Genomic DNA, 138005 nt, shown 5'->3' on the forward strand with positions numbered 1-138005 from the left:
GGAGGAGGTGATACACATGCATTAGAACACAAGAGCAAAACTGTTTATACATCAAGCATATTGTGGTCAAGAAGATAGTATGTATCTGAGCAGCCAAAATAATTAATTTATGTTGAAATGAGCAAAATGGATCATACTCAAAAATGGTGTTCTTCTCCTAATTGTTGATCAATGAGCTTGATCCAACGACTAGGAGGACCCTTTGATTTAAGTAGTAGTTGTTGTTGGTGTAGGTGGTGTTTCAATATATGTAATACGTACATATCCAAACCCTTTCCAACCCGAAGGAACACTGACCTAACCACATGCACACCCCTTTGTAGCAGCACACTCCATCTGAACCCACCACAATAGTTTCTATATATGTGATGCATTCTTGCATGCAAAACTGCTCCTTTTGGACCCACTTTGGCCATCCTCGTAACCCTAGCGAAATCTACCCTCGTAGGACCATGATTCTACTATGAATTTCGTGTTCCATCCTGCAGCCATGACTGATAGCAACTCTGGTACCCCCAATTCCTTTAATTTCTCACACTGCAAAAACAACAATCAAAGGACAAGAATATCAATTCATCATATTGAAATTCAACCGGAAGATATATCCATCCATTTGGTATGTGTTTAATTACTACAGAATCTTTAAGTTTATAATTTATCAATTACTTTGTTGCATGCATAACCAAATTTACATACATCATATACAACCAAAGTTGTAACTGTGCCAAACAAATTACGTATATGTAAATCAAGAGGGAAAGAACAAGAAAAGAAAATGAAGCAGCTAAAGAAAGAAAGTTATACATTATTATGTGATTGATGCTTCTCTTGAATTAAAGGGTCCTTACTGATTTAACAGTGTCGATGTAGGCTTTCAATGCTGATTCTGGACACCAAACAAACTTCATGGTGTGTGACTGTGTGTGAGTGAATCTCTTTCTTTTTGTTTCTTTCTTTCTAGCTGTGCACAGTTATATATCTTCACTTTCTGAGTTTTTTTGGATATTGTGTGAGGGTGATTAATAGAGGTAGTGAGGGATACACTTTGACGTACGGGGTAGAGTTAGGAATATATATATATATATATATATATATAGTAGGCAACTTGATTTCTTAGTTTTATTCTTCTCAATATGCAACTTAAAAAAAAAAAAAAATTAGTAGCGCCTATTAGTTGTGGCCCATAAGGAAATATTTATCGAGGAACAAGAAAGGAGCTTCCGTATAAACTTGATCATGCAAAGAAAGGGTATGTTATTTCTCTACTCCTTATCTATGCCTATAAGTTCCAACTTGAATTGATTTGAGAGTGAGAATTCTTGTAAGTGACATTTCCATCGTCATGTTGTTCCAAAACTGACATAAAAGAATTATATTTTTTTTATCAAGATTGTAAGAGACACTTGATTGTCACATCTAAGTTTGAAATAAAAACAATTTTAATTTTAAAAAATATTACATTCAATATTAAATAATGTTCATATATTTCTCTGGTGAATAATGTATTACTGATCACATTAATTGTTTTCCTTTATTATTTTTTTAAAGTTGTAGTGGTGTAATGATTTAGGAAATTATTAAATAATTTTAGTTATAAAAAAAATTAAATTCATTTGTCCGAATTATCATTCATTAGAACGATATATTGAGGTAAATAATGTAATGACGGCCTTTTTAAAGTACGCTTATTCAAACCAGCTACTCTCTCTATTAATCTTCCTTTAATATACATGTTATAAATTTTAAAACATGTACTACTTACGATTTATAATAGTTCATAGTTGGATATAATAGTAAATTGGTCTATAACTGAACTAAAGAATTTGTTTCAACATACAATTTTGACTTAAATAATTTTTTATTGTCATAAAATACATCATCTTGATTTTACTACTTAAATTAATATTGTTTCTATTTTAGTACCTCATACTTTTTATATTTTAATACTCACTTTTATTGAAAGATTCATAAATGATTTATAATTAATGATGTGATACTTTATTCTTATTAAATGATATGCAATTGATGATATGATACTTTATTAATTTGTTACGACATCATTTAACGAAATTTTACTTATCATATATACTAAAATATATCTAACATAGAAATGTAAAATACAAAAAATAAAAGGGAATTATAATTTAAGTAATAAAATCAAAATGAAATATTTTTCCGGTAGTAAAATGCTAGTTAAGCCTATAATTTGTTATGCCGTCAAATGTGCATAATGTGGACCGCAAATCTAATTGTTCACATGATTGAAATCCGAATAAAACCACTTTTGAGATTATAATAATAGAATACTATTGGTTTATAGGTATGTTTGAGTTTACATTCATTGTAAGGTGGCGCATGTACTCATGCTAATTGAACATACGAACCTAAAAGATAGATTTTTTATCTATTGGAAAAAGTCATTTAGACCACTCAAACATATATTGCATAAGAAGATGAAGAGTAAGCTTTAATATCTCTTTATTGTGCAACCCTCTGTTTTTCATTCCATAAGAAAATCAAGACAGTTGAAAATTATAGATTGGATTTAATCCTTTACTATTAGATTGACTATACCAACGATATTTGAAGTTAAATAGTAACAAATTACAAGTGTAAATAGTGTAATGAACTTTCAAGCACAGACGCACAATTTAATCTAAAACTAAGTAAGAAAAATGTTGATTTGAGACTGAAAAACTAATTTTTTAGAATACAATTCAGTTAAAAAAATAGTTTAGTTCGATTCATAGAGCAATTTGATTCGAACTTGTATAATTTTTTTTCAATTCAGTTTGCTTCGAACAAATTATTTTTTTAGTTCTGCTTAATTCTCACACAATTCAATTCACTTTTTTTGTCTGTCCCTATTCTAGCAGCAACGTACATGAACATTTCAAGTGAACTTTATCTTACATAAACACCCCTATAGCAGGTCAACAACCATTGTGCTTAGGCTATATATCATACAATACAAGGTAAATTTAACGGGAAAGTTTTTTTTTCCACCAGAACACTAGCGTAAAATATTTATTAATTTTATTAATGATTAAATTTTAATCATCAGGATCATTTTTTCAAACATATTTTTTTATTTATAAAATTTGAGCTTGAAATCTTACTTAAAGTTTAAGGAAATCGAATTTAACTCATTATCATTCATATTAATGACTAATGGAAAAATTAAATATAAGATATCATCTCCGAGATTTATTTTTTAAGTGTCATGGATAGATTTTCTTAAATGTAAAAAAACAATTGAATATAATTAAAGATACATTATAGATTTTTGTAAGAAGCAAAATGAAATACTATTAATATAGAGATGGACTGGAGTACAAGATGGAGTGAAGTACAAAGACGATATATTATAACTCATTCATTGCATAGATTTATTTAAATATAAAAAAATATAGTTTGGATACATTGTATTTATCTTTCTATTTTTTGTCTTTTTCACTCTATTTTTCTTGCACTAAACAAATGATAACTGGGGTTAGGTGCGACTGCGTTCATTTACAAGCATCAGGTGATGGGGTAAGAGAGGAGGGTTGACAATAAGTTCGATCTTTCTTTTCTCATACCACCATATAATTAATTATGTTGAGAATACCATAGTTAGAGAGAGAACCACCAGGAAATTTGAGTAGAAGTAAAGAAAAATGATAGAAAATTAGAAGAAACTATTTACACCAAGCAACAAAAAAATAAAGACATTTTCATGGTAAATGTCATCACTGTGAGAGAAAATCGAGAGAATGCAACAAATTAGCAATATGTTGTCTAAACAAACTAAGAAATGAATCCCTAGAGCTAAACTATACAACTTTATGATCTACCATTTACTCTATCCAGATTTATTACTATGATAACTATTAGACATTCACTATACAAGGTAGTTTGTTACTAAGGTCATAAAAATATGATCAAATGTGTAGTTGTATGTGCAGACAACAAGTTTTTACCTACGTAGAGGAATTCACATATACAAAGGGTATACGGGTCCATTTGGATGCAGCCCAAAAGATCTTTTACCATCTTATCTACTAGAAAAGATCTTTTTTATTTTTTAAGAGTGTGTGATTATTAAATTTTTTTAGCTTTTATAAAAGTAAAAGCTTTCAGCAAATCTTTTTTTGAAGCTCAAATTTCCAGCTTGTGAAATTTTCTTTTCGAGAATCTGTTCCCTAAACAATGCTTGGACAATTATGTCCTAAAAAAATTTCAAAATGACAAAGCATGCCCTCCTCATTTTCTAAAGCCTCACAATTTATCTCTTTTGTTCCTCACAATGTGCTGTGCCTTCCTCAAAATTTCTCTCTCGTGATTCCGATCATCCTTCGTCATCTCTTCTTCCTTTGTTAGCATCACATGTTAACCAATTCTTCATTAATTTATTTTTCTTCTCATTAAATTTTGAATTGTTATGGATTAGAGTTATGCTTTTGTTTGTTTCATTAAGCTTGTGAAATGTCTCTCAATCAAGTTCCTGTGAAAAGAAAGAAAGCAGAATGCTGTGATAAAAATACTGAGATTATGTTGAAAGTGTGCATAGAAGAGGTGAATGCTGAAAATAAACCTCACAACCACTTCACTAAACTTGGTTGGGCAAATACTACAGAAAAGTTCAATAAGGCAACAAATTTGAGATATAAATATAAACAATTTAGAAATAGGTGGGATTCTTTGAAAAAGGAATCACAATTATGGGCTAAGCTTATTAGGAAGGACACATGTCTTGGTTGGGATGGGGAGAAGAAAACCATTGCTGCTAGTGATGAATGGTGGGAAGCCAAAATTCAGGTATGTATTATTCAACGAAAATAAAGTTTTTGTGGAGGTTAGTCTTTTGTTCTTTTGTTTTTTATGTGTGATTTTGTTTCAATGAAAGAGTGATTAATAGTTTATCTTGGAATTCTGTTAAAAGAAAATATATAATCATGAAATTGAACAATGTGTTTTAATTACAAAGATTCTTGATCTATGAAAAAAAGATTAATTCTTGATTTTAGAACAGAACAATTACGCACATTTAGTTTATGTAACACACATTTTTTCACACAATTTAATATCAGAAAGGTTTTATCATATGCTTACCATAATAAAAATGAGATTTACTATAATAATTTGAATTACACTATTTCCTATAATATGATCATTAATATCATAAACATAAATATGAAAAAAAGGTAAAACAAATGACAATGTACTTAAAAGTAATATTTTAATAAGTTCAAACTTTCACTCCTTAGAGTTCCAATATTAATAATATTTAAAATCAAATCAAACAATTATAAAAATCTTGATCGGTTTGATTTTGACCTGATCTATAAATTTAAACCTATAATCTAACCCGTAAGATTTTGATCGATTTGTTTGATTCTGACCCACATAAATAAATGACTCAATAAAAAATCAAACCAAACACATAAATGACTTAATCAATATTGTTTGAATCGAATTTGATTAATTTGAATTCCCGAGTGACCCCTAACCATAAACACCTCTACTTAACATCTCTACCGAGGCGGATGAATGAATAAATATGTTTCTGAGATCGTTTTTGTATAATTTAATGCTCAACTCAAATAATTATATTATTAATAAAATCTTTTTATTATTGAAAAAATATAATATTATTGCATTTGGTAGTTGATGGCAATTTCTCTCCTTTAAGTAATGTTTTCAAAGCATCACATTCTTAGGATAATATTTTTTATAGAAGTCAAGAAACTTTAAGAATAAACTTACAAATTGTTTGAGCAAGAACACTGAACATCTTTGATCGTTATATTTAGAAGAATAAATACATTTTGTATTTACAAGAATAATAATAAAAAATAAATATTACAGTCATAATTATCCATGACCTCATTTACTTGTCATTCTTTTCCTTTTGAGGAATTATTGGTGTTAATTATGTATATCTTCCGTCTTTGTCTTGCTCAATGCAGTGGGGGTGCAGAAAGCTCTACTGGGAGATTTAATTTACCGATCATTGGCATACATCACATGGAAGCTCATGCTCTGGTTGCCACTTAAAGTTATAATCCTTTACTGATATGTTAATCTTCTACGAATAGATGGATGAGGACTACAGAAGAGAGACACGGTAAACTGTAAACCGACATTTCCGCAGACCTAAGACGGGAACGGGATTCCGCTTGACTGAATTGAATTGCAAGTGCATCGAAATCGAAGTCATCGTCCAAATGCAACTCATCTTTGAGACTTTGCCTAAATTTATTGATTACTAATTTCTACTAATATCTACTAATATTGCTTAAAGAATTAATATTATGATAATAGTTTTTTATTCAAAATCACGTTAAAAGTATATTCAAGTATTAAATATTATGTTAGATGTAGTATTAAATAGTACTCCTATTTTAATAATATCTTTTCATTTGGTAAAAAAAAATATTTATTATTCTTAATTAATTTTTTTAAAATATGATTAACATTTAAAAAAAAAATAATTTGCACACGAAGGATTACTTGTCAAGTAATTTCTATGCAAGAGACGGTTGTCACCTCCCAAAATAAGGTTTGAATTGTCAAATAAAGAAAATGTTTGATACACATCCCATATGTTATTTTATATTTAGAGAGAAAAAAAAAGAATAATAAAATTTATGATGTGATTAAAAGATATATAAAAAAATGAGAGATGTCAGTGAATTGTTTAAAATAAAAAATAATTCATATATCATTAGAATAGTTATATAACTCATAAATTTTAAATACCTAATTAATATATTTATTTTCTTTTTATTTTTTTCCCTATCAAATCATATCATTATTTCTATATATTTTTTCCCTATCAAATCATATCATTATTTCTATATTTTTTTCTCTTTCTCTATCATGCTGTAACATAACACGAGTCTTTGTATATTTATTCATATCATTATTCATCAAACAATCAATGTACCAAAAGTATAAAAGGGCTTGCACTGGGACTAGGAAACCAACAACCATTTTTTTACTTCAAAGTTCAGACATCAATTTTTTTTAACTTTATTTAGCTGTAGTTTCCTTTCTATAACTTTTTATTAGTATTTTCGTTATTATTAATCTTTTCCTAAAATTTATATTAAAGTAGAAAAAATCTTAGTTGCAATTAAAATTATGATTGATACAACTAGAATTGTAATTATCAAACAAAAATAAGAGACAAAGAAGGGTTTATTAATTTTAAAAAATATTGAAGGTAAGTTAAAATGTGAAATTATAAAGAAATAACGTTTGGTTTATGATTTATCCTAATAAATAATAGAAATACTCGAAATACAAAGGAGTAATGTTTTTCCAAAATAAAAAGGACTCGTAAATGAAGTTATCTATCCTCTAGAACCGTATATAAGTAAACTGCATTAGTTCCAAATGACTCTATTTGCCGACATCATATATTTTTCAATTATCATGAAAATTTGGAATACTACTCAGTTTCAATTAGTACTACGTGACTTAAGTCCCGTAATTTTATAAGCTTTTAAAACAAAGTGATCACGATCAAAATATTTTTTTTTTGAATTTTCAATATTCTCATTTTGTTTTCAAAAGCTTAAATAAACAGACTAAAAAAATTGAAGTGTTTTTTTTTAAATAAAAGTAATTTTTCTTTAAAAAAAACTGGAACAAGCATTCTCGGAAATGAATCACTTCCAAATTTTTAGATACTTTAACAATGTTATTTTCTTTAATTCTAACTATTTGACTGTTTCCAGAAAATGCTAAAAAAAAGGAAAATTAGGGGGTATACTTGGCAAAAGAAGATTGAATAGTTGATCCATTTACGAGGCCATATTTGCTTAAACAAATAATTATGTAACTAATGATGCATTAAATTATCTACTATGTCGTTGGTCCCTATAACATGGGACCCGGGCGCCATGGATGATTCATATAATTTATCATAATGTACACATAAATTCCTCACAGCCATTCACAAAAATAAAAAATCTGGAAAACAATGAAGCATATTTAACAACAGATTCTCAGATAACCATCTTCGGTTCCAATGAGAAACAATCGAGAGAATGGAAGTATACTAATACTTGATAACGCTGACAAGCTTCTCTGACCATTATCAGAAACATATAGTTTCTGAGGGCTAATGTGATGCTGCCCATCCTGTGCCATTGAGTCACATAATCAGGATTAAAATTTTAAAAAATTGAGAACAAATCAACATCTATATCATTATCAGGCTTTCCTTTACTGATGAGCTCCCCCCAAAAAGTAAACATCAAGCTGAACAACTTAAGCAATTCAATATGGAAACTAAAGGGCTTAAGGGCACAAATATCAAGCATATGCATTGTATTCTCTTAAATCTGTGAAGAAGAGATTATGGGCAGTCAGGAAGGCTCTGGGTTTTAAATAAATATTTTTAGCACATTCATATACTATAGAGGAGCAGAATCTATGAACAAGAAGGGGGTCACATCAAGCAACAAGATATAACTAAAGCAAGAATGAACCATTATCTTGACATCTAAATTGGGTGCTGGACAAGCAAAAGTAACTGATCTTTTCTAATTCCTATCCTCGTCATGCAAGTTGTGAGCCCCCCAAAAGAGAATCTTACTGTTTCATTGGGAGATTTAGACAAGGAGAGAAGCCCAATTCTATTCCGGGAAATTGAAATAACATCTTGGCCCCAAATGGAGAAACTGGATATGCCATCTGAATGACCTCTGAAAATAATGGGCTGCGATGATAAATTCCTGCAAGGGTAATAGAGATGAGCTTCAGGATATAATCCTTCCGGATATGAGAAAGAAAGCTCATCACTTTCTTTTAGGTTCTTTTAGAAAAATATCTTCAATTAAACACATGCAATATATCAACCAAACTAAAAAAGATCATCACTTTCATTTAGGTTCTTTTAGGAAAATATCTTCCAATTAAATACATGCAATATATCAACCAGACTCAAATGTATGAAACGCAAAACAACAGAAACATGGAGAGCAAGGAAAGTCCAATACAGACATACAATGAAGAGAGAAACAGAAAAAGAGTGGAGGTCAAATAGGTTTTTTCGCTCGTCTTGATCATTGATAAATTCTTTAATTTCCCAAGTTAAATTATATGCACCTAGTCACCTACATCTTATAAAAACATCTCATCAAGTAGTTTGTAAACTACCAGCAGATTTATATGCAATAAGGTTGATCATTCTTCAAACCTCAATCAGCCATTTGCTTTACCTTCTAACAACTTTCAAGTGTCAAAAGGCACAAGACTTTGATCTCTTAATAAAAGAAAGCTTAAGAGAGACAGTTCTAAATGGTCCAAAACTCTAATGAATTGAAGTTCATGAAGGTGATAGCTCTTACATTCTTAAGTCCCAGACTCGTAAAGTTCTGTCCAAAGAGCTGGAAACAAGCAGATGTTCCTCAGGTGCTGCCAACTGTAAACAAAGACATTGATGAAGCTGTGTGTAAAATCAGATTGGGTAGCCCTCTAATATTTTGAACATAACCCACATACCTTTGTCACATATCCATCATGAGCTCGCCAAGAGGAAATGACATTTCCACTCTTTGCATCAAATAATTTACAGTGCCCAGAACTTAGTCCAGCTGCAATAAAAGATGGAAAAGTGGAAATTCCACCTGCTTGCATCTTGTCAGAGCCAGTGGAACAAATAGCAGAAATAAGTGAAGGAAAACTAGATTCAGTAGATTCGCCTCTCCAGATATGAAGCTTTTGACCTCGAGCAACATCAAAGAACCTGTACAGTACAACAAAGATTCAAATGTTGGCAGGCATCGAGATATTTTTTATATATCTGATTGAAATGGCATTCAAAACAGAGAATTAATTTCACCTCAGAGAACCATTTCCAGTTCCAACTACAAGAGTTTCAGCGGAGTTTAATAGATGCATACAAGTATAAAGGCTTGAGTCAAAAGCACTAGACAATATTCCACTGGATAGTGTATTCAAATTAAGCACATTTGCCTGGTCACTGTTAATTTTTGATGAAGAGGATGGATGGCTTGTAGGATGGCCAGATTCTGTCTGGGACTCAGCAAATACTAATATTTGTTTCCCTGTTTGACTATTCCAAATGTGAATTGTTCCATCACAAGAAGCCACTCTTCCACTAGATGATAAGATGCAAATATCATTCACAACCTGAAATTGGAGATAAGTAATGATTGGTGTTTTCACAGCAGAAGTTGTTACCATAGAGAAATACATATCTATATGCCATTCACAAGTAGTTGTTATGATTGGCTAAAGTGCTAAACTAATTAACTGTATTTTGTTGCACTATGATAGGTCTGTTAGGTTAGGGTCAGTTAGTGGGTTACTCAGTAAACGAGTCAAGTGGCTGATAATGTATATAAGTAGGAAGAGGGGTTTGTGAGGGGATATATTCTGTGGGAAACTAATGGGAAGTGTGGAGAGGTACTGAGGTACTCTAGAATTAACCACAATAAGCGTATCAATTGTTTAGAAACAGTAACTGGGCAGGGACAATAGAAGTTCTTCAGTTTCTTGGGCATTCTTTACTTTTCTCTCTCTCTTTTACCAGTTGGTTCTATCACACTAGTTACTAATACATTCAATCACATCATAGCCCATTTTGTTTTAAATCGTCAACAATCATGCTTCACTTTGTACTTTGCAATTTGCTTATTGATACCATAGTTTATACATGATAGTACTGAATAGTTTTCTGCTATGGAAATATATAAATACTGTAGGGATCTATATCAAGCAGTAGTTTCAGCAAAGAATGAAGAAACAAACCTCCTCATGGCCATGATAGCCGGACAAACAGTTAGTTCGGCTCAATTCCCATTTCTGAACAGTTCCTTTATATCCTTGGCCAATTCCTGCAGTAAAAACAGTACATTCATCTTGGTTAACAGCCAGAGACCTCACTGCTCCATGATGTGCACGTATAGAGTATATAACAGTTGCTCTGATCTTCCATGGAAGATCATCTTTCTGAACCCCCACCCTCCCAAGAAATTCAGGCCCATCCCAGATGGTGGCTGGACTAGGGAACCAAAACCAGGGTTCATGGTTCATTTGGTATGACATTTCTTCATGCACTGCTACTGGACTTTGATGAACTTTAAATGGTTGTCTCTGAGGGATCAAATTTTTGGCACTTCTTCCTTGGGATTGTGGAATTGACCATCCAACCCCATTAAGCAACAGCTTTGCAGGATTGTATTCAGACGTAAATCCATGGGCTATTACAGGTCTTCTAGCAAGAACAATTTCTGAGCCGTTTTTTGATGATTCTCCAGCATATTCCCACTGAACCACCACATGTTTAGAAATAAGCAAAGAAAGATTACATGAGGCTAAGGGACAGACATTATCACACCAACAAAACCATGTAACTTTTCCATTCATATGGGGGAAAAGAAGTAAAGAAAATATAGCATACCTTCCAATTATGATGGCGTAGAAGATATTGTTCAAGAATCAACCATGTAGCACAACACTGACGAAGTTTCTCTATCCCAAGAAGAGATGCAAAGGAAGGATAGAGAACCAACCTACATATGCCCCAGAAGATTTTATATATACTAAACAAATAAATAAGGCCAATAGAACAGATATATTATTAAATAAAACAAACTTGAAAGTGAGTATAGGAGGACAGGACACAACCTATTTACAGTAGGGAATCAATGCACTTTGATGACAACTTGATTTATTGATCCAATTGCACTTTCCCATGACTATAAAACTTAACATTTAAACCTGATTCAGTGACAGTTTGCAATGCCCGACCTCATGTCCAAATTAACTCTCATGGTTTCAGTAGAATGTGCAGAGTATGTGACTTGTTGGATTGAAAGAAGATTTGACAATAAGCTTATTTATCCTAGAAATGATGGTTTAAGGGAATTAATTGATCTTTCAAGTCATTTTCCCATCAGTAAGTGAAATGCTTCGCACCTGTGCCTCATATTATGATAATTAACCCTGTATTCTGAAGATAGGTGGGACACTACAAAATGCAATATTATACAGGGTAGAAATGTGCATAACCTTTGCAAATCAAGAAGGACACTGCAATCAGGTTGAAAAACCTGGTTAGCAAAGTAAATTGAAACACATAGTGGGTGTGTATGTACACACAAGGATATTTAGGAATACACTCAAGGAATTTGTTATTATATGTTTGGTTTAGTTAAGCTTATTCAATGATGCATTTTATTTTTATTTGGTGTTAGAAATATGGATTTGTCTTATCATTAGAATAGGAAGAAAGATATGAAGCCAAAGGTGAAGAATGGAGTTTGTGTCTTTAGACACTATGCTCTGAATTTTATCAAAGCAATAGAGCTTATTTTACAAGCTTTTACAGCTGTACAAAATAATATAAATTAATAACATGTGAAGGTGAAGATTTTGAACTAAAAGTCTAATAAAACAATAATAGTAACAAAAACATCCCTATATGTGCTAACTGTTAGGATTGCCTAACCAAAGACAGTCTCTGTTTATGTGATCCAGCATTAAGGCGGGCTAGGGGTGACCACAATTAAGGTGGCTTTCCAACATATGGGATTATATTGCCTAACATTATAAAGAGATTTAGTACAGTGTATTTTTAAATTTGACATAAACCACAAATATGACTCAAAAACATTCATTCTGTTAAGTCTTGCATGATTCCTTCTCCATCACTTTCCTTATTTAGCATTCCCTCTTCTCCTCTAACTAAAGTTCTTCTAGTTTTCCACTAAATAGCAGGAGAGCAATTTTTCCCAGCATTAAACCTACTTTAGAAAGCAGAATTGATACTCACACTAGATCCATACGACTTTCAATATGCAAGTCCCCTCCAATTTTTATTTTGCCAACCTTCAAGTTTCTGCCAACAGTAGTTGAACCTTTAGAAATTTCCTGGGAGAAAGCAAGCTCATCAAATAGTTCTTTAAGTTTTGGAAGAATATGCAATGCTGTCAAATCTGCTCCAATCCGCTGACAAATTCCAAAAAGAGTAGAAGCAGCCACCTGACAAAGAGAAGGCAACTCGGATTATTTAATAATTTAAGTGATTAGCTAAAGAATGAGATGCATTATGGCAATGAAAAGGAGCAGACATCACCACACTATCAGGATGGAAGCCAAATAAACGGCAAGAGAAATCAATCTAAAGTGTTTCAAATATAACTTTGGGGAATTGCACAAAAACAGTTTGGAAGGAGTGCCAAATTTTGTTTTATGTGCAATGCTCAGTTTAATGGCAATGAGCCAAGGCACAAAATCATTGGCATTGTAACTGTTCATTTTTGCCATTCCAATAAAAACAAGTCATAAAAAAATCCTGATGTTTTCACATAATACGTTATAATTACTTGGTGACTTATGACTGAAAAGTTAGAAGTCCCTGGTAAGGGTTAAAGCTAAGATGCCAATTAGAGCCAACAGAACCAAGGAATGAGTGATGGATCCAAAACAAACCAATGGATAATTTGAAGAACCTGAAGCACTGCAATTTCCATATGTTTCTGCATAAGAACCCCAATGTGTATGCAACTTAGGTCCTGTGTATTTTTCCAACAAATTCAACAATTAACTGTTACACAATATTTATTGGCAATTAAAGCATTTTGAAGCCAAACAACAATAAGAACCATACTTCAAGAAGCTCTTTTACAATGACCTCTTCTGTCAAGAAAGCTACAAGGCCATCTAAAGTCAACATGCAATCAATAAGTGCTAAAGCACTCCAACTCTGGACAGGATCAGGCTTATTCATGCATGACACATCAATGAAGGAACGGACAACATTTTTCAGTAAAGGTACCATCTGTTTGACGATAAACAATTCCCCAAAAATGCCACCTGAAAAGTAAAAAACGGAAGGTCATTATAAATTACAGGTCTCAGTGATGGAAAGATGAAAAAATATGAAAGTCAATAAACTAAGAATACCAATTCTGACCAGCACATCAATGCCATCCGAACATAGTCCTTTCCCAAAGCAGTGAACAAGAGGCAAGATAGTCTGATTCACGAACAGAAGATAAGTAAAACAATAATTATTACACATAAGTAGGAATGGGGGCATGTGGATAAAGGAAAACATAGTAAGGAAGGTTGCTGCAAAACCAAAAAACCTGATGGATGGTAATAGGTACACCTAGCTCCTCACTAGAACTGATTAGAAGCACTGAAGCAGAGGCAGCTGAACTTTTATCTGGAGAAATGTATAAGTTTGACAAGACCAATGGATGAATAGTTTCCAGGTATGCTTGTTTACCAACTCGATTCCATATTTCCCGTACAAATGAATCTTGTAGAAGGGAAACCTTTAAACGTAAATAACTTGTGGTCTGAAAAAAGATGTCTAAATAAGAAGTCAATTTGTAGTTAAAGAAAAAAGGAAAGAAAAGAAAAGAAAATATTTCTAAATTCTACAGACTAAACAAAATTCACAAAATCAATTTTGCAACTAGCCTGTAAAATTTTCTGTATGGTTGGCAAGATTAATGTTTTCACTGCTTGCACTGTTAAGCATTTCATGAATTCCTTCAGTAGCATATATGCCCATTCAGCTTCAGTATCACTCACAGCAGTCACTATAAGCGGTAAGCAATAGGTAGTGCACATTTCAGTTGCAAAGGTACCCATTTCCCTGAGAGCTCCGTGCTTTGCAAGATTTGCAGCATAACGAAGACGAGTTTCATCTTTAGCTACAAGCTGAAGTGGAGCAAGAAACAAGTAGGAGGATTTGACAGTATTTGGAAAATAAGGAGATTCCAGAAGAATTTTGGCAGATGGCCTCCTACATAGCAAAAATCAATACTTAAATAACATGATAGATAAACAACCACCAAAATCGTACATAATTAGGCCAAACACATGCATTTAATTGTATGTGTGTGCAAACACACTGATACCTCATCCAATCCTTTTGGATGCATGCTTCAACAAGTAATCTAATATCAGGAGGTAGATCCTGCAGATACCCTGGTAGAGTTCCATCTTCCAAGTATATTGCCAATGAGATTGGATCAAAGAGCGGCCTGCAAAGATGAAGTTCAGCCAAGAGACAACCAACAGAAAATATGTCCCTAGCAATATCTTCAGAGCAAAGTCTTGAAGAAGATAATTTCTGCTTCCAGAGTAGCAAGTCTGGATATCCTGAGGAGCCTTTATCTTCCTCTTTCATATGTTGAAGAAAAGATATTAGATTCATTTTATATGGCACCTGGTAATTTCTGTCAATCAAAGATAGTTTGCTTATACTTTCACTAAATGTCTCAGTTGTTGGATCTCCCGAAGATGAGATATTCTTCCCTCTCGTTTGATTCAAGGGATAGTGGTAAAAGGCATTCAAATGCCTAGCATGTTCAGAAAATGTAGATGCTTGCTCTAGTTCTTGTAGATAAGCAGTTTCAGATAGAAGAGATGTCTCTCGGTGCGTTGCATTTGCTTGACTCCAAACTTTGGCATATTTATTGGAACCATGACGTTTTGTACTGGTAGTGGCATGACGGATAGGATGTGGTTGTGTAAAGAGCTGACGACGTCCTGTTGATCTTGGCATCATGGGTTCTGATATAGGAAGCATAACATTCTTAGCAGCAATAGCAGCCTGGCCAGATATTTTGTAACCAAAGGTTATATCTATCCAATGATGGAGTTGAAATGACACCCTATTACTTTCTAATGCATCACGATGCAATTTAATGAAATCCTCATGACTCTCCGCCCAAGAGGGTACAGCCAAATCAGCCATTCCATCATGTATTGACTTAAAAATTTGGGCATCACAGTAAAACTCTGGAATGCATTCATCAGGGGTCCATTGATAGAGCCTCTGCATTGTGGAAGGATATTCATTAGGTTCATACACTGAACGAACAGCCACTCGGAGAACACTCAAAGGGAGTCTTCTTGCTTTATAACTACAGACAGCCAATTCAGACAGACATTCATCTGAAACATGATGAGGGATTTCAGATGTTGAATAGGTGAAATCCAATTGTTCATCACCTTTTGCTAAGCGCCATTTGCTCTTGCTCAAGTCTCGCCACCCTGTGTCACAATTATCATCAGGTTTTGAGCTAAAATCAATTACCCAAGGCATTACTGGATGAAATGTATGGTCCCCCCACCTTCTTCCTGCTAATCTGTTTAAGATGAGTAAATATTCAAAATTACTTAATTCTCCTCTCCACCATTTATGAAAGCAAGATTGCCAATCTATTGTTGGAGAAAGCCTTAGATCAGCATAAAGGCCATAAGAACGACAACCAACATTACAACAACCAATTCTTGCAGGTTCGGAATTAACTCTTTCACTCTCTTGCAAAGTTAAATTAGATTCCAATACGGGTTCATTCCATAATCTCAGCCAAGACCATAATGAGTCAGTCAACATGATATTGGATGGGCATATATTACCATGAGAAACCCCTAAACCATGTATGTACGATAAGGCTGAGAGTAGCTGATACATAAGAAATATTCTATTCCAATTAGACTTTAATGCATCGGGGTTAAAATGAAGAATACTTTCCAAGTTGTATGGATTCTTTGGAAGCACTACATTAACGTGATCAGATGTTTTAAAAATTGCAAGGACAGGAGCTATGTTGGGATGCCTCAAAGAGCCTGGAAAAGGATCCTCTTCAAATGATGGCAACCCAATTAAACTAAGGAAATTTACACTGTCCCGTCCAGACGCTTTCCCTTCAATGAAGAGATCAAGCGACTCTAAGACGTGATCCTCGATTAACCCAGACAAGAAATCAGTAGAGACCTCTTGAAATGTGGAATAGGAAGATATTCCCACACGAGCAACAGGCGCGAGTGAAGTGATTGTCCTCAAGCAAGAAAACCTTTCAGAATGACTACAACTCGTGCTTCCAGAAAAAGCTTTGCCACTGTCAGAATCATCTGATGATGTAATTCTAACATTAACAGCATTATTATCTTCACTGCTTCCAATACCAGGATCACTACTCCTAGTAGTGATTTCACCACTATCCAAAATATATTCATTTCTGCAAACAAAACAAGAGTTTATTACTTCCAATTTCCAAATCAGCCAACAACAAACCCAACCAATAACTAAAACATCAATACTTTTTTTCCCCCTTCTATTTTTAATTAAAAGAATGCACAAACAGACCACATAAAAAATTGAAGAAAAGAGTAATTTGCAAAAAATGAAAATAAAAATAAAAATGCAGAACATGAATCTTACACATAATTGATGAAACAATTCTTATCACGACTCGGCATGTACTGCAATATAAATTGAGCGCCCGAAGCTTCGCCATCAGCTGTACCAGAAATCTAATTTTCAAAAAACAAAAAAAATTAAAATAAATAGATTAAGTAAAAATAAAGAATTTGATCCGAAAATTCAAAGAGAGAGAGACATTAACGATAGCCGAGGATCCGAAAGGAAAAGCAGAAGTGGAGATGGCATAATTGAAGAACACTTGCTCCGAGAAATCGGACTTTATTCGAAGTTGGAGGCACTCGAAGCACTCAATCTCTTCTTCCTCCTCCATCGATTCGCTCTACTGAGTCAACTCACCGATTTCTCATGCTCTCTCTATCTCTCTCTGATTCTTCTCCGACCAGCAACACTCTTCTCCAGCGTTAAATATAAAGGCTAATTCTGTCATTTCATGCCACAACAGTAAGTTTAACGCACCGCAGCCTTTTTAATTTAGCAAATAAACTCCAAATTTGTCCTTAAAAAATCTTAACAGTAAATATTAGTTTTTGAGAAATGTTAAAAAAAAAAGTTCTCGAGAAAGACTAATGCGATTAACGTATGCCCTTATAGGCTTACAGTATATATATGGTGGATTAAAAAAAAGGAAGGGGAAAAATCTGTCTAGCAATGTTGCATTCGTTGATTGAGAAGATGAATTTATAATTTTGAATATGTGCTGCCTCTACATTCTTTCTTTTATTAAAACTAACCAAAAACCAAAAAGTTAACACCTACCATTCTGCCGAGAGCTGATGGCTGGATTAAGAAACCATCGCTGGTTTTTATCAATGAGGATTCCACACTTTTTATTTCTTTGAATTTCACGGCCATAGGAAATTAAATCAATGATAAAATAGCATTCAGATTAAATAGAATGAAATTTAAAAAATTATAATAGAAAGTTTTCTAAAAAAAAATTCTTTGATAAAACTAAATTATATCTTATTTTTAAGATATATACCATGCACGTTTTATGAAATGAGTTTAATGATTATATATTATAAAATAGTTTTATATTGTAAATCAATTATAAAATCATTAATTATATATTTTTTAAAGTAATCATTATACATTATATATAAAAAATTAATTATTATAAATATTGTTAGTTTGTGATGGATAGGATAAAATAATTTTATATTTAAAATAAAAGACACTTTCTGTGCATTGACCCTCAACAGAAATATGGGCATGTTTGAAATTAGTTTGAAACACAGATCAACATTCTCTCTACATGCAAAGACAAAAAAAACATAGAAAGTGGAAATTATTCAAGTTGTTTCAAGTGAACATAATTTTTCATATTTATAGTGAATTTCCAAACCCACTGTATATCGTGGTCATCAAATCAAAACCTATATTTTGAAAATTAAACAAATTTAACCTCTTCATTTTTTTTCTTAAAACCTTACAAAGCTGTTTTCTATTTGAAATCCCAATGAAATCAAAAACATAAAACATTTCTTATAAAGTTGGTGGAAAATTAATTGAAATTTAATATTGTAGTTGATAAAATGTTAACAAAAAGTGTTTAAAATAATTTAATCACTTTATTTATAAATTTTTAAAGAAAAAAATTAAAAGTTTATATTTAAAAAAAAAACAGATGGAAGAACTGAATTATAAAAATTGAAAGATTGAATTTGCTTTTAAAAAATACTAAAAAACCAAGATTACACATTCGTTGTAATAGAAGGACTAAAAGCATATTACAAATTACAATATATAACATCAAATTATTAATTTGTGGAGATGTTTCACCTCTTGTCAGTAGAAGCGAACAATATATATATATATATATATATATATAGAGAGAGAGAGAGAGAGAGAGAGAGAGAGAGAGCAAAATCATAAAAGAACAGGTTAAAAATAAGCAGTATGGGCTTAGAATTACAAAAAACGTCTTATTTTACTTTCAGGTTTTCAACCATTTTAAGAACTCAGACTACCATTTTACAAACTTAGCATTGATTCCCACACGGTTTGATTTCTGTGAATCCATTGAAATTCAAGTTGTAAGGAATTTAAATATCTTGTTGGGTATCAACATACAAGTGGAGTCTCTCTTGAAAAGAAAAAAAGTGTTCACCAAGGGATTGTAATCGTACTGTTGAATAGAGAACGCATATGTAATAAACCTAATCCTGTTGCTAATGAAGGAAACCATAACGTTAATCATGAAGGGGACTCAAACACGATTGTAGGCCACTGACTTGCTGAAGAGGCGCCTGATGTATATGACTTGCAGTGCACTAACAGCAGCCAAGAGAAGGTACTCTCCCACAGTGTAGAATACAACACGCTTCCTTGTGCTCTCATTCGCTACAAACAGAGTTGAGTTATAAGAACACAGAAGAGGATAACATATATTCCCAAGTACTTATTTACTCATGGAAACAGTACAAGTGACAAGATGTAGTATATACAAGCATCAGATATAAATGATGTGTATAATCAACAGATATCATGTCACCGAACAGTTTATCAACCCCAAAATTAGAGTGTTCTAAGCCAACAATACGCTGTACGAACAAACTGGTTGAAGAAAAAAGAAAACCACTCACTATGGCGATGTCTCGCATCACGAGCTTTCAAGTACTTTTGTTCAGCTGTAACAGATTCTAGTGCCTCTCTGAGCTCAGCAATCTTAACATTAATTGGGTCCAAATGCTCTGCAAACCATCAAAGTTAAAGGGGAGCCTTGAAAACCAAAAAATAGAAATGAAAAAGGAACACTTGGACCATTCTTCATAAATGTCATGAACTAGGATAGTAGAATCTACTATGAAAAGCTTCTTACACAGAACTTACCATCTTTGGCAAGATCATGCTCAGAGGGGATGTGACCAACATGAATGTAGAAAGAAACAGTCTCAGGTGTTGAGTAAGGGTTATGAAAACAAAATTTATACATTCCATGTGTTGGGGCTTTAAAACTGAACTTGTCACCAGAGGTTCCCTTGATATTGTGGACAGTATTCCCCGCAGCAGATGTCACCTACAGATAACTGAAAAATTAGGATATCTGGAAAGCTAGAGTTTCAAACTATTTACAATTTTGGGCAGGTCATCTGACAAACTACCGCTAAGCCACAATTAAATCATACAATCAGCAACCAAAGATGGCTGCCAATGTGCTTCCCACGATAGAGGCTAGCACAAAATGGCCCTTCATGCAGAGGTTACCAACCAACAAGAGTCTTCAACAACTTATATTGATATAGTCAAACCTCCAAAGGACTCAAGGTCCCAAGATGCACTCCACAGTAAACAAAAATGTACAATACTTGAACATTAAATAAATGCCATCCATTGGTAAAATGCATCATATCCTTTAAGCCCCCCATGTCACCACTTTCTGCCATTCAATTGCAACCCAACTTCACCGCAAATACTTCAAAAAGGGAATGGAGAATGTTTTCCAGATTCCAAGTTAATGATCATGTCTCAATTAATCTCAGTCATAAATTTCTATTGAAATGTGTGATTTTTATTTAAAAATTTGAAAATTGATTTTCTAAAGCAAAAAGCAATTAGGGGCTTATATCTCCCAAACAAAACTAAGATGAATTTCCATCGGCGATTTTGGTGCAATACTGCTGTTCTCCAGTCAGAATTGTTTCCCCACGGTAATCTATGTTAATCATTAACTGAAACCTTTATCATGCGACTTAACACAGTGAAACTCCAATTCTGATTGGAGAATAATACCTAAACACGGGTGAATCTGCATCTAAGTTTACCCTATATCCCCAGCAAACACGCAGAATAAACTAGGATTCGTAATTATGTACATACATGGATCATCATAATAATAATTGATCTTCGTAATAAACATAAAAAATCCCTCTAGAAAATAAAAAAAAATGTCAACTATTATAAACCCTCGACAAAAAAATCGAAAACCCCAAAGTAAATTGATAATTGAGTCAATTAGCAAGTGATTAGGGCAAATGATTAGATGAGAAAAGTGATAGAGATTGCACTGACCGTGAAATCAATGCCGGGGTGATCGGAGTTCCAGAAAATATCATGGTCGACGACAACAAAGTTCCCCGAAACGGTGTCGCCCTCGTAAAGCACGTACTCGTAGACGCACTCGACGTCGTTCACCGTCACAGACAGCGATTCAATGCGAGCGAAGAAGCTCACCATCAGACACATCAAAACCGTCCAAATCTTTGCGCTTCTCATTTTGCTTGCAACCCCTCTCTTAGGGTTTTATTATTTTGAAGCTGAAAATTTTGAAATTGAGAGGAATTGTTGTTGTGGGCAAGTGAGAAGCGCTTCCAGATCTTAAAGACTGTGTGTGACAGTCACAGACACTTTGACTAAGCTTGATTCTTTCTTCTCTCTCTCTCGCTTCTTCTGCGAGTGCAGCGCTGCAAAACGGCACCTTTTGATGGAGCCGTCGTTTTTAGTAGAGCTGACGTGTCAAACGTAGACGTGCACCAGCCAATCAGAGAACGGATTAGGTGCTTATGTCAGAGGCTGAAACACAAAATTCCATAATTTAAATAAAATTTAAAAATGTATTAAATCATACAATAAAATTAAGAAAATAATTTAGTTAAAAATTTAAAACTCAGAATAAGGAAATCTAGTCATGAAATATTTAGTTTTTTTTTAAAAAAATATGATTTTTGTCTTCACAAATAAATAAGTAAATATTCAACATTTGTTCCTAATTTTTTTAATATATTTTTCGTTTTCACATAATTGAAATATATAGTTTTTTTTTAAACATAATTTTGAATTTAAATAAATTCAAATATGTGATGATTATTTTTTATATTGATTATGCATCATTGTTATAAACTAACAAACATTGTTAAAAAAAAAAAACATATTTTATCCATATTTCAATTTGAAACTAAGTGACAAATTGAATTGAGTGCTCGAACCAATATAATTTGTCGGTACAATTTTCAAATAACAAGTTGGTCTTTTTAATACGAAGGTGTTCCTTCCCTTCTCATTGAGAAAAACATCAAAGCTCAACAGCTAGCGTTGAAAATGGAGAAGTTGCAGCTGCATGTCCCGAGAGTTAAGCTTGGAAGTCAAGGCTTAGAGGTAGTAACCTTATTGCTTTTTTCATCAACACTATAGTATCTCTCTATACATGAACCGCAGTTGTGTTTTTTTTTTTATCCTTGTTTTTAACTGGTTAGTTTTATTGACTAAGAAGAGATTAATTAAACCGTTCCCAACTGTCATTTTATGCTTCTTAATTGTAATCAATCTCTGCAGTTGACAACTTTGTTTGAATGAAGAGTCACTGTCTGTTACCATGATCATCCCAGCTATGAGAATAAAATCTTGCACTTACAATTGGTTCTAAATTTCTGATATTGTGGTTGGTAAATAGGTAATTTAAGTCAACGCTCTTGTCTCTTCTTCATTCTCGATTATTATACATCACTATTAGTGTCATAACTCATAAGACTATTTGCGGACAAAGGATCATTCAAATACACACTTTTCATCATTCATAATAGGACCTTTTCTACCCCACAATTTGCCTGTGATTATTTCCCCACCCTGGCATCTTCAATTTGGTGGCTCTTATCCTGATACATACATAATAAATAGCTTTTATTATTGAAATTGGCTTTTGTTTTAAGCACCAGATAAAATAAAAAAAAATAGTGTTGATTTTGAGCCACATGAATGACTGGGCTTATAATTAGAAATTTAGATAATATTCAAAGGTAATAACAGGAGTAGTGTCAGTTGTTAATTTGAGCATATATATTTGGCCAGCAGAACTGAATGTTTCAATCAAATTTGTCATACACTGTTGTTTATTTTTCATGATTGGTTATGTTAGAATATGTATGTGATTATTCTCTGAACTTTGAAGTCTTGCTTATTGCTATGGAACCAAAACATGGTAAGAGGAGAGATTATCTGCTATACTGTATGATATACCAAAAAGACTTCCATACATCAATTTTTTTGTTCCTCTTTCCCACCTTCTCCCTATCTTCCTCTCTTCAGTTCTCTCTTTTAGCCGATTAAGTCTTCGTGATGAAATAAATAACTTCCTGTAATTATTCTCTTCTGGAGTGCAGATATCAAGGTTGGGCTTTGGATGTGTAGGACTATCTGGACTTTATAATGCTCCCCTCTCGCACGAAGCTGGATGTTCAATTATTAAGGAAGCATTCAATATGGGTGTTACCTTCTTTGATACATCAGATTTTTATGGACTTAATCATGATAATGAAATTATGATTGGAAAGGTGACATATTATCCAACTAATTGTTTTTTTTAATTGATTCTAAGGGCCAATAATATATTATCATTTTATATCAGCTGTAGTTTATATGATGGTCAACAACTAATTCAGAAAGAGACCACACTATTTAGAATTTAATGTCACAAATTTCATTATATGACATAATACAAGTTTATTTAAGCAACCGACAGGTGGGGGAAAAACAAGTATGAAAAGTTTGCATTTAACGTGCTTATTGATTTCTTTGCTTCTGTCTTCAGGCTTTAAAAGAACTTCCTCGGGAAAAAGTCCAGTTGGCTACAAAATTTGGTCTTGTTAGATCTGATGGGGTGTTTGCTGGGGTAAAAGGTACTCCTGAATATGTGCGGCAGTGCTGTGAAGCTAGTCTTAAGCGCCTTGATGTTGAGTACATTGACCTATACTATCAACATCGAGTTGACACTTCAGTGCCAATTGAAGACACCGTAAGCTTTGAATGCTTTTTGTCTCTCTTGTTAGTTATGCATTCCCTTCTAACAGTTCTAAATTCTAGATGATTATATGCTTTAAAATTGGTCTTTGTAAGGAAGATGGGGGAGCTCAAAAAGCTGGTAAACGAAGGAAAGATAAAGTATATTGGCTTGTCTCAAGCTAGTCCTGACACTATAAAGAGAGCACATGCTGTTCATCCTATTTCTGCTTTGCAAATGGAATATTCCTTATGGACCCGTGACATTGAAGAAGAGATTATTCCACTATGCAGGTAATTTAAGTAGAATAACTACCTCTACCGTTGATATTGTCACTTGTTACAGTTATACTGGAGTTTGATATTCTTGTCTAAGATGTTTTCTAACTCTTTTAGACATGCATTTAAATAGATTGATTATCTGCAAAATATCTGAATGAAATTATTAATTGTCTAGCATAGAACATGTTGTACTTGCAGGGAACTTGGGATTGGAATAGTGGCATATAGCCCTCTTGGTCATGGCTTTTTCGCAGGGAAGGCAGCGGTAGAGACTTTGCCTAGTCAGAGCGCACTGGTATGTGGCTAGTGACTAGTAAACCAATTTCAGGTTTGCATGAATTTGTAGCCTTTTCCTATAACTTGTCAAAATAAAATTGACTGGTTCAAATTTCAAACCATTTGTAGGATCATATGATTGTGTTGGATAGGACTAATCTATTCCTGCAGGGATTGTCTATTGAATTTTGATGTTTCTGATACAGGCTGAAGATGCCAGGTTCAGTGGAGAAAATTTGGAAAAGAACAAGCTTTTCTATAATCGAATTGCTGATTTGGCTTCTAAACATTCATGCACTCCTTCTCAGTTAGCCTTAGCATGGTTTCTCCATCAGGGAAATGACATAGTCCCTATCCCTGGTAGTGTCTTTATTACATTTAAGAAGACTACTTAGTTTAACATATGTGATGAGTTGCTTACTATATGCTTCTACAGTTCCACATCCACTGTTAATTCTTGAACTTTCTTAATCATATGTATGTTTAACAAATTCTGCCAATTTATTTTACTGCATTTTACTTATTTCTCTTCTAAATACAACTTGATAAAGAAGGGAAAAGGATGCTATTGTAACTTGCTTTATCGATCTATTATCTGTGCATATTGTGCATTTGTTGATTCGAAAACTTTTGTCCATAACTAAGATTGCATAAGTAGTTGTTATAAGCTTAATCATATATTTCTTTGATTCTATAGGGACTACTAAAATCAAGAACCTTGAAAACAACGTTGGATCTGTGGCTGTGAAACTTACAAATGCAGAGTTGAGTGAAATTTCTGATGCAGTTCCTGTTTATGAAGTTGCTGGGGAAGCACCAGGCCTTGGTTCTTTATCGCAATATACTTGGAAGTTTGCTACCACCCCATCAAAGTAATTGTGTTAGAGAAGATAAACACGACTTTTTCTTCCCTCACAATCCATTCACGAAAATGAGTGAGTAGATTTTTCAGTGTATTGTTGATAATTGGTGAAAGGAATCGTGCTACTCTGTTGTGAATAAGAATTGTGTTTGTATTAAACCATTATGCTTATCTCTATAATGTATCATCTGGGAACCTCTCCAAGATAATGATGGTAAAGTTAACAGGTATATATAATTAGGAAAACTAACTGATAAGTTAACTAAAATTTATAAGCCATAAGTTAACAGCTGAAAAACTAAAAAGTTTATAGTTGATTTAGTGAAATTGTTTGATAATATTAGTAGATAAGTTAGTAGCTTATCAAGACCATGTGACAAGGGATTACTCGTCACAATAAGCTAGTAGTTTTTTTTTTTTTTCTTTTCATTTTTACCCTTAATAATTTATACCAATCCACAAATAGCCTTGTAAAAACAACTACTCCAACCTACTAGACAGACACCATATACATATCATGTGTAATAATTATCCACATGCATCCAATATGTATCTACCCAGCAGCAGACCAATCCGAATGCTACAAATCAAAATCAGAAGGCACAAAAACTGGACCAGACCTTGAAACCAAGTGACAATATCAGTTAAATCAACAAAACCACCCCGACATGCTAGCCAGAATATATGACGAGTTCTTTTTGAGAATTTTGAAAATGAAAATTACAAAACTTCTTGGCAAATGATAATTACAAGAATACAATGCAAAGACTCTGGGTTCTTTCGCTGGGGAATTTCTTCCTTTCTCTTGTTTTTTTTTTTTTTTCTACAACGGCACCCTGTGTAGTCCTCTTCAATTTGGTAATGCTTTTTTTTTTTCTTTCAAAAATAAATCTACATTTAAAAGAATAAAATAAAATAAAAATGCCCAATTTGCTTTTATTTCCAGCTATTGTTTTTGGCTTTCCATTATTTTAAAAGATAAAGAAGCATATCTTAAAATCCTACCACCTCTCATGAATAACATCAATTAAAAGTTAATTCACATTACATGATTTTAACGCTATTTTTTTTGTTAATCTTATCACTTAATAAAAAGAAATAAGTGTATGGTCTGGTATCATTACGTATTTAAAATTATAATTGTTTTTTATTTTATGGTAATATTGATACGAAATAGCCTCATAATGAATAATAATGTAATATTTTTCCGATTTATTTCATGTACAGATTTAGATTTGAATTCAAATACTGAACCACCGTTACCACTTATAATCTATTATCGTGCTATAGATAATTGAGTTTTATTAATTTTTAAATTAAAAAAATCTGGCGACATGATTAAGACCATGAAGAAGTGTAATGATCTGTATTAATTTGCCCTTAAAATAGAGAGAAAGAATTTTTAAAAGCAAAAGAAGTTTTCGCCTTTTCGGTTGGTAGTGTGGTGTGGACAGAGTGAACCACTTTACCAAGGGGAACTTTTTAAGTTTTCAACGTTTTGGCCTATTTCTTATTTTGTTGAGCACTTTTCTGTTTCAGAGTCTTCAACTTTGCATCTCAAGGCGTTGAAAAATGGAGAAGGCACATATGCAAGTCCCAAGAGTTAAACTGGGTAACCAAGGCTTAGAGGTAAAACTTGCTGCTTTTACCATCAAACCAAAGTGATCCCCAGTGTTGTTTACTGTTCATTACCGATAGTAGTTGTTTACAATGAACTGAATTAATTCAGCATTAAGAGGAACAACACATTCAACCATTTTTTAGTACCTTCAATTGTGATCACATGCTTGTTTTTGCCAATCTCTGCAGTTGATCACTTGATTGAAGGAAAGGATACCGTTTTCATGATCATCAACTCAAGGAATTATTATATGCAAAAAAATGACATGATTCTAATGCTTACATTACATATGAATTGTGAAAATATAATTTAAATGAATGCTCAAATATCCTCTGCTGCTGCATATGTATACTAATGTTATAAATAAATCTGCTTTTACTAACCTGTAGCACCATATATGTTTTCTTTTCTTTTTTGTTTGGGGGGTGTTCATTTCATTAACAGATGCTTCCAGTTTTGACATTTATGGTAATTTGTCCTGCTTCTTCATTGAAATTCAGTTGGTATCCCCATAAGCAATGTTTTTAATTGTAGTCACGGTTGCGATTTCATTCCAATCTTTGACATTGTGAAAAATTACAGAGAAATGCGGTTGATGCAACTGCAATTGCAGTTGCAATATGGTCATGGAGAGTCCAAAGACCTTGATGTTGTGGTCAAAATTGTAGTTATGAACCGTTTTTGAAAACCTTGCCCGTAAGTATAGATTATCTTCCAAAGTACAAACCTTAATAGGACTCTTCATCACAGGTAACAGAAGCTTTTGGATAAAGAATCCTTCAGATATACTTTTCATCACTCATAAATCATAATAGGACTTTGTTCTCCCAATTTCCTCTCCATCCCTAGGAATCTTCTATTTGGTGGAATCTTACTGGGCATATACTTGTAGGACGAGTAACTTTTACTTTTTAAGCGGATGACAGTGGTAATGTTGAATGACTTTACTTATTTGGATAATTTTAGATTCAGATATTAAAGGAGTAGTACAATGTTACTATGTTAGTTGTAGAGTATAAGTTAGTTAGAAATTCAGAGTATGTACAAGAGTAATCTCTTTACTACATACAAGAGAGTTATATAATACATTAACATTTCAGATCCTCTTTCTCACCTGTTAGTTGACCTAGTCTTTGATTCAATATTTGTGATAAGAGAAGAACCTGCTGTGTATATTCAATTGTTGAATGCAGGTTTCTAGGTTGGGCTTTGGATGTGGAGGACTATCTGGAATTTATAATGCCCCCCTCTCGCATGAAGAAGGATGTTCAATCATTAAGGAAGTGTTCAATAAGGGTGTTACCTTCTTTGATACATCAGATCTTTACGGACAAAATCATGATAATGAAATCATGGTTGGTAAGGTAACATATTATCCAACTAATTAGTCTTTTTTATTTTATTTTAATTCTAGGTGTTAAAAGCACATAATCATATTGTATTAGTTTCAAATTGTAATAACTTGATTAGTCATTTGTTAACAGTGCATTCACAAATAGATCTCTACCTAGATGAGGTAAAGGGCATGTGTTAACATGATAAGTTTGTTCAGACAATCACATAGTCGGAGAGTAACAAAACTTGTGGAAAATTTAAGTCTATTATGATATCATCAGTGGGACACAATAAGAATAAACTTACACACATGAAAGCAAGAAAGGAGAGGAAGATATTCAAAAACACTATGTACTTCAACTCACTTCATACCACACGTTATAGGCAAATTTCATATATCATAAACTTCCTAGGTGATACACATCTAAGGCGGTGGAGTATTCTTACCAACATATTATAATTAAAAATGTCTTTTCTGCTGACATCACTCATCAGGCTTTGAAACAACTTCCCCGAGAAAAAGTCCAGTTGGCTACAAAATTTGGTGTTACGGTATCAGGTCCAGATGGGTTGGATTTTGGGGTAAAAGGTACCCCTGAATATGTGCGACAGTGCTGTGAAGCTAGTCTTAAACGGCTTGATGTGGACCATATTGATTTATACTATCAACATCGTGTTGACACTTCAGTGCCAATTGAAGACACTGTAAGCTTTTAATGCTTTTCCTCTCGTTAGTTATGCATATAACATTCCAATTTCCAGCACTTATAAATTCTTGATGATTAAGTTGTTTAATATTGATCAATGCATGAAAGATGGGAGAGCTCAAACAGCTTGTAAATGAAGGAAAGATAAAATATATTGGGTTGTCAGAGGCTAATGCTGACACTATAAGGAGAGCACATGCTGTTCATCCTATTACTGCTTTGCAAATGGAGTATTCCTTATGGACTCGTGACATTGAAGAAGAAATAATTCCACTCTGCAGGTGTTTAAATAGAAATATTAACTCTAGTGCATATATTGTCAATAACACAATTGTACATTTGCACTTGAGTTTTAATTTGATATATTAACTCTCAGTTATGCTTCTAACTTAAATTATCTACAAAACATCTGAAAGAAAATTGTTGCTGTATATGTCTAACTATGAAGCATTTTGTAATTGTAGACAACTTGGGATTGGAATAGTGGCATATAGTCCTCTTGGTCGTGGCTTTTTTGCAGGAAAGGCAGTGGTAGAGACTTTGCCTAGTCAGAGCTTGCTGGTAATGCAGCTAGTGTCAACTTGTACCTCTTCCAGATTATGATGGTCTAAATAACACCAATATAGGTCATACATATCACACTGTTAGTTCTATTTCTGCAGTGGTTGTCTATTGAATTTTCTTGTTGTTTCTGTGACAGAGTATGCATCCCAGGTTCACGGGAGAAAATTTGGAGAAGAACAAGCTTTTCTATAAACGACTTGATGACTTGGCTTCTAAGCATGCCTGCACTCCTTCACAATTAGCCTTAGCATGGCTTCTCCATCAGGGAAATGACATAATCCCTATACCTGGTAGTGTCTTTACATTTAGGGAGACTTTCATGTTCAACATATTTGATGAGTTTCCCTTGTCACGTGCTTAACAAATTATGCCAATTTATTTTTCTGGATTTCTCTTAAAAAATTACTACCCCATGGAGAAGAAAAAACATGACATAAAATTAAAACTCTTTTCTTCACAACTTTCATAAATCAATTTTCTATCTATATGTGGCATAATGAGCACTTGTTCATTCATAGTACCTAGATCTTGTCCATAAGTAATTATTCTAACCCATTTATCAATTAATGCTAATGACCAAATGCTTTTATCGTGCTTTTCTATGATACCATAGGGACTACTAAACTGAAGAACTTTGAAAACAACATTGGATCTCTGACTGTGAAGCTTACAGAAGAAGATTTGAGGGAACTTTCTGAAGCAGTTCCTGTTTATGAAGTTGCTGGGACACGAGAGTATGGGATGTTAAGCAACTATACTTGGAAGTTTGCAACTACACCACCAAAGCAATTGAGTTGATAAGAACCGTGCAAGTTTGTAATGAAATAATGCTGTATTTGTATTCACTCATTATGCTTATCACAATAAAATAACCACTGGGATTCTCCCCAAGATAGTGGCTGTGAAATGGAAATTAAAAAAAAAAAAAAAACTCACACACTTTTCTTCCCCTTAAACTATGTTATTTATGCTGGTTTATTTTTTATGCTGGACTTATATCAGATATATTTTCATAATTCCATGTTATGGGGAAGGATAGCCCTTTCAAGCTTATCTTCTAGGATTTGCTATGTGCTGGCAAAAGGCAAAGCAGTAATTAATTTTACAACTTAACTGACAGTGACACTATGCTTTTAGTTAAGCAAAAAATAATGTTGTTTGATATTTCAAAATTCGCCGAAGTTATTCTTAACGGTCACTCTGATGTTCAATGATATGTTTTTTTACTACCTGTGGAATTTTGATATTTTTCTAACTGTATAAACTGATTATTACAATGGTTTTATAATGGGCCATAATTTCTGTATCAATAACAATTACAATGAACAATGATTGCGGGCCGGGCAAATTAGCATGTGACTGTATAAATTAAACGGAAGATTAACTATATGAAAATTGAGAAGTTAATTGAAAACTGAAAGTAGAAAAATTAACATAGAGCTTGATAAAATCAATCGTTGAATTAATTGAAAAGTATAAAATATTAAAAAAATGATAAAACCATAATTTATCTAAAAAGAATAAACAGAAAATTTGATAAATATATTAAAGATAAAAATAAAAAAATAAAAAAAGTTAGAAATTAGTATTTTAAAAAATACTAATTCAAGTAATGTTTCAAAAAATATTAAAAACTATTAAGAAGCTATAAAAAAAGACTATTTACCGGATGATTAAATGAGATTTTCAACTTGTCGAAAAAACTAAAAATTACCTAAAATGTCTTACCGAATATAGTCTAAATATATTTTATTAAATTATTTTAAAAATAAATATTAAATGACTTTTATAACTTTTTTATATTATATATTTTTGTAATATCTTTTATACTTTTTATTTCCATATGCAATGCTCTTTTGGCACCGATTAGTAATTTACATTTGACTATTTTTAATCAACCAAATAATTCAGAAGCTAAAAGTATTTATTAAAAATATATTTATTATATAAAATAAAATAATGTAAAAAAATATTTTTTGCAGTAAAAGTATTTGATAAATTTTTTTGTAAATAATATGATGTTAAGAGACTTATTAGCTTATGTTAAAAAAGAGAGACTTATTAACAAAACTCTTTTAAATATTATTTTTAACTAGCATTCAAAAAGGGATCTATTTTACACTATTATCATCCATATTCTCTGTTTTTTCTTTTGGAACTAAACAATTAATATAATGAGAAAAAGTCTAATAACAAATTAATAATTATGCACAAGAAAAAGTTTTAAAAAATCCTTTCCTTTAATAAGCTATTTCTAAATTAATATTTATTTACTTATTTTGCAGCTGAATTTTTTTTCTATTTTGGGATTAATTTGCAACCCCTACGTCTTGATAATAATAAAAAAAAAACTCTTTCTATTCTTATAAATTTTACTTTTTCTAAGACTAAATCATTCATCAACTATTACCATGATCATTATTTATGATGCCGAATTCTTTTAATCTATAATCTATAAAAAATGATAAAGGATGTATCTTCTTTTGTTAGACATCTTTATCTCTTATTTGATTTATTTTTTTTACTTATTTATCCTTTAATTGTGTAACTTCTGCAAATAGTTTATTGTTTTAAAATTTTAATTATTCAAATACTTTTTAATATGTTTATTTTTTATTTTATTGTCAAAGTTATATTTAATATTTTAATAAATAAAAAATATTTTATCTTCGGTTTGGTTTTCTGACAACATGACATCCCTACTATTTTACTTTTTTTTTAAATGTTGTTAAATATTTCTACGGAATCTTTTTTGAACAAATAAGTGTTCCTAATTTTTACAAAATATTTTTATCTCAAACTTCAAATTGGCATCACACCCAATTAATCTCATTTCGACCCAATCAATCTAGAGATAAAAACAATCTTCAATTGCAGCATTTTCAAGTTAGGATCAAAATTAGAGTTTTGAATAAAGACCCAACTACTGTCAAACCACTTGTATGCCAACAATTTTTAGTACACCTCTAATTTTCAAACGCCTAATCAACACTCTTCATTTCTTTCTATTTATCTCTCTTTTTATTACATTTTACTTGTCATAGTTTTGACACAGCTAGCGCTGTCTAAAAATTATTTTTGTATACTTCATCCACAATTTGAAGTCTTAGGTCCAATCAAATTCTTAGAAGGCATGTCATCTTAACTGCATGAAGCGTTCAATGAATTACGCTTGCCTTCCTGGCTAAACACGGTTTGCATAGAATAGAAAGCATTTTGGTTAGAGCAACATTAGTAACATTGTTTTAAAGGCAGTTTTAGCATCTTGGTTAATTATCATCAATTAATAAGGATGACGCAGAGCCACCAATAAATTATCTAGAAGATATCCATAGAATGTTCTAGTCCTTACCAATCTAAGAAGCAGTAACAAAAATTAAAGTCTCTAACCATTTTAAAACCTCAGATTCACCGAAGGGTTCCCTTGGTCCTCATGGAAGCCACGTCTCCTACTTTCACCATGTGTGGACAAGTGAACCCACGTGAACCAATGACCTTTAGGACCTATACGCATGGCGTGGAACCAAAATATCCACCAGTATCCTTGCCCTCTAGTTCTATATAAGCAACCTTCTCCATTAAGCTACCACATCAAGGTTTGTGAAGCATCTAAGTGAGATACACAGTAGTTAGGTAGCAAGCATAAGTGTCTAACCTTAGAAACATATCTGCTACATATCGTGTGCATTTTGGAATTGTGCCACTAAAATTCTATTCATCTATGGCTGCCTCATCTTATGCTATGCAATCAATCCTTGCAAACCCTATGATCCGCATTTCCAGCGGGTCTAGGGAGAACCATTTTGGTGTTCCTGCTTATCACAGGAGAAGGAATGTTGGCCTGAGAGTTAGGTCCATGGCTGAGGTACGTAGTTGATCACAACACAATTTTCAGATCTCGTAGTATACATATATAGTGTTTTTGTTACATGTTGAAATATTATTTGTTATGTTCCCTCAGGCATTTTGGAACTGTCATATGTAACCATTGTTTTCTTTTTTTTTATATGCAGGAAGAGCAACCAAGTCAGCCTGCGACCCCAGTTACACCACCACCAGCAGAACCCAAACCACAGCCAGTCTCTACTCCTTCACCAAAGGTGAGCCTAGTGTTGAATGTTAGACAAAATATAACCTTTGTTCTTCCTGATTTGAGCTTTAAACAAATACTCTATGGTTAGATTTTTGTGCTAATGATTGCGGAAATCAAATTTCACATTCTTCATGTGTGTCATTAATTAATTTAAGTTGGCAATTAACTAAAGCCTAAAGAAAGCACCAATATAACTATATTAAAGGAGAAATTATTACATGGTCTCAGACTCTCATTATCTCTATGAATCTCCACATGACACAAAACATAGTTAAGTTGTATTAACCTTTTCTTATAAATTGATAAACTCAATAAATACTTAGAGACTAATGAAGTAAGTTTAAGACCGTTGGTGGTGCTAAACCATATAATAATTTCTTCTATCATATAAGCAATTATGTAAATGTCAATTTTGACAAGCCTCTATTGACATGATGGTTAATGGCAGGTGAGCACCAAGTTTTCTGATGTGTTGGCGTTCAGTGGGCCAGCACCTGAGAGGATCAATGGAAGGTTGGCCATGATTGGGTTTGTGGGTGCAATGGCAGTGGAAGTAGCCAAAGGGCAAGGTGTGTTTGAACAAATATCCAATGGTGGTATCCCATGGTTCTTGGGAACAAGTGTGGTCCTTACCCTTGCTTCCTTGATTCCACTCTTCCAAGGGATCAGCGTGGAGTCTAAGTCCAAAGGGTTCATGTCCTCAGATGCAGAACTGTGGAATGGGAGATTTGCTATGTTGGGTTTGGTTGCTCTGGCTTTTACTGAGTATGTTAAGGGTGGTACCTTGGTGTAATTCAGTCATGAATGCACACCAAAATGGTCTTAAGTCATTCGTGGTTAGAAAGACCAATCTCTTTTTGTACTTGGTGCCTTTATTTAATCAGCATATAAAATTATCATTTTTTTTTATCAAAAAATATTAATCATTAGTATTTTATTAATTTTTGTTAATAAAAGAAATTCAACTAGTAATCTTTATCTTCTACACCATCTTCATATAAAATTGTATCATTAATCATAACCAAACTTCTTGGCATTGAATTGTTGTTTCCTTGTGTAGGAACCTGTAATCACTACGATAACAACAACTGTTTCAAAAAATCAAACAAAGTTTCTTCTACTAAGCGAGGTTGACTATATATATAGACGCCGCTTTCTAAATTCGTCTAAAATTAAACTTGAAATATACGGAGAAAAGTCAAATTGTAGAATTATTACTAGTGATTCTTGTTTTGCTTTTTTTTTTTTTTTTACTGGACTGATGATTCTTGTTCTTGTTTTGTAATCTTTCTTGTTTATTATCATTTGCAGTTTGAACTGAAAAATAGAAACAAAAAGTGAACATGATTTATGTGATAGAAATGATAAAAAAAATAGTATATAAAATGTTGTAAAAGGAAGTATGAATAGTATATTTAAAAAAAAGTGAACTTTCCTTAATATGACGGTATTTGGTTTTTTTATATAAATAAGAGGGATGTGAAAAGAAGTAACAAAAATATAAAATAAAATGAGTGATATGATGAATAGAGATTAAAAAAAAACTATACAAGTTGTATAATTTCATTATATAAACGCAATATCTATAATAGTGTCATTCCTTTTTTTCTACTGAAAAAATAGTCATTCCTTGTCATGTTAACAAAGATACCCATTTTGAATACTAAAGTTAGGACATTTTACGACACCTTCTCCAAACCTTGAAGCATTTCAATTTGTGTTATTAAAAAATTAATAACATTGGTTTCTCTTTAATTTTAAGAATTATTTTTGGGATATGTATATATGAAAAATAAAAAATAAAATAAACTAATATACCATGTCAGATACAATATAAAATATTTTAATTTACGAGGATGAGGATTCAAATCAATGCGTTCCGGGACCAATACGGTATCACCTTAGCCATGAAAAGGTAATTGGCTCTAGCAGATAATTATGAAGGTAACTTCACAATTGTAACTAAAATATTTAGGGAAACTGAAGGAATTTCCAGTTCCACAGCTCCAAAAACTTATGATATGACATGGATAATTAGTGTCACCCTTTATCGATTACACGGATATCAGATTTTCATCTGCGGGAATGAACCTCTACACTCAAATTTATGAACAGAAAAGAATGAGAACAATACACATCTTAGCAGTTTGTTTTTTTTCCCCCCAGAAACCGTATCTATTGCATATGTACAAATATTCACCGATAGAACTATATTGTCTTTCCCCTGTTATGGATCAAGCTGATACTCAGGCTTGTCAAAATCACCATTTTGGAGTGTGGTTCCCACCACCCCATTTTCAAGTCTCTGCAAACCATTACAAGTCAATGACCAGAACAGAAGAAATCAGAGTCTCATATCCAATACAAATGCATTGATGTTTGACCTAACACTACACAGGACAGCGCTACACGTTGGAAAGTGGGAACCAAATCTTCCCCATTAATTACTTGTTTTATACATCAAATACAATGGGGATGGTTTGATTTTGTCAAGTGGACAAAACATTGGTTTCTTAGAAAATAAATAAATGTGTCTTCAATTGTGCATTACATAAATCAGATATAAGAATAATAATGATGGAAGGCAATTATCCATCATAAAAATAATAATAATAATAAACAAAAGGTAGAAAGGTTATCACCTACGGGAAAAAAAATCAACAAAAAAGAAACAGAGAGGTTCAGATACATACTTCTGTTTGTAGATCAACTGGAAACAAATTTATGGCTCCTGTGTTGAATGAGAATCCACTGAAGGTGACACAATTTTTGCATTAGTGACATGCACAATGGGAAAAAAATGGATAGAAAACAATTTACAAAAGTTAAAATAAAAAATAAGATAGATACTACAATGAATTCCTTGAGCTAGCGTTTCTCAAGTCTCAATACATAATGATTATCAAGGTTGGTACTAATCGAGCAAGCACATGCAAATTACAAGCATAATGAAATGAAATAAGGCCAACACAATTCAAAATGTAAGAGTAAAATAATTATATGTAGCCTTAAGACAATGTGAATAGAAAAGCTCCAGGAATCATACCAACGGGATAGCACTAACTGCCAGACATATGGGATAAAAAACTCCTCTGGATGACTCTCTTGTTCATATGTGAAGCGCAGTTGAGTAAACATCTGACAAACAAGATACAGCCTCATAGAAACAAGACAAAATCCACCTAATGGTATTCCACACTGGAAGCAAACCACAAATCAAAAAATATATTTCCATCTTACCTTCATTCCATCACCCCTCCAAGAACGACAATTGACAATTATGACTTGTAGCACTTCGTGGACTGACCAGTCACCATCCTCTCTTTGAGCATCCATACGACTATTGAAAAAATCTAATACCTGTAAATATTTAATAGATACATTTTGCACACACTTGAGAAACATGATTTTTATACAAAGACAAGCTTCATTAATGTGACTAAAGATAGCACAAAACTGACTCCTTTAAAAGTTACAAGATTTTCAAAGGGTCAGCATATTTTGGTACTTTCATTTAAATAAAATATAGGCTTAAATGCAATTTTGGTCTCCCTATTTTAAAATAGAGATATTTAATCCTCTTATTTTTTTAAATCTGCATTTTTAGTCCCCTTATTTTAAAATAGAGACATTTAGTCCCCCCGTTTGTAAAATCCATGACTTTGATTATTCTGTCAAACTTAAAAGCGTGACGGTTAAGAGATTAACGTAGACTATGACGTAGATTAAATAAATAATCATGTGTTATGTCACTAAATTTGGGTCACGTTAAGTTAATTTAATTTCTTATCGATCAACAATTTTCGAATTTGAAGAAGGACCAAAATTGCGGGTTTTACAAAACTAGAGAATTAAATGTATCTATTTTAAAATAGAGGGACTAAAATTATAAATATTAAAATATGAGGACTAAATGTCTCTATTTTAAAATAAGGGAATCAAAATTGCATTTAAACCTAAAAAATATATATGACACATACAGTATAAATGTTATCAATCAGTTCATTGAAGCGTGGATGATTCTTGAATGGCTGAAAGACTTCCTGCCTGTGCATTATTGCATACACTACCTGCCCCAGTCACACAAGAAATCAGTAAGATAGATGCAAAAGGTTGTAATGTAAATTTCTATTACAGCAAACTAGATAAAAATAGGCATGATAAATCTTCTCAGTCAATCAAGATCATTTACCTCGGGATTCCGAGGTAGTGCATAAGTCAGGATTGCATTTATTATTTCTAGTACAAGCCTCAAGAAGTCAGTATAAATGTGCAATTCAGTTGACTGCACCAAAAGAGTCTATAATTTAGAAAAAAGGAATAGTCTAAGTTTGTAATCAATAAAACCACAAAAGCACCACGACAGTGTATACCATATCTTCTACAAGGTTGTTTCCTTCAGAGTCGCCTTTTGCAGTATGGAGCTTATTATCTCTGCGTTCAGCTAATTTGATATACCTAATAAGAAGCAAATATATGGTGGCCAGATTTTTAACCGGTGATTACAATGTTCTAAGACATAAAGAAATGGAATAGAACATTATGAAGACAAACAAAAGAGTGACATACTTGCGTGAAAGCATATCAAAAAGGCTGACTAATCTCTGAGATGCATATGCACTCAAACGATGAACATGAGGTGCCACGTTTGCCAAGGTTGCCAGGCATGTTGTTTGGAGATAGACATCCTATCATAATTCAATACATAACAGAAATTTATATTACGTATTTTTTCCATACAATATATGTAATGTATGAATTAAATAATCAGTCAGCGGAAAGGCTAATTTTAGATACATGAGATTAAATTAATAGTCCATCTCAGTTTAAGATTTATACCCGTAGTTTTGACAAATTATACTGTACAGTTCTGATAAGAATTACGACCATGAGGGAACCAAGAGAAGTCTGATGGAGAAGGCGTTCTTTGTACCATGGAACACCAGTCAATATCTGTCCATTCACATACCACATTAGCATTTAGCACAATCCTTGGATTTTCACAGCAAAATATATTGCCAAAAGACAACTCTTACCAGCTTATGAATGCTTGCATTAAAAGAAGAATCTTGACTGAGTATGAGAAGTATAATTAGCAACATGTAAATTTGATTAGCTGTCCTACTTGGAGCATTGTATAGAGCTTCCAGAATTGGCATTAACTGTTAATTTCATAAGATATGTAGGTATCAGAATAAGGCTTAATTGTCCATCATTCTACATCAGCAGGTAGTTACATATATCACATGACAATCAAGTAAATACAAGTTTTACAAAGTAATAAATAAAATCCTCAACATAACTTAATCTAAAATTCTACTTGACTTATATAAAAGTAATTAATCTATTCCCACGTTTTTAATAGGAGAAACTTAAGTTTGCTGCCTCATACCAATGTATCCAGATCTGTCCGCACTAATACATACTCCAGAAAGGCAGAATTCCCTTGCAACAATGAGTAAAGCAGTAGAACAGCTGCCTCATCAGCTAAGCATCTGTAGAGGAATAAATGTTGCAAAGTTTTTTCAAAAACTAACAAATGTGCAAAATCCAAAATTATGAATTGCAACTACTATGAATGTATGACACTATACACAAACACACACTGTACATTAATAAAATGTCCATAGTGACAAGAAATCCGACAAATCTTGCTATATCTAGAAGCAGGGAGAGTGAAGGAAACTACTTGTTAGAAAACTGAAACTGATGGACCACAACATACTAGAGCCTCAAACAATGACATTGAGGTAATAGGGATACAAAGTTGCAAATAACAATTATATGCCTGAACCATGAAAGACAATGAAATCTGTAGCTAACTAACTGAAGACCAAACATGAAAAAGGGGGCAGGGGCATAGGGAGAAAATTCGTATTTCTTCTTTTACTTTTTCCCTCCCTTTCTTGATGTAAGAATCAATTGGTAAACAGAGTGTAAGAAACAAGTTTTCTAAATGTCATAAAAAGATAGATGGGCAACTAGGCATGCATTCTGATCATGTGACATTTGAGAAACCGAAGCTTTCGACTTGTCATCATGATAATAAACAATTACAAGCATGCAAATTGTATTATTGTATTTTGCAGAGATGGACTCAATTAGAACCATAGGTAAGCATGAGTTGGATGTAGTAAGTTAATTGTCAAAAACTACAGGAGCAAGAAACTCACATGCCAAGTGTATCAAACAATGAAGCAAAGGGAAGCTTTATGTGTGGAGCACTATGTGCATTGCCCTCAATATCTACACGATCCACTGCATTTAAAGGTCTGATAAAAAAATTTGCTAGCCTTCTCAATCAATTAAAATAACATGCATAGATATGAAAAATATATTACATTCACAATCAATTGCATGCTCTAAGGCCTTGCAGTAAGGATTGTCAGAAAAGTGAGGATTTTCTTTGAGTAAAGAATCTGATGTGGAAGATTTGTGATTCGCGTAGTCCTCACTCACAAGACATTTATGATAATGAACGAGAACAAGAAGCACATGAATACTGATATCTGCAATAGGACTTTTTGATTCTTCACCACCCGAACTGACCAGATAACTAAATGGAAATAAAACAATATTTGCTGCAAGGCAAAAATAAAAAAGCCAAAAAAAGAAGCACATATGAGTAAGTTTCCACTTTCCAACCTTTACATGAGAATCTTCGAGCAATAAGACAATTATGATAATATCATCCAAAATGGATATTTGACTTCAAAGAATCCATAAATATTACCAAAAAAAAAGTATCTACAGTAATCATACCAGCTGCAGAACCAACTCTCTGTAGCACACTACTCTGATTTCCATCATACAAGATGGAATAAGTAGCCCTATTAGATGGAACATTAGAACGGACCATGAAATTTAGAAGCAATCTGCGAACAACTGCACCAACCAGAGAGCTGTCCTGCAAAAATAACAATACACAGCTGTTTACTATCTGCTAATACACAATAACTCAACAACCAAGGTTTGATGCTCAAATTTCAAGTTCTAACCTGATCCATTGCTGCATCGAGAAAGGGGTTCACATCATTTGGCCCAGGAGATGGCCCACAGAGAAGTTGAGTTGACATTGCAATAATCATGAAATTAAGCAGCTCTAGATGTAGGAGAAATGTGTCGGGACTATAATAATGATAATAATAAATTGTCACTTGTCAGGACAAAATAGATTGCTCAATAACTCAACAAGAATTAGCAGGTCAAATTACTCATGAGTCATGATATACCTCACTTCTACTGATGCTATAAAGCTCAGCACATTACGCATAACAAGATTTTCAATGGTTTGATCTGTATAAAAATTTAAAAAAAATTAAGAGATTTGAATAATACGGGAAATACATTTATAAAAACCAAAGAGACTTGAAAGGGTAAAATGACATAATTCATGTGAAACCCAAGAAAAGTAAGGAAGTTCCAATTCAAACAAATGACAAAAACCATGTTTAAGTCACATCAAACATAATAAGATGACATCGGAACCAGCATTTCTCACTCAGTAGGAATCAAAATTAAGTTTCAGCCTTCACACGAATCTTATGCTAAAACCCGCCCAAAGTCATACATGCAACAGAGTTCAATAAAATCTAGACGTGTGTACATTTGCAGCTTTTAATTCTAAATCTGAAACAACGAGAGTCATACATACCTCTTAAAACATCCTTCTGCACATCCTCATTATCTTCAAGAGACGGGTATAACTGGATATTCTCACCTTGGTCGCTCTCAATCAAGTGCTTTAAAAATATCGAACTGATATACACTGCATTAAAAGCCTTTTCATAGACCAAGGGCGATGCACCAGAAGAAGACATGGACTCTTGCAAGCAGCACGCTAGATGGAACAAAATCTTCGCAAGATGCCTGGTGTGACAATTGTTTTTGGCTGCAAAACAATTAGGAGGGAAAAAACAGAGAAAAAATTTCAAGTAAGATCTTGCCACGAGAAACAAATGTACTCTTCTTAACAGTCAATACATCAATTAACATATCATAACATAACCAATAAATTCAAAGAGAGTTAAACTATAAATCATTCAGAATTACTTCAAATAGAAACCCAAATTTTATAGAATACATAATCACAATTCAGAAGTCCTTGAAATTATCATAATTTCGAGATAGGAAAATCATACTCCAGCATTCTAAGCTATTAACCAATACTATATGCCAAGAATCGAAGAATTGAAGCCTCTAATGAGAATATGACTAACCTAATAGCTCGCAAGCTTGTTGAACACGCTGAGTGGGCCATTGAACATTGAGAGGGAGCTCCAGCAATTTCTGCCAGAACTCCGATGAGAGGGGGAAGGGCGTGTCGCCGACGAAAGTTCCGATCAGATACTCCGCCGCCTCCGGCGAGAATGCGCCACCCCTGCGCGGCGTTGACGGCGCCGACCCCATTCGAAGAAGTAAGGGTTTTTTTTTTTTCTGGCGATGTGGTCGTAGATAGATAGTGTGTCAAATCTAATTCGGTGTTAGATTCAGGGTAACGGCATTGCGCAAAAACTCGCGGTGAGACCAAAAGGGTTTGATCCGAAGGCGAAAACGGAAATGGGTTTTTAAAATCTCGCGAGCTCGGGAAGAGAGTGTAGAGGGAGAAGAACGGCAATAACAACGACGACAAAGAGCTTCGAACTCGAAGCGAAGGTTTAGCAGAGAAGTAAAGGACTTGTTTGGATGTTTACGCGTTTTACCTTTTCTTATTTGGCGAAATCGCACTTGTAATTGTGGCAACCCAAACAGGATGCATTACAATTTCGTCAAAAAAAAAAAACAATTTCGTCAAATAATTATTTTTTCTTCTTTTTTTTCATTTCATTAATAAAGTGGATAATAACACTAAAATATTAATAATAAAATATCGTATTCAAAATTTCTTTCCCATTTTGTCGAAACAAAAATTAGTATGAAGATTTACGTTTGATGTGAAAATGTGAAAGATCTACCTTACAATTAAATAAACCACGGAGTAGATCGAATAATAAAACCTAACGTAATGGAAAACAAAACATTAACAGATGGTTTTCATGATGCAATGTGCATTCGACCAAATGCTTGACTATAATCCTATGCGGCTCTGCTTGATTGTGTGCCAATTGCCAAACATGTTAGTGGAATAGTTATAGGAAAAACATTTTTTTTTAAATTATGATCAAATGCTCTAAAATATGGATACTCCTAAAATCATGGAATAACATACATATAAAAAAATAAACTTAAATATATATATATATATATATATATATATATATATATATATATATATATATATATATATTTAGTCCTCTAAACTTAAAGTTTTTCTTTTAGTTTTTAAAATCTATAAAAGACTTTTTTTTAAGTCAAATGGAAATAAAATATTCACAATTTTTGTTATTCTTGACAATTAAAATTTGATTTTCTATTTTATATTTTAAGATATGATTTTTTACAATTTTAAACCGTCAAAATTAAATAAATAAGAAAAATTAGAACAATTTTTAAAGCAGTTAATGAGTTTTTTTACTTGATTATGATAATTTTAGCCATTAAAAATATACTTTAAAATATAAAATAGAAAATTAAGTTTGACACTAAAAAATTATTACAAATTGTAAATATTTTATTTCATATTTAGTTTGTATGGTATAGAAAGACTGAAAAAATATTTTTTGAATTTTAAAGACTAAAAAACAATTCTAAATTTAAAGGATGCAAAAGAAAATGATTCAAATTTAAAGTATTAAAAATATATTTAAACTTAAAAAATATTTAAAAGAAAAATAAGCAATTCTTACTTAATCTAGCACATCGGTATGGGAATGTATCCTATTCATATCTTAGGTTTGGTAAATAAAAACATTATTCTTTAATGAAAAAATTTATTATTAAAGTTTCTTTTGATAATACTTACTTTAATTCGTCATGTTGTCGCATGTATTTGGTCATGTATAATGAGAATAAGTGACTAACAATATAAGGATTTGTCTATAGCTAATTGACTCCAAGTGAAAATGAAATTAAATAATTTAATCTTTAAGATCAATAAAAATTAGATAACTATCTCATATTTTAAATTTTACCATTAATGTTATGATTATCACATTTAATACATTATGTAAGCTTTTTAGTTTTTCCTTTAAAAAATATGAAGCTTGCATGTATGTACACTAAGAGCACCATATGCATACGACAGTCAGAAAAATGTGCTTCAGAAAAAGAAAAAATAATCGCAGTTCATATAAGTTCAACATTTTGTTTTTAACTAGTTGGATGAACTGTATGATGCATTGATGGTTAAATAAATAAATTTGTATGAAGTTATTCTTAATATAATTTCGTAAGTTGCCAATTGTATTGCGGTTTGAAAATAAATAAAATAAAATAAAATCTCCTTAATTTAAATTGCAATTGCTATAAATAATAGATAAGTATATTAAAAAAAACATAAATTGTATTTTAGCATGAATAATTCTTCATAATTTATGCTCCTAAATTTAAACTCCAATCATAATTTAGTATGAATAATTCATCTTTTATCATTTGACGTGTCTCATTTGCCTCATGAACAGAATATTGTTTTCTAATTATCAAGCATAAGCTATAACTATTTGTATGTCAAATGAAGTTTTAATTAAAGAAGACATTCGGACTTGCATTAAAAACGCGTGCATTATCTCTTTAATGTATGAGGTCTAAAAATCTTCTTGTAATCTTCAATTATTATGCACGCGTGATTGGGATAGGAAGCATGAGATTATATAATTAAGTTTTTTTTTTTTGCATGCATTTTGGATAGATTAAGTGGGACATTGTAGATAATTACGTGAAATTAACATGCAAAAAAAGGCGGGATTTTTTGTATGGAGAACTACTTCAATTTAATAATAAGAGATACTTGACCTTTCTATATATTTTGAAACTTCTGGGACTAGCTAGCCTTTGTTTCCTAAATAGACAGGTTTTGGAGAAAATTGTTAGTGAATCCAATTGCTAATTTTCATTGTCTCTTCCCTCATATTTTTGTTTTCCAAGACTAAGTCCTTACGAGAAAAGCTGCAATGGATAAATTAATATGGAAATCGTGAACCAATATTTATTTATTTTTTACAGAAAGGGTGAACCAATATAAACTACATCGTAACATAATTAAACAAAAATAGATTTGTTAAAGAAAAATGTATTTCATTTCCGTTTACTGCATTTCTGCGTAAGTTTTTCATTTGTGAGTTGTGTACATATAGACCCCTCAAGCGGAGCCCCATCAAGAGACACCAAGGACTTCTTCATATAGACCACTTTGCGATAACGTAATCAACATTTAGAAATAAAACATAAAAACCTCAATACCCTCGTCCAGGTACATGAGTGATTTCTAATTTAATTAAGTTCATTTATATATATATATATATATATATATATATATATATATATATATATATATATATATATATATATATATATATATATATATATTTATCCATAGAAATAAGAACATGTAACATGAAAAGGAGGGAATTTAAAACATAAAAAATTAATAGCCTTCAAAAGACTGGGTCATAAGAAAAGGAGGGAATATAAAAAATTAATTTAAGCTAAATAGTACCAAAACGAAATTCGTAAGAAAAACGGATTGGTGTTTGAATTTTCTCTCTCCAGCTAATTAAGTCTAGTCCTTAACTTGATTGATAATGTTATCTTTTGATTGGTTAAAGGTTTTTTTGTGCACATTTGTACTCAATTTTTTCAAAACAAATGACACTACTGATTAAAAAAAATGCTAAATAGTAGTAATAGACATAAGTTTTCGTACAAAAAAAAAAGACAAAAGGAAAGACCAAAATGAGAAGAAAAGCTTTTTTATATATATATTTAGTGAAAAACTTTAGGATTGACTTTGAAGCACACATTAAGTAGTAGGAATTAAATTCCAGGATAAAGAAAGATACACATGCCCTGCCAGCTACACTGCTCATGCATGTCATGTGCAACCTTATCACTTAGGCAGACAATTGATGATGCAACCTATGATCCAACTCACTTTAACAGCATCATCAAAATTTCTGCAACTCAAGGGAGCGATTATTTTAAGGCCTTTTCTTTGTCTTTTACATTAAAGGAAATAAAACATTGCCAATTCTTTCTTCAAAGAAAATTTCACCAGCATGTATTGTTGCTATGACTCTTGTTACATATGCTCACTGTTGGTACGCATAAGACTGACATGCATGACAACAATTTTTTTTATTTAATTCTTAATGAGAATGTTATTAAAAACTTTTAAATATATTTAAAAAATATCACAAAATTATAAATAAATGTTACTAATATATTTTTATAATATTTATGAAATGTTATGTATAACTCGTATTATTAAAGTTTTTTAATGATATTTTAAAACTTTAATAACATAAATTATATTTAATATTTAATAAAATATCACAAAAATATATTAATAATATTTATTTATTTGATAATATTTTTTGAATATGAACAAAACTTTTAATAATATTTTTATTAAATATTAGATAAAAAATATTAGTAAAAGTCAGATATAACAGTGTACCTAATTTTTTCAACAGCGCACCTACTTTCAGCCGAGTTTTGACTAATTAACTTCAATGACAACATGAATAAATAGACACAAAAATTGATAATAAATATACTCAAGATTATTTCTAAAGTTGATGTTTCGAGAAACGCTATCACTAACAAATACACTAGTGCATCAGCATCATTATCTTGAAAAATGATTAAAAGCCAATTCCTCATGAAGAATACAAAATGAAAAATATATATATTCACCCCCAAAAAATTGCAGGTATGTATACATTATTACTGTCAGCTAGTTACGATATAATCCCAGATGTGTCCCTCTCCAGTGTACTGCATGCATGGTACCAGAAACCCTTCTAAAAGATGGCGTGACATCTTGAAGTTGAAATCACAAATTAATTGCATGTAATAATCTTAGCTAAACAAGAGTACGTTCCTCCACAACTCATTGCAACAAACTAGAATTTTCATGATCATGAGATATATTACCTTGAAATTCGGATATAAAGTTAACTTTGAAATAGACTCTAATTGAGACATCGAGCACGGAGAACAACCACTCCATTAATTTCTTGATAACCACGTGCTTTAAATTTGGGCCAAGAAATTGAGTCTGGCTACACAAAAACTGGTCAGAAAGTATACATCTAAGGAATTATAAGGAGATACTGTCACCCAGCTAGTTCAATGAATAATAGAAAATACAGCCTTGATAATCTCCTATTTAGGCCAAATAACCTAGTTGCTTGGCCAATACATCTACATCTTCAACACCTAGTACACCTTGATCTTCTATACCCTCATTGAGCAAATCTTGCCAAAACACTTCATCAATATATCTCTCTCTACTATTTTCTAGTTGAACATGTTCTTCCTCCATTATTCTCTTCTGGCTTTCAATATTCTCCTCATCGAGATTCAAAGCAAGGTCCAAGTCAGGTACCTCAAACTCTAATACCTTGTCATCACTGTAATATTCCTGCGGTTCAAGTTTAACGAAATCTGAACACTCTTCAGCACAACCTAATAACTCATCATCGTCATCGGCAACTTCAACAACATTAGGCCCTTGATCAATAGGCCTCCTCTTCTTGTTGGAAAAAACTTCCTCAAGCTCCTTTCTCCACTCCTTTTGCTGAGCCAATTGTTGCACGAAATTTGGATTCTGCATTGCCCTGGCCAAGAAATTCATCATTTGTTTCTGTTTCTGTTCAGTCATTTTGATCCTTCCTTCCATTTCTTGGAGGTGAGATTTGGTACTTTGTTGCTGTTGTCTGAGCTTCACCAACTCCACCATAAGAACTTGCCTGTCTCGCCTTAACCGATCAATTTCTCCATCTAATTCAAACTGCCCCACCTCAACAAAAGGCTCTTCTACACCTTGCTGCATCGCGTGCTGATGGGATTGATGATGATTTGCTTTCCTCCTTCTAATGTTCTTCAGAAGAATCCTTTGCCCTCTAAGAAACATCTCATTAGCAAACTCCCACTTATCTGGATCAACCTTTTTAAACCCCTACAGTCATGTCATCGATCAAATTTCCTTCTTCATTTTCAAATCTATATATAAAATATCACTGATAATAATGGTTTGACAAATACAGCATATGATAAAACTCTTACGTACCTAGCTAAAGCACCTAGCTAGATATAAGTGGTAAGTTTATCAAGCCTTAAATATATAAAAATATAACAACATCACTGCAGATTAAAGGTGCAAATTAATCAATACTAACTTTTCTGCTAGCTTTTTCCTTTTCAAGAAACAAAATAGGGAAAGTGCGGAACCTAATAAACGAAAGAAACCGGGGCCAATCAAACCTACCAATATATACCAAACCAAATATGATAAATGAAGATAGAATAATTAATACTGACAAATTAATTCATGAACTTCAAATTAAGAAAATAATTAAGGTTAGATATCATTGAATCTAAATATACAATCTATAATGTCAACAACATTTCATCTCATCACAGTAGGAGAAGAATAAAATAAATTAGCATCATGTTATGTATGATTGTGAAGTAGAAAGAGAAGTTACTGACATAGGTGTTGAGTTGCCTGACAAAACTGGAGAAATTGTTGTGCTTGAAGAATTTGGGGAGAAGGGTTACCGAAAAGGCCTGTGGATCCCACACAACGAAGCTGTTGTTCCCTGTGCTCCAGGAAACTATATGGTTCGTGGAAGGGTCATCAACTATGTCGTATGTTTTTGTGAGGAATGGTGGAGGACCAGTTTCATGAAGCCCCTCAATTGGTTGGGGAACAACCATTATTGGCTGCGGATCATAGCCACCACAAAAGGAAGAACTTTCTCCAAGAAACTCTTCCTTCACTAGACCATGAGGATTCATATTTGAATGTATATATATATCTCTAGCTTAATTTGATCTAGGTACCCTTCTTAATCCTTCCTGTGAAACAAGATGATTGGCTTGCCTTTGACTTTGACCGACCTTGTGACGAGGCTCTCTCAGCAGCTAGCTATATGGAAGTAGCAATCAATAAGATTAAGTCTAGTAGAAAATGTTACTTTCTGATAACCTAGTGAATCAAGATTCAAATCTCTTTTAAGAGAGATGTTTGCATTTAGTGTTTGATTGAGTCTCAAATAAGATTTACTAAAAAGAGAATAGGTGTTTGAGATAAAAAATAAAAATAAAAAAAGCTATGGAAGCAGCCAATGCAGTGAAGTTAAACTATCCACAGAAGAATTTGCCAGATGGGTTTTGAATAATGACAAAGTGAAAAGAAAGATCAGATGTTTTGTTTCTCTAAAGCTCATAGCACAATAACTTAGAATAGAAGGGAGAGAGAGAAGAGGGTGGAGCGGTGAATGTGGACTTGTTGTATAATGTTATGGTATGATGATGGGGAAGGAAACTTTTGGAGTAGAGCGACGTGGAGGAACCAGAAGCATTTGCAACATGAGTTTTGTATATTATATAAATGGTTGTTGTTGATGCCAGTGTTCTTTTCCCTTTTTGCTTTTTCTTTTTTGGGCTGATATTATTAGGGGTCATATGCCTAATGGAGAAGGTAATTAGGTAAGAGAAATCAAACATGTCAATCAGATATTTTCCTCCATTATGTGTGTTTTTTCTCCTTTGTGAAAGTCGTTGCGTTGTATTTAATTTTGTTTGCAGTCACCGAAACAATATAATAGTAAAAGAAGGATAAGATATTTGTATATTAGAATAGTAATTCCTTTTTGGTTGGCTTTGGTTTTTTTTCAACGGCTAGGGTAATGAAAAGCGGGGTAACACGGCATGTGCTAAGAGAACCAAGAAGTTACCAGAGCAATTTGTAACATGTTTGGGTGACAGTAACGCGAATCAAAATTAATTATAAAAATATTGTCAATGTAAAACAACATATGATTACTTTTAAGAAAATTATGATAACATCATAGTTTTGAGATATGTACCATAATTTTAAAGGGTATTTAAATATGTTATTAGTTTAGTTTATACAAGTAATTTGTTTTATTTTATTATGTCCTTTTTGGTCATCTTCCATCTGATTATGGTTGTTCCTTTCCTTTAATTTCCTCTTCTGTGTGGTTTGTCAGGTGTAGGTCTGCTAGTGGAGGAATTACAGTTCCAGTTTGCTGTGCCATTGTAGCACATATACAAGAGTAATATAAATGAATTTCCTATTCAACTAAAACAGCAGTAACACACTAACACTTTTTACACCTTTTATTATTTTTCTCAAATCACATTAATTATATAATCACTTATCTTTTATTTCATTTTATCTTTCTGTAATTTTTTTCTGGCTGTAAACCCCTTTAACTGTCTGTTTAGTTTTGCAGATTTAAGAAGAAAGAACTAAAAAATGAATAAAAAACAAGGTTATCCAAAAATATTTCAGGTTTTGATTTATTTATCTTTCATCTCTTTTAATCTTTCTCTGGGTGTATATATGTTTAAGAAAATATAATTTATGTACTAATAATATAAAATAATTTTATAATTATAGACTATTACATATGTTAATGTTTAATAATTTTTATAATAATTATTTTAAATATCATATCAAGAATGATTTTTAATTAATTGATAATATAAAATAAATTATATTGATAACATATAATCATTAAATTCTATTTTGAAGAAATAGAAAATATGAAAAGATTATTATTCAAATTTTAGAAAACGAAAAGGTATTTTCAGGAATATATAGTAAACAAGCATATCTTTGCGATAAGACATTTAATTTTTTTCCTTTTACGAATATTTCTTATGCTCTTGTCCATTCTTTGCCAATGAAAGTGACCCCAAAAACGTGTCATTTGATCATTGATAGAGACATAGGGTGTCATATTTAGAGCCCAAAAAAATTCACTCATCAAGAAAGCAGCGACGTTTCAGAATGTGTATGCAGGCCAATGCTACAGTGGTCCAGTTTTTTTTTGGTGAATAAATATGACCTTGTAATAAAGGTTATATATGAATTTTGATTAAATTATTTATTTAAATAAATCATGTTGTGATGACTTTTACGGATGATGGTCTATCATGCACAATAATTAATAGTCATTGGATTCATGAAGGTGCATAGCTTTATCATACATCCTCCCGCATGAAACATCTCCACCTTCATTTTAATGTTTATCATAAATCAAGGAGATCCCAAAGAAAACTAGTTTATTCAGATTTGAAGACGAGTAGTCCACCATGCTTTAGATATTTTTGTTCTCTAAATCAAGGGCTATTAATAATGTAGGAACAAACATGTCAAATACCTAACCACGATTATAAAACATTAAACTGTTTAATAAGGTTCCGAAGATGTTATCTACACGTTCAATATTAAATTTATGTATCTAAGGATCAAGGTCATTGTTCATTTTTGTGTTTTTTTACCACCAAGCACAAAGAAAATTCCTTGACCACCATAGCCCATGCCCTTGTATACATAATTTCCTCTCGCTCGAGTCGGGTATACATTCGATATTTTTATATAAAATACTTTTGAGTTTTTAATTTATATATAATGTATTATAATAAATTAATCTAAATACTTTTTGCATTGTGGGGCAGCCGAATGGCTTTTATAATGCGAATATAAAAAATTAAGTCCATAGAAGCACTTTTGAAATGGGACGTGCTCTCATTACTCAACTAAGAAGTGATGTTAATACTAAAAGGATGTCAAAAATTTGTAAGAAAATAATTAATAACTTTATGATATTTATTTAAAAATTGTTCATTTGTCACATAAAGAATATTCTCATATACTTTTATGCAAAAGAAATAATGACAATTTTATAAAACTAGCTGGTACAAGTATACCAAAACCTTAGGCCTCTAAGTCTAAAATAAAATAAGCTTTGAAAATGCAATAAAATCTTCATAGATAAAATGCATAAAATATTCCTTTTAAAAAAAAAAAAAGGACCTAGCATGTCCATGAATTAGCATAGAGACATAGTGACGGAGATTTGGTCCATTTGGAGACGTGTAGAATCGGCGAACTAAAGATGATGGAGTAGGTGGAGATCAGCTACTCAAGGTTGTCAAAATTAATATCTAGGCACACAATATTATTTTATTCTATAAATTCATCTAAAACAGTTTTACATCTATTATTTTATTATATTAATATTGCATCATGACACACACATAGTCACGGGGTTGCTCCGCCTCCAATATCTCTTGGGATTATATATATATAATTTTCGATAAAAGAAAAGTGGAAATTCAGAGTAATTTATGGATTAAAAATATTTAATTAATTTTTAAAAAAATTAATATGTGAGTTTTATAACTACTCAATCATTGACACTTATTTAATGTGTTTCAATTAACTTATATTATTTGAATTAATTTCAATTTTTATGAAAATTTATTTTAAGGATTTTTTTAAAAAATAATCGCCATTAAACTGTACTTATTCTGAAAAAAAAAAATCCTTTTTACTATTGACTTTTATCTTATTTTTTAAAGTTCTTCTAGAAATATGAAAGAATTTATCCTCTTGCTGTCTCTTTCTCAAACTAATATTAAACACGCACACAAAATTAAGCCTTGGTTTGGTTGTGTGAAAAAATTTATTATTCATGAATAATTTTTCAAAAAATAATGTGAATTTCATATTTTTTTAATTTTAATTCAAATATATTTTTTTTCAATTTCCTTTCATTTTTTTCTCTTACGCCACCAAACTCACCTCCAATATCTACTGTTGATCAAAAGGAGTCTATATTATAATCAGAGTTGGATAAGTAGTCTTCTATTTTATGTTTCCTTGGGTAGGTTTCTTGCAGAATAAGTGGTGAAACTTCTAGCTTAGCTGGATTTAAAAGAAACTAACGATTTCAAACTTTTCATGAGGTGTATATTATATAGAGTAGTGATATATGTATGAATCACTCATAATATTATATATCTCACTAATATATATTTTCTTATCTTTATTTTTTTATCATTTCATAAATTTTATTATATTTATATTATTTTTTTATTTTTTACTTTCTCAATATTAGATAGTATATTAGGTTTCCGACAAAATTTTCCTAATTGTATATTGAGAGTAATACCTAACACAACACAGTACAGTTAACTGAGGAGTGAGGAACGAATTAATTTTGCCATGTTTGTTTATTATTCTTTCTTTCAATCTAAGCATCTTTAACCTTTTTTTATTCTCTTTTAAATGAAGTTTGGTGGGCATCGATTTATAGCAACCGTCATGATCTGAATTAATATACAGAGTTGTCAGGTCCAAAAAGGTCAAAAGAAAAATATTCAAACCCACAAGATGTTACTGTGGCATGAGATCCATCAAAGAAAGTAGAAGATAATCTAAAAAAAGAATCTGAAGGCTTTCTTTTTATCCTTATGCAAAAGAACAAGCTGCCAACCTCCAATATATTGTAAGCAAAATAGCTTCAATATATTTTCATGTCATATGATAATAAATTTAACTAAAGGATATTAATTAAATGATCGTGTTGCTTAGTTTCTAAATGAGCCAATTGAGAAATCAATAAAATGCTTTTTTATATTGAAAATTATATTGGGATGTATTGAAAAATCATAGAAGTACATTTTTGGCAGAAGTGCATTAATGACACTGTTTTAAAAAATATATATATTTTAACTCTTTAACTAACTAGTGTCCTAATATTTGTCTTAAATTTAAAAGAGAAATGATAATGGTATCTTTAAACAATTTTTAATATATTATTTATTATTAATTAAAATTTATCGGAATTCATAAAAAAAATATGAGACTAGTTACATAAAAATAAAACCTACATATTTAATGAGTTTTCATAATTTTCATTAATAATAAAAAGAATATTAAAAAAGTATAATAAAAAATATGTTATTAACATTTTCCTTAATTGTTTAAAAGCTAATGATTTAATTCTTGCTTCTTTTTTTTTCTCGAGAAAAGATTTAATTCTTGCTAATCGACGTTTATTAATAAATTATTGATAAGTATGATTGCATTGTATATATATTAAAACTCATTGATTGTTCAAACATGCTCATTTTTCATTAAACAAATAAGCTCAAATCTAATGATAGATTAAATTATTTAAATATTAACATAGACATATATTTCCCAGGAAGTAATATTTTTATTTAATACATTTAATTAGAGAGTGATAATTATTTGTTATTATTTTATATTTACCGTGTACCTAACTTTAGTTTTCAAGATTAAATCATCGTTATTAATGCAAAATATATATTTTTTATTTTCATTTGATTATTTAACATAAAATGTATATTAAATACTAAATTATTAAGACAAAAAATTTATTTGAATGAGAATTTGTTAAAAAAAAAAAAAGTAGTTAAAAATAAACTTTGAACGTTATATTTAATATATAAAATTTGAGGGGAAAATTATAAGTCAAATCTAAGGTATTAAGCTTTACACGTAGTTGTTATCAAGTAAATAAATAATAATCGAGGTGAGAAAAATCTTCATAATTTGACTTTAAATGTAGGTTTTTTAGTGGTAAAGGAGCTTGACGCGAGACACCTGGCCAGATTTGTTTGCATCAGAAATTGACAGACACGTGTAAGCACTCGACCAATATTTTAGTGCTATAATGATAATATTAGAGATTAGAGATGAGTGTAGAACTAGAACGGCATCGAATATACCCGACACCACCAAAGAAAATGAAAGCTTAGTGACAAGGGTCCCATATATATCTTGCCTTTTGTTTCTGTTTTTCTTTGGAGCACTTAATATTTTCTCTGTCTAAAATCTATATTCAACTTTAGAATCAAATTATTGCGCCTAATATTAGGCAAAACTTGATTAGGGGTACTTTTTTGTCATGCAAATAAGACCACTGATCTCACTCACAGAACACGTAGTTTTCTAAGAACTGGCATCAAACAAATAGAAAATTCATCATTTCATCCTACACATTGTTTTCCTTGGACTAGCTATGAATTGACTTAACTAAAAGATTAAGTTTGAAGCTGAAGATGAAGAAAATAGCATAAATTACTTTATTTTGTTTTAATTTATATTATATAATGAATTAATAAGATATAATAAACTTATCCTTTATATTAATTTATTATATATTTTAATTTAGTTTAAGTTATATCTCGTGAATCACTAAGTTATAGATAAAAAAATTCCTCTTTTATCCTTACTCTCATGTTATGCACATTACAAAAAAAATCGTGGGTTATTAGCAAAGAAAAATAGCAGGGGAACATATTTTTTTACTAATGTCTCGCTAATTAGTAAGGAAATAACAACTAAATTATGTTCCCTCGCAAAAGCAGTCAATTGTTTAATGAGGGAGTTATTCCCTTACAAATATCTCGTAAATCTCTTGCAAAACTTTTGTGCGGTATAGAAAAATGAAATTTTAATCCAGCAAGAGAATTCATAACTTCATCACAATTTAGCGAGGAGATAAGTCCCACACAAATTCTCCATGAAGTTTAGAAAAATGGAATTTTAAGGTAAAGGGAGATGTTACGGCCCAATTCCTATTGGCAGTCCAAAAGAAATGTTATTAGTTTCTTTTATTAAAAATAGGAAATAGGTTATAGAATGGGTTTTTTTTAGGAATTGTTAGGAATCTGGTTTGGCCTTTCGGCTTGTTGTTAGGTGTGTATGTAGCAGCTAGGTGTGGGTAATCTGTGGTTTATATAAACCTATTGTATTGCTTTGAGGAGTAGAGAAGAATGAATTCAGAATTTAGTTTCTATTTCCTTCCCTCCTTCAAATTTCTAGAGTTCTCCCTTACTCGATAAGAGCCATGTATCAGGAGAGTTATTCTCCCACAAATATATAGCAAATTAGCAAGAGAATAATTTTCTCACAAATTTCTATGAAATTTAAAAGAAAAAAAAAGTGAATGTAATATTCCTTCAAAAGTTATCACTAAAAATGTAATTAATCTAAAATAATATTACCTTTGTTTCTATAAGATTCAACTTTTTAAACTTGTTCATTCATTTATACAAGACTCAACCTATATTGTTTCATGCATTAATTATTTTGAAGACTAAAAATATCCCTAATTAAATAAGAGATGCTATATTAATGGAAAATGCTTATTTGCACAAATGCTTTTTGTAAAGATGCATGAATTCTTTGTTTTGCACCAAAGCAAGTTTTATAGTTTTTTTAATTTTTAATTTAAATTATATTAAAAAAAGATATTGGTCCACGTTATGAATTCGTGTGTTCCATACTGTGTTTTGTTCGTAACAAATAACATTGCTTTATATTAATATGCATTTAGAAAAGAGAGAAACATTAATGATGATGATATTTTTGAAAAAATATATAAATTTAAAACAAATTTATTTTTATCAACTACATTAACTACTTTTTTTTTTTAATTTTGATAAATCAGTTAATTGAATCTTATAAATAAGAGTAAAGATAGTACTTGATAGCATAATTTTACAAATCAACTAAATTTATGACATAGCTTAAAATGTACTATAACTTAGATGAATATGTAGTTATAATATTATGGCTATCTTTCAAAGGGTCACCTACACAAAAACACAGGCGTGGGTAAAAGGCTTAAAGGGTCACCTACACAAAAACCATAGCATAAAAAGCTGGGACCCTTTATTTAAAGGCACCATTATTTTCTTTTGTTCAAACCTTACTTTAGCAACACAAAGTCTCAGTCCCACGTACTACGATTAGGCGGAACCAGATCTTACGCGGCGGCATCAACAGCATGGTTGCCAACATCCTTTTCCACGAAATCCTTGACATATTGTTGTCTGCACATAGAAATCATATTATGAGGATTGAAAGAAAAGCCTCTGAGTCTCTGATTGAGTGACTGTCTAAGACAATAGAATTTATTAACTCACACCTTGCAGGGAGATGGTCATTTGGACGATTGTGTGGAGTCCAAACTGGCTCACCAACAAAAAAACGCAAAGCCTGCACATCATAATCGTGTAAGCGTTTACAATGTAGACTAAACTAATAAAAGAATTAATATAAAAAAAAGGATGAAAATGCATCAATAAAATAAGATTGCAAGATGTCATATCTCAAGTTCACCATATTCATCAATCCTAGATAGCAACACAGAGCGACCCACTCCAAAACCACTATAGCCAGTATAATGAAAATTATAAATACAAGATAACAATTTATCCAAAAAATATATATCCGTGATTAATAACAAAAAAGTCATAGTCTAATTAACACACATTCACCATTAAATTAAGCTATACTTAAAAATAAGAGCATAAAAATGAAGGCTAGGAGATAAATAATAAGATGGGATTTATAGTGAGTTGTGACAGAAAAATTAGTTGAATGTAAGGGTGCAAGTGCAACAATAAGGTTGCTACCTTATGACCCAGAGGGCATGGGCTCAACCTCTCCACTTGCCTTGGGTAAAGGCATGAAAATATACCCTCTCCAAACCCTACACAAGATTGGAACCTTTTGCTCACCCTAATGAACTATGAAGTGTGATAGTAGAGCAATGCCCTGTTATCTCTACTATTTTTTAAACTACAAAAGATGTTGGAGGTGGATTTGGCTGGAATATGAGTTGGATATATCAAGGTTTGGCCACAAAATGGAGGGTTGAGCGTGAATGGAAACAGCAGGGCTATCTGCCACTATTTGGCTGCTATCACGCAATGTGATATGCTAAACTACGAATTCATGGTAGCAGCCACACAAGTTCCACCTTCATTTTAACATATCTACGAGAATACAACTAACCAAATTTTTGCAATCATGTGCTTTTCTTTAAAAAATATACAAAAACAAGACTCACAAAAGGCATTGAAAAAAAGGGCACGGGACAAAGTCAATAATGTAATAAGTATTCTGAGAACCAACTTCAAAACATCAAGTTCCCAAACAATGGGCCAGAGGAATAGAAGTACAAGGATATAATGTTTTTCTATTAGCAACAGACAAAAGTAGCAGTGCAGGTACTACTTGTAAATATGCAACCAATACCTTAATGTAGTTGCTCTCATCTAGCGTAAAGCGATGATAAATTCCAGCAGGTAAGATGATCATTCCTCCTTTCTTGACCCACACTCGAATCCAAGCATCATTGCAATCCCTAACATCAAAATAGCCTAAAGACAAACAGGATATATTTAGCAACTTAACATGGTAGGCAAGGTGGCAAGAAAATCAAAGTAAAGCAGAAAATTAGTTTGTACCACTTCCAGCAGCACAAAAGCGGATCTCCTCATCAGTGTGAAGATGTTCTTCAAAGAAGCTTTTGATTTTCTGCTCATAATTTGGCAACTTTTCAGGGCAGACCTCACAAACATCCTGAAGAAAAAGGTGACTCAGGTTAAATTATTAAAAAACATAAACATAGCCAGAATGCCAAGATGCATAAATAGTGCACAATGTTAGACATAATAATCAAAATTATAGTGACTCTTTTGCATGTGGTCGATATTTCTCTACATATATTCATTAATATTGAGCAAAAGGAAAGTTAATTCTAAACCATTATAATGAAACATTAGTATTACAAACCATGTAGGTGTAGCCACGCTCTTCACGAATCTTTTTCAGCTCTGGATCATTTTCATGGTTATCAGCATCTAATTTCCAGCTAAGGACTCCAAGTTCTACAATTTAACACCAGCCAAAGATCAGATGTTAGTGTAAAGCCCTTAATCTGCACATAAATACAACTGATAGATGCAGCAAGAAGCTTACCAGCAAGTTGGTCCAACGAGACAAACTCCTTGGGTTCTTTGTGGTGGGGGAGTCTTTGATCTTCATCACTATCATCCATGTACCATGCTTGAAGGACTTCCTCTCGTGGATCCTATGAAAAAATGACGTTTGATTAAAAAAAAAATAAGATCCTCTTATTTCTTGGGATTTCTTAATGAAGAATTCATATAACCTCTAAACAACTGAAAAAGTAGCAGCACCAGTACACATCTAACTGATTTGACATAGTTTGAGCACATGATCAAATATATACTAGTAATTGGAAAGCAAATAATCTGTTTCAAATAGATAACTGGCTTGAGAAATATCACCAGACCAATGCTATAATACCGTATGAGACAAAAAGTAAAATCTCCAGGAGTAGGAACAATGATAGTCAGCATAGAGATACATGGTGTTATATTTTTCAAACAATTAAGGAGAGTTAGCGTAGGAGTAGATTTAAAAAGGAGTGGTATCTGAGAGAAATTTGACGAAACTTCATGATGTGTCAGTATAATTAACTCGTTACTTCAAGGATTCCATCTCAAAACTCCTAGGAATTTTACGGGTAACATGGAGCCTGTTCTTTCCACAAATTTCTTGGTAACAAATCACGAAACTATCAAGAATTCCACATAAAAACATAAAAATACCCACAAACAGAAACAAATAGCCAAGTTGAATTCAAATAACAGGCTACGATCATTAACATAATTATTCAGGATGAAATCTACAATAAATTGTCGAAGCGGAGCTAAGAGAAGAAATAATTTCTTTAAGGTAAAAGGTAGAATTTGCTGATTAACAAAGGAAAAGAGAGAAAAAGTTTGTCACAGGAAACAAACAAGAGAGTTGGATTAATAATACCTTGTCGGAAGAAACCATCGTAACAAGTTTTTTTGCTCCGGTTTGAACCTGTCTTCTGATCGGATTTTTGCAACCCTGTGCTTAGTGCCTACGCGATTTATAAACCCCTCAATTGCACCCCAATATTTTCTTTTTTTACCAAAATAACCTTTTTCGCCGTTGGACAATTTTGCTTTTGTTTCTTACTTTAATAATGTGAAGATAAGATTTTATTATTTTGGCTATAATATATTTATTTTATTTTATTATCAATTTTTTCAATCCCGTCTTTTTCAAAAAAATTATTTTTCAAAATGGAGTCCATATATTTAATAGGTGCAGCTCATTCAATATCACATGTTTAGTTTGTGAAAAAAAAATCTAGATTTGATTATTTTAAGTGTGGTTAAACTCTAAAATATGTCCTTAAGGTGTGTTTGTTAGTAAAAAAAATTGGAATCAATATTATCTGTATGCGTCCTAGGAAAAAAAATAATAACAAAAAAACCCGGCAGCGTCAATTGAGGACTCATATTTGCACTGTTTCGGTGTGCAAAAAAAAAAAAAAAAAAAAACCATAGTAAAATGAAATTGTGAGGCTGAAAGCCTGAAATAATGGAAACTGGAGTTGGATTCCTGTAGACATGTAGTTTATTTTTTACTTATCATATGATTTATCTATTTACTTTTTTTTAAAGAGAAATCACATCAAATCAGTATGATTATGATAACAGTACCATAATGATACAATCATTTTGGTTAAAAATAATAATTTTTTTAATCATTCTGTTTTACATGTTAAATTATTTACATATTTATAAAATTTAATTAACAACAAATCACATCATATATTCATTTATCGAAAAAAATTCACCTCATATATTATATATTTACAAACCATTTCTTACCTGCCAATACGACACTTACAAACGCTAAGGTTAACATACTAATTTTAATTTTAAAACAAAATATTTTGTAAGACTAAGATTTTCTACAGTCAAAATTGTAAGTGCAGAGGATTCTCTCCAGAGTCCATATCCAAATTGAAAGGTCAACTAAATAGAAAAAGTCTTCAAAAATTCCTTTCACCCACACATGTTACTTGCCTTATGGTAGCGTCTACGAATGTAGTTTGATAGTAATTTATTTGTAACGTTTGGTTCGGAGGAGAACGGAGAAAGGTAAAAGGGAGGATTTTCTAAATTTTCTTGATTCAAATTTTAGGAGTGAAAAAAAATTAAGAAAACCAAAATCTTTTATTATCCAATTTTTTCTCTCTTTCAACATTAGCAAAATTTGAAGAGGAAGATAGTAGATTTAAAATATTTTAAGTATTGCTTCTAAAAAAATATTTGAAGTATATTGACTAAAATAATCTTATATTTTAAAATTCAAAATTGTAAAAGTATAAAGATAAACTAATTCTTAAAAAAAAAAACCCTTTCTCCCATGAAATTAAAAAAAAAATACTTCCTCTCTTTCGTCAAAATCTCTACATTTTTCTTCTCCTTTCCTCCCCTCCCCTCGTTTGAAACAAGGAGTCCATTAAGATATGTTTGATTTAGGAAAATACATAAATAAATAAAATAATTTTTTAAGTTGTTTAATAGTAAAATAAATAAATCAATAATTTAAAATTGCCTTTCCTCTTATTTAATTAGATAGAAAGTAAAAGAAAAAAAACAAATAAAAAATCACATAAACGTCTCTAGTTGAAAAGAGTCATACAAAAAAATGTTAATTTAATCTAAAATGAAGAATAAGAAAAGATTTTTTTTTTGTTTTTTCTCTCTTTATTTTCTCTTTAATCAAATAATAGAAAATTTTCAAATTTCAAGAGTTTTCTTCCTGTCTGATTTATTGCTCTCCATCCAAAATATAAGGGAAATGGCAATTTAATTTTACAGAACTAAATTCATCTGCATGTAATATAATAACAGTAATGTACAGATAAACCTCTTAACACACTGCATGGAAAATGACAGAAACATACCATGAAAGATAAAATGAATGCAACTTATATACATGAGTTAAAATGAATGATTTTAAAAAAAAAAACACATTTTTTGCTACAAAATTGTCATATTTATACACTGATAAAAAATATATAACAATTTATACAGCATTTGTTGTCTTTATCTTTCTCTAACACATTATTTATTACATCTCATACTTTTCTCTTTTTCTCTCTTAGTTATAAAATTTGTAGTGCAAATAACATTATTCGTACTTGAATAAATCACCTTGGATAGTACTACCTTTTAGGAATGTAAATATTTTTGGATCAGAATGGATTGCCACTAAGGCTATGCATATTCCAAGGCTCTAGTTTCTAATGCTATTGATATTTCCTGCCAAAGATGAAGAGCATGGCTATGTCAGAAGAAATACTGCTTAAATAGTAAGCAAAAAGATTTGATTGGAACCAGACAACAATAAAAAATACTCCTGACACGTAAAATATACTAAACATCTGCTTGTACACTATCTACGTTGATGCAATAAAAGAGTGTTCTCCTAAAGAGTCATCATCCCTCCTTTAAGTTGATACTGTTGTTCTAATGATTTATTTGTTACTCGATATATCCATTTGGTATTCGGTTTCAGAGAGTGCCAAGTGCTGTTTCTAAATGCCGGGCATCCAGCAAACATGTAAAGAATGCAGATTGCCATAAAATGAGAGAAATTGGAAGATTCGTACTAATCTATTCCACCATTATTTGATATCTCCACAACTTTTTCTCTTCATTTTTTCTCTGCTGTAAATAGGTTCATGTCTTACTCGACCCTAGATATTATAGATTAATATATTATACAAACCAGCATCTCTAGTGTTGGTGATTCTATACCCAAATGTGGATCCCCTCTTCTTAACTTCAGGAGCCCAGAATAAGAGCAACACACACATACACACATTTATTGAAGTTAACTGACTTTTAAAATATTATGTGAGTGAATCTTCTACATCTATCAACATCTATCATTAGTTAAAAAAAAGAAACCTATTTAGCGTTATTTGTAACTTGCCTGTGGCTTTGCAGTGCTTGAGAATAAGCAGCTTGATGTGATTGCCTGCCCATGATCTAAAAGCCATCCCACTTCACTTAGAGTTTCACCTTCCTTGCTTTGTTTAAGAGAACACCACAGCTGCTTAGGAAGCAATATATTGTTATCTCCATCTCTGACAGAGTTCTGCACTTTGCCATCAAAAAGCTCTTGAAATATCTCCTGGAATTAAATAGAAAAGGACGTGCCAATGAAGCCAATTAAACAAGAAAAATCCAGATATATAAACAGAAGGGCAAGAGAGATCCATACACTCACAGTGTTTGGAGTGCCGAAAGTGGCGACAGCTTTAGATCCCTTCCAGATACCAGTAACATCTGAAGCATTCATGGGTGCAGTAGAAGCAAATGCCGAATCACGGATAGCACAACCTCCTAGTTGATCACCATTTCTGAATGGCCCATACCACTGCTCACGATACACTTTAATACCCTTTAGCACAATCTCTGTGTTATTTAATACATCAATAAGCTGAATAATCCTAACCCGAGATTCACAATCTTGAGGATTGATCAAGCAGTACTCCAACTCTAATAAGTTATCCTTCTTTTGCCAGATAGCAACATAAGAACCACTGGATTGGTAAGCAAAGGCAGTAAGTCCATTATTTTCCCCTCCCACTTTCCTCTCATCCACGTTGTACCGTGTAGCAGCATCAGCCTCACATCCTACAGTTGGAAGTAACTGAATGGATTTGTATTGAAGAACACGTTCCTCTGGTTCAGCGAGAGTGGGGCATTGAGTCTGCCAATCAAATACTTTAACCTCCCACTCCCGGTATGTTTCAGGCACTACCGACTCCGGCAGTTCAATTGCCTTCCCTTCATTACTAAAGTCTGCTCCAAATCCATCCCATTCGCCAGATGCTCTTTTAGCAAATTGTGACCATGCTTCAATACTTTCATTCCGCACCTTGGGAATAGTTCTACTTCCATCCTGCATGGAATAGCCAAATTGGTATCGAAAGTACTAAATATTGCATGAATTCTAATTTCTAAACAAGACAAAGAAAGCATAAATTTGTGTAATCATGGGTTATGACCATTATCCAAAGGGAAAACTGTTAAAGCAACAGCACCAACAAGTTACACAGTAATAATCTTGTGTTTTATAAGAAAAACATAGAGTTAGCACCCATCTTGATCGTTAAAAGATATATATAGGCTACATCTACATGCCTACGGCACATAAGTCCTCTACTTATATCACATGTGTGCCTTCAAATCAAAGGTTATATACCATTAGTTTCACCCTTCAAAGATCAACCTGGGCAAAAATCTGACATTAAAAAACCAAATTGATTTCATGTGTATCTTCGGTGAACCAATTGGAAGACCATTGTAATGACACATGTATCTTTAGTTTAGAATACCAAAATGTACACTTTCTCAAAAAACTAATCACTTCCAGTAAAGACAACAAGAAATAGAAGGGTAATAAGGACCAAGGAACAAATTGCAAAAGTGCCCCTCTTCTTACTTGGTGAGAATCTGTTTCTCCGAGCACACCTATGAGGCTATCAGTTTCACCAGTGTCTTTCATCGCTTCCATTGCATCTTGATTGACTGCACACATTAAAGTTCTCCTGTTTTTAGATTCAAACACGCCAATTTACTATTCACAGCTTCAGAAATAGAGTATTTTATAAGTAGTATAACACAACTAAGGGGCATTTGGTAGTATGAGTTAAAATAGTTAGAGTCAAAATAGCAACTTATAATAAACTTTTAGATATATTGACATTTCCAACTTTCACTCCCATCAAGCATACCCAACCAAGTTGAAAAATAAATCGTAAACACAACACACACACACACATAGTAAATTCAATACAGCGATAAGTGTAAAATCCTACCTCCTCAAATTGAAGGAAAATGGTCCGAAAATCCCAATTTTCTTATTTTGTGGCCGTGGTGAGCCCTGAATTTAGAAAGATAGCAATTTTAAGCATAATCCGTAAAACCGTCGACATAGAAAGAGCAAAATAGCGAAAAAAGAAAACACCATAAAGCAGGGGCAAGGAGAGAATTACATGTAGATAGAAAGAAGGGGTGGAGAAACGACGTCGTTGAAGAAGGCATGAAGAAGGTGAAGTGGTGGCGGTCACAGAGAAAGCAGCCATTAGTGGAAGCCGAGCAAGTTTGTTAGTGGCGGTGAAGGGACTCAGCCTTAGCCTATAACAGTAACCACCGTTCAACAAGATATGTGCCCACCACTTATGTTTAAAAAATTCTATAATATATTTTCTAGCATAAATAAAATGCCAATAAATAAGGTGCACTAAATTATTGACAAGGACCCGAATGGACGGAGACAAGAGATTGTCTTAATAGTGAATTGAAATGGAATATTCTTCTATAATTTGCAAAGAATAAAAATATAAATGTATCTTTTTTAATCATGCGAATAAAAAAATACTATAATTCACGCACATTTTTCAATAATTTAAGCCAGATTCCTTAATAAAGTAGAAACATATCATGTTTAAGGAATAAAACTTGACAAAGAGGGCAACTTGTTTAAGCATTTTTTTTCACCAAACAATTACTTTTTTCTATATAAAAAATCACTTTTCTTTTATTTTATATGTGTTTGTTACAGTTTTTAAAATAATGAGAAGTTGAACAGAAATAAAAATTTATAATCAAAAACTACTTTTTTATGCAAATTAGAAGCTACTTGAAACTGTTTCTCAAGAAACCAATTATTTTTTTTAAATGGAATGTTTTTATTACAAATAACATGAATCAAGTTTTGTTTAAAAAAAAAAAATCATTAAATTATTTTATACTAGAATCACTAACTAATCTTCAACAAATTGATCCTGAATTTGGAGTTGAAAATGAGTAGAATTAAACTAAACTCAAATTTAATCTTAATTGATTTAAAATAAATCTTTCAACTCGAAGTTTGATTTTTTCCAACTTAATCTTAAGTCTTAACATTTTTTGTTGTTCGAACTAGACTTGAATCAAGAATTTTTCTATCTATCTTATTATGGTAAATAAAAATTTTATAAGTTTTAATATTAGAATTGCAATGCCTCATTATAAACTATATGCATGAATTAAATTTGTGTATCATAATTTAAGATATTTGCTGAAAGTTATAGGATATACACATGAAGACTTTACATGGAATGCTTCATATAGACTTGAATTTTTTAAACGGGCTAAACCTATTTACACAAATCCTGTTTAACTTGGCCTATTTTCACCCTAAGTGAGAGGTAAAACATTTTTAGTTTAACTTTTCCTTTAAAAGGATAAAAATAAACTTTATAAAAAACAGACACTACCTAAAGCAATTTCTCCTTATGTGTTTGGGTATTTACTCGGTTCGTGAGTCTATCCCTAAACTGAACCCAGCACTGCTCTTACAAATCAACAAAAATCCGAATTCTACTAAAGTAAAACTTTTTTCATAAAAATTTAGTCAAAAAAGTTATCGTAGATTCAAATTTAATTGCGATTATCAAAAGTTAAAACCATAAACAGCTTTTGGCAAACTAATTAGGATTCTTCATTAAAAAAAATGAGACTTCGATAACCTTCGGCGAACAAAGAAATATTAGAATGTGTAGTTTTAATTTGTTATTTTTAGTTCTATTGTAGGTTTGAAACAGACCAGATACAAAATTGAACTCATATTCCATTCCATCTCACACATTCATCAATATTAGCTTAGAAAGCCGTGGACATTGAAGCAAACATGGAACACAACACGGGGGTGGAGGGACTTAGACGCGGGGTCTCATCAAAGCCTTCATGGTGGTGGAGGGATTTATCTATGATTGGTTTTCCAGCAATATTCAGTGGAAGGTGATGAGTGCTTAAGGGATCCGTTCAAAGCCTACATCACGTGAATATATGCCAGTATCACTATCTCCTCAAAGGAAAAAACTTGATCTAAACAACTGAACACGGGCTAACAGAACATAATAGCAGCTTCACAGAGACAAAAGCTAGTAGTATGTAAACATATATCATATGCTCTTAGGTCTGTTTCATCTCATGCTTGGTATGTTTCAGGTTCATAGACAAGTCTACTCATGGTAAAACTACACAAATATTATACCAACAATTACATCACAGACCTTAAGCTGTGATTAATATCTGAAACAAGATATACTAGTGTATTTCAGGGCCCTAATGAGCTGCAAGTGGCACTCCAAATTTCTCAGTTAGGCCCTTAATGTATTCCTTTCTAGCAGGATTGTCTTCCTGTGGTCTATTATATGCTGTCCACACTGGCTCGCCCTTAAACAGCCTCATTAACTGAACACAAACACACAACAAAACAAAGATTAATCAACCTAGAAAAGCCTTGAATCTTGATATATTTAAACAATCTTAGATTGGCATCATTTTCTTCCTTCCACATCCCAAAAACGAAGCCCTAGCAAGAGAATATATGGCTGTGGTTACCATAAGACTTTCATACCTTCACATAGTTACTTGGGTCTAGGGTGAAGCGATGATAAATTCCTGCTGGTAAAATGATAAGATCACCAGCCTTGATCAAAATGCGAATCCAGCGATCATCCTTGTCCCGCACGTCAAAGTAGCCACTTCCTTCCAAACAATAACGAATCTCTTCATCCTGATGAATGTGCTCAGTGTAGAAGTTCTTCAACTTCTGTTCATAATTTTCCACCTTTTCTGGGCATAAATCAAGCAGGTCCTACAGTATAAGATGCAAACAAATCTTTATATCACCTACAATATTCATAACAATGGTTAGCAAACAACAGCAAACTTGAAAGATCACCTTGTTCTCCTTGATTATTGAAATGGACTCATCAACAGGCAAGAACATGTTTAGTCTTAGGCTCTTAGAAAATATGCTACTAAGTACTGAGAAATGGACAGAGTCTCAAAGCAATATAGTGTAGCTGCTAAGCTCTGTATGTCCTATCCCAGGAGTCACACACACTTTTCTCCATAAAGTATAAAGATATTTTGCAAGCGTTATCCGGATTGGGCATAATGCGTCTGTAGGTGGCTTTTTAAAATTGTTTTTAACAAATTTTGCAGAATTTATTATCTTTTCAAGAATTCTGTTTTTGTTTCCTGAACTTCACTGATTACTGTAGCAATTCTGCTCTATGTATTCATAGTATGCTGGGAATTCTAAATACTATTCCTATCCTGGATTAATCAATGAAGACTGAAGAGGTAGCAACTGAAGCACTATCTAATTACAGAAAGCAAAATAAAATTAAAAGATAAATAGAATATTACCATGTAGTTGTATCCCCTATCTTGTCTAATCTTGGTCAACTCTTGATCGTTCTCATAGATAGTTGGATTGAACTTCCAGTATAACACACCCAATTCTGCAAAATTCACCAGAAACGTCAGAATGAAGTAAAATTAGAGAGGGGGAGAGATGAGATGAGCTCACCTGCTAATTGGTCCAATGAAACTGATTCGTTGGGATTGCGACGGTGAGAAAGCCTTGGATCTTCATTGCTATCGTCCATCAACCATGCCTATCATGTCATGTCACGACTTTTTATTAATAACAATAAGTCCTAAACTTAGATTCAGATTACTTCATGGAGAAGAACTCACCTCAATCGCCATGAATGACACTCCTTTCTTACTCTGGCTCGTTCTCTCTATCTGAATTGCAATTGGTCAGAGTGACATTATATATTTATTATCCCAAGACATAAAAAAATTAATTAATTAAAAACCACATGACATTATTGTGGCGCATATATTTCTTCTTTTTTTTACCATCTCTTCTTCCGTCGCGTGACCTGTGTACGTACGTGTGGCGGGTGTTTCCACCCAGAAAAAGAATATCGTTATCGTCGGGTTTTTTTTTTCAGATTGTTTGAGTGCTTGCGCCCAATTGTAAACTTTATCTAATTTTGTGGCAGATAAATGTTTAAAATTCCAGAATATCACTTTTTTACATCGCGTGACAAAATAAATTTAGACATTTATATAATTTCTCAAGTTTTTTCCTGTCACAAAAAATATATAATATTTTAAATTAAGATATAAATTAAACTCAAATTTTCCAGTCATTACAAAATTAATAAATACTTCACATCAATATAAAAGATTAAAAAAAACTGTCTGTGGCCAAAAAAAAAAAATGGCAGTATAGCGTGACAGATTTATCCTACAAAATATCAACGTTCAGTGAAATTACTAAAGTTGTTTGTCATGAAACAAAATCGAAATCAGCACCAATAGAGTAAACAAACATAAGATACAAGAAGAGTAAGAGAATAGTTTGGCTAGAGTGAACAAACATAAGATATAAGAAGAGTAAGAGAATAGTTTGGCTTGCACAAAAGCTATTAACATTTAACAAGAGGCAGCACGATGAATTTACATATCATATATTCCTGGGAAAATAGCTGCTCCTGGCTCTACATTTCAACTCATAAAACCTTAAAACTTCAGTAACAAGATATTCCCGAAGGATGAAATTAGATTACAAAATTGATCAGGTAGGCAGGACACTCCACTATCCTAAACAAAAGAAATTTGCCCAAACAGTTAAATATACTAAAATTGACCAGTCTAAGAGCAATCCAATTCTTGCAGTAGGCTGCTAGACGCTATGGTCTCTTCAGTTATAATACTTTCGTCATCTCTCTTCAATCATCTACGAGTCCCAACTCTGCATAATCTATCTAGTTTGAATTTTAGCATTCTTGAACATCTGCAAAGACACTGAGACAACATAAATCTATGACATAAAATATTGTTTAACAAATGGTAACCTAGTATCGAGGCTGACGGTTTATCATATCTTGGTTCACCATTTAGTTTTTAATCACCACCACAAATATTATACTTTGTAAACTAGTCGTAAAAGATTAACACCGGTTTATAAGGTTGTCTTGGAAGCATTGCACACAAAGAACCCCCACTGCTTGTCAGATGGTTTGCAAATCTCACTTCCCCAAATATCAAGACAGCAAGCAGGACAATCAGATTCAATTCAATTATTATATTTCTCTGATATAAATCTTAAAAGCTTTAAGACTAATTATCACATTCTTGTAAGGAAAAAAAAGGTTTTGTTACTTAACGTTGAAGAAAGATTGCAACTAACCTTTGTCATTGAGATCAATGGGAAGGGCAACCTTTAGCTGATCTGAACCACTGGAAACTAGAGGCAGTCTAGGTTGTGGTGGAGAGCTAGTACTGCTACGGCTTGAATTCCCATTTGAGGAATGGACCTTCACTGGAAGGTTCAAATACATCTCGAAGTTAGATGAAGTTATCCCAGTCAATTTCTTGCCTTTCAATCTTCCCCTAACATACAGGGCAGATTAAGAGAATAATTCAGCAGACTATCACTAAACTACACACTTGTAACAAAATGGATGAAATTGATGTCTATAAACAAATGGCAGTTTAGTACTGCAAATACCTGTCCTTACGCTTTTCAAGATATCGTTGCAATGACACTTTTCGGTGTTCCTGACCCTCTACATCTTATGAAACAGATATATACATATATTATGAATACTTGTGTTCTAGGAATTTGATGTATGAAAACTTATTACAATGCTTTGAAGTTTAAACAATTCTCTGTAACTCATAAAGATACTTGCAATCTAAGATGAATATTATGCTGCCATGTGGGTGCATAAATATGACATTAAAGTTGTGATGATATAGTACATCAAACCCACAAGATTTTATCATATTTCATTGCTTTTAGATTCACAAAGAACAGGAAGTTCTGTTAACCAGGCATGTTTTTCCATGGACTACAATGATCAAACAAAGCCATTGTGTTTTATCCAAGAAAGAGACTTAAATCAAGTTGGCGAATTTTGTTTTTCTTGATTAAAAAAAATAATGACCTGGTATGCCTAGGAAAAAAAACAAAAAAGGGTCTCCAAAGACTTGCCAAATCAGTGAAAAGAAATGGGTAGGACATGTTGAAAGAGATTCAATAAGGGAAGTAGCATGGGTCCAAATTCAGCTCACTAGTTTATCAGAAATTTATTTTTCTACTTCGAGATTTTCTGTAAATTTTCCTCACAATAGAACAAGTTCTAGCAGACTGAAAATTCCAAACAGTTAATAATACTTACCAGCATCACGAGCTATGCTCCCTTTCTCCCTATATTGCAGAGGATACTCCACCATCTTATCTGTAAAAAACAATTCGGAACACCAATTATGAAGTTAGCAATATCACAAAAGTAAATATGTGGATCTTAACATCTTTAATTTCAAATTATGCAAGTTATCATGATTTAAGCAAGTCAAAGATGTTATGCTTGTCCATCTTCAAGACACACAGACTCAAAGGCTATAATTCAAAAAATCAGCATTCAGAGGGAATGTGGTCATTTTAATGACTGGACATCAAAATACTTTTCAACATGCACAGCAAAGGAACAACCAATAGCATGAAAAACTCAACGAACATGGCACATGAAATAGTAAAATAAAAAGCAACAATTAGCTTGAACCCTATTTCATGATTTTTTTCTGTAAGACATAGCAAGGCAACTTAGCACTGCATCCTCTTTTAAGAAATAAATTGAATCCGGCAGTTAAGCTAATAAAAAGGCTACAATCATTTTCTTCATCTGCTCATCAGATGAGATCATTCCTTGAAGAATTCCAGATTTTGATGCAATGGGCACTGAAGAAGACTCATTTCCTTGCACATCAAAGTACTTCATACTACTACTTCAGAGCAAAATCAAGCAATCTTTGAACCCACTTGCTACCTGCTTGAGCAACCTGAAGGATTGTAGTATCAACAGGAACGAGGACATCCTTATCCATCGGTAAGTGGCAAGGAGAAGTCCAAACAGCTGCATTTCCATTTAAAGGATCATCCTGAGTAAGCTGGACTGGACTCGTTGCAAGCTGCATGATTGCTCGTGCCTGCAAATCCAAATAAGGTTGCATTGGAAGGTGAAGTCTTATTGGATTATGGCCAGCTATTGATGCAAGAGGATAGATCATTACCAACCTTATCAGGCGAGACTCTGTCATAGACATTCACCTTACCACAATAGAAAATTGTCATTTGCCCAAATGATCCACTAGTTGCACACCCTCTATGACCACATTTGTAAGTAATGTTAAGAGTATGAATGGACAATACTACATAAAAGGAACACTGGCCTGCCACCAGTCATGTATATTTTATGCAAATGTATTGAATTTAAACTATCTGACATTTTAGGTTACCAAATCGCTCCATTCATACGGAAAGTAACTATATAATGAAAGTTTTGTACACTTACTATCCTGGACTCCTATTTTTGTAAAGAACTGCACAAGAGCCGATTTTAATTTAAACATGAATCTGGGAAGACACTTGAGTAAATCTATAACACTTAACGTTAAGGCAGAGGGGAAGGGGAAGTTAGTTAGGGACAGTTGGAATATTAGTTAGTTAGTTAGTTAGATAGATAGAGGGGGTTAGTAAATAATAAGATAAAAAAAAAAGGATACAAGGGAAGAGGCTTCCTTACGTTTTTGTTATCATTTGGAAAACTGAGCATTAGTTCTATTTTGAAAACAGAAACCCTTCGTCAAGGGGAAACCCTTGGAGGAGATTTAGTTTTCCTTTGTTCTGTTCATTTTAATCAAGAAATTAAATCTTTCTCTTCTTTTCTCTATTTTTTCATCCAGGTCCCTAATACCTAATTATAATACTCATGTCAGCTTTCTTTTCAGCTAGGTATGATTACCACTTGCTGCAGCTGAAAGCAAAATCTCCCAGGTATTCCATATCAACAAGACATATGATTTCCTAGCATATCCATGGCTGAAATCAAGGGTTATTGGTTATCCACAAATAAACAGGTTCATTTATTTGGATGCTACTAATAAGGAAACAAGACTTGACATAGATACCAACACAAACTTATGGATGGAAACTTCACTATTATTTATTTGTACTCCTTGAATCTTGAAATTCATGATGTTAAAACCTAAAAGAATCACTTCTACACCTAAAGAATTCCCCTTCCTCCTTTTGATATTTGCCACGTATTTAATCCGCATGAACCTTTCTCCACCTCAATCATGATATCTAAAGAGAAAATTTTAAATTAAAGTAGTATGACACAATCGTATAAGGTCAAACATGAATGGAAAACAAAAAACAACAATTAAATATTAATTAGTCAACAAAGTGCAAACACAATGCAACAAATATAGAATAACAACAATATTAAAGTTATGGGGATATCTAGATTTGGAAATAACAGATATTTGCTTCGCATGCTCTGACTGGTTGTTTGGAATTGGACAGAAATCCTTAGTGCTTCTAGAAGGTAGCACTTTCCAATCATTCTTCTCCCCACCCCGACCCAAAAAATAAAACCAACCCTGCTAAAAAAAACAAAGAACCCACCTAATACATCCCAGAAAAATCCAAACATCCAAATTAATGGCCATAAACCTTTTCCTAACCTCACAGTCAGAAAGATCCAACCCATGATCCCAGAAATACACCTAACATTTTCTTAAACTGCAGGAATATACAAACTGTTTCAAGGCCCTATTAGGATAAACTTCTTTATAGGTACTGATGATAGGCGAAAATAAGAAGATAAAATGAATTGAGCTTCTCCCATAAACTAAAACCAACCTATATACACTACAGTTTTAGGATAAGTTAAATTGTTAAAAGTGAAAGCTTATATAAAATTTAACATTAGCTTATAGTAGAAGTCCAACTCATTTTATTTTCTATTTTTTTTCACCTAAAGTGTTTATGGAGAAATGTATCCAAACATACCTAAGAGCTAAGACTAGTTCACTAACAGCTTTTCCTCCACTTTCCCCACCCATACACATTCAACGGATACCAAAAACCCACCGTCCGTATCATTTTCCACCTCACGAAAAAGAAAAAAATAATAATAAATAACACAACACAATGAGCCAATTTTCCAAGCTAATGCCAAAAGAAAATCCACTTAAAAAAGCAAACCTTAACGTTTCAAGTTTTAACCAACCTACACTCTTCACTGAACTCCAAAGCACACTTTACCAACCACACTATTTTCTTCCCACAAAGTACCGAAAGCAACATCAAAGATCCAACTAGCTTGGACGAGATTCCACACCCTAAAACCTTAAAAAAATTATTAAAAAATAACTATACCGGTCACACAAAAAGGCATTAAAAACCATCAAGAGAGAGAGAGAGAGAGAGAAAAACAAACTTGGGGCTAGCAACGTTGGTGTTGGTGTCATTAGTTTCCGTAGGCTTTTCCCCAGACGACGCAGATTTCTGAATGTCTTCAGCAGCATGAAAAGCGGGTTCTTCAGGTGGCGGAGCCTTGGGCGGAGGAGGAGGAGGTTCACTCAAATTCACCTACAAGCACACGAGGATATTTGAGGTTCCAGAAGCAAAGGCGAAAGAAAGAAGAAAGTAGTAAGTAACTCACTTGAGGTTGAGGTTGAGCATGGCTACGGTGGTGCATGGCGGGAGGAGGAGGAGGAGGAGTATCATCGTCGGAAGGTTCCAGCAGCGCTTTCAGGGAAATGACCTGTTGGATCGCCTGCGATTTGTTCCAGGAAGGCCTACGCATCCCTGTACGAACACGTGTCTTCGACATTTTAATTAATTAACTATTAATATCATTCTCGTTAAATTTAATTTTTAAAAAACCCGCATCCCGAGCGAGCGATTAATGTTTAAATAAATAATATGATAATGTATTTAGGGGAATGGAGGTTTTTCAGGTGCCGGAAATCATGGAGGAGAGAAGAGAGAGAAAGAGAAGGGACCTTTTTCTTTGAGGAATCTGCGACAGTCTTCGCGAGTGAGCTGAGAAATGTCATCCTCGGTAAGCTGGTTGAGGGGCTTGTCGAGGATGGATCGGAAGGTGGCGGTGGTGGCGCCGCCGTTCATGGCCTCCGATTCCGACACCCGCTCGTCGGTGGGACCATCAATTTTGTAGAGAGAGTGTTGTTGTTGGCAGCGTTTGGGTTGGGGGGGAAATGGGGGAAGGGTAGGGAGGGGGCGTTTTTAGGACTTGGGGTGAACCCTAAGCTGCCACGTATGTTTCTGTCTTAATTATTAGCAACTAATCTTCCTTCTCTTCTCACTATAACTATAAGCTTTATTTCTTCTTCTCTCCAAATACAAATAAATTCTCCTGTTATATAAATGCTATAGAATTTTACATCATTATACTAATATTATCGGTTAAGGTTTATTTAGTGTATTTATTTTATTTTGTTGGGGTTGGGGGGTTTCTTGGGTGAATAAATTGGCTTTGTCCACTTGCATTGCGTTGCGTTCCGCTCCGCTCAAACCTTGCTTTTGCTTTTTGCTACTTTGATTCACTTCACCATTGCTCTTTGCAACGGTATGGGCTTCCACTCCCCCCACACGCATGGCCCTCACAAGGTCACTCCCCGCATTGACTCTCATCATTTCAATTACTATTACCTTTCTGAAAAATTACTTTTCATAAAAATATTACTTTTCAAAATTTACTTCTTCATTTTTTTTTTTACTGAAACATTCACTTCTTCATAAAATACATAGTTCACCTATATTTAATATTATTTTTTTTTATCAAAATTAATTTTATTTTGGATCCAAGGAATCAAGCTCCTTCTAGACCGATCAATCCAGCTCGACTTAAATCAATCTCAACCTAAAGGCTCGTGAGGGGTTAAAATCTACAATATATGATCCAATTGTAAGTAGATTAAATATGCTTAGAATGAGAAATTATACCCCCAATCAAGAGTAACAGCATAATAGGTAATATATTTTCAAATTAGGACTCGTCCTATGTACAATTGGGTCATTGCAAGTAATAATAAAAGCGTAATCGGTCACTTTAATATTTTAATTTGTTATCCGTTGTCATGTTAATTCTTAGATTGAGAAAAATTTGAAAAATATTTTAAAGGATTGTTGTAATGGTGTAAAGAGATATTTGTTTTATATGTTTGAGAATAATTTATTTAATGAATACATGTTTGATTTCCACCTTATGTTAAATTTTATGTAGTCACATATCATTAATAAAATTAGTCTTCCAATAAATTATGAAACACCCGTAATCTCTAATCTAAAAAAAATAAAAAAAAATAGTCTCTAAAATTATATTTTGGTTATCATGTTAGTTTGACTATTACTAGTTATCATTTGCTAAAGTTAGTATTTTGTCGATGTGGTGCATTATATGAAAGTAAAAAAAAAACTTTTGAAATATAAAATTTTACTAACAATTAATTTGAAATAAATAAAAAGCAATTTAAGGCATTATAAATCACTTTGTTTGTTAGAACATTCACAGCCTCGTCTATCACAAGCTTTTCTTACAATGAAATCCTACAAATATAAGCCAAATGGCGTATACTACAAGTTCAGGACCTCAAGTCTTTGTAATAGTTAGAATAAACCAAAAGGGTGAGTTTATTGACTTTCATATGTTAAAGAATGTGAATGACACAAAAATATAGTTGATAAAAAAATTGGAGGACAATTGTAACCTTTGATGCATAATAAAATTTAATGAATAAAAAATATAAAAATAGAAATTTATAATTGTTTATATATATATATATATATATATATATATATATATATATATATATATATATATATATATATATATATATATATATTATACATTTTCTTAAAATATCCTAGCAAAACAAGGTAGACATTTAACGCTCCCCAATGTTAAAATAGATGACAAAAAATAACTAGAGTCTTGACAGTTGAGAGTCAATAAGACAAAAATTGAAGATTAAATTTTACTACATTTTTTTATTTTTAGACATTAAAAGAACTCCATAGAAGCTTGTAAATCTTTTATGAGTATTTAGACTATCATCTGTTGTACATGAGTATTTACAAATATTATATAATTAGAAATCAAGTAGTTGAAGTTTGAAATATTAATTTTAGAAATGAAATAAATTATGTTAAGAGAAAATATTTATTTTATGTATGTCCACTTTCAATTAAGGCTATTTTACATTAATATTATCATGAATAAAAAAATATCATATAAAATGTCGTTAGCATTTATCTTATCACAAGAGGTAAAAAATGTTTTATTTTCACTCATTCATTAAATAATACTCACGAATTTTTTTTATTAAACACAATAAACTTTTGTTTTCATTCATTTTCCAAAAAAATGTCCAACCATTTCTTATATCAAATGCCAATTTATATTACTCGACTATTTTTTAAAATTTATGTATTTAAAACTAAGAATGTACAAGATAAAAAATGTAAATGTTATAAAATATCTTTATTGCAAATAGCAAGAGAACCATTTTACTGAATAAAAATAAATTAAATAAATAATTTGTCGATTAAAGAATAAATTATTAAAATGAAATATTGAAAGCAAAATACGTGCAGTAACGTCCTCTCTATACTTATCAACTGAATATAATGCATGAAAAAAATTAAATTTAAATTACCTTAAATTGAGTAAATTTAAGTGATACTAATCTAATTGGTAAAAAAAACAGTTTAAGTGATATTAACCGAAAGAACTAAAAAAATATAAGAAAATATGGAGAAAATACATAATAAATACATTAACAATGTAATTATTTGTTTTCACTATCTTCTGATTATAATCATATTAGATGATAAATCTTTATAATAACTATCTTAAAATTATAAAAAAAATAGTTATTTTATTTGATAATGTAAAAGTTTTACGCTCACGTTACATGCATGTATTTGTTTTTTTTTCTGAATTCCCGTTACATGCATATTAAACTCATGTGAATACTACCAGATATAAGAAAATTTTCCCAATTCTCTTAAAATATCTCAAGAAAAAAAAAATATTGAAATTTAACATGTAACTATGTAACTGGTAACATAACACATGCAAGGTCCAACTGTTTTTTCTTACTCTGTACTTCAATGCCCCATTTGATGCATTGGATCTCCTCGGGGCGAGGGAAGGTTTTCAGATGTACTGCTGGTTTCACTGTGCTGTGTTCAATGACAAGTCGTAATCTTCCTTCCTGAGTCTTATGAAGTTATGACTTCCTTATCATCTTTTATTTTTTTGGCAAACATATTCTTGCAGATTCTTGGTGTAAGATTCGTGTTTGGTTTACTTTATTGAATTTTTTTTTTATTTCTATTAACTTATTCATAAAATTAAAAAATATATACATATAGTCGTTTTTTTCCTCCTTCAAAAATAATGTATTTCCACATTTCTGTGAATTGGATTAGATAAGAGTGTTTGGGTGTTTACTTCAGTGTCATGTTGATCTTATCCATGCCCTTTAAAAGCATGCCGAACGAATGTGGTCTAAATATGTCGTTTTATTCATGCTATTGGTTTTGACTTTTGAGAGAGAAAATTATATAATCCAATTATTTATGTTTAGATCAAATTGATTTTTGTTTTTTATATATAAAAAAAAAGTCTAGCCGTATAAAAAAATTAAATATAAAATTAATCAATATAAAAAATCGTAACTCGATCGTAACATTTTTTTTGCCAGTTATCGTGAGGAGTATCCATCGTTTTGCATAGCTTGTAAACTATATGGATGCAGCATGTAAACGAATAGGAATAGGATGTGGCGTGCACCTGGCAAACAGCTCAACTGCGTGGGTTTGCATAGCTTCTGGTCACTGCACAAGGAAGATTCTTCTATTTTGGGCCAACTATTTCATTATTTCTCACGCCATGGAAAGTGATGTACCGTTAATAGTTAATATTATTTCTGCTGGTAATATTTCACAATAATAATAATATAAAGTTGATGTAATCGGTAAGGATAAGACTCGTATCTCAAAAGATATAAGAGTTTAGAGATTTCTTGAAATATTTCTTAAATGAAAAAAGTTAAAATGAAAAAAAAAATATGTAAAAGTGTGAGTTTTTTAAAGTTTCTTATTATTGAAATAAAATTATGCATGAATTTTTTATAATGTTATGATATTTTGAGGATCACAAAAAATAATATAGGAATTGTAAAAAATAATTTAAGACTTAAGAAATCTCCATTAGAGATACTCTAAGTTTAATTTTCGCTGTTAACACTTTGTTAATAGATAATTTTGTAAATATATAAGCATTCATTGAATTTTGAAGATTGAAGTTTGAAGGTATGTTTAATTCCGAGAGTTTCCGAAGTCAACTTATTTAAATTTTTTGTTAACATAATAATTATTATTGACTCCCCACATTTGAATATCTCTTTTTTAGGAATACTTTCTTTACTGTGAGAGTCACTACAAGATTATAACAGCATCTCTAATGGTGATTTTTATAGGAGTTCTAAAAAATAACTACCTATTTCTATGAATTCTTACTATTATGACTTGCTCACACGACTTTTAAATTTGAAATATAGAATCTGTTCTTATATAAGAATTGAGTTTGTAGAACTTAAAAGCAACTCATTTTAGATTGTTAAGTGGATCTAAAGTGTACTTCGTTATAACACATTACATTAATATTCTTTAATTTAGTAAACTCATTCACGTTTTACTTTAATCGACCCATATATTTTTACTTTTTATATATACTTAATTTTAGTTTACTATTATAATATAATTTTTTAAGCATCAAATTATTATTTTTTTATATAGCCACTAATAACCTTCTTTTAGGAAATATATTCTTAATATTTCTTGATGAAACAACACTTAAGTTTAATTGTAGGGATATATGAACCTAGATCGGCAGATTGGTCCATTAAGTCCACCTTATAGGTGATATATTTCTTTTTTTAAAATCTGCATAGGTATATCAAGTTTTTACGTCTGATCCATTAAACCTGCATACTCTTAGACTATCCAAATTCAATATGCAAGTATTATTGATTTATTACGTTAAGATTTTTATTTTGTTATTGTTAATTAGTTATGTTTAAAATATTGATCTATTTTAGTGTGTTATATTTTTAACTTAAAAAATTAAGTCAATTTTTCTTCTAATTTTATACATCTTTTTTCTCTTTTTAAAAAAATACATAATTTTTTAAATTTTTTTTTTGGACTCGTGGACCAGCCCATTTATTCCCGAACTACCGGATTCAAATGTTAAAAAAGAATCATTTATTTTGCAGATTGAACTTTTACAGTCCGTATAGGCACCGTTAAATGCAACTCACTTTGCTTGTTGTCAAACACATCCTATTTTTCTTAATAATTGTCAAATAATTTTTTTAATATATTTAAAATAATTATAATGTACCAAAATGATCACTATTCATCAGAAGGCGAAAGCTTCCAATAAACCTAATATGTGTTTGGTTTAAAGTTTTTTCAACCACATTTTCCTAAAATTCACCTCCAATTCACTAGATTACGCCGAAACATATAATTCTTGCTTCAAGAATGGCATAGCCTATACCTGTGCAAAGTGTAAAACACAGGGATACCCTGTGTAGTTGAATTATATCGTTACTGAAAATTATCGGTCTAAATTCGCTGTGTGGATTTACAGCAAAATTGTTGTAGGATGACACCTAAAACAAACTCATCTTGCTTTTTTTTACTCTGCACGGGCTCATCATTGATTATTTAAAAAATGTACACTCATATATCCTTATATATTATATTAACTCTTCTTAATTATTTGAACAAAATTACAATGTCATTTTCTATAAGAAAATTTACTGTACATCTTAAGAAAGCAAGAGAGAGCTTGTTTAATTTTACAAAAATTTTGGAGTACTTGATGTAATTTACTTTATAAAAAAATAAAAAAGATAAAATAAATTAATTTTTATAAACCAAAATTAACATATGTATTTATTTTTTATTAAAAAGTTAATTTAACTTCTTTAAAAACTAACATGTATAAATTGATTTTAACTCAGGAAAAATTCAATTTATTTAAAATCTTTAATAACTCGTCTTGGCGAGGGTATCCCTATGTCATAAGAAGTAATGGTATGATTCACTTTCTTAAAAGGTGTACTTCACCGAGTCCAAAATCAGAAACCCAGAAGCGGAATGGGCCCATTAGGACCATCTACAGGGCCCGAGTCTACGGACCTTACCCTGTCAACAAGGAACCGAACCCAATGATTTTTATTTCCAGTTTCATTGAAACAAAAATGGGGGCAATAGAGCATTCATTGCATAATTGGGTTATTCGACAAACCAATATCAATACCATGTTCCATGGTTAGTGTAACAGTATCACAATATTTCAACTACTAAATCCAGTTTATTAAATTCGACAGAAACAGTACGGTGACAAAATTTAATACTGTAATAAAAAAAAAAGGGCAGAAACTCTCACCATGCACGAATTTTATTTCTACCTAATTAGTTAGTTAAAAGCAACTTGAATTGTTTCAGTATCCTACAGATTCCCAGCATCACACAAGATCAGATTTTCTTACACTTTCTCAGTGATGAGTTCGAAATGTCACAGCCTATACTACTATACTGTTACTACCTCGTTGGTTTGGTGTGTAGTACGAGCAAAGGAAAATCCAGAAGAGGAGGCAGCTAAACATTGTTGGTCCTGAATCACACAAGGTGACATGCATAGCCATAAGCTTTAATTAAATTTCACTTGTGGGTTCTGGCACTGTAGTAGGTTTAGGATAGGCATGCTGCACCTGCATAAAGATAGATAGATATCATATGCTCTTGGTCCAATAACCACAACTTGCTTCACCTTTTTCCCTTTTTAATTAATTTCTGTTTTTATAGTTGGATTGTCACTTTTTTTTTAAAAAAAAATAATTGTGGCCCAAATAATTATTTTGTAAAAAAATAATTTTGATAGATAGGAAGTAATAAATGTTGTTATAAATGACTGGGGTGTTTGTTCTCTGTGGTGTGGGTACCCAGTCCGAAATGAATTTATATTCACCCACGTTACGTTGTATAGCAAATGCAATGCAATAATGATGGGTTTTAGGGTTAGGGTGTGTTCAGCGAAAAGGTTGAGATGTTGGGCCCGTACGAGACATAACTCTGTCTATACTCCCATACGTACACATTCACACGGGTGCTGTTCCCATCAACCTGCACACCCTTCTTAACCTTTTCGTTTTGGACCTTTCTGCTCATTTACTTGACATTCATCATTACCACCATTCATGTCCTTAAACTCTACCCAACCCTTTGGCTAGCTTCAGATACTTTTGGAGGCCTAAATTAATTAATCTTAGAATTTGAGTTTTAGATATTTAATTATATTAAATCATTTAAGAAATTTTATGACCTATAATATAATACAGAGTGTGTAGATTAATTATATAAAAAAATAGTGATTATTAATTGATATGAGATTTATCTTTAATTTGAGTTTTCGATATAATTATATTAAATACTTTTAAAAAAAATATTGTCTATGATAATTCTATCTTACTCAAACAGTAATTATTCAAGATTTTCTTATTAAGTGATTTCTTTGTTTTTCTTCTTCTATGTTATTTAAGATTATAATACAGATGAAAGGAAGTACATAAATAAATCATTTTTGTTAAAATTAATTGGAATTGCTTAATAAATTATTAATCTTCCTCAGTTCCTTATATATTACTTTAAAATTTCTTAGATATTATTATCTCTATCTTTCATAAAAGTATAACTGGAAAAGATAACAAATAATATGGTGTTGAAGTTTTAAAATGATAGATAATTACAGTAAAAAAAAATGATAGATAATTTGACACCAAAATTTGTTTCAAACTGACGGACAGAAGGAAACCAAATTAAAACTACTTTTTTTAATTTTATAGTGTTTGCAACTGCAAAACTAGCAAATCATTTGGTTCGTTTCCCATGAGCTCAAACTGCCAAACAATTATTGTTTTATGCTGTAACTATATTTCAAAAAAAAATTAATTAGTTTATTTTTTTTCCTATAGGAATTTGCATCAATGACATCTCTCAAGAAAAAAATAAATAGGATGCAAAATAATTTTTTAGGTTTTTAATATAAAAAATGAAGGATACATTTTTTCTTCTTATTTGTTTTTGTAGAAAATAAGAAGAAAGAAAAATATATGTATACAAAACATAATAAATATTTCTAATAAAAAATGCAAAAAGAAGGATAAATTAGAATTTTCAATACGCAAACTGATCTTTCCAAACTCATTTCCCTCCCAATTGGGATGGGTTAAAAAAAAGTTGATCCTACCTAACTTTTATGTTTCCTTCCTTCCCAATTTAAAATCTAACAAAGGAATGATTATATTTTGTACCAAATTTTTTTAGTCTATTATCGTTCTATTACCATATTATCACTCCAAACTCAATGTAAATTTAAGGTGAAAGACTAATATTTTTTTAAGGTAAAGATTACCAAATAGAGTTTTGCCTCACATAATAAATCTTTTGTATATCATGGTCAAAAATTAAATTCCTATACTTACGGGATCGTACTATTTAAAATTGTGTTTTTATTTATCAGGAGTGTGTATTTCTTTTAAAGTTTAATAAAAATAATTTGAGTTTTAAATTGTTGAGTGTTTCTAAGTTATTTTTGTTTAATTAAATGCATTGAATTATATAAAAATAAGTATTGAATAGTTTTATATTTACAATAAAAATATATTTTTTAATAAATATTTCAAAATTTTATTTCTTTAACTAACATCCCAACAAGTGTACCAGATTTATTATATTGGGATTGGTCTAGTGATGATATTATGTAATATGTATGTGGTATTAGATTAGGATAAAGATAAAACTCACTTCAATAATAATCTTAATGTATAGATAGATTTAAGTTTTGCCTATCGATTGAGAGGGATATTTTTGGTGAAAAAAAATACATTATCCTGGATTGAAATCTTACTGTCGTTACTGTATATTAATAAATAAATAAAATGATAAAAGCATAGCTATTATTATTATTTTGATTTTGAAGCCGAGCATAGCTATTATTAAAAATGCGAGTTTAGCTGTAAAATTATAACCTTGTCAAAATTGCGAACAAGTGACCAACAGCAATCCTGGTCAATACTCACTTGTTTTCTTTGTAGGTTTAGCCCAATAATACAAGGAACCATAAATTGGGCTAATCGGATTATACTTTTGGTCCAAGTCCAACCCGGCAAAAATAAATATCTTATAAAGTTATGGTTCTGTGAACAAGAGACAGCGTCGTCCCATCAACAAAAATGTTTTAATATTTAAATTCAAATGAAATAATTTAATTTATGAGTAAATAGTGTATATTATATACGTTGAGAGTGTAAAGATTTTTATACTAAATCGTTACATATAAAAAATCTGATAACTTTTATAATATTTTTCTTAAAATTTATATCAATAATAATTTTTATTTATTGTAGTATAAAAAAGCTTTCATTGACAATACATATAAATTTAAAAATTTATAATTAATATTTTTCTTGAGTCTGTTTCATTGTGATATAGACATCACATCACATTGAATGAATGATTAATTTAGGTTGAAAGAATAGAAATACCATATCTGATAAGCTTTTCTTTCTAGATTTTAATTCAAATAGAAATTTTTTAGCAACTCAAATTCTAAGTTAAATTAGGGATATTTTGGTACAAATCAAACAGAGAAAAGAAAAGAAAATAAAATCTTCTATCAGTTGATTTATGTATTTGGAGGTGTAATGAATAATTTGTTTGAGAATTACTCTACATCAATGTAGAATGGTGACCAGAAAATTTGTGCTTAGACGGAAGATCACGCAACCTTAAATTGTTTCATTATTTGGTTTCAATGAGAGAAAAAATAATCAATGAAGAAAATTGTGAGTATCATTGTATAGTGTTATGCCCAAAAAGGGAGAGAAAGATAACTTGCAGGGAAAAGACCAACTAACTATTATTTTGGACCCTTGTTTTTTATTAGGAATATTTATATTTTTTTATTTACTTTTTTTCACTTTTTACCAACCAAATAAGAGAGAGAAAAAAAAACTTTCTTTCCTATCAAATAATTTACAAAACTATTTTATTTTCCACTCATTTTCATTCTTTTCCTTTTCTTTCACTTGATTTTTTTTCTTAAACCAATCATATTATTATGAAAGAATAAAACAAAAAAGAAAAATTGAATAAATTTCTCCCATAAAGTAACTTATATATAAGTTAAAATATTTTTTGTAGTGGCTAAATGATATTACCTTATCTATCAAATTCATTTTATCTTATAAAAGAAGTTTATTTTATTTTATTTCTTATAGAAAAACTTATTCAAGCACATGCTAAATGAAAAGGACGAAAGTCATGGATGGTGCATAAAGTTTTTTCTCAATTAGAGTAAAAACATGAGAGTAAGATAAGAAATTTACTTTTTACGTTTTTAAAAGTGGGGCATATGAAGTAAAAGTATCCGAAGTACATTGTTGATGTGTGAAGAATGATGAACTTCTCATTTTATTTGTTTTAAAGTTAATTTAGTTTTGATACCCAGGAGTATTTGGTGGGTAAGGTTTTTGTGTTATTACTCACATAAGTATGTTTTTGCAAGGTTGCTTGTGGAGTTATTTGCCAAACAATGCTGAAAGAATCATTTATATAGAACAATGAAAATAAAGTTGCAGTTGAAGTTATATGAACTCTTAGATTACTTTTAAAGACTTATTATTTAGGATTTAGTTGAGACATATGTTGCATCGTCTATCAGACAAATTTAATTTCTATTTCTATTTTGGACAAATATAGTTATTCTTGTTCATTTGAAAATAATAAAGTTAAGTTCTATTGTGATTCAAATGATGTTGGTTATGAGTCTTTAATTAATATTAAATGTTCCTATAATTAAATGCGGTGAAGGATTCGCACGGTACGAAACATAAACTAAATGAGAATTCTCACTTTATAGAATTGACACTTAGGTCACATCTCTATACAAAGAATTTAGAAGATTGCGTTTGAGGAAAATTTTAGACCTTTAAATTTGTCAGACTTTTGAGTTTGTATTGAGTGTATTAAGGGAAAACAAACAAACAAAAGAAATTTAGGTGACAAAAGAGCTACAGATATCTTAGAAATAATTCATACAAATATTTGTAGTTCCTTTCCCATGGATTCATGAAATAGACAAATATATTTTATTATTTTCATAGACGTCTACTCTTTATTTAATTTATGAGAAATCTCAGTTTCGGGATGCTTTTAATTCTTTCAAAGTTATAATTGAACTTTAATTAAGAAAGAAAATTAAGTCTGTCAAATATGACTATGACAGTAACTACTACGGTAGAAATGACAGTTAAGGTGTGTAATGTGTAGACCCTTTTCATGTTTTTTTTTTCTTCTTCAATAAGTGTGAATTTTTTCTACAATATATAATGTTGAATAAACCTAACATGAAAAGAGTTGCAAAGTGGCGAAACTAGACTTTTAAGGATACGATAAGAAGTATGACTCTCCTCTACCAGAGTCACTTTGGGGGAAAACATTAAAGATTGCAGTTTATATTCTCAACAAGGTACCAATTAAAGTAGTCGCTAAATCCCTCATGAGTTATGGACTAGGAATAAGCTCATCATTAGGCACATGCACATTTGGAAATGTCTAGCTGAAGCAAGGCCTTACATGTTGCGTTAAGGTAAGCCAAACTAAAGATATAATTACTACTTTATTGGTTGGATTGAATGTTCTCGTGAGTGTAAGTTTTACAATCTGACTATAAGATCATTCTTTGAGACAGAAATGCAAAATTCCTTGAGGAAGTTGAGTTTGGAGGGGAAGGAAACACAATCAGTATTATCCTTAAAGAATAATCTATTATTGACAATGAATAAGTCTTTGTACTTATTGTTCAAGAAATATATTTGGTAATTAATAATGATGTTATTCTTAATATCATTAAAGGACAAGACAACATTGAGATTCACACTCAAGCACCACCTATAGTTCAAACTCAACAAGCAATAAGTGTCATTTCGAAGATCTACTAGAAAAAAAATGGAGAAATACAACTTTGGATTATTATGGTACATCTCTTTAAGAACATGAATATGACATTAGGCTGACTGAGAAAGATCTAATAAACTTCAGTCAAGTCATAGATGTTCTAACCCTTAAAAAGTGGATTATTGTTATTAATTATGTGATAAAATCAATGATTGACATAGACTCTTGGAATATCGTTGAATTACCTAAAGGTGTGTTATAAGTTGTAAACAAATATTTATAATTTAAAGAGATTCAAAGGGTAATATTGAGATATACAAAATTCTCCTTGTTGTCAAAGACTTTACTTAAAAGAAAGACAATGATTATAAAAAAAACTTTTCTTCGATTTCATAAAAAGACTCTCTTAAGACTATAATGACACCGATGACTCATTTTGATTTAGAGTTGTATTGTATGGATGTAAAAACTATGTTTCTAAATGAAAATATTGATGAAACAATATAGTGCAACTAGAAAATTTTGTTAAGGTGATTCAAAGTTTGTGGTGTGCAAATTAAAAGAATTCATCTATGACTTTAAATAGGCTTTCCGTTGATGGTATTACAGATTTAATCAAGTTATTACCTCTTATGGTTTTGATGCAATTTTGGATGATGATTGCATATACCAAATTTTCAGTGAGAGTAAAATTATCCTTTTGATTTTATATATGTTAATGAAAACTTTATAATCCTAATATAGTTTTGGACATATTCAAGATGAAAGATAATAAACCAAAAGATACACATGTTGGTAAAGGAGACAAGTTAGTCTTAAACAATGTCCTATTAGTAATCCTGAAAAAATAATAGATGCTGATGATTCCTTGTGCTTTAGTTGTGAAGAGTCTTATGTATGCTTAAGTTTGTTTCCGTCCTAAATAGCTTGAGAGATACGCGATTAATCATGGTATGCGACACTAGAAAGTAGTAAAACACATAATTCACTATTTGAAGAGAACAAGAAACTACATGCTTACATATTAGAAGTCTAGAAATTTAGAGATCATAGGGTATTATCACTTTGACTTTGTGGGATGCTTAAATAAAAAAAGACTCCACATTATGATACATCTTTAAACACGATAGTTTAGTTAATATCATATTTTAAGACATCAAATCATATGATATGATTGTTAAATTTTATCATTGGTTTGTCTATTATTACATACATTAAGAGACCATTAAATATTTATTGTAATAATAACTCAACAGTGTTATACTCCAAATAAAACTCGTAAGTGTTAGAAATTTTAGTTTCTAATTTTATAAAACTTACTTTAGTTTTTAATTCTATAAAAATTTATTCAATATACTATTTTTAAAATTTTCTTCCGAGTCATTATATATTTAAAAACTAAAGCGAATTTTGTAAAATCATATATTAAAGTAAATATTTTATGAAATTTATTCCTGTTCGGATGTGTCAAATATTTTTCAGTTGGTTGGTTGAGTGTGATGTACAAATGCTATAGATTCTTTAGTATTTATTTTTAATTCTTATAAATAAATAAAATATTATTTGAATCTGTTCATTAAAACTAGCCAATTTTTTCATTTAGTGTATAACTTTCTTTTATGATATCTTGAGATTTTCACATTGAATGGGATTTGTTTGGGGGATGCGAGTTTTGAATTTATATTTAAATAACATTTTTCCTTACATTTAATAATCTTGCTGTGATCGCCGTTACCACTCAACTAAACCACCTAAATAGGGTCTAATGTTATTAATTAAATAATTTTTAGTTAGACGTACATAAATATAATTTCTTCAAATGTCACACTGATTATGAAATTAACCTGCCCTGCCACTGACATGAGTCCAAGAATCTTTTCCCACATCTTGAGAATTCAGCCAATTCCTATACTCTTGAATGCATGGTAGCCTCCTTTTTTTCGCTTTCTTGTCTTAGGAGACATTTTGACCTTAATGCTTTGTTTGCTTTAGCTAAAAAGGAAAGAATGATCCTGAAAACATGATATTTTGAAATCTTTTACCGTTTGAAAGTACTTAAATATGAAGTTTTACAGAAAATAAATGGATGAAAATGAGATTTAAAAGATAAAAGTACCATCAATATGAAAAGGATAATTTTTTAATATAATATCTCATTTTTTTATTTAAAATATTTATGTAATTTTATACACTTTTTTTATTTTACTTTTTACACAATTAAATAAGAAAAATTAAAAAATTATCTCTTTTTTGTTTTCAATAACTTAAAAACTCATATTACTTTCTATTCATTTTTCTTTTCAATATTTTTCCTAAACCAAGCATATCCCTACAATAGAATTCAAATCACTTTTGCCCCACCTTATTATTTTAACTAGAAGTATTTCAATAAAATTTTATTCTGCTTTAGTGCTAATACTGTTTTTTCTTAATGGCAAATTTTCACCCAGGTGTTATTTTTTCATTAGAGATTTTTTTTTTTGACACGAGTTTTGGCTTCTATCTAATGATGCATAAATAAACTAATGTTATATCTTGCGGTTTTTAATGCTTGATTGAGTTTAAAATGAATTAAACAAAAATAAATCGTTCAATTTGAAGAGATATGATGAATTAAGTATATGTTTGTTCTAAATTTTAATAAAACCAATTTAAAATTACTAAATATAATTAAAATTTTATTTCAATTAATTTTGAAAAATAAATTTTACATTATAATATATATTATCATGTCATAATTAATTATATTTGTAAACCAAATGGATGATAGGTCCAACTCAAAATAGCTGACTTAAAATGAGTGGGCGATAGCATTGGATCCAAATTATTTCAATCTTCATTTCGTTTTATTTTATTTTATTGTTAGCTGCCCCTCTCAGAAAATGAAAAGACGTTTACTTATACCTCTGACATGTCTATATCTGCAACACAATGTAATGAATATAATTTTAGAAGATAAATAACAATCATTCTAGACTTTATTTTTGGTACCAGAGATGAACAAAATAGAATAAAAAAATTAAATAAATTATGCGACATAATATAGATTTAATTCTAATTTTGATTAGTTTCTTTTATTTCATATATACTGTTTTAATTATATAATTTTGGTTTAACTATTAACTTAATGTATAATATTTATCAGATGCCGACGTATATAATAATAGAGTCTAACAAATTTTTTTTGGGTGACATATAGTGTCTAACAAATGAATCAAAGTTATATAACTAAAATAATGAAAATTAAATTAGAAAAAAATAATAAATTGAATTTAAAAATAAATGGTAGTAGAAGAACCAAAATTACAATAAAGATGAAATGAAAGAAAAACAAAAATATGACTATGTTCTTAGCTTTTAAAGTATAAAGAAAAAGGTGAAGGGGGTTTTATTCCAGTTGAATAGAATACGCGACTACCAGTATCCATTGTGGAGAACCTTCCTATCAAATACTTAAATTATTAATGACCAATAAATTTTTTCCTCTAATACTATATGCATACTCAGGATTAAAACTTAATTATGTATATTTAAAACTTAAATTCAAGATAATAATTACTTAAATAGTTTTATATCAATTGATTGATGTGATTGATAATTTGATTGAAGTAATTTTATCAATACATTTATAATTTATTTATGAAAAATATAAGTTATGTAGTCAGAGATAAAATAATTTTATATTATATTATATATATATATATATATATATATATATATATATATATATATATATATATGATGATTAAACTTTTTATTTTAAAAAGAAGGAGGGCATGTAGGTTATAAGCTGTACCATATTAAAGGGATCAAATTAACACAAACATGTGACAAATGAGAGGGTTGTTTGAAGGCACCCATAAAATTTACCTAGTTGGAACCCACCCTATCACAATCATTCTGGAATCTGGACTCTGGTAGGGCCCATGCCCCCTACCCCTTTGGGCCTTTTTTTCCCTAATACTCAAACACAAACAATCTTCTCACTCTCCTCTCTTTTGACTTGGACTTTCTCTCCCACTCTCTCACGCAACACTCTCCCTCACTTTCTCTTTTCTTCTGCAACAAAACAATAATAATACCACACACTCACTCACATACAAAACTTCCCTTCAACACCATCCTAGCTAGCTCCTCACTCTTCAACACCATGGGCGTAATGCGCCGCCGCAGACATCACCATCACTTCCGTTGGTTACAAACCTTCACCACCTTCTCTCTTCTCTTCTTCTCTTCCACTTCAGCCATTACCAATCTCGCCCCACATCCCAGTAAGTACACTCTTCCACACAACACAATAAAGTCTTTTTCTTTCTTTCTTTTTTTTTTAAAAAAAACACCCCACTTCTTTTTTTTTCCAACTTCAATTCTAATTTTTCACGGTACTTACTATTTTTTTAGGTGGTGGGGCAGTGAAGCAGCTTAACCAGGAAGAGAAGCAAAATGGGTCGCCGGTGGATAGGGTGGTGGCGGAGGAGAAGAGGTTCGGCGGGCCAGGGTCGTCGCCGCCGTCGTGCAGATCCAAGTGCGGTTGGTGCAGTCCTTGCTTTCCGGTTCACGTTCCGGTCCAACCGGGTTTGATCATTCGCCTCGAGTACTACCCCGAAGCGTGGCGTTGCAAGTGCGGGAACAAGCTTTTCATGCCGTGACATTAATTAATAATAATAGTAGTATATATAAAAATCCTAGTACAAAAAGAAGAACACAAACGTTGTTGTTGCCAGAACCGAACAGGTGAACATTGCTGGTACTAGCAGCAGCCAGCCATCTTAAATTTTCCCCTTTTGGGCTTTTTTTTTTTTTTTTAATCTCAGTATTAGTGCCTTTCATGCACTGATTAATGTTGCTGAGGTTGGGATGTTTATGAGTACTATGTTTATAGTAATATTGATGTTTATAGTTATTGATTTTTGGGTTAACCTTTTGAGGGATGGTCAGACAGCAAAGGAGTGTTGGGAATGTAAGATATATGTTCGGGTGTGATTACCGAGAGGAATATATCTTAAACCTTTCTCTGCTTTTAACACACACTACACTACTACTTCTCTCTATATTTGTATATGATTTCATTTCATTCCCTTTTTGGTTTATGTTAATTTGTGGCACCTTACATTACCCTACCACCCTCTATTATTTTACAACAGAATATTTGACGTTTGTGAATTGTAATTATGACTAGCTAGTTTCTCTTCAGATTTCAAATAATTTATAATTCCATCTTTTATTTTCTGTGCTTCCATCACGTGAAAGGTTGAATAGAGGTAGGGATGGAAGGAGCATAATCTTTGAATGGGGCTGGGTTGGGTTAACTTATTGAGCTGTTACTGTTTGTATTTGTAGTTGTTGAAGTTTATGGTATCTCACTGCTTCAAGGCACATAGGTATCTGAGGTTGTATTCTTAATTTTTCTTTGTTTGGTTTTTGTACTGTTTGGGATTTATTATTACGTAATCTGATCTGTCTTATCGATCTCAGTCTCAGTGGTTCCTTCCTTCATTGGATATTGATATTTAGTATTTACTTGTTTTCTGCTCAAACTGTGTGAGTGTTATTTTATATATATGCGCACGCGCCGGTTCCCCCTTCTCTCCCCTTTCATTTTCCATTAAATGTGTACATGCCAACAAGTGGTGTTTTCACCTCTGCAGAAAGCAACGTTTGACACAGCAAGTTCAGTATGTGGTGAGAATGAATGAATGAAGTAACAAATGAAACACAGTTCGTTCTATTGGGCGTTTTTTGTTTCATTAGTGTCAATGGATGATAGTTATTGTTTTTTCCCCGTACAGGTTGCTACTTATGATATCGTTGTTAAAATTCCTCTCATTTCTTTTCTTTATATAACTGATCAGGTGACATGATATTTTACCTAATTAAGGGAATTCCTCGTTTTCACTTTCTGTTTTCAAACGTTAGTTCACATTTCCAACCGGCTAGAATGACCATTTAAATCCAAATCCTATTAATTCTTCCATAAGCCTCAAGTGCGAGTTGTTGTACTATGGAGTTAATGGATCAATTTATACGAGACTATTTTAATTTAATTAGGAACTGAGTTTGTATTTAAGATAGTTAACTGTAGTCTACGAGTATAGTTTAATTAACAACACGTATCTAATTTATAGGGATGACTTGTATTTGATTTTCATATAATACATTTTAAGGGAATTAATGATCAATTTTAAGTATGATTAAAGTCTAACAAAAAATTAATCTCATATTGATTTCAAAGAATATTCAAAAAGCTATGGGAATACCTGGAGACCCTAACATTCTAATTACAATGATATCAAATAAAAAAATATATTTAACTGTGTTAAATGTTAAAAAAGGAGCTTTATTTTTTTTTATAATGGTTCTACTAATGTTCACCTGGATTTCTCAATCTTAAAAAAATACTAGTGTTAGTAGTTTTTTTTTTTAATAAGGAGCTGTAGTACTTGAAAAATTGCTAGTTAGTTTTTTTAATCTTTGTTTACACTTTTTTTTAAACTCACATTTCTTAATTCTTATTACTATATTTTATAGTTTAACCAGTGTGACATTAATCTTTTTGTGTTTACTCATTCGTCTCCTAAATCTCAGTCCTATGATTAAAATTTGAATTCAAAATTTTCAATTATAGTAAGAGATTTGAATTTTAATTATCAATGGAACCAAATTAATAATATTTCTTATTTTAGCTTGTTAACTTTTCCTCTTGGGGTCCGTACATATGACCTCATAGAATAAGAAAGTAGAAAAACCAAGAAAATGAACCTATGCCCGATGATTCAAATATGCGTATCTATGAAAACGCCATGCACATGTTCCTCCACCATATGAATTATGTTGAAACGAAACTTTGCATAAACAAGCTGACGAATGGACTAATGATGCACATCGAACGTGGGGGAGACAAATTATCTCTCACAAGTCCACCTCTTTTCTTTTCAGAGCAGATTAAAGTTGATGTCTCTTTTTAATTAACCTAAATTAATAAATTGTAGATTAAGATGTGTGTGGTGTGGGTTTCATATTTTCCTAAACTAAAGAAGAAGAAAATAATGGGCCAACAATTATGGATACATAATAGTGGATGACATGTGAGTGACGACTCTTGCAACTACTGGATGGATGTGCTCCAATTCCAAAGTAGAGGAGAGAGTTCAAAAAAATGCATCAGTACACACACGAGGGGGTGAAAGCTCCTTTGCAATTGGGTTGAACAGAGATAACACAGTTGCTTTGCTTTGGCTAGCTACCCCTGCTGTCAGTGTTGCTTGTATCAATTGAGGTAAAAAGTAAAAACTGACAAAAACAAAGCCCCCATTCACAAAATAACGCAACAAGTCACCCTAACAGGTCCCCTATGGTCTATACCCACAAAATTTGAAAACCTCCTTTCACTACTTACCACTCCCAAAACAGCAATGTATTATTATGTGCTGGCTATTCGGATAATTACTGTTATTTTCTCCATTTTTATTTACAAAAAACAAATAACTAATTTATGAAGATTAATAAAAAGGATTAAACTACTTACTTTTAACTAATGATATCATAACTTAAATTTTATTATAAAAATACATATTGAATTAATTAGTTTAAGTAGTTGATATATTCAATGATATTACTTATTTTTTAAGGATAACTTTTTACTAACCGCTATCACTTATCTCATTAAAAATCTTTATAATAAATAAGAATATAGAAGAAAATTAATAATTAATATACTTAAAATGATCATATGCTTCTTGTATTTAAGGTAAAAAAATATTTTTATTTTATTTGTTATATATATAAGATTGAAAGTAGTATCATATACTATTACACAAGCACAAGTACACAAATTTATTAAAATTTTCTTTACCTTATATTAAATTTATTTTTATATATCTATCAACATATCATTATATGTAATATTTTCCTTATAAAAAAATAGCTGGCACATATATACACACACAACACAAATGTACAGCCCAAGGAGTCTGCTTTTTCACGAGGCGTGGCAGTGTTGTTGTTTTTAGTTTGTTTTTTTCTTCTCTTGCACTTATAATATGTCACAGTGCCGCAGAAAAACATGTATTTAGCAGTAGTTTTATTTGAGAGGGGGGGTTTGACAAGACAGATTGACAATGAGACGGGGAATGGGGTGATGAAGGGGTTATTACTCCATCCAAATCCAAAGACCTAGTCAGGAATGCCCACTACACCACACATGACAGCACCCCACCTTCAACAAAGTTTGGTGAGGTCTCTGAAAAAGAGAGATCAGAGAAGTGATGTCTGATTTGACAGTGTTGTTAGGATTGCCTTCAACACTTTGGCTCATGAAACTCACATCTTTATTCCCATCTTTCACTCAAACAAGCCCTCTCTTCTCCTTCCATTATCATCATCATTCACTCACACCAACTTCTGAGTTCTGTGATGAGATTGAGCATACATACATGCTTGATGTTTCATCTGCTCGTGTTATTTCTAGGAAGTTTCAATGTCAATGCAGTGGATGCACACTATTTATGTCTCGTTTGAAATAGATATATAGTGCTTGCTTGTGCCTTTTTCTTTGCTTTAATTGAAGCCGTGCTAGTCAATGCAGAGGTTACAGCCTTACAGGACATAGTATATAGAAAACCATTGCCTTCCGACCCACAAAAGAATAATCAGACAACATGTGAAGTGATTGGATTTCGATCCATAAATTTGTTAGATACCGATGACAGAAATATGTATGAGCATTAATATTACTAAGTATTAATTGGACACCAAAAAACGATAAAGTTGGTAAAGATCAATGTCTGGAAACTTAACATTGAAAATGAAGTATATAATTAATTATTATTGTACTTTCCACAAATATATAACGACTATCATTTAGCTCTCAAGTCTAAATAATTGAATGGAAAATAAAAGTATACTTGCCCCTAAAATGATGGTTTAGCAGCACCTGGAGTCTGGACCCATACATGAGACGGGAGGCTTCTAGATTTAACTCAACTCCCACGAAAGTGTAATGAATGTCCCTTTCCATGTATAATCTGGATCCACATTGTTGTAATTTTTCTAAATTAAAAGTTAAAACAATTCCGATTTTCTTATGCTCTCGTTTTTGCACTTCTTTCATACCTTACTTTTATTTATCTCTATCTTCTAACTTCTGTTTTTCCTTTTCCAATGGTCTTATATGCTGGATATACAACTCCTTTAATTTGAGCAGGAAGAAGGTATAGTTTGATGATAATAAAATGTATATATTTTTATAATGAATTTAATTGACATATATTCTTAGGATAAAAAGTGTTATTCAAAAAACATTTTTTTTTATGTATCTTACGGGCTTAACTTAACTCAATCTTATAAAATCAATTTTTAAGGTAAAAGATGTTTTCTACTTCAATTTTAACAATATTTTAAGTCAATGTGGGACTTAAAATTTACCAATAAATATGATTTTTTTAATATGAATTTAAATTAATTATTGTAAAAATGGAAAAACTTTTTATATATAACAGTTTATGATAAAAAGACAGTCTAATTTTTTTTATACAATCATTGCTTGTGATTAAATTTTTTTTAAAATTAACATAAAAAGTATATATACTATATATGATATATATGATAAGTAACACTTTAATAATAATAATTTATAATAGGTCTTACATATGGGACTTTTTTATTTTAAAAAGTTTTAGGAAAAGAAAACGAAAAAGTTGCTCCACTGATTCTTTGTATTAGTTTTCTCAAATTTTGACTAATTCTTGAAATTCAATTTTTTGTCCTTTTGATCAATTGATTTTTTTTTTATCAATTCTTTGAGATGACGGAATTGATGAAGTAACTAATTTGAATTAACCTGTCAAACTAACTGGTCCAATCTTAATAATCATGTAAAGGATGATTACTCAAACTAAAAAATAAAAATAAAAATCCAAATCAATTAGTCGGAGATTATTTCAGCTTTAACCAGAGATACGAGATTCTAATACACAAATATGTGTAAATGATACATCTGGTTTAAAAAAACACACACACACAAAATATCTTGTTTACCTGGGTCATTTGGAACATACAGTAATAGATAAATTTCTTGGGCATATACAAACAGTTGGTACCCTCAAGATTCTCTCCTGCAGCAAGACGACCCGATCCAAGTACTTGATCTGACCATGGCCACACAAAATAAAGGTTAATTAACGCGAGCGATTCGGATTAAAGACGCGTTCAATATCATTCTTTTGCGCCTCTTGCAATTTGAAAGTTATTAGTTATTACTGATGTGTTGTTTTTCGATCCTCGCATGTATATGCAATTTCTGTTCGAGGTATTGTAGACATTAATTAAATATGAATACTCCTTACAAAAATTCACACTTATCCTCGCATGTATATGCAATTTCGTCCATACAGCGCTTATCCTTCGTGTTTCTCTTCTTACGCCGCTTCTTTTTCCTCTTCCTCTCACCATATACTTCTTCCTCTTCCTCCCACCGTCGTTGGTGTTCGTGCTTCTTCCTCCTTTTTTGCTTATCATTCGTCTTCCTCTGTGTTCGTGTTGTGGTTGTTGCTGTTGGTGGTTATTGGTCTTCATAGCAGAGTTCTTCTTCTCCTTCGTTGGGTAATCTTCTTCGAGGTAAGTGGTCTGTTTCCTCTTAAGTCATTTTTTTTTTGAAGTGTTGAATGATTATTTCCTTTTTATGATATTGCTGCATGATTGTATTGTTTTATGTTATTGGTTTTTGTTGTTTGTTGTTGTTGGTCTTGGTTTTTTTTTAAGCTTTGTCAGACAAAATGACGTGTTGTGAGAAAAAAACCCATATAGATTATCAATTTGTATGGTTTTTTTTTTACTTTTATAAATTATTTAAAAAAAAATTCTTTTTATTTTTGGTAAAATTTATTTAAGTTATTATTAAAAATAATTATTTTTTTATTGTTGGTAAATTTTTGTTAATATTTTTAAAAAAGTTTATTTTGTGTTGTGGCCATCCGTATGGTATTTTTTTTAATTAAAAAATAACAAACTGGAAATTATATTTAAATTTTTTTTGTTGCAATTAAAAAAAATTCATGTGAGTTATTTTTAAAATTTTGTTAATAGTTGTTATGAATCATAAAAATTATTTTAGTTATTTATTAAAATTTAATTAGTGTTATTGTCATACAGATTTGATATGGATTGGTTCTATATAAACCACACGGATCATTGACCGTATGAGATTTTTATATTAATTACAAATAATAAACTGGAAATTATGCTTAATTTTTTTTTGCATTTTTGTAAAAATTCTTGAGTTATTTTTAAATTTTTATAAATGTTGTTATGTATGGTAAAAAAACTTGTTGTATTTTATTAAAATTTAATTAATGTTTTGGCCATACGAATCCATATGGTATTTTTTATAAAAAACATTAAGTTTTTTTTAAATGGTGTTATGTTTGGTAAAAAAAAATGTAGTTATTTTTTGAAATTTATTTTTATTTTAGTGATTTTGTTAAAAAAAATTAGTGTAGTTATTTTCTAGTGTATTGTAATCATTTGTGAAATTTAATCATGTATTGAAATTTTATTATGTATGGACTTATTTGTTTAGTCTTCCTTTTATATAATTTGGTTAGTTTTGTTTATTTAATTATGTATGATAATATAAGATTAGATTAAATTTCCCAAGTAAGATTAGATTAGATTTCCCAAATTGAGACTAAGATTAGATTAGATAAGATTTCCAAAACTAAGACTATATTTAAATTAATTAAAATTTGTTAGTTATAAAAATAATTCAATTGAAAATTATAAATAATTGAAAATTATTATACAAAATATTGAAAGAAATATTTTAATTGTATAACAAATTTGTAAGTTATTAAAAATGATTGAAATCAAATATTAAAATATATTCATTTTGGTAGTTTTATTACTTAAAAAATTGACTTTTAATACTTTTAAAATAATTTTAATTTTGTTAGTTACTTTAAACATTATTGAAATAAAATTTATTTTATTACTTTTAAAATTTTTTGAAACAACCATTGAAAATAATTTAAATTAAGTTTAAAACAATTGTTGAAAACAAAATTTAAAAATATATTTTTCATTTAAAAATGATTTAAATAAAAATGTAAAAGATTTTAAAAAGTTAGTAAAAAAAATATTGTAACATTGTTCAAACCAAAACTGAAAAATGATTGAATGAAAAATTCAAAATATTTTGACATTTTTAGATATTAAAAAATGCTTTAAGAAAATATTCAAAATAATTAAACATGTGAAAAAATGATTGAATATAAAAAACACGATAAGTTTTGTGCAGATAATGGTTAGAACTAGAGGTCTCGGTCGTGCTTTATGCCGAGCAATAAGAAAAGTCCTGGGTGTTACTCTCTCTTATGGAAGAACGGTAAGCATGTCTCACATTGTAAATTTGTTTGATTGTTGTATAATTATTGTCATTGTACTCCTTCAAGGTCAACAAAATTTTTCTTGGCTTCACCATGGACTTCGTCTTATCAGCAACAACAATCTTCTCATCCTTTATTAGTCGACCCACATATGGATGTCTAACTAATGACTTTGTCATTTCATGATTGTGAATCTCACAAATTAACTTTGCCATCTATCCTTCTCTTCCCAAAATTGGTTTCACACACAACTTAAACGGACATCCACATTTTCTACTGCTAGTGCATGTTTTTACCAAATTATGTTTCTTAGGCCTATACTCACCACTTCTTTCACAAGCTATCAACAAAAATATGGCTCTTCCTCGAACACCAGTATTGGTGTCTGACCTTATTATAACGACAACAAATCCAATTTCATGAGCTAACGATTGAGCCCAATGTAAAACTTCATCACGGCTAGCAAACAACCAAAACACAATCAAATAAGGAAGGTCTGGCATGAGTAAACATCCATGTAATATAATTATTGTACCAACAACAACAAATTACATAAATACCTGAAAAATATTAAAGGCATTAGAATAATCAACGTGTTCTATTTTAACGTCAGCATCTTTCTCATTTTCAACATTCATATCAGCTTCTTCAGACATCATACTATTATACCCACTGGTCTTTGTCCATCTTAATAAAACATTTAACAAATTCAATTCAATGACGAAAAAATATACAATTACCTCATTTGTTATTGGCACAAATATAGTTGTTTACAAAAAAAATAAAATTTACTACACATTTTCATTAAAATGTCATATAAACCTAATAAATACATCATTCAATAAAATACATAATTCAATTAAACATGTAAATACATAATCATTGTCATATAAATTTGTTTAATTATTAATTTTTAAGCAATATAATGTTAGTTAATTATTAATCATTAGCATTTTTTTCACCATTCTAATTACTTAATACATTTTTATATCACTATAAAAAATAATATCACCAAATCAAATTTTCTGAAATTACTAAAAGTAGTACAAAAAAAATTAAAAAATTAATAATAATTAAATTAACAATATTTAAATTGCAATTTAATAAATAAAATAAAAAAAACAATTTGTATGTTCATACGGACTACTAATCCGTATGAACCATACAGATTGACAATCCGTATGAACCATACGAATTGTCAATCCATATCTGTTTATACGGATTGACAATTCTTAGGTTCGTAAATTTTTTTTCGTGTACCTCTTTTTCTTGGGCGACGAAAACCAACAAAAATTCACCGTATACTCCTAAAAAATACACATACACCATCGGAGATCAAATACGCTTCGAAATCGACCTTAATGGAAGCAACTTACACTAAGTGACGGAGATTTTGTGAAAAGAAAATGGCGCTGTGGAAATGAAAAACTCCTCCTGCTATTTGTAACCGAAAATACCCATGGCATTTTTGAAAATTGCTGGGTACCCCAGAAAAAATGCTGGGTGCCCCAAGCAATTCCCCTCAGGTATTTGTTTCCTGCACGATCCAGCACTTTCCATTATATTTAGAAAAGCCCATTCCAAATGCATTAGGAGATGCAGGATAAAAAAAAAATTGCAGGACTCAAATACCGCCAACTCATGTGGGATGTAAAAGACCTCAGATTTCAAGGTTGGGCTTTTAATAGATGAGTTTGGGCTTGACCCTTGCAGTGTCACTGATGCCGACTTTAAATTAGCCTTTCAGGAGAAGCAATGGCTTTTTTCTTCTTTTTTTTTGTTACAAAGGCCGTGTAAGAATGGTAGGAAACCGTACGACTAGGGCATTTATTTCCTACATTCCCGTAATTGTTTCCTGCACCTTATTGCATTCGGAAATGGATTTTCTAGAATACAATGTGAGCTAGACAATATAGTAGTAGGACTGCAAAATACAATGGTCTAGAGTAGTGGTTTAAATGAGTCTAGTCGATTTGGGCAATTTAGTTTTATTTCTGTAAAAAAATACTTTACTCTAACTTAACTCATTTATTTAAATAAGTCTAACTTTAACTTGTTAAATTAAACTAAAGTTTGAACTTGACTTGTTTGTTTAGCTCATTTTACTTAATGTTTTTAAAATTATTTTTAACTTTATCAATTTAGCATTCAATAAAACATTAAATACTAGATAATAATCTACAAATAGAAATATATGTTAAACATACGATATGATATTGTAGGATCTATATGATAATAGATGATAGGTTTGTCTTGATTTTGGTATTATTTTTTAAATTTTTTTATAGTATGCTATTTATTTTAATTGTTACACTGCCCCCCTTGTTCAAAAAAAAATATTTCTTTAAATAAATGTAAATAATAATACAATATTTTTTTTTGTAAAAAAAAATTACAGAATAAATTTCCTGTTGTTCATTTTTTCATAATATTTTAAAATTATTTACTTAAAAATTTATATCCGTTAAAAATTATTATTTTAAAAGAAGAATTTAAAATAATTTTCAAGTGATCTTTATTAAAAATTTCAAAAGTGCCACATGTTAAGCTTAAAAATTCTGTGTCAATTAGTAAATAAACTAAATTTAGCTTTAAGTTTGCAATACAGATGTAACCTTTTTCACCCCATTCGTCCTTGTTAGCATATTGAAAATATAACAAGTTAACAATAGTAATATAATAGCGTTTAGTATATTGAAATTATTAAATTTTATATGTTCTACAATATAAAATATTCACATTGTCAGTATATTTAATTAAAATCTAAATAGATGTGAATTTTATAATTAACAAAAATAAAATTAAAAAATAATAAAAAAGCAAACACAGCCTATCTTTCTTCTATTAATATATTTCTTTTATTTTACTTCTAAGAAGTGAAAAAACAATATAGACGATGAGTGGCCGCCATGAGATTCAGAATATATGGATGAGCTCTCTACTTTGGTACATTGATTTTTATTCTTTTATGAACTACTTTTTTTTTTATAAGTTTTATGAACTACTTTTATTATCTCAGTTTAACATAATTAATTTTTAAATGTACCCAGGTCAATGTAAGAGATTTATCCTTAAAATTGATTTTTTTTTTTTTAAAAAAACTTTATCAATACACAAAATCACAACTGACCTTTTCCATCCAAGCATTTTCCTTTCCCAACATGTATTTGTAAAACTTGTGGAAACAGAAGTATGATAAAATAATTTTTAAAAAAGTTTAATAAATTTTATAATTTTTTTGGCAATAAATTATTGTTTTCTATTAAGCAATTACGTTTCATGTCACGTCATAATTTATTTAAACATAAGCGTTTTCTTAGAAATCCAAACTCAAGCTTCTCATTAAATTAAAGCTCACCACTTAATCAATGCTTTTGACACTTTTTAATTCTTTTATTACATTCTATCTTAACCATTTGTAACAATGCTCTCGTTATTCTCGTCAATTTTTATTTAATGAGAATAAAAAATTAAATTTATTAGTCATTACACGAAAGTCTCAATTTTTCTTATCTTTACAAATTACATATTCTGTGTTGCACTTGAAAAATAAAATATACAAAAGTGGGAGTCCAAGAAAATGATGGCTCTCGTTGTGCAAACATTAGTTGGAAAGAATTTTTCCATAGATCCAATCCAAGAGCCTACGCCCAGAAATTTTTTATTGTAATAATCACATGAAAATCTAGACTTTTGACCACTTTTTTCATAAAGTCCAAACCCATATGTACAAACAAGGAAAGATCAAACAAGAGTATATTTGTCCTTAAAGATTATACTTTCCCTCCAATATGATTCTTTCCACTTCTTTTTGACTACCACTCCCCCCCAAGTCCAAGATACTCATTTTCTTTCCAGAATAATGAAGGAACAAAAGGTCAATTGGTTCACTATGGGCTCACACTTCAGTTCAAATGTTTCGCTTTCTCATTCAAAAAAAAAACACCATCCAGATCCCCAAGAGTAAAGTGTGAGACCCCATATGGCATTAACTTTGCCTTTAGTTTTTTTAACCTTTTTACAATGTACAAAACATCTATAATGCTACTAACACCACCTTGATTGATCCTCCTATTCCCCCATTGCCAAAATTTCTTCTCCCTCCTTACACATTCCCAAAACAAAAGGCTCAAATTCTGTTTTTGTTGTTCTTTTCTGCGGCAATAGAGAGAAGCCTTGAAACACCTTGAGTCCACACATCATATTCTCTCTGATTTCTGCACTCAAATTCCACAAGACCACGCATCACTGTTTTCAACCCAAAGTAGCGGCGATCCTCACCACCTTCAAGCAAGTGGCGACCAGGCCAAGCAGGTACATCTTTGATCACTTCAAGCACCACATCTGTGAATGAATTCAAAAGAATGGATATTAAATATTTGGATTAAAGAAGAACCAACACTTTTGATCTTTCACAACTTTAGTAGCTATGACTTTCACAAATCCCCAAAACGGAACAAGACCCACCTCCAAATCTGTTGTCAAATAATTAGAGTTTGGAGCAAGACAAAACTAATGAAAACTCACTCTTTTTCTTTTTTGTGATGGTCCCAGCAACGTGCCTGCTCTTCATTTTCAATATAACCTTCACAAAAAAAAATAAAAAATTAAAACTTCAAAAAAGAGTTAAAGGTTGCAGTTTTCTAAGGAACCAAAGTAAGCTAGATCCCCTCACTCCATCATACAAAAGGCCCCCACCTCTTAACTTTTTCCACAATCATGTTTACAGCATATCATTAGACAGTTTTAATACCAATCGATGCCCAAATAATTACGTGGTTAGTTAGTTATCCTCTGAAATCAAAAGTACATCATTCTGGAACATGGGTGAAAAATAATAAACTCACCTGATTCATCCTGTTTACATACACAGATACAACCTTCCAATGAAGATCACCTGCACACAATTCTCTCATCAGATAAAATCCCTTTCCATTGACTAAACCCCATAATCCTAAAAATATACTAAGCCAAGCAAAAAATAACTACAACTTCTTTCTCTCCAAGACAAACATAATAACATAGGAAGGTAAATCATATACACCTTTGCGTGTGCGTTTGAGGAGTTCACAACCTCTGGCTAATAATTCTCTACTGCATATACCCAAGAAATTTTCTTCAGGGACAAGTTCACCGCTGAAGCTACTCTTAGAATTTCCATTACTTGCGTTATTGTTGTTATTATGTCCACCAGCTACTGCCAAATTTTTCTCCACAGGAATCACTGCTGCAATATTCCACACTTCCTTCAGGGCCCTCGCTTTCAATGTCGCAGCCCCACGCAAAGCTGCAATTCAATTCCAAACCACAAAAAAAACACGCGCCAAAAATATCAACACACAAAATTTTCCATTTTTTCCCATCAAAATTCACACAAATTTCGCAGAACAGAATGTTCCTTCAACATGTCATTCACACTTCATTATCATAACTTAACCCGTACCTGTGGCAGCCGCAGCAGTCAGAGTCATAATGTCACCGGCGGATCTCACATTCACGGAGGAGCTAACCACCGACGCAAGGTGCTCACGCTCCGCCCCCAAAGCCTCCGCCGCCTCCACGCACTGCGCCGCCACCAGCGTCGCTGCCGACGCCACCGCCATGTCGGTCTTCGCCATCTGCTCATCCTTACCAGCCCCGGACGTGGCGGCGGTGGCTGCAGCAATCGCGGCTATCGCCGCAGCAACTCCGGCCACCGACACCGCCGCGTGGAGCTGAGCATTGTGCGCCCTGGTCTCCTCTTTCTTCTTCTCCTTCCTGTCCTTGAGCCACCTCCCCACCGTCTTCCCGCCGCCAGGCGCGGCGGCGGTCGCGGTGGTTCTGAAATTAAGACTTAAACTGCTGGCGATGTTGTTGGCGCGGGTGTACTGCAAGGAGGATTTCGTAGAAGCCATTGACACAAAACGGAAGACAAAAAAAAAAATACAACATAAGACATTAACAAATTAATCTTAAAAATATTCGCTTGTTGTGTCCTCCACCAAGACAAAGGTTGTAAGTAACTATTCGTACAACGTGAATGACATTGTCACGCACGCGTAGGTTAAACTTACCACCGGCGTATGTAACATTAATACGGCAAGGTAAGAGGGACTAAGTTTGATGCAGTGCCTTTGCGTAGCTAAATTTGGATTTTCAAGGACAGTTAACAGGTGCTACTCAACGTTGCTGTTCTAACTAATTTTGTAGTAACCAATTAGAAGAAAGCCTAAAAATAGAGGATCAATTCATCTTTCACACGCTTTCTGTTCAACTTAATCATCCCAAAATAAATTCTTATGTTCAATGATTATTTAATTTAGTTGGAGGGAGAATGATGATTAAATTAAAGGGGGTTTGGTTTGCTTTTCTTTGGATAAAGAGAAAGTTGAGAGACATGGTTGGTTATAACCGAGTGATGATGTTTTGGTTTATTATTTTTATTTTTATGGTGCAGGAGGTAAAAAGTAAAAGAAGGTGTATGTAGCAGTAATGTTGATGTACCTTGATATCGTCGATTTCAGAAGGAGAAACAGGAGGACTATCGGTTAAGGAGCCACAACTTTGGGTTCCGTTAAGAGGGCCACTGCTATGAGAGAGTCTCCCTGAGGTTCGTGGAGATACCTCCTGCTGAGAAATGAGAAAATCACATCACAATAAATGCGTTAGATTAATGAAGGATATAAAGAAAGCGTTTTTTTAAATGGAAAACAGAGTGAAGTAAACAATAAACAGAACAAACAAAAGAGGTGAAGAAGACAAAGAAAGCTAAAAACCAACTAGCTTGCTTTGTGCCACTGACAAAAAAAACAACACTACTGCAGTCCATTCTTTCAGGGTTTTTTTTTTTGCAGGGCACTGGAATATGATTCTCACTTTCAAGTTTCTACTCTGACATGGAAAAAAAAAAAACATTATTACTATGATGCTGTGTTTGGAAGGAAGGCTCACGGATTGTGACATGATTCGTTCCATGACCATTTGGGAGGTTTCGGAGGAGGCGAAGGAAAAGGGGTTCCCGGAGACGGTGGCGGAGGATTCTTCTGCTTCGCCTGCGATGTCTTCCGGTATGGCGACGACGGCAGCGGTGCCATTGGAGAGGGTGACTTTAGAGAGCGCCGGAGAGAGAGCTTTGGAGACTTCGTGAGCGGAGACGCTCCAGGAACGGGAGAGGAACTCCATGGGCTCGCGCGGCGTCTCCGGCGGCCGGAAAATGCCGGAGTGAAACGGGTCGGGTCGCCAGGGTTCGGTTTGGGCTTTGTCCATTCTGAGAGAGAGAAAGAGCAACTGAAAACGTGGGAGTTGAAAGAGAAACGAAGTGTGGTGAAAGTGTGGGGTGCGGTGTTTATAAAGAGAGTGGAAAAAAGAAAAAGAGAAAAAGGCTTACTGCAAGAGAGACAAAGCAGCCGATTGTATTCTATTCTATGTCAGTCAGTCTTCTTCCTCAGTCCTAATAAAAAGGTCAATATTTTGCATTAAAAAAGAAACCAACAAAATGTCTTAAACCACAAAAAGGATCAGATTAGATTACATGATTATAGAAATGGCATTTAACATGAATTACATATTTGTCTAATTCTACTACAGTCATCTTATTATTCCTTCAGAGTAATATTTTTTTTCTCACAATATTATTCTTTTTATCATTTTTTCATTATGTGCTATCTCTTTATTAATTATTATATGTATAACTTATACTGATGATTCTTTGATACTTGATTATGTTTGTTTTTCTTTAAGGGTCACGTGTTGTTATAATTGTAAGCTTGGTTACTTTAGTGGGAGTAATGTTGTTATTTCGTTCGGAACGTTAATAATAAATTAAAATGGTTTCACTAGTTAAAATAAGATTAAACAATGATTTCAGTAACTTTTTTTTTCCGTTACAATTTAAAATGATTCGTTTTCTCAAAAGTATTAATTGACTGTGCAAGGAGCTGGATGTCATATTATGGGGGGGGGGGGGGGGGGGGGGAATGTAGTGTGTGCTTGCGCCTTCGCCTAAAAATTTTAAAATTGTTAATTGTGTACAAGTTCGTGCTTTGTGAAATTAATCCGAATTTTGTTTTCGATGTTTTAAGGCACTATAAGTTCAAAATCCATTTATTATACACACAGAAACAATTTTTTTTTCTTGTATTTTAGGAATTTGTGTGACAGAAAATAAAAACGAAGAAAGAGGAGTGGTGAGCTATAGGTACGTAACGTGGGTGTTGAGGTCCACGGAATAAATGGTACGGCAATATGAATTGAATTTGGAAGAGGCTACACTACACTCAGTCCATAAAGCTCAAATCCACTCACACTTGTTTTGTTTGTTCTCTTTCTTCCAGTCTCTGCCAAATTAAAGACCTGCTCGATCCCTCGTTTTCGTCCACCTAAAGAAACAACCACCTCCTTCCACTCTCATACTACCCCCCCTTCTTACTTACTTTCTCTGCCAACAAATCATTCCATGCATTATCCTCTATACGTACAAATCAAAAAGGAGTATTATAAAATCATTTTCTGTTTCGATCAGTTTGTATTTTATATTTCTTTTTAATTCTTTAAAGAACATCAAAAATAATTTCTCTAAATTCAATCTTAACCAAACATGCATCTTGGGTTTTGGTATTTATTACGAATAAATTATTTTTTGGCTCTTCAAAAAAATATCTTAATTAAACATGCGATAATATATAATTCGATTCGTGGCGTTGTCTTCATTACACTAGTTATATTTCATTCATGAGGTTAAATCGAAATTCATCTCTGTAATAAATGCACCTTTGCTCGAGTAGAGTGAACATAAATAGGCCAAGGGATGTAATCAAAAGCAGAACTAACAACAATATGTTGTCCCAAAGATCGTTATTTATGAAATCCCTGAGATGTAATCAAAATAAATGATCTAGTACTGCATTCATTAGTTCTTATTTATATATTGTCTCTGCAAATGGAAATGCTACTATTTTTTTACTGTAGTAAACAATGATGTGAATTTTTTAGTCTAACAGCGTCAACAATATACTGAATAGTTTATAAATCTTTTGAAATTAAGCTCAAAGTTGAATCTTAGCCGATTTCCATTCAGATATCTTTCGTAGATGGGTCAATATGTCATAATTGTATTGAGAATATCAATTTTCTTCCTAAATTTTAAATTTTTTTGGATGGCTGAGTTTTAAACTTTTCTAGTATGAATCACGAGTACTTTTTTTATTAAAAATAATTATGTTCGAGTAGAATAAAATTATTATAAATTAAAATTATTTTTTGAGTATAATTGGGTTTTATATTCATAACTCAATCTCAATATCATTAATTAATTTACAATGATTTTGCATCAGTTAAACGAAAACAATGACATGCTCATTTTCAATAGTAATACGAGGTGGTGAACTGAAATTAAAAAAAAAAAACAAATCTATTAAAATTCAAGAGTAAATTAAATGGATGAGCCCCCACTGATCAAGAATAAATTTACAGCTATCGTTTTTGGTAATTAAGGATGATTAAGAATCTCAATCAAGTCAAGTAAATAAAATGGTTTCCGTTTTGTACATTTAATTTACTATTTTTTCAAATATATATATTTTTTTAGTAAAACAGGATTAGATAAAAAATATATATAATACATCCACCTAGTAAGAACAAGAAGTAGTTGTCATGATACTTAATTAGATAAATTTCAGACTCGTTATTATGATAATTTTTTTAATGCTTTCGTCATATTTTAACCGGTAATTTTTTATGTTAGATCACATGTATCTTTTGTTATAAATAATTATATTCGAGCGGATAAAACCTGCGAATTTTAACTGCTAATATGCATGGACAACAGCACATTTCAATAAGTATGAGACTACTAGCTGCTATATATATTGCATTAAATCAGCTTATGACAAAACCAAATCTAAAAGTTTAATTTATACGGCCTAATATCAAAATTGATGAACAATAATAAGAAGGAATTGTTACTATGAAGGTTGCTGGAAAGAATGCTATGTGACTATTTGATATTCATTTCTGCAAGCTCCTTGGGGTTGAGCTCATACGCAGGAGATGGAAACAAGTCATACAGCCCGGGGACAGCGCATCTTGGTAGATTCATCAGATTCTTCTCATCGCAACTATTCATTTCTATCTTTCTAACTTTATTCTCTTCTCTATATTGTAATTATTTTTTCGAGACGTACTATATGATTCCACCCACTAAAAAAGTGAAAGACATAATTAAGAGGAAGAAAGTGCATGATGAAATGTGTAAGAAAAGGGGAGGGACACAGGAAATGAATTGGGATAAATGAGGAATTTGTACTTGATTTTTAGATGTATATACATTCTCATTTAAAAAGTAAATTACTCAAGAGACAAAGTTAATCCATAACGAAGATAAAATAAAGTTTATTGCACCTTTTATTCAAATAATGATACTGTTATGCCTAATAATATGAGCCATAAAATATGTCATCCTTTGGTACTAGAAACGTAATCACTACTAAACAACTAGAAATTAATTTTTTTAATAGACATAATTATGTTTAAATGAACAATAAAAAATATTTTATACAATTACATATTTAAGATTTGAATCCGAAATTTTCTTAATTATTTAGATTTTAGTTACTATTGTTTTAGGTATATGAAATAAATTAGGAACATAGATATGAAAATAATCGAAGATAAATAATGGCGGTGGTATATAATTTGGATCCAACGCGTTGCTAGCCGAAACAGAAGGGAGGGAGTGATGACTGATGAGTGATCTGTATCCATCTGGAGAATTTAATGAGATGGGCCCTAACGTTTGGGAAGAAACCTTCGAAAGAGATAAAGCCATGAATTGAAATTCATCAATGATTAGGAGTCACAATCTCCACATATATGGCCATGGAGCCTCCGTCCATCAAATTTCTCACTCGTTACCAACTTTACTCCAAGATTTTTTTTGCCATAAAATTACTTGGAGATAAAAATTCACCCAGGATTCTCACACATTGCCCTAAATTTTTTTTGCCATCAAATTTCTCATTCTCATACATAATGTTCTAATGATTCTATTATTTTTGTTCTTTTTATAAGATAAGTATATGTTTCTACTAAAACTATATATGTAATTACCATGTGACTCATATTAGGTCTATTTTTTTTGTTGTTTTTCTCTTTCTGATGTATAATAAAAAATCTTCAAAAAAAGGGTAACATAATAGACAATTAAATTTCCAATTCGTCACATTCAAATTTTGAAAACTCACACTAGTCTAGATTTACTGAAAATGGAAACTCATTGGGAAAATAGTTGTCCTACATTAGTGTTAATGCAACACACAAACATGTTTCAAGGTTGTTTTCTTTTGTGTGTGAAATGAAATCTTGAAAACCGTTACCATATTTGTTTGATTGAGAAATTCATTTTTCTCTAGAGAGGTCTTTTTTAAAGGATATTTTGTATAGAGAGGTTAAAAATACAATAACACTAATTTTTATTAGTTTAAGAAAATGAAAAATTATATATATATTTTTTATAAATATTCTAATTTACCAAAGAACATTTTACTGTGTGTTTGTTAAAAGTCATGGGAAACCATTTAAATTACTAAAATGTGAAATAAATTTTTTCAGTAAAGAATACTTATGGTCCGAGAAAAAAAATATAAAACTCAATCAAATTAAACTAGAACGTAATATTCATTATTTAGCATTTTTCTTTTAAATGATTCGAATATCCTTTTGCCTTAAATTCATTCCAAAACAATTCCTCAAGGGTCCTTTTTAAATATAATTTGTAAATTATAAACATGACTCAATGGAATTACACGAGTGCCCTTTTGAAGTGATATGTGTCATATACTCATGTGTGTACTGCTACGCACTTAATACCAAAAGTAAAAGATCGTCACCCACACTATACAACTACCTATATATATGCACCAACTTCATCCAAAACTGAAAAACCATCTAATATCGAACTTCTGATAGACTAATACATTAAAAACGGAGACAAATTATCTATTTCATTCTAATTTAGACGATTTAGATCAGTTTTATATTCCATTATATCAACTGAATAGAAATAAAATATTAATTCATTTATAATATGTTAAAATATATTAAAAAAATAATCTATCAGTGGCTTGTAAAAAGAAAAAAATTAATTCATTTATTAATTATTTTTATAAATATTTAAAAATATATTAAAACAACTATTGTTTTTAGTAGTCAATAAAAGTTCTCTGTCTAAAAAATTTCTCTCCTTATGAAAGAAAAACTTGTAATAAATTTTTGATCCTGTGACTACTATTGACCTAATATCGCAACTCATTAATTTAAAAATGCGATGACTGAATTTTTTGTTATCTAGTTATAGTTATTAGTCTAGCTACTTTACCTATCCGGTTAAATTTTATTATATAGTTAGAAAATTTTGCTAGATTTACACATAGATATAGAATAATTATTGAATAAATAAATAGAAGCAATTACTAGCCTTAACGAATGAGTTAATTATGCTCATTAATCAAAGATGATACTCTCATTGCACTACTTTAACCACATGGCCATTAATAAAGTCGTTTAATTTGGCTATTAATCACATGGCTAGAGCCAACCAAAAATATAATGGCCTGATCGACCATTCGCACATGCTGCTGCTAGGCTACGTAGAACCAACGCGTATAGCTGCGAGACCATTAGGACGATGACCTTTGAACTACCTCCCTTCTCATCTTACTCACAAAATTCAACTTTTTATCCCCGATAAATTAATATTTCTTATTCTAAATAACAAAAATATGGTGCCCCGCACAATTGATATTTATTGCGTGACATTAAGCAATAATAATTTTTTATCAATAAATACTGGTTGTTAGTTGTTATTATGTAATTTCTGTTAGTAAAAAAAAAAAATTAAACTGTTTCTACTGAGTTTTGATCGAGCTGTCTAGTCTTCTTTTTAGTGGAATCTCCAATTTTTTGAAGTGGGGGATGCACATTCAAAAAGGATGGACTAAGAAGTCAATAGTACTCTAAGGTGTTTATATGTTTTATATCTGAGATCTGTAAAATGTACATTGGGATCTCTCCTCTGGGTGTATATATACACAACCTGTGTCGAGGGAGTTGTCTCATATTCGAAATAAGGTTGCTCAACCGTCCCTCTATATGTCGTGTCGAGTTTGTAAAGGACTATTGGGATCCCATCATATACCTAGTATGTGTCGGATTTATGGGCCACAACATACGTTAGGTTACGGGAAATGGTTGAGATCCATCACCTTTTGAATTTATGGACCATAATAAACCATTGGCATTTTTCTTTATTTGTTTTTCTCTTTGTTGTTAAGTCAACCTTAATTATAACTCATTAAGAAACAATAGTTATATATCAATTGCTTGATAATAAAGTATTTGATTTCAATCTCATTTGACTTAATTTTACATTGGTTCATATCAATTGTAGTGTGTTTGGATGAAGTTTGACAAAATTGATTTTGGTTAAAATTAAAATTTTGGTATGTGTTACTATTATTTAATTAAGTTTAATAATCATGTATCAGTAGTATAAAAAGATTTAAATTATCAAATAATTATAAATCATATTTGATATGATTTTTACAATAATTATTATCAAAGTTAATAAATTTACAATACATAAATATGATAATTTGTGATTTGTTGATAGTATCTAACATTTGGTATTTTTTGCAAGGATGGATCCATGAGTGTATTAAAGAGATATTGAAATTTTATTTTGCACAATTCTTTAACTATTTAACCTCTAACAAATAATTATTTAATAAATAATGAGTTTAACAAAAAATATTTATTAATAATTTTGTATAAAATTAAAAATATAATCTACCATTAAAAGCAAATATCAACATAAAAAAATATTTTTATATATTTTTTTAGCAGTACTTTTCTTTAAAAAATTTTATATATACATAAAAGGATCCAAGGAAAGGGAAGGAGAGCAAGACCTATGCTTGCCCCGTTGAATCCGTACTTGATGTTGGTACATATCCTGTTTTATCTTGTCATATGTGAATATTTTTTATTTTGTTTTATAATGTTTATTAATTTTACTTAATAAATATAAATAAATTAATTTTTTTTGTTTTTAAATGTATAATATATTTATATTTATTCTTAATGCGTACTTAAAAAATATTAAATATTCTATATTAGTAATATATAAATTATACGATTTCAACTTTTAATCTGCACATTCTTTAATTCACTTTTTATTCTATTTTTTTAAAATAGTGTTACATTATAAACTAATAATATTTATTCTACTTATTTTATTAAAAAATTAAAAATAGAGATAAAAATGCCAGTGATTCTCTTTCAGCTACTATTTTCATAGAAAAAATGGAGTTACGCTTATACTTATACCAGTTCGCGAGTCGAGACCGACAGCACTCAGAAATTGGGTTGCGGCAGCGCGGGTCTCTAGTACCTATTTAAATTCTGACATGCATGAATACTTGAACAGTAATTAATGTACTTTAGGGACAGGTTATTGTACACGAACAAAATTAATACTGTAGGATTTTGTCGGATTTTTTTCGGTGGAGCCGTGGTAATTAGTTCTAGATTAAAAAATTGCTGAAATGGTGATTTGGTACAAAAAAAAAATCCTTAATATAATAATTTTAAAATTTATAAATACAACTTAAGTTCACCCAAAATCACATGATCGTTGAAACACTTATGGAACTCTAATGTTTTTAATGAAGTACAATATGTTAGGGAAAAATTAGAAGAAGAAAAGATTCAAATTTGAACAAAAACAAATCCTTTTTTCTATTATTTTCTTTTGAATCAAGTAAAAGAAAATATCAAGTTTTTTTAATATTTTTTTCCTTCAATCAAATATATCATGAATGAATGAATAAAAAAAATCATATAAATGAATAAAAAAATGTACCATGAATGGGTACTAAGAAATTCAAATTGTTAGTATATTGATTAATATTTAATTTATAGTATATATCACTATGTTAGGAAATATATATAAAGTCCAGATCGTTACTTTTAATGTTTTAAAGGTGTATCCCCGCCAGCCTAAAACTCTTGTGGAAACTACGAACACTATTTGGTCGCTAAGTATTGTTCGATCGGTCTCTATCACAGTCACAGTTGGCAATGACATCATTGGAAGCATAATTCTTATATTAAGATAATATTATCAAATTATGGAGGATTAACATTGCATCAATAGCAAGGTAAGATCTATGAACCCTAATATTCATTAATAATTGTATATAAAGGATGAAATTCTCAAAATCAAATGGTTGGTTCTTACATTCATTTATTATATATGTGTGATATTTGATTTTTACGGTTAAGTATTTCTATAGGTACACATCCCCCTCCGACATACCATAAAAAACGACTAAAGATGATAAATTTAAACGGCTAGAATTCGATATAACAAGAAAAAATTACTATTGAAGAACAGGTACAAAAGGAATTCTTTTTCAATTGTCAACTGAATATCTTTAGAGGAACATTAAAATAAGTATGGGATAAAAATATTTTTTTTTAGCAGTTACACTTTTTAGTTTCTCTGTTATATATGATCCTCTCAAAAAGTTTGTCAGTTATGATAAATGCGCAATTTTTACTTCTTAAAGAATTTTAGCTTAAATCTAGTTTTTTTAATATTTAAAGTTATATCTTTCAATTAATTTAATACTATAATAAGTTTTTTTAGAAGTCAGAAGACTCACTCAACACCTTTTACATAAACATTTGGCGAAATAAACGTCTCTGATATGAGATACATGCTAAATTGAAAGCAAATAATTCTTGTTGAAATATATATATATATATATATATATATATATATATATATATATATATATATATATAATTGTTAAAATGTGAACCCAAATGCGACCAGAGTATGAATATGATCCAGCGTCACATTCTTTGTTCACCCTACTTGTAGAAAAACATGGCTAAAAACGAATATTATAGCATTGCACCCTATTAAGAAAATACTTTAAAATTTAATTAAACAACTTATCTTCAAGGATATATTTTCAATGACAAAGAGCAAATTACAATACCATAAAACATTATATAACAAGATTAGAAAGAAAAAAAAATATGAAATGGATTAACGAAAGTTATTCATTGTTGTATTTTTATTACATTTTGGGTTTCTTGAATAAATTATTTTATAAAAAATTGTAGAACTAAATTTGATAGTTTTATAATAAAAGTGATGATTTAAGATATATAGCAACTTGTGTGATTTATTCATTAAATTTTTAGAATAACATTGCTAGATAAAAATAAATCTTGATTTTTATAAAAGAAAAAGAGAAAATTAACCTGTAATATGATTAATCAATAATCTTATCTCTTAAATATATGATTAAGATTTAACTTGAGATTCACACGTATGAAAAAAATAGTAAAAGTCAAATATTTCTTAAATAAATCTTATTACTTCTAACAAATGATCATTAACTCTTTCCCCATAGACATCGGATTAAAAAATTATGTTAGCACTTAGCAGAGTTATAAAGAACTAAATTTATGTATAAAAAAAAAATTAATTTTAAGCAACCACGTGTGTTGCACCATGCACTAAAGTTACTCGTGTACACCTTTTCTTGTTAAAGAAGGAAAAAAGGGACAAAAAATAAATTGAAGAAAATTTTTAAATAACAATGTATTGTAAAAAGAAAAAAAAAATAATAACTTTGAGAAAGAAAATTCAAAATATTTTTCTATTTTTTAAATATATTTTTTGACCTTGGTGTTTTTTTAGCGTCTTCTTTGATTGATCGGTTTCTGGTCCATGATGTTATGGGAGAAGTGGCACGTAAGACAAATACGATGGCAATAGTTGGCGGAGGCAGGGTGCTGAGTCGATCAGGTTTCTTTGCTGATATCAGAGGAAGACAATTACAACAGAACTGTCACTGACACAAACCCCCCTATCAAATCTTCACCCTCCAGCTTTTGTTTTCTACCGTGCGTCCTTTTCATCATCATTTTATTTTAATCAATTAAATTTAAAATATCATTATAATTTTCTCATAATTTTATAATGTTACCTTGTTATTACTACTATATTTTACAATAATTTTACAACGTTATCAGTATAACTTATTCTTAAAATAATCCTTATTATGAAAAAATATTAATTGACTAATCATTTTGTTAGCAGTATATCTAAAAGCAAAGTTATCATAAGGAGTTCAGGACAGGTTTCGAAATTATGAGGAGGTTTTAGGTTTCGAAAATATTTCTAACATTCCACTCAATTAATCCATTTTTTTATAAACATAATTAAAAAGATTAAATTATAATTTTTGTTTCTTTTTTACTTTTTCATCTAAAATTTAGGTTTTTCTTTTTTGTTATGATTTTAATATCACATTATAAAAAAATTTAATTTTGATCACTTCATCATTTATATATATATATATATATATATATATTATTTTATTTTATTTTAATCCAATTAAATCCAAGATCTAATATATTTATTTAAGATTATAAAAAATAATTTAATTATTAAAAAAATAAACATATACAAAATTAAAAACTAGATTAAAATTATAAATTTTCTAAAATATAGATAGTAAAATCGCCAAAATAAAATAATATAAAAAGATCAAAATTATAAATAAAAATAAAATAAAATTGAAATTGTAATTTAGCCTAATTATGATTAAATTAATCTGTAGATCGTCATTTCTTGTGGAATTTTTATTTATGTCTCTAATTTATTTATTGTATACATGAACTATTATACTTTTTTATTTATATGCTTATCATATATTTATTGCTTACTTTGCCACTTAATTAATGTATTTTTGGAAATTCGATATGAAATGTTTTTTTAAGGCAAAAATCATTCTGCCAAAAAATCATGACACTTATTTTTTTTATATATTAAATCTGTACCGAAACATACATTGTAGTAATTTTAATTGTAAATCAAACATATAAGAATGTCTCTATTTTGTTTTTGATGGTCTCCTTTGGGATTTTCAGTTTTATTGACAATCACGTGATTCTTCTTAACCTAACTCAAGGGAGTGCTTCTGAAAATTGCGCGTGTTGGCGTGTCTGGCTACGTCATTATATTCCTCGTTTGATCTCACATTCTCTCTCTTGCTTACACCACCCTAAACCAAAACCTTTCTATTGCAGTACTGCACTGCACTTCGCTTTTTTCTTTGTCTCTCACTCTCCTTTTCGTTTCATTTTTCCAACTTCCCATGCTGCCCTTGTGCTTTACACCATGTCTCTTTATTTTGTTTTGGCCTTATCATATACTATTAAATATTTGTTTTTTATTTAGTAATTTTTTAGTTTTATTTAATCTCTGAGGGGATAATGAAATACAAAAACAAAACTTAAGAATAATATCTAAAATAAAACTTCACAATTTCAATTATAAAACAGTATAAAATTATATACATGTATTGTACTTAAATTTGGTATTTGATGAAAAGACATTGTATGAAGATTTAAAATTGTTAAAGTTAGTGTTAAAACGAAACAAATGGCAAGGAATATTTTCTATGATCTAGTAGAGTAGTAGTAGTAGTATGTGGGGTTGTATACAGCTCGTGTGAATGGTGAAATAACTGGAGAATGTCTGTACTTCTTTTCTTTCAATTAATACCAACGTTTAATTTTGGGACTTATACCATATAAAAAAATAACAAGTGGTAGCTTTAATTTGTCCACAGTCAACTATTTCATCGTTAAATGCCGGGAGGATCAGGGAATCGTTTGGTATCCGTTTTTGATGGAACTTCATTTTGTTTTGCCTTAATGAAAATTCTTATCATATAATTGTAGACACAGAATATGAAGCTAAGTAATGAAGAGCATGTGATTGTGATCCCTTTGTCTGTGCACGCGGGATAGTAGCCCACTAACATATGATTGAAATTTTTGAACATAAATCATGCATTTATGTAGTATATGTGTCATAATATGTTGTATTGGGTCATGAGATTATGTGGTTGAAAATGAGTGGTAGACCATAATGTTAGGACGCCAAGAGGACGACTAGGGGGTTGAGCATTAGTTTCTATAAATGTCGCCATATTTGCCCCAAATGTTGTGAAGGGAAGTTAGTAATAAAAAGCTTACGGATTCATAAAGCAAAGTGGCAAAACTGTTACACTGATTGAAGTAGGGTGTTTGCGGTGGTATAAAGTCTATGAAATATATGTCTGCAAATTTTACCGGATAAGAATAAAATTTAAAAGCTTTAGTTATTTATTTAGTTTTTGTACCTTCATAATATTGATGTTTTAGTTTATACTTCAAGAAACTACTTTAATCGCTGTACAAGTAAAATCTTTACGTTTTAGTCTTTGGCGTTAATTACAACTTAGAGAATCTGTAATAGGAATTTTTTAGCTATACTGTATGAGTTACTCAATAATAAATACTATTTTAGTATGTTAGGTATGATTTTTTATAATTTAAAATTGAAGAGAGTTGCTTTTAGATAAACAATCATTCTATATGGGTTCCTTAGAATTTATGTGTGTAAACCTAAAAGTGAGAAAAAAGGGAGAGGGAGGGAGGAGAAGGAAAATGAAAAACAAAAATAAAGAAAAAAGGAGACAGGAGGCTTCAGCATCATAAATGTCTCTAACGGAAATACTAGTATATAGTAGAAGATTTTCGTTTTCAAATTTCTGGCAATTTAAAATTATTAAAAAATTCTGACAATTTTACATTGTGAATTTCAATTTCATGATAGTATTAGAGAATCTAATGTTAATGCAGTGACAACAAATCCCAAGACTAAAAATGATCTCATTTAAAACTAATTCCTTAAAATGCTCTTGTTTAACAGTAAGTCTTAGAAACACTCTTATTTAAGAATAATGAGGACTCTGAATTATAATATAATAGTAGTAAATAAGAGAATCATAAATTGTAAATGTTAGGATATTTATTAACAAACAAATTACTTAAAAAATTTAGAGTGAATTTGTGGCTTCTAATTGTGTGTTTGGTTTTGGGTTACCTACCACCGGACTTAGGTCAGGTTTAGAGCTATTCTTAACAGCTTTCACGTTTTATTTTAATTTTTTCCTATTTTGATATGAGAAAGTCCACACATACTCTAACAACGCCGAGCCAAACATGTTGTAAAATTAAAACAAAAATAAGCTTAAGTAATAAATTAAATGGAAATAAAATCTATAACTTTTTAAAATTCAAACTTATAATTTTTTTTGACAGAATATCTAAACTTGTAATTGAAAATAAGTACATCAAGGTATTTTTAATAAATAGATCACTCAAAACAAAATCTATTGATTCATTTCCATACCTTAGACATAATTTGCAATAAATTTAAATACATAGCTTTACCATTGTACCAGAAAAATAAATAGATTTACCATAATAGATTTGAATTTATTTCACATACCTAACTAAATTTTAATTATATTACTGCACATTTTTTTATAATTTATATGCTCAGATTTAACGCATTATTTTTGTGTGCATAAAATGATAAATCAATTCATAAATAGACTCTCTCTACGTACGTACATCATCTTGGTGGAAGATATACTTTGAACTTGATAGATTGAGATATTTTTGGTTCATGTTCAATGCTATCCCTTATCGAATCTATTACACTAGTCATCACAATATGAATTCCACGTATCAGCTGAGAAAATAGACGCGCAACAATTGAACATCAATTCATTTAATTTAACCCGTGCTAATATTAATGCCAATGGACCCAAAAAAGTTTCTTTCATTTTTCTGTTCATTTTATCTTATCGTACTAAGTATTGATGACTAACCAGATTTACTAGTGGAACATCATCAGTAATTGTAATTCATGGTTAAAGTTTTGTTCCAATAAGATTCCACCCGGAAATTCTGTATGCATACACTGACTGACACGCATGGTACACGAATTGAGTCCCTTTGTTGGTCTTTGAACATGAAAACAAAAGTACCATAATTGAGGTAAGTGCTGGAATAGGAATATTATTATAGGCCAACTACAGAAATTTGCAACAAAATGGAGTGCCAGTAAATTATCATCAGCTACTACAAGCAGAAACACACAACAGTCACCGAGTCAGAGGTGTGCTATGTGACAAATATGAGATTAAACACATTAAATGGTATGTGTATAGGTTGGTCCCACGTGACAAGAACCAGGTTTCCTTCCTTAACCCGATGGCTTCTTTTGGTATTTCGAAAGAAATAGTAAAAGGAAAAATATACATTAGTTAGTAGCATGAAATGAAAGGATTCTTATTTATTTTGTAGTAAAATTTGATTTAACATGTCAGTGGTCCCAGTGTTGATGAACTCTATTCCTTTTAAGAAGTGCTTATAGGTTCAAACTTTGATTTTTGTGTATAGAAGAAACCTATTTGAGATAGAGCAATCCTTCTTTAAGGGTCTTTAAATGTCTATATTGGTGACAACAAAACACTCTTATCGAATATGTAACAATTTTTGAAGACTCGAATGTGAAAGTACTAATTAAGGAAAAGAAAAAAATATTGAGATTCATCAAAATATTTTATCAAAATATATAGATAGATATAGTTGTTTCCCTTTCTCATAAAAAAACTTGGTACCAAACATAGAGATATGTTATTATATAACTCTTGGACACTGTTGACAATTCTAATTCTCTCCAATACTCAATTCTAATATTCTATGGTTTTGAGTCCTGAAACGTCTACATATCGTTAAAACAATGAATGCCCTTATGCCCCTGCTCATAAGTCAAAAGCCCATCACATAATCTTGATTAAAATCTTCCTGGTCTCAGTTGTGCTTATACAACAAATTCTTATCTTTTTTCCATAGAAATATATAGGTTGTTCAGGTGGGTCACTGGTACAATTAATTTATACATGACAATCCTGCGAAAAATGAAAGAGAGAACGGGACATAATGAGATGGGACAGAATTGCATCAACTGAGCAAGAATTTAGTAGAAAGATTGAAAACCAGCCCGCAATTATTATCAGCGAAAAGAAAATCAACAATGGGATACTACGAATCTTCTTTTGAGAACATCCCTCCCCCCGCCCTCCATGTGAATTTAACATTAATCATCAAGTGTTGATTTATCCAGTCAGTTGTTAGTATAGGTTGCAACTTGCAAATTGCTTTGTCCATTAATTCCAAAAAGCAATAGAATTGACCCTTTTGTATATTGCTTCTGGCTAGAATAAAATTTTCACTTTTAATTTGATTAGCATATATCTGTTTTGTAAATTGGACAAAAACAGGAAAAGGTTTACAAAATTGTGCTAGCTATATCCATATATATAGTATTTCCTTTTGAACTTACCCCATTTTTTATGGGCCAAAGCTAGTTAAGATCATGCACTTGTTATTGTATGCATGCTTTGCAACAGAAACTGAATAGTTAAGCAAAGGATTGTTAAAAAGAACAATTACATACAAATTTTAAAGAGAATGTTATTTTTCTTAATCTTCAAATTCAACCAGTTACAAAGTTACAATATATAAACTACTACAGTTACAATATATTTAAAACTACTCCACATAACTCCTATTTAAAAGAAACTACCACTAACTTCTTAACTTCTATTTACACATCAACAAGGATAGGGTGGGATAAGAATAGGAAACTCAAGTGGTGGAGGACATGTAGGCCTACTGTTTAAAGGTGGTGAAACCGCGATACAAGAGATTCGCAGTCTCTTATCGTTTCAAGACGGCGACTACGGTGCGCGCAAGTAGAACTTATTTCTCCCTTCTTCTTCTCTTCGTTCTCTACTCCCATCGCTGACGACCAACTCTTCATCATACCGCCGAAATTAGTCTTGTTTCTCCTTTCTTGTTCCCTTCTCTTTTACTCCGTCCAAATCTAAGAAATCAATACATCAACAAAAATACACGAAAGAAAGTCAAGACAAATTTGAATCAAAAATCGAAAAATAAAACAAAAGAAACCCTTGCTTGGGGTTACAACATCAACGTTGGTTGGAAGAGAAGGAGCGGGGAAGGAAGAGAAAAAGACTGTGCTTCCCACGGTGCACAACAAGTTTTACTTGCGCACGGTGTTTCAAACATGATTTTAGTGGAATATTTGTTTAAGACCGCCAACGCTAGTAATGTGTACACACTGCGGAACTTGAGGATGACTCATCAATCACACAGTTTTTTACCCTATAGTGGGCTTCTATTCGTTTCCAAATTTTGTATCAAACGTTATCCAATTTGACATAAAATGTGACAATGCGTGCGGGACTTAATTTATTATAGATACTAAAGAAGGGGGTAATATTGGGGAAGATAAGTTTTAGCGGGAAGGGAATGGACAGGGAAATTTTTATCTTCATTTTTACATTTTAGTTTGAATATACGTGTTGATATTAATTAAGAAGCAATCCTTAGTACTTATTTTGGTAGAAGGTGCCGGGAAATGAAATAATGCGGTGGTGCAATTTCTAGAGCAGACGTGCAAAAGTTAGGAATGAATTTCCGCTAATATTGTCTTTGAATGAGTTGGTTATTTCATAATAAGTGAGAGAGGAATGTTATTCTACATCGTAAGACATATGTCCTTTTTCTAGTTTTTCTGTGTCTTAAATCCAACTTTTTGGATCTTGTCCCATAAGTGTTTCTTTAGTATAATGGTGTTTTTGGGTCTCCTTTTGTAATGGGTTGGCTCATAATGTAGGTGTTTATTATAATAATTTTAATTTTTTTTATTAGTATGTTATTAACACGGAATATTTGGGATTATGATAATTTATTTACGCATATACATTACAAGTTGAAACTTTCAAAATCAATTCCATCACACCAAATGATTAACATCACCCTAATTATCTAGGATACGTTACTGTGCAGTGGATAGATAGTTGATGACACCCTTGCACCCACGAGTGTAATCAATTGCTAACAAAAGATTCGATACAGGCAATAAAAAAAAAAAAAGTCTTGATGCGAAGTGAGATATAATTATTGTGGCACATTCTAGGGTAACCTAGGATTAGTCTTCAACCAAATATATGCATAATATCACTATTTGATCTTGATCTATGATGCAGTGGGCCTATACCACCCGTGTATATATTTTCTTTCGGCTTGCTAAACCAAGAAGGCATAATCTTATTACCCGATTAGGATATCCTAGCGTATATCTAAATAGAAAACTTCAGAAAGAAACGTCAAACGGAAATAGGAGTGCTATCGGATCAAGAGAGGCCATTTTAAAAAATAATAATAATAATAAAAAGGGGTACAGATAACTCTAATAAGTAACTTTCCTATTCGAGCAAGAATATTTCTTGTAAAAAAATATTTGCAAGATTATATCTAAGAAAAAGTAGCTTTTGGACCGATCCACAAATTCTGATGATTAGACCAGACTTGCAAATTAAAAATTGCCTTGATTGAATTTTAAATATTTTAAACGGATTTGGAAAGTCTTGAATCAATGAATTCCATAGAGCCAATGCAGTTTTGGGCTTCAATAATTAAACTCAGTTAAAAATTTGATGGTTTATTTCATTAGGAGGTACTCATTCAAATAGGTTATTTCATTTTTTGTAAGATATAACGAGTGTATTTTAATCTTATTTGTTCATAGATTAATTTTAGTTATAGTATATGATTGTTGTTCATTTAAGAAATTTTTTACAAGATGAAAATCAAACAAATTGTTTTTTCATTAAATAAATTATTTTCACTACTACACCAATTTTTGAATTATAGATTATTTCATTTATTTTTAAAAACTACCTTACAATCACATTAATAATATGATAATAACATGCATGATGCATATATTATTTATAAAAAAATTATTACCTGTTATGATATTCTAACATTATCACACTCTTAATTACATGAACATATTATGTATTAATTAATATTTATTTATAATTTGATGGAGATCTTTATTAATAGTTATTATCTTTAAGCTTTTTTTAGCATATGAGTGTAACTTAATATAAAGATTATGGACTGTGGTTAATTTTTTAATTAGAATAACATGATAAACTACAACTGAATCAAGATTTTCAAATTAAAAATCAAGGTTGTTATTGTAATAGAGGGAAGTGTTTATCGCGAACAAGTTTCTTGTAGGTTGGAGGCAACTCATTTGGTTATCGCTTATCGGCATTAACTGGTTGTTTCCTTCAGACTCACTATCGTTTCGGTCACTTTAAGATCTGGTAGACACTAGACATGTTTAATTTTTCAAAAAAATATTAATACATATACTGGTGATTAAAATTCGTTACTATTCGTACATGTCTTACCCGGATCACCACAGAATGACATAAAAAAATACAAAAAATGGAGTTATTATCAATATTTTATTTTGAGAAAAAACATTGAAAAATCTTTTTCAAAATGAAATTTGAAGTCAAAGAAAGATAAGTTTGAGAGTTGTATATATGGAGAAAATATTAGCATCCTATAAAGTTAAAGAGAATTGTACCTTTAATTATCTGTGTAAAATTATGTAACTTTATAAATGTTTATTTTATCCCAAATTATATCTTTAGATTTTTATTATTTTTATAGAAGGAATACTTTTATTTATTTAAAGAAAATAATTTTATGCACAAAAACTTTAATTAACAAATGATTATTCTATGAATTTTCATGGTTTGTGTAACATAAAACTTAAAATTGCTACTCAGTTAATATCACAAATCAGTGTAGGAGTTATAATTATTTTTGTTTTATTTAAAAATGTCATAAAAATATTTTTTAAAAATATTATTAAAAGAAAATCTCTAACTTATTATTGTTAAAAGAAAAAAGAAGGAAAACATGTTCACCATCCCTGTTTAATCCAATACCACTCTTTCTATTATAAAATATAACTAAAACTAAATCTTATCATGTACATATTTTGCTTGCAAAAAAAACTTACATATATGAAAAAAATACAAAAAAGATAATTTTTAAATAATGATTGAAATATCAACCCAATTAATTTTTTTCCCTCTTTTCATTTTTCTCTCTCCTCTTTTTTCACGAGAATGCACTGCAGGTGGTTCCTTTTTACAGGCAAAACTGATTAGCTTCCTTGTAACAAACTTATTTCTACCATCCCACTATTTTCTCCACTTGGTGCCGTTAACAACTTAACTTCTCATTTATTTTGCTTTGGATTCTTTCAATATTCTTTTCTATATATTCTATTGCTAACACATGACTAAGTTTGGACTGATCAAGTTTTTTATATCTTATCCAGAAAATCAAATATTTTATTTTTGATAACCGTGCTACTTCATCTTTTATTTGACCTACATAATTTTTTTTTGGAAATTATAATCTTAAATTCCTAATGACGTTACTTTAACTAGACGAAAATAATCAGATTGATGTATTTTAAAACAAATTGAAGATCAACTGGATTCTTTAAAAAACTTTGAAATTAAATTAAAAATTTAAAGAATAAATTGAAAAATAAATCTAAAATCAAACACATTCTTCCACTTATAACACACTGGGCACTAATAATTATTGTTGTTATTAAGAGAAAGGCTGGGTGTGTGGAGAGGCAACAATAATTGAAGCAGGAAAGAGCAGAAAGTAGTCGGCACCACAAATTGTAATTCTGCTTACAAGGAAGCGCCGTACATTGGCTAGTGGCGGTGGAGGCTCTTCAGAGAAATTTTAATTTATATATTTATGAGATGGGACAGAAATAGCCCTGTTCTTTTAGCTTAGGTTAGCTTTAGTAGCTACCTGCTATTCAGATTTCAGGATTCTCTCTCAGAAAGTTCTCTACCAGCTTGCTGCTCGAATGTGTTCATGCAAAAGGACTCTGACTCAAATTTCACCTCTACAACTGCCTGTGCAATTATTATTCCTTGATTTTAAATATTTTTATTATAAATTTAAGTTAAAAATAAAATTTAATACAAAATTTTAGATTTAAGATAAAAAATTATTTAAATTATGTGTGGATTACATGGAACTAGGCCAGGAAACTCACTGCACAAATAAAAGCTGAAAGGCCGAAATTATGCTTTTCAGGCATGCGTTAAAAAGTCTTTGAGAGCAAAATTTGAAAATACAATTTTAATACCTAGAATGCTTTAGAAATCCTACATTCAATAAACTAAAAGATATAATACACAAGTAATGAGATCCTTACAGAATTATATATATATATATATATATATATATATTATAATTCTTCACAAGTCATTACAATAATTATATTTTCAGTTGAGTTGTAAAAAATCTAACTGAAATCATTTAAATTTAATTGATAGGAAATATAATATTTAAAAGATGAACTAAAGAAGAAATTATGAATATAAACTTTTTGATTAATAAGAAAATTAGATGTGATTGATACTGGTTATATAATAACAATATAGAATCTAATTATATAACATTACTGGAGACGTATTTATCCAAAAACAGAAAAGGAAGAAAAGACTGAAAGAAGGTGAGAATGATGGAGTGGTCTATTACTACATTAGAATTGAAGGGGGGCGGAGATGGGACAGGGACAGGCAAGATGGGTGTCTGTGATCTGAATTTCATCATCCAGATAGAGCCCACCAAACACATTAAATACCTCTAATAATAATTCCAAACCACCAGCCTGTGCCATCACCTATTTCAGTTCAATTCTAGATGGGACATTTTTTTTTTTTACTTCTTCCAAGAAAAAACCATATCTTCTACTCTATATATGGTCCAAGATTTTGTTATGGGCCCTTTCTCTGTACCTGTAGCCCGTAGGAGTTCATCAGCAGGTGTAGTTTCACATCTCGAAAATAAGAGATTTTTTTTTTCTACACCTAGCACCATTTCTTTTATACTCACCATACAGAGTGAAAAATCAATTTTATCTCTTATTCATTGAGGCTTAAAATGAGAAATACGGACTGAGAATCTATTCATCTGCACCATTCATTCACTCTTATTGGATTTCTCCTCTTAAATTTTCTCATTTTTTTCTTCAATTCATACTTGATCTTCATTAATCCGTGGTTCATCTTCATCCGTCTGTGTGTGCTCATCGTTGGTGTTTGTCATCGCCCCGCTACAGACGTCGTGAGTTCCATTGTCACCTTGTATGTTTTTTCTTTTGTGTATTGAACGTATACAGATTAGAAATTCCTATAATGCAGATTCTCAATCCATATTTTCTTTAAAATTTTATATATTTTTATATTTAATAACTAATTTATTTAATATTTTTTATTTAAAAATTAATGTTTAAATTTAGTTGTTATTTAATTATTTTATAAATGTTAATTTTATATAATTATTTTTGTTTATTTTAATTTAATAAATAAATAATTGATTTAATGAATTTGTTTATTTAAAAATCAATGTATAAGTTGTTTTTACTTAATTATTTTATAAATAAATATTTTATTACTTTTAAATATTTAAAATATTTAAATAACAAAAATTTCAAAATTTTTATAATGTATATATTTTAAAATTTAGTTAAACAAAAATAGGTAACATTGTATAAAAAATGTTTTTTTATTAATGTATTTGTATAAATAGTACATATTTAATAATATTAAATATTTATATAAATATTGTTTCAAAGTTAAAAAATATAAAAATTAATATCATCATTAATTTATAAATATTTAAACGTATTAAAATAGTTATTTATAAAATAATAAAGTAGTCATTTATTAGGGAAAAAAATTACTTTGATTTTCATCATATATTTTAGTTTGCTAGAATTAGTGATTTCAACTATAAAAATTTAAAAAATGAATTTCTACATTGATTTATGAATATATAAAGTATTAAAATAATTATTTATAAAATAATCAAATTGTAATTTATAAAATATTTAAAACGAAATGATAGTTTGATTTTGATGATCTATTTTAGTTTGCTAGATTAATCATTTAATGTTAATTTAATTTTTTATTACATTTGTAAAAGTATACTACATTTAATAATACAATAGGGTTTTAGAAGATTTTTTAGTTAATTTGTTAGTTAGTTTTTGAGTAATAGAATGGAAAAAAATTGTTTTGAAATATGAAAGTTAACTATTATTTGAATGATGATATTATTTTATATTAATGTGAAAATTTGTAGATTATGATTAGAATCGAAGCATTGCGTTGGGCCTTAGATAGAGTTTTAGGAAGAGTCTTAGGTGGACAAATTACTGATGATGAGAAAGAAGTCCCTCAGTGTCGAAGGCTAACAACATTTGCATGTAGACAACAGACAACTGTAGCTGTTGCTAAAAATGTTGACCATGTGGATCATGCAGCTGATGAGCTTCATGAGCAGCCTCGGGAGCTAGTTACAGATCATGTAGGTGCTCATTGAAAGGGTTTTTCAAGCAGACTCCATGATACATCAGTGTAGACGTCATATGCTGATCATCTGATAGCGAGAGTTTGGGCACGAGATATAGTTATTTATTTAATTATATCATATTTGAATAACTATTTGTCATTTTATTTGAACTAATTAATTTTAATTATTTGCAGAAACATACTGAGTTAAAGTTAACCTTTCATGGGAGGAAGGTAGGGAAATTTGGAAGGTCTGCACCTGAGATTGAAGGCATAGTGACAGCTACTGAATTAAGTTCTCTGATTATATGTTTGTTGGAGACAAGTGACAAGGAACTTTTGTCTGCTTTTATAGAGAGGTGACACAAGAAAACTAGTAGTTTCCATTTACCGATGAGAGAGTTGACTATAACTTTTGATGATGTGGCATCCTTATTACATTTGTCCATTACAGGTGCTTTCCATACCTTTGATGCTATTGATGTAGACAAAGTCGTGGATTTGTTAATTGAGTTGCTTGAAGCCAATACACAAGAAGCAAGAGATGAGATTGAGCAATGCAAATGGGCATATGTTTGCCTAGCCTCACTCAGAGACATTTATCGTAGCAAATATGACACAAGACAATGAACCCTAGCAGCTCGAGCATATTTATTACATCTAGTAGGTTGCACTCTCTTCGCTAACAAGAGTGCCACAAACATCAATGTTGTATTCTTGGACACATTTTGTGTCCTCAACCAATCTAGAGATTATTCATGGGAAGTGGTTGCACTGGTCCATATGTATGACAATTTAAATGTAGCGTCCAAGCATACAACAAAATATCTTGCAGGATATATCACTCTGTTACTGATAATTATAATTATTTTTACCTCCAGTTATTAATTTTATACTTTATATGTACTATTTATTAGAAATTTTATTTGTTTTTTTTAATATGTGCAATGTTGGATCTATGAGCATTTCCTTACAATTTTGTCCATTATCGTTAATGAGGATTACCATGAGTGAAAGTCTACGAAGACATTACCAGTGACGGCGTATCGTAAGCGTTGAATAGATTGAAGCCATATGCCATGTGTTGGATACCTTATGGTGACCATCATACATTCAGAGAATTCGAGTTCATTTCATTATTTTCTAGACATGTTAGATGAAGTTCATTTATTGTCAGATACCAACCAGAAAGGGTAGTGCTAGAACTTAAGCATACACTTTGGCTAAACACTATCAAAGATTAGACGAGGGTGTCACTAAGCAACAAAATGTTTACGTGCAGTCCATACGAAGGAGGGATACACATGACAAATGAAGATATTTAGGATTGAGTGAGTATTATATGATACTTGTATGCAATATGACTAAACATTATTTAATATTTTTATTGTTTGACTAATTATGTATATTATCACTATGGTTTTAATTTATGTTTATGTAGTATTTCACTATTTTGTTCTTCGTCTAAATAGATTATGTTAAACCTTGAACCCTAGACACTAAAATAAGTAAACCCTACACCTAAACTACCTAAGCCCTACACATTAAAAACTAAACTCTAAACCCTAAAATAAGTAAAACATAATACCATAAACCCAAAACACTAAAAAACTAAACCATAAACCCTAAAATAAATAATTACATATCTTGCATTGTATACTAGCTTAATTGTTGTACAACTATTGACATTGTGTTTCTTCAAAGTGAGAAGAATATTCTCTAATTTTATCATTGACTTTGTCATATCACCAATAATAATCTTCTCATCTTCAGTTAGTTGACTAGTATATGGATGTTCAATGAATGACTTAGCCAATGCATGATTATGACTACTACATATTAACTTCATCATCTAGTCTTGACCTCCCAACATTGATTTCGCTCGCAACTTAAAGAGACACCTACATTTTCTACTGCCAATCATTGTTTGTACTCAATTTTTCTTGTATATTCTATATTTTCCACTCTTCTCACAACCAATAAAAATATATGAGCCCATTCCTCACTTTCCAGTATCTACGTATGACCTCATTATCACCGCCACGAAACCAATATCATACGCAACAAAACAAACCAAATGCAAAACGTCATCACAGGTGGAATATACCTACAAAAAGGATAATACATGTTTAGTCTTCAAAGGACATTCATTTACTTTCTTTAACAAAATACAAAATCATATCAATTCCTCAGAAGTATTGAAGATATTAGAACAATTAATATTTTCAAACACACTCAGTTCCTCTCCACTGTCTTCATTCATATTAACTTCTTCAAACATTATGTTTTTATATATCCACTGATCTTCGTCCATCTTAACAAAATATTAAATAAATTCAATGATAAACTAACGACACCATACATAATTCTAATTATTTGTAAATAAATCTATTTATTTTTAAAAACTTACATGTTAAAATTTATTTTAAAATCTTCTGCACTAGATAAGTATGTCGATATATCAATAAATATATTTTTTAACATATACTATCACATAATTTTTTTTTTACTACATATACTAATATATTATATTGAAATTGATAAGCATGTATACGAAAATTTATATATAAATTTTCATATTTTTTACACTTGCATAAACTAGTTAATGTAATAATATTTACACAAATATTATAAAAAGTATAACTAAATTTATAAAAAAACATTAATTTTTTTTTTAATTTTTCAAAAAATATTTAGGTTATACGAATTGTTAATTTGTATGAAACTTACGGATTGTCAATCAGTATGTTTATTACAACACAAATCTAACTTGCAAATGAAAAAAACTTACCTCTTCAGCCGTTGCATTGCAACACCCACCACGACCACAATCACATACTGCGAATATCCACCTCTATAGTTCACCTTGACCAAACCAGTCACAAGACGAAAGGAGGAACTCAGCTGAAAGGATACAAAAATGCCGTATGAAGGAAAAACCAACAAACATAGAAGAAGAAGTTAACAGGGTTAACTTTGAAATTTTAAAAAAATTGTTGTGTAGAAGAATTATTTATGATGTAGGAAGAAAATCCCCTAAAGTAATTACCGTTACTGTGGTAGATGATGGGCTGTGCTACAAACCATAAAATTACGAAGTAGTAGCCCATCTTGTTCTATAGAATGAAATTGGTTAAACCAGCCACAAGACGAAAGGAGAAACTCAGCCGAAAGGATACTAGAATAGTGTATGAAGGAAAAAAAACCAAACAAACATAGAAGAAGAAGTTAATAGGAGTAACTTTAAAATTTTCAAAAAATTATTGTGTAAAAGAATTATATATGGTATAGGAAGAAAATCCCGTAAAGTAATTACCGTTACTATGGTAGATGATGGGCTGTGCTATAAATCATAAAATTTCGAAGTGGTAGCCCATCTTGTTGTATAGAATGAAATTGGTTCTGGTTGGTACTAGTCTTGTTTCATGTGCAAGTCTAATTGAAAACAAGTACGAGGTTTTTAGTAGCTTCCACCTCATCATGATGAAGAAAATTTACGGTCTAAGGAAGAATCAAATTTAAAGGTAAAATTGCAAACTCATACTTATTATTTAAATGGTTTTGTACAAGTTTTTAAAACCTAAATAAAAAAATAAACAATATGCTAAGTTGAAGCATGAGGGTCTTAAATGCTCAAGTTATCAAGAAAAAATCAAACTACTAGATCTATCAAGAGCTTTGGTGAAAACTTCAGCAAATCAATTGTATGTGCAAACATGCATAGGAGCAACACTACCATCTTGTTTTTCATAAAAAACAAAGCGACAAATCTACCTCTATACTTTGTGCTATAACAAGCTGACAATCACAAAATACTCATAGGCTGAAGGTGCCACACTTTAACTCACATGTCATGGTATAGCCAAAGATGGATACTTGGCCTCTTCAGACGAATGAGAAACAACAGCCTACTCTCTTTTTTTTTTCTTCCAAGATCTAGGAGAATCCAATAATTCAAAATAGCCTATTAACGGACAATGTGTAAGAGGACAACTTGCTAAATCACAATCACAGTATATATATATATATATAAGAAAGATTCCTTATCATGGATGCCGTTTTAAATAACTTTACACTCTCGATGCCAGATTCTATTGCTCTTAATCTTATCAAGAACAATGCATGAAGTGAGCAAAAACAGAACAAAGTAGCTAAATTCTAGCCAAGCAATGGTCAAATAGATCAATTCTCACATTCGACTCCAACCGCCTAAGCCAATCCGTGATTTTGCTCAAGAGCAAACCTTGCATGCTTTGCTTCCAACAAAATTATTTTTGAAATAATATCTAGAGCATACTTTCATTGGCATAAAAAGTATTCCCCCTAATGACCTCTTTTATTGTTTCATGCAATTATTAGATAATCAGCATACACAGCAACGCTCAAAAGCACACTGTTAGTCTGTTATTGTCATAAATAATGAGTAATGTATCACATATGATAAGCACCCCACACATCACAATGTATCAATCAAAAGGTTCAATAGTTTTATTATGATTGACATTAAAAACATGTCTTGTATGCTTAGCTGTCGAACAGATATCACATATGTGTTCATGCTTATGATTCTCAACAGTATCATTTGTGTGTCGTCAGCATATAAGTGACTGCATAAATCTAGTAGACCTCATTCACCACTCACCCATGCCACTGTCCTCAAAATACAAACTTGTACCACACAAAATTTAATAGAAAATAGTGTATAATTTGAGTCATGTATTAGTCGAGACACATAAATCAGATTGCAAATTAGATTTGGCACATATAATGTGTTATTCAAAATTAATCCTTTGACAAAGTTTATTGTTCCTTCCGTTACTGCGATTGCATTTTTTCCATGGTGCAATCCAACAGGACAAGGTTCAACCTCATCAACGTCTGTTAGTAGGCTAAAATAACGTGTCATGTGATTTGAAGCTCCAGCCTCGAGATATATATATATATATATATATATATATATATATATATATATATATATATATATATATATATATATATATATATATATATATATATATATATATATATATATATATATATATATATATATATATATATACCCCGTAGGCTTTAACTATTCCCTTAAATACGTTGATCAAATTTAAGGTTTCACATCATACACAATCAAAATGCAAAATTGACGCCATCAAACTCATTGGTAGCTCTTATATTCAAACTTTCAAAGGGTTATCTTCCCCCAACTTGTGCAAGAAATTGCCCAAATTATAACGACCTTGTACTTGTTACATTTAAAACGCAGCAGCAGACCAAGAATCAATATTATGCTGAACAAATAGAAAGGTATAAAGTTTCAAGTTTTGTTGTAAATTGTAATTGTAATATCTACATACGGGTGTATCAGTTACATATACGTAAAACTTATGATGGACTTATTTAACAAACTACTAAAACTAGGTTGTTTTAGGAAATTGGGTCATGTGAGGCATACTGAACAATTCTACAGTAAGCACTCAGATCATGTAGCCATGACAACTAACTTTTGACCACATATTTTGATGTGGGATCAGCCAAACTTTTCCTGTAATGCTGCTTTGTTTTTTTTTTTTTTTGGTTCTCCATATGCATATACAGGGAACAACAAGTTTTTGTTTGACAAACTTTCTTTAAGAAGTACTAGTTACCAAAATAAAAAAATAAAATAAAAAGTAAGTATAAAATTAGTGGAGGAGGAAGATAAAGCCATCAATCATTACTTTATTCTGCTTCTGATCATAGAAAGAAACATAAGTATATTTTCTTCAATAATTTGTACAAAGACAATGAAATACCAATACAAAACGAGTTGCAGGTGTCAAAATTCATAGTCTCTCTTCTTCGCCATATAATGTTTAATTGTGATGCCATTGTACTCTCTGCCGCTCTATTGTCTATAGATATGGCTAGGAAAATCCAGTTCTCACTTAAAATAGCACACAGTTCAGTATTGCAAAGTCATGTGCCAAATTTCCTACTGCAACTGCATATTAGCTATGAATATAATCAGCACGAGTAGCCACGGGGAGCTTCCTTTTAGAATCAAGCTAGCTGAGAATCCAAAAAAAGAAAAAAGGATTAAACGCATAGACAATGCACAAATAAATAGCTAATCATGTCTGCTTAATGCTCTGAGTTAACTTGGAAATAATATGTATTGAGACATAATGAGCCGTTTGATATTCACCAAAAAAATTTAATGAGCCGTTTGATTCTATAATAACCATTGGAAATAAAATTTAGAAACAAAACTATATATGCAAGGTACAAATAAAGGCCAAAACATGCAACTTCCATTGTGTTCATCCTTTGGAAGAGGAAAGAAAAATAGCAAAACCCAAATGCAGATCTAATCATATAGTTATGACTTCACACTTATTCTTACCATTCTCATTTAATGGTGGTGGTGGTGAAGCGGTGGATGAGTTTGTCATTGATATTCCAAGGTTAGAGCAACCAAAACCAATAGCACCTTGAAGAAACATTTAAAATCTCAAGTTATTTTGGATTAATTTGGGAACAACGAAATTACAGTAAATAATTTTTCCCCCTTCCAAACCAATGATTAAAGTCAACGTATGATTCCCCCCAAACAAATGGATTTAACTATATCTGAAGTTTTATGTTCTTACATTCTCTGAAGCAAGGTAAGGCAGTTGCATTGAGAAGATTGTAATAGCCAGCATCACAGTTGCAACTATAAGAGAATAAGGATGTCTTGTTGCACGAGCCACCTCCGCAATCAACCCAGTGGCAAGCTACATAAACATATGACCAAAATGTTACATGTTCCAACCTATCAGGAAAAAAGAAACAGAAGTTGAAGCATGAGCTGCCAATGATTACATCTGTCAATTACCATCAAATATTGATTCATTTGCTTTTCTTTCTTGTTGAGCTGGAGCAGGAGCATTGGAGCAAGAGCTGTCCATAGTACCTACATTAGGGATTATGCAAATCGTTTAGCATCTGTTAAAATAAAAAGTATTTTCAATAGTCATCAAGAAGACTTGAGAACTGTTCTAAACAATCACAATTCAAATCTTAATCCGTGTGGAAGTTTTTATCAACAAATTTGATAAAGTTGCACTATCAACAATGTGCTTTTCATTTATTGGTAAGTCAAAATTGCTTCATTTGACCCTTGCTAAAGGTTTAGAAGACTACACTTCAAAACAATCTGCCACAAGCATCACATTGCAGGTTTGAGTAATTTATACTGATCACAAAGTTGCTATCATTATTCAATTTCTTAGTTTCTATTAAACAGATTAAGTAGTGTGCGGCTATTCTGCATTTTGACTTAATGGTCTCCGTTGATTCCCTTTTAATGCAAATTATAATTAAAATATTGAACATATCATCACCTAATAGTAGTAGCACTCCAGTTTACAACTTTATAATGGAACTACACTGTGTTACTAACTTCAGATTTATTAACTTTAACTTTTTGTAAGCAATGCTTGACTGTCATACCATGACTTAATTCTTTGCTTTCATATTACTTTAACATCTTAAATCCAAGGAACAAACTCTGTCAGGATCCATGCATGCGAAGAAAATCTACACCCTTTAAGAGAAATGCATTTTATAAGTTTGTACCAAGCTATCTTGCCATCTTCCTTCATTGCAAGCCAATTGCTTCAAAACTGTGTGATTTAGACACTTCCAGATAGTAACGTAGCAAATAATTTCACCAAATACCATACTTTTTCAACCACATGCAACCAAAAACAGTCACCAAAGCAAACGTAGTACATAACAATTCAGGCTTCCTAAAAACTGCAGTTTTTAGATTAAATGAAGCTGAGAACAACAACCCATAAGAAAATAATAGAGTTCTTACAATTAGGAACTATGCAAGGAAGAAACTTGAAGCCCTCATCATGAGCAGAAAGAGTTTGCCTCCAACCTGGATGACAATGGCATTCAAACAAGAGAGTACTATTCTGAGAAGGCTTGCAAGTTCCCTTTCCACATTCCACTTTTTTGCACACATCCTCTGAACACAACTCACAATGCAAACAGAACAGGAAGTCAAAACCAATTTGAGAAGTCTAAGCTACAAATCAATTTTAAAAAAAGAACTTGAGAAGACCCATAAGAAGAAAAGTCATGGAATCTCAAGCCCGTGAATCAAAAGCGACAAACACAGAATCCCAATAAAGAAATCCAATCCAATAAAATAAGTAGCAAAAAGAAAAAGGGTCACTTGCACAAACCATATAATGGAGCGACCAGAGGACTTAGAGGAGATAGGAAATCACTTCTAACTGATGAAAGAGTGTGCAGAAGAAGAAAAGCAATGGCACTTGCGAAGGCCATGCTTTAACGCTGAAGATGAGAGAGAGAGAGAGTTAGGATTCAATTATATAATTAAATAAGTATATAATTATAAGGCGTTAGTGCTCTCCAACTACAATAGCTAACTTTTGTAACGCGGTTTTCTCAAGATTCTTTGGTATGAGAGCCTTTCACTGGAAACAAATGATGCGGGTGGTGATACCGACATTAGAGTGTTCCTAATCAAAGGGCCATCGCTTGGTCACCGAGAACTGCAGATAGCGTTTGTAGTGCACTTTTCCCAAAATTCTTATCACAGAGAGAGAGAGGATCAAAATAGCATGAAGATCGTGGCTATCTAACAGTTAGATACGTGCATCAAACAGTTAACTGTTTGAACCTACGAATGGTGGAAGTCAATAGTCGTTGAGGGTATTTTTCGCACAAAATTCTCCTTGTTTATATTTGAGTAATCCTACCAATTATACTGCTCCACGCAATCACATGACCAATTTGATTATTTAAGATGTCATGTTTATTGCTGTTTCAGCCTAGAACTAGAATGGATAACAAACGTTGATTGCGCTCCAATCTAAGAAAACAAGTACATCTCCCATCAATATTGGGTTTTAAATTTGTTCAAAGTGCATATCAGATTTGAATTGGATGAGTGTTGCAGTCATAATTATATGCATATAATGATCTGTTAGTATATATGATTAGATGATAATGCATACAAAATACTACTATTATCAAAAGTCTCTCTGTTTTTCTTTTTTTAAAAATAATTGGAATTTATATTATTGTTTAACTAAGACTTATCGTATTCATAAAATAATTTAAAGATAATAAAAAGTAGCGCCAAAAAATTAATATTTAAAATAATTGAAGAGCGCGTTACAAAGTGATTAGTTTTAGTAGTTAAATTAATATTCAAAATCACTTATAAAAAAAATCAAAATCAAATCATTATATTTATGTAGAACCGTAGACCTAGAAATAGAATTTTGTGGAGGTGTACTGTTCTTGTTGACATGTCGTGTTGGTATCTACTTTCTAGTTTGTTTTTAGAGTCCCCTTTTGCCGTTGATCAAGTAGTCTACCAACAGCAACACGGCAAATATTTTCTCGGGTATTTTGGCTCCTTTCTCTTTCAATAATTAACTTTTGTTCAAAATAAATTAATACAAATTTGTAAACTCTTGAGAGTTTTAAGGATAGGCTACTAATTAAAGAACAAACGTCTGCATTGTATACCCAATCTTCCGAAGAAATAAAAAATTATTTACGTTGTCTAATAAGGTTATTGTGGATGCACCAAAATGACTTAACAAGACGTTTACGCAATTCATAATAATTAGTGTTTGGATTAGAGCTGCCAAACCATAATTTCAATCAATGGAGGGGAAAAGATTCTTTTACTTCAATTTTAAACTATTATTTGAGCGTCAAAATTGTGTTAAACAATAGTTTAATTATTTATGACTAAATTAGATCTGGGTGTCTTCGATAATAAAATTTGTAGATAATTTTATCCTTGTACCAATTCTATGTAAATCCAACTTCTACAGCTCAAGACATTCTTTAAACATTGTACCTATATCAAATCCCCAGTGGGAATAACGGCTCCAACTTCGTGATTCTTTTTCTCCTTTTTTTTGGGGAAAAAAATGTAAATTATATTAAACCTAAAATGATACAATAATAAACGAGATATACCTCACAGCTAGAGAAAATCAAAAGTCTCTCTAATACAAGAAGACCTATACCAAGATGTTAAAACAAATGCAACAGGTGCGCTTGTCTATACATAAGAAACTTAATCTTGCTAATAACCTCTATTACATAAAATTGATAATCTTCAAAAATCAGCTTGTTCCTAGACAGTCAGATGCAGTAGAGTGTAATTGTTATAGCCAGACAACGTAATTTTTCTTGAACACCTGATGTGGATCTGCCCCTAATTAAAGAGTAAGT

At 31.1% G+C, this 138005-nt stretch overlaps 14 protein-coding genes across 29 annotated transcripts; 4 read left to right on the forward strand and 10 right to left on the reverse strand.

Annotated features, from left to right (window-relative positions):
• Positions 1-7774: 7774 nt before the first annotated feature.
• On the reverse strand, positions 7775-17638 carry LOC114372617 (protein GFS12-like). 3 transcript variants are annotated; one of them, XM_028330276.1, is made up of 17 exons: positions 17391-17638; positions 17213-17304; positions 14898-17009; positions 14455-14782; positions 14115-14330; positions 13930-14002; positions 13634-13839; positions 13476-13538; positions 12797-13005; positions 12034-12054; positions 11423-11534; positions 10771-11289; positions 9839-10149; positions 9499-9742; positions 9345-9418; positions 8591-8729; positions 7775-8133 (listed from the first exon to the last, which is right to left on the reverse strand). In XM_028330276.1, the coding sequence occupies exons 1-17, from the start codon at positions 17523-17525 to the stop codon at positions 7984-7986; spliced, it is 5004 nt and encodes a 1667-aa protein (XP_028186077.1). In that variant the 5' UTR covers positions 17526-17638; the 3' UTR covers positions 7775-7983. The 3 variants fall into 3 exon arrangements, with proteins under 3 accessions (XP_028186077.1, XP_028186079.1, XP_028186078.1); XM_028330278.1 differs by having other exon boundaries at positions 17213-17291; positions 17391-17506; XM_028330277.1 differs by lacking the exon at positions 12034-12054 and having other exon boundaries at positions 17391-17637.
• Positions 17639-19084: 1446 nt separating this feature from the next.
• Positions 19085-21621, reverse strand: LOC114370853 (transmembrane emp24 domain-containing protein p24beta3). The gene is made up of 4 exons (XM_028328251.1): positions 21227-21621; positions 20048-20234; positions 19801-19908; positions 19085-19558 (listed from the first exon to the last, which is right to left on the reverse strand). The coding sequence occupies exons 1-4, from the start codon at positions 21428-21430 to the stop codon at positions 19425-19427; spliced, it is 633 nt and encodes a 210-aa protein (XP_028184052.1). The 5' UTR covers positions 21431-21621; the 3' UTR covers positions 19085-19424.
• Positions 21622-22162: 541 nt separating this feature from the next.
• Positions 22163-25570, forward strand: LOC114370852 (perakine reductase-like). Of its 4 annotated transcripts, XM_028328250.1 has the most exons (8): positions 22205-22309; positions 22487-22604; positions 23311-23481; positions 23739-23942; positions 24048-24220; positions 24389-24503; positions 24691-24844; positions 25182-25570. In XM_028328250.1, exons 3-8 carry the CDS (start codon positions 23410-23412, stop codon positions 25358-25360), a joined length of 897 nt encoding a protein of 298 aa, XP_028184051.1. In that variant the 5' UTR covers positions 22205-22309; positions 22487-22604; positions 23311-23409; the 3' UTR covers positions 25361-25570. The 4 variants fall into 4 exon arrangements, with proteins under 4 accessions (XP_028184048.1, XP_028184049.1, XP_028184051.1 ...); XM_028328247.1 differs by lacking the exon at positions 22487-22604 and having other exon boundaries at positions 22163-22309; XM_028328248.1 differs by lacking the exon at positions 22487-22604 and having other exon boundaries at positions 22163-22309; positions 24407-24503.
• Positions 25571-26761: 1191 nt separating this feature from the next.
• On the forward strand, positions 26762-30557 carry LOC114369655 (perakine reductase-like). Its single transcript, XM_028326895.1, has 7 exons — positions 26762-26975; positions 28161-28331; positions 28798-29007; positions 29118-29290; positions 29474-29570; positions 29710-29863; positions 30187-30557. The coding sequence occupies exons 1-7, from the start codon at positions 26919-26921 to the stop codon at positions 30369-30371; spliced, it is 1047 nt and encodes a 348-aa protein (XP_028182696.1). The 5' UTR covers positions 26762-26918; the 3' UTR covers positions 30372-30557.
• A 2591-nt stretch (positions 30558-33148) lies between these two features.
• On the forward strand, positions 33149-34649 carry LOC114369281 (early light-induced protein, chloroplastic-like). The gene is made up of 3 exons (XM_028326476.1): positions 33149-33438; positions 33587-33673; positions 34115-34649. The coding sequence occupies exons 1-3, from the start codon at positions 33295-33297 to the stop codon at positions 34457-34459; spliced, it is 576 nt and encodes a 191-aa protein (XP_028182277.1). The 5' UTR covers positions 33149-33294; the 3' UTR covers positions 34460-34649.
• A 950-nt stretch (positions 34650-35599) lies between these two features.
• On the reverse strand, positions 35600-42366 carry LOC114372589 (dymeclin-like). Its single transcript, XM_028330236.1, has 18 exons — positions 41886-42366; positions 41321-41557; positions 40899-40962; positions 40665-40794; positions 40429-40573; positions 40008-40247; positions 39840-39924; positions 39059-39161; positions 38703-38828; positions 38506-38619; positions 38236-38354; positions 38040-38124; positions 37859-37951; positions 37647-37736; positions 36907-37026; positions 36713-36804; positions 36360-36417; positions 35600-35971 (listed from the first exon to the last, which is right to left on the reverse strand). The coding sequence occupies exons 1-18, from the start codon at positions 42073-42075 to the stop codon at positions 35894-35896; spliced, it is 2169 nt and encodes a 722-aa protein (XP_028186037.1). The 5' UTR covers positions 42076-42366; the 3' UTR covers positions 35600-35893.
• Positions 42367-46668: 4302 nt separating this feature from the next.
• LOC114372096 (heat stress transcription factor A-6b-like) lies at positions 46669-49126 on the reverse strand. The gene is made up of 2 exons (XM_028329495.1): positions 48259-49126; positions 46669-47725 (listed from the first exon to the last, which is right to left on the reverse strand). The coding sequence occupies exons 1-2, from the start codon at positions 48565-48567 to the stop codon at positions 46934-46936; spliced, it is 1101 nt and encodes a 366-aa protein (XP_028185296.1). The 5' UTR covers positions 48568-49126; the 3' UTR covers positions 46669-46933.
• A 6950-nt stretch (positions 49127-56076) lies between these two features.
• On the reverse strand, positions 56077-59398 carry LOC114372097 (1,2-dihydroxy-3-keto-5-methylthiopentene dioxygenase 2-like). The gene is made up of 7 exons (XM_028329496.1): positions 59264-59398; positions 58394-58505; positions 58208-58302; positions 57880-57994; positions 57668-57792; positions 56553-56623; positions 56077-56457 (listed from the first exon to the last, which is right to left on the reverse strand). Exons 1-7 carry the CDS (start codon positions 59279-59281, stop codon positions 56391-56393), a joined length of 603 nt encoding a protein of 200 aa, XP_028185297.1. The 5' UTR covers positions 59282-59398; the 3' UTR covers positions 56077-56390.
• Positions 59399-61266: 1868 nt separating this feature from the next.
• Positions 61267-64537, reverse strand: LOC114372618. 4 transcript variants are annotated; one of them, XM_028330282.1, is made up of 6 exons: positions 64341-64526; positions 64164-64228; positions 63788-63873; positions 62567-63244; positions 62270-62470; positions 61267-61593 (listed from the first exon to the last, which is right to left on the reverse strand). In XM_028330282.1, exons 3-6 carry the CDS (start codon positions 63857-63859, stop codon positions 61549-61551), a joined length of 996 nt encoding a protein of 331 aa, XP_028186083.1. In that variant the 5' UTR covers positions 63860-63873; positions 64164-64228; positions 64341-64526; the 3' UTR covers positions 61267-61548. The 4 variants fall into 4 exon arrangements, with proteins under 4 accessions (XP_028186083.1, XP_028186080.1, XP_028186081.1 ...); XM_028330279.1 differs by having other exon boundaries at positions 61305-61593; positions 62561-63244; positions 63788-63893; positions 64341-64537; XM_028330280.1 differs by having other exon boundaries at positions 61305-61593; positions 63788-63893; positions 64341-64536.
• A 1402-nt stretch (positions 64538-65939) lies between these two features.
• LOC114370536 (1,2-dihydroxy-3-keto-5-methylthiopentene dioxygenase 4-like) lies at positions 65940-68158 on the reverse strand. Its single transcript, XM_028327920.1, has 6 exons — positions 68053-68158; positions 67885-67935; positions 67715-67802; positions 67552-67646; positions 66752-66991; positions 65940-66585 (listed from the first exon to the last, which is right to left on the reverse strand). Exons 1-6 carry the CDS (start codon positions 68053-68055, stop codon positions 66457-66459), a joined length of 606 nt encoding a protein of 201 aa, XP_028183721.1. The 5' UTR covers positions 68056-68158; the 3' UTR covers positions 65940-66456.
• A 407-nt stretch (positions 68159-68565) lies between these two features.
• LOC114370535 (protein TIFY 4B-like) lies at positions 68566-74431 on the reverse strand. 7 transcript variants are annotated; one of them, XR_003657850.1, is made up of 9 exons: positions 74062-74431; positions 73719-73864; positions 73494-73645; positions 71282-71369; positions 71034-71193; positions 70386-70445; positions 69713-69770; positions 69392-69523; positions 68566-68995 (listed from the first exon to the last, which is right to left on the reverse strand). XR_003657850.1 is itself a non-coding variant. In XM_028327917.1 (9 exons), the coding sequence occupies exons 1-9, from the start codon at positions 74183-74185 to the stop codon at positions 68963-68965; spliced, it is 1035 nt and encodes a 344-aa protein (XP_028183718.1). In that variant the 5' UTR covers positions 74186-74431; the 3' UTR covers positions 68566-68962. The 7 variants fall into 7 exon arrangements, 4 of the variants coding, with proteins under 4 accessions (XP_028183718.1, XP_028183719.1, XP_028183716.1 ...); XR_003657848.1 differs by having other exon boundaries at positions 69713-69776; XR_003657849.1 differs by having other exon boundaries at positions 68566-69006; positions 69713-69776.
• Positions 74432-90115: 15684 nt separating this feature from the next.
• On the forward strand, positions 90116-91236 carry LOC114370848 (EPIDERMAL PATTERNING FACTOR-like protein 5). The gene is made up of 2 exons (XM_028328240.1): positions 90116-90387; positions 90518-91236. The coding sequence occupies exons 1-2, from the start codon at positions 90267-90269 to the stop codon at positions 90763-90765; spliced, it is 369 nt and encodes a 122-aa protein (XP_028184041.1). The 5' UTR covers positions 90116-90266; the 3' UTR covers positions 90766-91236.
• A 10864-nt stretch (positions 91237-102100) lies between these two features.
• On the reverse strand, positions 102101-105860 carry LOC114372677 (VAN3-binding protein-like). Of its 2 annotated transcripts, none has more exons than XM_028330361.1 (7): positions 105427-105860; positions 104980-105102; positions 103940-104363; positions 103541-103783; positions 103344-103393; positions 103024-103081; positions 102101-102840 (listed from the first exon to the last, which is right to left on the reverse strand). In XM_028330361.1, exons 1-7 carry the CDS (start codon positions 105739-105741, stop codon positions 102626-102628), a joined length of 1428 nt encoding a protein of 475 aa, XP_028186162.1. In that variant the 5' UTR covers positions 105742-105860; the 3' UTR covers positions 102101-102625. The 2 variants fall into 2 exon arrangements, with proteins under 2 accessions (XP_028186162.1, XP_028186161.1); XM_028330360.1 differs by having other exon boundaries at positions 104980-105105; positions 105427-105858.
• Positions 105861-133446: 27586 nt separating this feature from the next.
• LOC114370124 (protein lin-12-like) lies at positions 133447-136623 on the reverse strand. The gene is made up of 7 exons (XM_028327409.1): positions 136176-136623; positions 135968-136079; positions 135592-135747; positions 134605-134682; positions 134378-134503; positions 134131-134217; positions 133447-133796 (listed from the first exon to the last, which is right to left on the reverse strand). Exons 2-7 carry the CDS (start codon positions 136068-136070, stop codon positions 133720-133722), a joined length of 627 nt encoding a protein of 208 aa, XP_028183210.1. The 5' UTR covers positions 136071-136079; positions 136176-136623; the 3' UTR covers positions 133447-133719.
• Between the last annotated feature and the right edge of the window lie 1382 nt (positions 136624-138005).

The sequence above is a fragment of the Glycine soja genome, chromosome 10 (genome assembly GCF_004193775.1).
Source record: "Glycine soja cultivar W05 chromosome 10, ASM419377v2, whole genome shotgun sequence".
Lineage (NCBI taxonomy): Eukaryota > Viridiplantae > Streptophyta > Magnoliopsida > Fabales > Fabaceae > Glycine > Glycine soja.

Bases quoted from the DNA above. Each gene is read 5' to 3' on its own strand.
- LOC114372096 (XM_028329495.1), bottom strand. From the start codon at position 48,567: ATGAATCCTCATGGTCTAGTGAAGGAAGAGTTTCTTGGAGAAAGTTCT. The intron at 47,726-48,258 runs GTCAGTAACTTC...ACATGACTGTAG, and splicing joins TCAGGCAACTCAACACCTAT to GGGTTTAAAAAGGTTGATCC.
- LOC114370848 (XM_028328240.1), top strand. From the start codon at position 90,267: ATGGGCGTAATGCGCCGCCGCAGACATCACCATCACTTCCGTTGGTTA. The intron at 90,388-90,517 runs GTAAGTACACTC...CTATTTTTTTAG, and splicing joins CAATCTCGCCCCACATCCCA to GTGGTGGGGCAGTGAAGCAG.
- LOC114370535 (XM_028327915.1), bottom strand. From the start codon at position 74,185: ATGAACGGCGGCGCCACCACCGCCACCTTCCGATCCATCCTCGACAAG. The intron at 71,370-73,493 runs GTTTGTTTTTCT...ATGTGGTCATAG, and splicing joins ACCAACGTTGCTAGCCCCAA to AGGGTGTGCAACTAGTGGAT. The intron at 70,446-71,033 runs GTAGCAAGTGGG...TGTTTTTTACAG, and splicing joins CCTTCAGGTTGCTCAAGCAG to ATAAGATGGTGGAGTATCCT.
- LOC114372618 (XM_028330279.1), bottom strand. From the start codon at position 64,430: ATGGCTGCTTTCTCTGTGACCGCCACCACTTCACCTTCTTCATGCCTT. The intron at 62,471-62,560 runs GTATGGATCTCT...ATTTAATTCCAG, and splicing joins GCACTCCAAACACTGTGAGT to GAGATATTTCAAGAGCTTTT. The intron at 61,594-62,269 runs GCAAGTTACAAA...CATCTTTGGCAG, and splicing joins CAAGCACTGCAAAGCCACAG to GAAATATCAATAGCATTAGA.
- LOC114370536 (XM_028327920.1), bottom strand. The intron at 67,647-67,714 runs GTGAGCTCATCT...TGAATTTTGCAG, and splicing joins TTCATTGGACCAATTAGCAG to AATTGGGTGTGTTATACTGG. The intron at 66,586-66,751 runs GTATGAAAGTCT...GTTTGTGTTCAG, and splicing joins ACCCAAGTAACTATGTGAAG to TTAATGAGGCTGTTTAAGGG.
- LOC114369281 (XM_028326476.1), top strand. From the start codon at position 33,295: ATGGCTGCCTCATCTTATGCTATGCAATCAATCCTTGCAAACCCTATG. The intron at 33,439-33,586 runs GTACGTAGTTGA...TTTTATATGCAG, and splicing joins GAGTTAGGTCCATGGCTGAG to GAAGAGCAACCAAGTCAGCC. The intron at 33,674-34,114 runs GTGAGCCTAGTG...GGTTAATGGCAG, and splicing joins TCTCTACTCCTTCACCAAAG to GTGAGCACCAAGTTTTCTGA.
- LOC114370852 (XM_028328247.1), top strand. From the start codon at position 22,253: ATGGAGAAGTTGCAGCTGCATGTCCCGAGAGTTAAGCTTGGAAGTCAA. The intron at 23,482-23,738 runs GTGACATATTAT...TTCTGTCTTCAG, and splicing joins ATGAAATTATGATTGGAAAG to GCTTTAAAAGAACTTCCTCG. The intron at 24,845-25,181 runs GTAGTGTCTTTA...TTGATTCTATAG, and splicing joins TGACATAGTCCCTATCCCTG to GGACTACTAAAATCAAGAAC.
- LOC114372097 (XM_028329496.1), bottom strand. The intron at 58,303-58,393 runs GTAAGCTTCTTG...GTTAAATTGTAG, and splicing joins CTCGTTGGACCAACTTGCTG to AACTTGGAGTCCTTAGCTGG. The intron at 57,793-57,879 runs GTACAAACTAAT...GTTTGTCTTTAG, and splicing joins CTTTTGTGCTGCTGGAAGTG to GCTATTTTGATGTTAGGGAT.
- LOC114372589 (XM_028330236.1), bottom strand. From the start codon at position 42,075: ATGGGGTCGGCGCCGTCAACGCCGCGCAGGGGTGGCGCATTCTCGCCG. The intron at 40,248-40,428 runs GTATGATTACTG...TTTGCCTTGCAG, and splicing joins GAGAGTTGGTTCTGCAGCTG to CAAATATTGTTTTATTTCCA. The intron at 38,125-38,235 runs GTATGTCACTCT...GCTTCTTATTAG, and splicing joins TTTGATATGCTTTCACGCAA to GTATATCAAATTAGCTGAAC.
- LOC114370124 (XM_028327409.1), bottom strand. From the start codon at position 136,070: ATGGCCTTCGCAAGTGCCATTGCTTTTCTTCTTCTGCACACTCTTTCA. The intron at 134,683-135,591 runs GTAAGAACTCTA...TCCCTAATGTAG, and splicing joins TCCTTGCATAGTTCCTAATT to GTACTATGGACAGCTCTTGC. The intron at 134,504-134,604 runs GTAATTGACAGA...ATGTTTATGTAG, and splicing joins AAATGAATCAATATTTGATG to CTTGCCACTGGGTTGATTGC.
- LOC114369655 (XM_028326895.1), top strand. From the start codon at position 26,919: ATGGAGAAGGCACATATGCAAGTCCCAAGAGTTAAACTGGGTAACCAA. The intron at 26,976-28,160 runs GTAAAACTTGCT...TGTTGAATGCAG, and splicing joins TGGGTAACCAAGGCTTAGAG to GTTTCTAGGTTGGGCTTTGG. The intron at 29,571-29,709 runs GTAATGCAGCTA...TTTCTGTGACAG, and splicing joins TGCCTAGTCAGAGCTTGCTG to AGTATGCATCCCAGGTTCAC.
- LOC114372677 (XM_028330360.1), bottom strand. From the start codon at position 105,741: ATGGACAAAGCCCAAACCGAACCCTGGCGACCCGACCCGTTTCACTCC. The intron at 104,364-104,979 runs GTACATCAACAT...TCCTCCTTGCAG, and splicing joins CTGAAATCGACGATATCAAG to TACACCCGCGCCAACAACAT. The intron at 103,784-103,939 runs GTACGGGTTAAG...ATTGAATTGCAG, and splicing joins GACTGCTGCGGCTGCCACAG to CTTTGCGTGGGGCTGCGACA.
- LOC114370853 (XM_028328251.1), bottom strand. From the start codon at position 21,430: ATGAGAAGCGCAAAGATTTGGACGGTTTTGATGTGTCTGATGGTGAGC. The intron at 20,235-21,226 runs GTCAGTGCAATC...AGTTATCTGTAG, and splicing joins ACCCCGGCATTGATTTCACG to GTGACATCTGCTGCGGGGAA. The intron at 19,909-20,047 runs GTAAGTTCTGTG...GATGGTTTGCAG, and splicing joins GCATGATCTTGCCAAAGATG to AGCATTTGGACCCAATTAAT.
- LOC114372617 (XM_028330276.1), bottom strand. From the start codon at position 17,525: ATGGAGGAGGAAGAAGAGATTGAGTGCTTCGAGTGCCTCCAACTTCGA. The intron at 13,840-13,929 runs GTATTCTTAGTT...TTTACTTTTCAG, and splicing joins TGATGTGCTGGTCAGAATTG to GTGGCATTTTTGGGGAATTG. The intron at 10,150-10,770 runs GTTTGTTTCTTC...CTCCAATTTCAG, and splicing joins GCTATCATGGCCATGAGGAG to GTTGTGAATGATATTTGCAT.